We start from the raw sequence: 144179 nt of genomic DNA on the forward strand, positions 1-144179 counted from the left end.
AGGCTCTTCGCCTTGGGTCTTTATACGAGCTCTTTGGCTCTTAGGCGTTTACTGCTACTAAGATTTCCACTATGGAAATGTTTAGGGAGGTGACTTCTCTGTGCTGAGGGGGCCTAAGTCACTGATTGGCTTCTTGGTGACTGTTATACTTGTTTAAGGCTCCCAGTCCTTGGTCGGGTCTCCTGTCTACATGTTCTCTCTTTCAATCCTCAGGATGCCTCGAGTTGGATCTTTTTCTTGGGACTCCTTTGCGAATATGCTTGTAACAGCCCGGAAACCGAACTGCTACCGGCACTAGGATCCAGATCGACTTAAGTTCGCCGGGACCCGTAGTAAGCCTGCTATACTGTCTGTGTACCTGTGACATCCCATACATGATCATACATTTTCTGTAAAAATATAAAACTTGTCTTTACTCCAAGGCTTAACCTGTGCATGCACTATCTCATTTCTATTTTATCCCCACTCTAGGCGGATATAACTCACAATGTTAAGCCTGGTTTTCTCATATACAGAACAAGAAAAGAAAACATACATAAATTGATCATGTGAATACACAAAGGGATTACACCTCTTATAAGTCAAGCACAAATCTATACACTGTACACTATCTCTTTACATACATGTCCGCACTAGCTATTACAGTACTCTTCTTCTTCCATACCCTGCTGGACTTCCTCTGGACTCTGAACCTGCACAACTGGGGTTAGGGGAGAGGGATGAGCTATACAAGCCCAATGAGTAGAACTAGAAAATATGGTATGAAAACATGATCTCATGAAATGCATCACAGCGCAGACATTTCATCTCAAGGACAGACATGACCACCAAAATTCCCACTGGGAGGATGCCTGGCCTAGCCAGGTCTTACAACCTCAATTTGCCTGGCCCGGCCAGGTCTTACAAACTCTGCTCGCCTGGCCCGGCCAGGTCTTACGATAATTTGCTGCCTGGCCTAGCCAGGTCTTACCTACAGAAGGCTGCCTGGCCCGGCCAGGTCATACACAAAGCTAGGGCTATTGGGGTCGCCTTGGTCCATCCATCTCATCATATACATCGTATTATGCAATGCAATGCGCCATATTCGTGAAACTAGTGCAGTCAACCTACTAGAATCATCATGATGCATGAAGTATGCTACAAGCCTTGTAAAATGTAGAAGTTCCACTCACCTTTGGTAGACTCTGAACTAACTCTGCAGGTTACTGCTGACTTCCCTGATTCCTCTGGTCCGTACCTACACAGGTGGACTCAAATGAGGGACCAAACCTAGTCAAGAACATTCCTAAGCAACTCCCCAAAAGCCCTCTAAAAGATCCTAAAACAATCACAGAAAACATGCAAAAGAAGGCTGGACAGGACACTTTCGGCGGCAGGTTCGGCGGCCGAAACCCCTCTCCAGAGACGAAACTCATGCATGTTCGGCGGCACCTTCGGCGGCCGAAGGTCTCGTTCAGAGACGAAACTCACATACTTTCGACGGCCGAACTTCATCTTTCGGCGGCCGAACGTCCCTTTCTAAACCGAAAGCCTAGCTTTCGGGGGCAACCTTTGGCAGCCGAAACTGCCTCCACAAGGGGTTCAGCGGCCGAACCTTCCTTCGGCGGCCGAACCTGGTTTTGCCCGCTGGACAGAACCCTGCTCTGTTTCATGCAAACCTTTCCCCCCAACTTACCCAACATGCATATCAACTACTCCCAACTAGCACCTACCATAAAACATGCATAAAAGGGCTAAAACTCACTTCTAACCCCAAGAAACATATCAAACAACACTTAAACATGTTTAAACACAAAATCATGCAAAACCTCAACCAAAACCCTATTCATGCATACTATCCATACAACTCCCATAAAACCTTCAAAAATCAGTAAAAGAGGTTCTGGATCTGAACTTACCTCTTCCAAACACGAGATCAAGTGATCTTCACGTGGAGATATGGAGAAATCTCCTCACAACTCTCCAAACTTCAAAACGTGGTTCTTTTGCTCAAAACCTTCAAAAACACATGAAAACTCTTCAAAACCTTACAAGATTTGAGCAAGATCATGAAAGTCAACTAGGGAGGGTGTTGGACTCACCTCTGGCTGAAGATGGAAGCAAAATATCATCTTTCCACCGACTTGGCGCCCTTTTATAGGTGGCTGGCCAGACCACCTTCGGCGGCCAAACGTGAATCCGAAACCATGCAAGGTTCGGCGGCCGAAAGTCACCTTCGGCGGCCGAACTTGCCATTTTCTCCCTTGGCTCTTTTCTTTCAAAAACTCATTTTCCTTTATACGTAAAACCTTAAAACAAGGCAAAATACATAAGAAAACATATGTATTACCCTTCTCGCGGGTTCCGACACCCGAGATTCCACCGGTCTACAGGAATTCCGATGCCGGACTCAAGCCGGGTATTACAATGCTAGTTATCAAGACATCGTCCTGCCTGATGTACTTCTCAGCTTGCATAAGGTCTGCCAGCGTGGTTCGTGACTTTCTACTTAGAGACCTAAAAAATTTGATCGAGGTGGTTCCTTTCTGCATTGCCTCCACGGCTCTAGATTCATCGAGGTTTGGGATCTGAAGGGTTTCCATGTTAAAACAAGCCACATACTCTCACAGAGTCTCATCTCTCCTTTGCTTGACTGTCTCTAGGTAGTTGGTCTTTCGTTGAGTCGGAACACTAGCTATAAATCATCCTATAAATGAGTTGGCCAGATCATAAAAGTTTTTGATGCTTTCTGTTTTCAAATTGTTAAACCATGTCAAAGTTGCTCCGGTTAGGGTGGTTGAGAATACCTTGTAGAGTAAGGTATCAGAATGGGTCTGCAACTCTATAAAAGTCTTGTAGTTAATTATATGATCTCTGAAATTTCACGTGCCATTGTATGCTCCCATGGTCGGCATCAAAAATTTCTTGGGGATGGTTTCTTATTGGATACGAGTCATAGAAGGGGAAGACGCTCTCAAGCTCATATGCACTCTCACTTGGCTTTTCAGCTCAGCTAATAGCTCTTCTTTCAGCTTTTCTAGTCTCTTGTCTACTCCTTTGTCTCTTGTATCGAGCTTTTCAACGTTCACTAGGGATTTTGAGCTGATTCCTTCTCCTTCGCTCTTCATCTCATACCCTCCTAGTATTCTACTTCTACTCACGTCAACATCCTCTTCGATTAAGCTTCTAATTGCATGACTTCTAAATTTGGCTAGGGATTCCCTAATTAGTTCATCCTCCCTTCTTCTTCTAGTTACATGGTTGGTGATTGTTGGCTCATGGTTTTTTGCTTCTGGAATGAATGTGGGTGTGGGTAAGCTGGGAGTTACAGTAGGTATTGGGTTTGTGATCATTGGCTAGGTGAGGCCTCTTTGTTGCATGATATGGTTCATCCAAATCTTGGTTTATTGCGGTTGCAGCAACATGATTTGTAGGTCTTAGTTTGATAGAGGAGTTTGAGTGGAAGGTAGCAAGAATAAGGTCATTGGAAATCCCTGAGGGTTAGGAGTTTCTGGAATTTGGCTTTCATTTCTAATAGGCGTTGGTAAATTATTTTCTTGGTTGGCCATGTGGATCTTAGTGGATTTTATTTGAAAACTTCAGTGATATGATAATCTTCCTTCATTCCCACAGATGACGTCAATTGATGAACTGAGATCCGTTGGATTCACTAAGAGAGGACACTTGGATCAAGGTTCAATCTCACTAACAAATCAATGAGTCGAAATTGGTGATTAAAGAGTTAATAGAGTTGATTGTCCGTTCTAGTAGGTTAAGATTTTTTTAGAATAGTCTGAGCATGAGGTTCTCAGGGAGAGTTAAGTGATGTCAAATTATGGTTGGTTTAGGGGCATATATACCCTGATCACCCTGACATCCCTTGCATCGCGTTCTATCAGTTCTGATGAGAATATCTTTTGGCAGGTGTATCATGTAACTCATTAATGGTAGATAGTCGATTAATAAATATGAAGTCGATTAACCCATATCTTGTCCTTTCATCCGTGTCATATTCAGATTCACAGCATATGCATTTATGACCTTAGCGGTTTACCTTTATTCCCTGATCATATCAGGTTGTATTCGGCTTACTCGACTCTTGTTAAGATCAATTTTCTTCATTCGCTGAGACTCGGTCAAACCGTCGATATGTGTCCTGATCATAAAGAGTCTGATATCTTATAAGTTATCAGAATTCTATGAAAAAGTCAGTTAATTTCACGCTCTTAGCAAAGTGACTTCTAAAATCGTTAAATATCATTAGTAAATTAAAATTATTTAATGAAAACTATTTGTTTAATTCTTATATTTTTAAATTTAATTCATTAAATTTTATTTGATTAATAAAATAATTTTTGGTCTCCAAACATTGTAATTATTAAATTTTAATATCTTATATATAAAAAATAATAAAATAAAAATAAGATAAAAAAAATTTGATATCTCATTTTTGTCCTAATTAATAAAAAAAATTATTAAAAAAGGAAAAATTAGACGACAAAAAACTCTTTGTATTTAAATTTAAATGCATATTGTACTAATATCCTTGATTTAATTTTTATTTTATTAATTTATTTTAAAATATTAAATTTAATAAAAATATAAAATTAATTTAAAAAAAGAGATTTACAATTTAGTTCTTGAGTATTGCCATTATTAACAAGTCAGTCCCTATATTTTTAGAAATCTATTAAAATATCCTTATGTTTTCTTTCCGTTAGCGAAATAGTCATTCCGTCCTCTTTTCTGTTAAAATTAGATAAAGGAGGAGAGAGAAAATTTTTTAAAATCCAATTTTACCCTCAAATAAAATCCTTTATTTAGTCCTTGGATATTATTATTATTAACAAGTTAGTCCTTACATTTTCAAAAATCTATTAAAACGTTTTTATCTTTTTCCATATCTATTAAAACGTCCTTATCATTTCTTTTCGTCAATAAAATAGTCACTATTTTTTCTCATATCTATTAAAACGTCCTTATTGTTTTTTTAATCAACGAAATAGTCCTTCCTCATCATTTCTTTCCGTCAACAAAATCGTCCATCCCTATATTTTTAAAAATCTATTAAAACGCCCTTATTGTTTCTGTTTGTCAACAAAATAGTCCCTATATTTTCTTACGTCTATTAAAATGTCCTTATCGTTTCTTTTTGTCAACGAAATAGTCCCTATCTTTTCTTTTCTCCTCCTGCTCCTCCTCCTCCTCCGAAAAAAAAGAAAAAGAAGAAGAAGGAGAAGAAGAAGAAGGAGAAGAAGAAGAAGAGAAAGAAGAAAAAGAAGAAAAAGAAGAAGAAGAAGAAGAAGAAGAAGAAGAAGAAGAAGGAGAAGAAGGAGAAGAAGAAGAAGAGAAAGAAGAAAAAAAAGAAGAAAAAGAAGAAGAAGGAGAAGGAGAAGGAGAAGGAGAAGGAGAAGGAGAAGGAGGAGAAGGAGAAGAAGGAGAAGAGAAAGAAGAAAAAGAAGAAAAAGAAGCAAAAGAAGAAGAAGCAGAAGGAGGAGAAGAAGAAGAAGAAGAGAAGCAGAAGGAGAAGCAGAAGGAGAATGAGGAAGAATTGATGAAGAAGAAAAGGAGAAGGAGAAAGAATTAATGAAGAAGAAAATGAAGGAGGGAGAGGAGGAGGAGGAGCAAAATAATGGGGTAATTTAGTCTTTTACTATATTTTTAACGGTAAAAATAGAATGACTATTTTGTTGACGGAGAAAAAAGATAATGACGTTTTAATAGATTTCTAAAAATACAGGGACTGACTTGTTAATAATGGCAATACTCAGGGACTAAATTGTAAATCTCCCTTTAAAAAATATATAAATATTTATTTATAAATAATTATAATATTTAGAGATTAATTTATAAAACTTCTTATAGGAATGATCATCGTAAAGACAATTTTATTATAAAATAAAATTTTATAACTAAATTTATAAATTTTTAAATTAAATTATACATATTATAAAATTTTAAAAATTAAAATATAATAATTAAAAATTATTTTTAATTAATTTTTAAGTGTCATATTAATATTTATTTACATTATTAAATAGAAAAGTCTTATTTTACTAATAATAATTTTTTTCATAAATTAAATTATAAAATCATACTTAAAAAATTATAATTTTTTTTAATTACATCTGTATATAACCATGGTATTATTACCATGGATTACTATGAGTCTTATTTATATTCTAATATAACTAATGTCAATGAATTTTTCAACAAATTCCCACTAAGTAAGGTCCACATTTGTCATAAAATTTCATTTCATTGCTTTTATGAGAAGTACAAATAATGAAATAAGATTATAAAGAAAGACAAAATACAAGCAAAGAGTACACTTTCTGCGAGAGTCATAAATACACCATGTAGGCTATAATTAGCATACATAATAATAATAATAACAATAAGCATCGTCATCACAAATCAAACTCTCCCAATCATAAATAATTTTTAAAAAGATAATAAAAATTTCATATGTCCCTGTCCCTGCTGCACTCAGGCGGAAGCGTAGTGTATCGTGATCTATCACTGCAATAGTTATAAATTGTGAACCTCTGGCGAACCCACTTGAGCCTTCTGTATTGGAAGGCATCAAGATCCTGAAACTCCCTTTGATCCCACCATCTCTTTCCCTGAGTCGCACAGAACTTGGCTTCCACTGACGCCTCACAGCCGTCGATGTGGAAACCCTTGTAGGAGGCTATAAATGGAGCCTTGGACCAGTCTGTCTTCTCTAGTCCACCTCTTGTCGCCCAGTCGTCTGCGTTCCACAGGCTCGAGTATATTTTCATAGGCTGGTTGAATGGAAACTTTACTCCCAAGTCTTTGCAGTTTTTGAAAACTCTTATTGGCACGTCATCCACAAAGAACCTGAATAATTATTCATGATTGCTCAAAATGTAAATATTTTTCTCCGCAATTTATGGAAATCAAATGTAGTTGACAGCTCAAAAGTAGTGTCGGGATTAAAAAAAAACAGAGCATCCTCTGTGTCTTCGTAGTGTCAAGTGAGGAAGAAATCAAAGTAACCTGCTTTGGCCTAACTTCAACGCATAGTCCAATGTTGGTTGATTTATTTCAAGCTGGTTGGACCACTGGAGTCAGTGGGCCAAATCAAATTAAGCGTGTCACAGTTCACTCACATGGCTACGTCGTCATTAAGGCTCTCCTTAACGGCCGCATTAAATGGCGTCCAATATTAATTTTTGAAGTGAAAATTTTGACATTAAAAAAGAAAAATACAGGAAAATGGGTTACTTACACAATCTGATAGAGATTCCAGAGAACAGAGTAGGAGTGATATTCTTTGGTTGGATCAAACCAGAGATAAATCCGCTGTTCTCTGTCTCCTTTACCTCCGGTGAACACATTTGTTTGCAAAATATAAGGCTGCCCTGTCCTGTTCCCCAAGAACTCAAAGTCTATCTCATCATGCTCTGAGTTTTGAGACGATAGCTGCCCAAAAACACATGAATCAGTTGATGTTCAATCTCTAAATTACAGACCAGATGCCTACAAAATTTTCTTGCCCATTGTTGACAGTCGAGATCCAAACAAAGGGTTAGTCTCTATTTAGAGATAATGAGCAAAAGGTATGAAAAACACTCACATAGAAAGCAGTAACAGTTCCAGCAGAATCCCCAGGAACCAACTTTATTTGCATACTGAAGTGGCCAAACAAGTACGATCCTTTCGACTGGAAACCAGTGCCTTCCCAAAATCAAACCATTCAACTAATAAGCATTCACATTTAAAAAAAAAAAAAAAAACTTTTCTTCATACTAATGGAGAGTGGCCTGAGACAGTATATAGGATACCAGTGTATTTGTCCAAGTGAAGCTGAATCTCAGAGCCTCCATTAAAGTACTTAATATGGTCAAATGCCCATGTAGGCATATAGTTTCTGCCGAATGGCACAGCCACAGGCCGCCTTGGGGCAGCTCCCATAGTTGCAGAAACCATTAACAGCAAAGCCAGAGGCAGAGTCCACATGTGAGAAGCCATATTTCTGCAGATTTTGAAGGAAGATCAGCGTTGATAGACACATAACAAGCGAGAAACAGAGAAATCAAGCTGATTGAAGAGCATTACCTGAGAGGGAGAGAGAGAATGTGATGTCCAGGAGGATGAGGAAAATGGTGAAGACGGGTGGGGGTTTATGTAGGGGTGGATTTTAAACTTGAATTGAATTATTAAATGAAAGATAATAGAATAAAATATTGGTAGTGGTAATACAGCTATAAGCCAAGCGTGTTGCAGCTATTTACTAGTTTGGCACATTGGGGTTGAATAGAAAATTGGAAAATTGATCAACTCGGGTGAGGATTTTTTTAATGTCGTTGTTAGAAATTATTGATGCTCTGCCTGGGAGAAGTTCTGCCACTTTGTAGACCTGAATTAGGTCCTACGAAATAACAGTAGGCCAAAAGACATTAAGGCCTGCTATGCTTTAAAATGCTCTATTTTCAGATAAATTAATTTTTTAGAAAGTATACTCATAAAAAAAAATTATTTTTTAAAAAATATAATTTAACGTGTTGTTAAATTTTTAAAAATAAATAGAATGTGATTATAAATATTTTCTCTAAATATATGTATATATTTAAAATATAATATTTAATTTAATAGAAAAAATTATATATTAATTAAATATTTAAATTTTGAAAATAAAATACTCAGTTCACATAGTCTAAATTTTATATGACTCAGTTTGATTAAGAGAAATTATTGGATGATCATGCATATTATCTCATTGTATTAGATCTACAGCTAAGGTGATAAGACCTCTCGACATTATCAAAGCAAATATTTGGATTTTATATAAAAATTATTGATAAAAAAATATTATTTTAAATATATTAGTTAGGGAGTTAAAAATTAATTTATAATTAAATCTGATATTATTTTTAATAATACTTAAAAAAATATTTTTTTAAAAAATAAATATTTTTAGTGTGTTCTGATTGCACTTTTTAAACTAAACTCTACGATGGGCTATCACTCCAAATAGAAACGATGTTTCTAACCGAAGAAAACCAACAAGCGAGAGGAAAGAGGAATGAAGCAAATGTGAAATTATAAAAGGGGGAATGTACTGATCATTTTACCCACTTCCATTTTCCAAGTTCCAGCTCTCTTATCGCTTTGGCTTTTGGGACGTGGGACTGCCTCTGTTTATTTGGCTTTGGTCACTCATATTCTCTTTTCGAGGACTGTTCTTTCCACTTTTTGTCCTTTTGTATGTACACACCATTCCCCTTCCCACCTCTTGTCCCCACTTTATTTTCTCTTTTTATTTTATTTTATTTAAATTAATAATTCACATAGAAGATTTAATTGGTATTACATTTTATAAAATATTAATTACAACTGATTTTGTATAAAAATAAAATAATTAAATTTATTTATCTTTTAATCATGAATTTACCGTTTCGTATAAATGTTTGACGTGGAATCAAATGTATGGTATAATTTCCCCTCCCAACCTCTAGAGGACGGCTGACACGGCAAGCATCATGAAAAATTGAATACGAGGCAGAGAAGACCTCTCACTCTTCGCCACGTTGATTAGATATTCCTCAGTTTTTCACTGACATTACCATCATCACGACTAAGCCGTGCTTGCTTACTTCTTTGTACCATTCCAGAATTCAAATATTTTTCTTTGTTGTCTAAGATTTTGTAATTGATTGCAATTTGTTCTTTATCTGAAATCTTGAGTGTCGGCCAGCCACACCTCAGTCCTCTGATAATAGTTTTTTTTTTTAAGAGATATTTCATTACGGAAAGGTTTAGATGGCCTAAAGCCTATGTACAAGGAATAGACTTCTGGCCAGAGAAAAATATAAAATAAAAATTATGAAGTATAAATACAAGAAACTTTTAGAGATCCGACCCGCCCTTGACCTGAAGCGAGGACCCGATGGGTAAGAGCAGAAGCGCTATCCCTTCATTTGGATGCATAAGTTGTTGGCAGAGAATGGAAAATTTTCATCTTTTACTGTAGTCAAAAGCCATAAAACTCTCACTCAAGTGCAAGGAGACAAGAAAAAATCATTTTGACCGAAAATGATTTACAAAAGAAAAGAAATAAGTCAATCAAATAAAATGAACCACCAGAGCCATTAAAGAAAAAGTAAGATGCATCAGAAAAATAATGCTTAGATCAATAAAGCCTCACAAATCAAAAGTGTCGGCCAAGGCGGTCAGGCTGCACTCTTTGGTGTCCAAATGCTCGTATCGAGTCAAACTCTGCGAATCATCGCACTGCCGCCCTTTACCAATTTATCTCCACAGTTTTTGGTATGATATTTGCGAGACTTTCAATTTGCATGCAAGAAATTCACACACAAATTAAAAGAGAAAAAACTGAAAAGAATAAAAAATCAACACAAATTAAAGAAACTCTCTCTTAAAATCACATATTTACAATAAGAAATTTTAAATTAAAAAATTAAAAATCAAAAGCAAAAGAAAAAATTCATATGAAAGTGGAAAGGGAATCCACTTTCTGGGTAGCAAGGATGAAGATGTTTAGCGACGGATGATAGTAGAGAAGGAGATCGGCTTTCCTAGAGAGAAAACTCCTTGAGAAAACTTCAAAGGGAAACTGATCGGACGGTAATACAAAATTTTAAGTTAACTTTAAAAATTTAAAATTTAAAATTGATAATCATATTATTTTAATTAAAAATTAAGGATTGATTACTAATTATTAATCCTTAACTTCTTTTAATAAGGGTTTGAAAGCGTAGGAATTTAAAAATAAATTTATGTAGCGAGTGTTATGCCTTCAATACCGAAACGAGTTAGCACAGATTTATCCCATAATTAAGTTAACATAAAAAATAAATAAAAACAAAAGAGAGTAAAGTGGAGACGGAGGGGTCCACGTGACAAATGCACGTGGGATGGTCTCTCAATAGTCTCAAGTCTCAACCCAGGCACATGAATCGTTCTCATCTCCCCAGTTGAAGACCGAAAAGTACTAGTTCAGGCTTTGACAGCTGATTCTCTATTGGCCTAATAATTTTGAGTTTGCGTATATGAAAGCTGCATCATCCCTCGTAAAATTTTACTTCTAATTATATATAAAAAAAAAGAATATAACTGATTTTTCTTGGAGAGGTTAAAAAAAATATGCTCGTATAATTTAATTAAAATATTTTAATTTTAAGTATAATTTAATTTTTTTATATTATAAAAAATAATATATTCTTATTATTATTAATCAATTTAATTCAATTTTTTAATTTTTTTATTAAAATTAAATTAAAATTTTTAAAATTAAAAATGAGTTGAATTAAAATAATAAAACATTAAATTAAAATTTTAAATTAATTTGATTCAATTAATTTTTTTAATTTAAATTAAAATTTTAAAAGCATTTTATTTTTTTAATAAATTTATCTAATTACAAATCCGAATTAATTGAAAATCTGAATTTCAAATATTAAATAATTTATAAAAAATATTATTAAAAATAAACAAACGCATAATATATCCGGTTGTTAGCTTTGATTGGTTGTTGATGTAGCACATCAGAGACTACCATTTCCTTAAATGCATCTTAGCTGTACTCTTTTAATCATGCACATTCCATCCTCTCTGCATGCATTATGCATGTTCCATGACTCCTCAGCTTCAGGCCGCCCCCAACTGCAATTATCATATCATTACCAAACCTTTCATTTTCCTATTACTCCCTCCACCTCCATAAAAATAACCTCACTCTCTATTTCATTCCCGGAAAATGCTTCTTTTTATATTTTTTAATATTTAAAATATAATTCATATTTTTTATTAAAATAAAAATTAAATTATTTTTAAAAAATGACATTCTCTTTTTTAATAGAAATTTTATTTGTTTATATTTTAAACATATCATTAAGATTTTTACATATAAATTTTTATTTATTTTAATTTAATTCAATTTTAATAAAAAAAATAATAAAACCAATTCAAACCAATTAGTAATAATAGTATATTATTTTTAATAATATAAAAAAATTAGACTATAATTAAAATTGAAATATTTCAATTAAATTTTAAAATATTAAAAATAAAAATAAAAGTCTATTAAAAAGTTTAACCAATCAAATTAAACTGAATCAAATCAGTGTAAATCAAATTGATTTTTACTTAAAATCGATTCTATTCGATTTTTAAAAATATTAAAATTTCAATTTTTAATTTATTTAATTCCATTCAATTTTAAACTAAATCAATCAAATTATCATCTCAATTTTTAACTATAATAATTAAATTTTGCCTTAAATTATAAAGTGAAAAATCAGAGGAAACAAACAAACAAAAAGATATTAATATAGCAAAAATAATCTAATTAAAAAGGAGTCCTGATTTGATAATGATATATGGATCACATGTAGATATGTTTGTTTCATAAATCAAAGGCCGTTCCTATTACCTTTTCTATAACAAAAGATTTGGACTATATTCTCCTACCAAACCTTTGATACATCAATATCATAATCAGTCTCTTAATCTCAATTAATCATAAAACATATCGTAAAGGCACATATCTTCTCAAATTTTTAAAATATTTTATATTCAAAATTTAAATTTAATATATCTGATTAAGAGAAATGAATTCATGTCATCTCATCTCATTTCGTCTTTCGTCTTTTAAAAAATTAAGAGAAATGAATTCATGTCATCTCATTTCGTCTTTCGTCTTTTAAAAGTGATGCAGGATAAAAGAGTTTTAATCTTAATTAATTATAAAAACATGAGAGTGAGAATAAAGAATAATTTGCATGTTCCACTTCTTTTACTCTCCATCGTCGGAATCAAATCTTTAATGGATAGAGCCTCCAATATTACATATACTTCAAGATTTAGGTCGATTTTAAATTCAAAAGATAAAAATGTAACAACGACTAATGTTGAAATAGATTTTAAAATGACGGTGAATGCTGTGTGTAGTGAAAAGGACCTGTCTATGGTCCAATTAATGCAGCCTGCAAATCTTGAGAGTTTTAAAAACTGGTGGTAAAATCCAGAATTGTTAGTTTAATCTATAATCTAAAATCAAGCTTAATAGACTGAGCTAATGACATTGCAGCATTTTGAATAGATAAAATATCTTTTTTAGAAAAATTGCTGAGAATTTCTATGAAGGATTTTTTTATTTTTTTGGCTTACCTGTAAAAATATATTTCTAAAATTTCCACTTAACAAATCTTAGATGCTATAAAGGGGTGAAGCAAGGCAGAGCTTGCGTACAACACGCATTTATCATCTCAGTACATGCACTTTGCAACAAATACATTCATCTCCCTTGTATTTCCACACAATGATGGACCTAATGGGTAGGCAAGAGGCCGTCAACTTCCAAGAATTTTAAATTTTAAATGAGAATATATTAAATATCAATGTTATAAGTATAAAATATAAAATTATTTAAATTTTTTTTTTAAAGTAAAACTACTTATTATACTAATAAAATTACAACAAACAACGAGAGATATCATGCCAAACAGAGAGACGATTATACTTGATAAATTCTCTAGTTAAAGTATGAGCAGCTAGAGAGAGGGATATTATCTCAATCAGAAAGACGATTATGCATGATAGATTATCTAGTTAAAGTAATAGCAGTTAGAGAGAGAGAGGGATATCATTCAAAACAGATGATAGATTCTCTAGTTAAAGTATGAGCAGTTAGAGTAACATTACAACGAACACATCTAATAGAAATATCAGTTCTAAAGTTTAACAAAAATTTACAATTATTCAAAATCAAACCCCTGCATAAGATAATTTTGCAAAAATGCTCTTCAAGTCCATGTCTAAATCCCTGCATAAGATAATTTGACAAAGATACTCATCATTCTTTCTCATCTCTCGAGTATAAATCATTAAAGTCTCCCGAACAAAATTACAGAAGAGAGTTTATATGAGATAAAACTCGAATAAGATTTCAAGACTAACGTCGTTGTTGCGATTTCGAAAATCCATAATAACTAGTAAACTTTCATTAAACATTACATTTCGAAACAACCGAATCAATAAAATTTGAAGAAAAACTAATCACAGAAACAGATCCATAACTCTTTTACATTAACGAAAAGCTTCCTCCTAATCATTGTCTATTGACTGAGACGCAACCATCAAAATATAAAAAAACTACGAAAAAATTTCATATGAGAACTAAGAGCTTTTGTTATCATCAAAAATAAAATATCTGACTTGTAATTAGGAACCAAATCCTTCAATGCAATAACTGTCTGAGGATTGCCGCAAAAAATCTGTTAAAAAAATCTGCATATTCTGAAAATTGATTGAATTATATGTGAGAAACATTCCCACCATACAGAAATCATAAATGACGATCGGAATATCTTTTGAACTCTTAATAGGGACAACAACATCTTCTTTTTCATCGATAGTCAATTAATAAAGATAGTCTTCCATATGAAAGGGGAATGAAGAAATTAGGTTTAAGGAAGAGGAAAATGCAAGAGTATCGAGCCACAAAGGGATCAAAGAGAAACTTACGTCGAAAGTATAACTATTTAAATTTAAAAAAATTAAAATGTAATATTTTAATATTTTTATTATTAATATTAAATATTTAAAAATCCAATTATTTATTTCTTTTAAAAAAAATCAAAATAAAATATTTTTATTCATTAAATAGAACCCAACATGAAATGAAGGGCCTCATTGTTCCGTCGGTCTGGTAATGCAAATAATGGGCTTTCCAGTATCTGGGCTGACAAGGAGATCTTTAACCGTTTGTTTGGGAGAATGTTGTTGTTTGAAATCAAAAAATTTAGAAGAATTCAATTTAATTTATTTATTTTTATTAAATTTTTATTTAAAATAAAATAATTTAATTTTTTAAAATTTATTTAATACTATTTTTATAAAATAAATTATGTCAAATAAAGAATTAAATGACTTGAATTTATATTTAAGAGAGAGTAGGGTTTTTCAAAGTTTTTTTAAAGAATTTTAAAAATCTCTAATTTTAATCCGCTAATTTGGTGAATTAAAAATGTTTTATTTGAAAATTTTCAAAACTCTTTCTTTCTCTCAAACAATAAAAAATTAGTAAAATTAATAAATTATAAAAAATTTTATGTCGTAAAACTATATTTTGCATGTGTTAAATTTGGATTAGATCTAATTTATTCTTAAAATTAATTCAAGAAGAGAGAGTCTAAAACCTGTATAAAGAATATATTATTTTTATCTTAAATCTTATAAATTAATAAAAAAAGTGAATAATAATTTTAGAATAATTAAAAAAAATATAAAATTATAAAATAAAAGAAATAATATTTTTTTAATAATTTAATAAACATATTTATAAATAATTTTTTATTAATTACTTATCACTCGCTCATAAATGTTTTAACAATATATATAATTATTTAAAAATTTATATACTTGTAAATATAAATTAGCTTAGATTAGGTAAGGCAACTTCCCATTTTTAACTAAGGTGGAATGCGAAAAGATCAGTAAAAAGAAAAGGGCGGACTTACAAAGCTTAGTTAAGGCTTTCTTCAGTCATAAAAAAGTTTATTTTTTAAAAAAAATGGAGCGTGACCCAGCTTATTATTGGGCGGTCAATGCGACAATTATCTAAAGGCAAAACACGTGCGCTCTTTTCCCCTGGTCAAACTTTTTGATACGGTATGAATGATCTGCTCTTTCCTGCTCCATGTTTTCATTCCCATGGCAACCAATAGCGTACTTATAATTTTTTTTTTTAATTTCATAATAAATTACTCAAATTGCTACTTAAATAATATATAATCTCATTTAATTTTATATATTTCAATTAATAAGATATATCAAAATATTTTATTTATACTTTATATTTTAATTTTAATAATTAAATAAATTATAAATTATATTTATTTAAAATATATCAAAGCATAAAATTTTATTATACGAGTTAGTAGAATTTATTTAATAAAAATGAATGGAACCATCTTATCGTGATATCTAACTAATTTCAATTAGAAAATTGATAGAAAATTGATAGAAAATTGATAGAGGGCTCTCACCTAAGCTCAATTACTCTGCCAATTAGGGGTGAGCAGTATTCGGTTTAAATCGAAAAAATTGATCGAATCGAATTGATTTAAAATTTTAATTTGATTTTTTATACATTTCAATTCGGTTTGATTTTTAATTTCAGAAATTTTAATTATTTCGGTTCGGTTTGATTTTGATCAGAAAAAAATTGAAAAAACCGAACTGAACCGATTAGTGATAATAATATATTTTTTCAATTAGAAATTAAATCATATTAAAATTAAAATATTTTAATTAAATTTTAAAATATTAAAAATAAAGTGTAAAAAATAAAAAAAATTATTAAAAATCGAAACCGATCAAACCGAACCGAATCAGACCGGTTCGGTTCGATTCGATTTCTGACTCAAATCGATTCGGTTCGGTTTTCATAAACACTAAAATTTCGATTTTCGGTTTGGTTCGGTTTTGAACCGAACCGACCGAATGCTCACCCCTACAGTTCCAACCAATAAGAAAATCAAATTTCCAAATTTGGATGGTCAGGATGCATTGCAGCCAGCTACTGATTTGAAATCAGTTTTTTATATTATTAATAATTTTCAACAAACATATATATTGACGTCGAAGAGACGCCGCCGTTTTTGACACGATATGGAAATTGGGCCAACCACCACTCCATTCTAAATCTAAACAACTGATAATGAATCTTTTAATTAATGCACCTATTTTTCGTGTTAAACATGACTCGTATTTCATTTTATAATCTATATATTAAAAAAAATTATTATTTTATATAATTATTTATATTCATCATAGATTGATACAGATATAGACTTATACACCACCAATGAGTTTTGTTAAAATTATTATGATTTCAATTTGAATTTATTAATTATAATTCTGTTTTTTCTAACTTTGACAAAGAAAATAACATTTAGTTTGAATTTTTAAGAAATTGACAGGTTTACTCCAATCTCTTAGTATTTGTACGAATATCCGCTCCAGATTTATATTAAAAATAATTATAATTTATGTACTTTATCTTATAAATTTATGTAAAAAGATACACATGTTATAAAAATTTATTATATTAATTGAAAATAATGACATCTCATAGGAATATATAAAGTGACACTTTATAAAAAAAATTTATAAATAAATTTTAATATTTTTATAAATAAAATAAAAATAAATTATATGTTAATACTCGAAAATACAACCACCTATTAAAAATATCATAATATAATATTTGATTTTATAAAAAAAATATTAAAAAATAGCATGTCTCATTTCTCCGTTAAAAATTTACCCTCTCAACTGTAGAGATAGATTTTACTTGAAGTTATTGTTAGAAAATATAATCTAGTAAATTTCACTATATTTATAATCGCGGAATATCTTATTTACTAATCGATATTAGTTAAATTTTCAGAAAACTTGACAACCAACTCTATTTTTTATAATATAAAAACTAATGAACATAGATATATTTTTATATTATTATTATTAAATTTAAAACATTTGAAACATATTATATAATTTTATTTGGAACATATTATATAATAATATTATAATAAACACCTTTTATATAAAATCATATTGATAGATAGTAATATTTTAATATTTAAATTTTATTTATTTAAAAATAATATTTTTTCAATTTAATAAACTCATGAAAAGTTATGTAATATAAAATATTTTTTATAGTAAAAAGAAAATTAAATTGTTATTAAAAATCTTTTATTGTTTTCAAAAAGTACTTCATTTTCTAAATTTGCAAATTTTATGAACACTGCTAACTTTTTATATAACTTTATTAAAATTAAATACATATTTAAATACCTTAATTTTATTAAAATAATTTATTTTTTAATCATTTTAAAATTATTATTCATTTTTTATATTATAATAATATATAAATTAACTATTATAATTTTATTTCATTTTATTTATTTTTAAAAAATATTTTAATATTTAATAAAATTTAAAATTTTTAAAATAAATATAATTAAAAAATTAATAATTTTTTTATATATATAAATATAAAGTGGATAAAAATTATGAAAATTATTTTCCTAAAGTTTTTATGTTTCACAAATTATTATACATCAAACAGACGGCTTCCATTAATTTCCCTTATTTGTGAAGTTACTTATTAGAAAAAGAATAAGGGTTGGTCTACAGTAAAAATAAAAGTGTATATGGGAAAGAGGAAGAGTCAACATTTAGGAAAACGTAGTGAAATTACAAAAATCAAGATGGGATTTTGTTCAATGTTATGAGGGACACAAATCCTTGTCGTACGCAACCTTAATTCTTGATGAGTGGCCGATACGGAATGCCTCACAGTGTTGGTGAGAGTGAGGCTAATCCCATATCCTATTAAATCAATCTACGTTGCTTTCTCTGTCTTTTTTTTTTTTTTATAATTTTTTTTAAATAAGTGATATTTTATTAAATAAATTCTTTTATTTTAAATAAAAAATTATAAAAAACTAAATTAAATTAAATTTTTACAAAATTATGAAATGAGCAAAAGTGTTAGAATATTACTCTTTTTTATAAATATAGGTTTTTTAATTTGTTCTAAATTATTTATCAAATTTATTTTCAATTAATATATCTATATAATATAAATTGAAAAAGTAAAATCTGTAGATTTTAAAAATAATTTAATAATATAATTATTATATAAATATATATATGAAACATTAAAATAAAATTTAATTATATTAAATATATTTCCTAATAAAATAAATTAGATCTATATTTGTGAATACATGGAAATGATAGCATCTATAAGTCTTAATTAAATTATTTTAAATTGAAATTTAAAAAAATATGCACTCGCTTTCATATAATAAAAATTAAGATATTTACTATTTAAAAGTTAAATTAGTAAATAAAATAAAATAAAATTAGAAAATAAAATAAAATTATGAAAAAGTGAAAATAAATTAAATTATACATTTGGTCATTATTTTTTTTATTGTAGTAAAGTAATATAAAGCAAAATTTAAGTAGAGGATTGCATTTATATTTTAATTTAATTAAAAATATTATCCACTTCCGAATTAAAAATTCACAAAAAAAAATCTTAAATAATTGTTAATTAATTATTATTGGACACAGCAACCAATAGCACAAGGAAGCATAAGATGAAAAAGTTAAAATGGATGGAATTAGGCAACTAGCTAAAGAGATAATTACGCAGGGGTTTGCTGACCAATCAGCAGGCAAGGAGAGAATCTGCTTGTCAGATTATAACAACTTAGCAAGTGGCAAAGGCGGGATTTAATTCAAATAAATTATAATTTTTTTCTTTTTTATTCTTTCTTTTAGCCTCATTTGGCGTTCCATGAAAAATACCCAAAAGTTTCAGTCAAACTCGAGTGTCAAAGTTGGTAAAAAAAAAAAAAAAAAAAAAAAATTTATAGCTTTACCTGCCTCTCACGCCTCTCGCTAAAAACCAAGCTCTCATTTCTTCTTTAACCACTTCTTCTTCCATCTCCATTTCTGTATATAATTTCTCTCTTCTCATCCACAACCCGCACGCATCTCTCTTGTCTACTTGTTTTCTACTACTAAAACTCACCTAATCTCAGAATACCAGAAACCCAGAAACTGAGCTTTCCCTTCTTCTCATCATCATCATCCACTCATGACCTCAACTTAGCTTTCTTTGTTTTATCATGGGCATCAAATTTTTGAAACTGCATATGATCCCTTGGTGTTTTCATCTCATGGGCAACCACATCTCCTGCGTGCATATCCGCCCTGACCCACCGGTGGAGACTATTAAGCTCATCAAATCCGATGGGCTGGTGAAGATCTACGATCGACCCATACACGTATCAGAGCTGTTGGTGGAGTATCCGAAGCATCTGGTGTGCCGCTCGGATTCTTTCTATATAGGGCAAAAGATCCCGGCTTTGTCTGAAAACGACCAGCTTCAGCTTGGACACAAGTACTTTCTCCTCCCTAAACATTGTTTCCAGTCGGTTCTATCATTTGTTACCATCGCCTCCTTTGTCAACACTTCCTCCCAGCCCCCCTCGTCATCTTCCTCTAGCAGAGACTCAAGAAATGCGCTCCTAAAGAAGGCTGCCACTTGCCAACCCTTTGATATACAAAAATCTCCATCTGGGTGCCTGAGGATACGCGTGTCTGATGAGTTTATATCGCAACTGATGGAACAAGACAAAATCAAGGAGTCTGAGCAAGATGATAGCTCAAGTAAAAGCAGGAGCAGAATATGTACCACTCCTCAGTTACAGAAGGATTACAGGTTGCTAGTTGCGTCACGTCAATGGAAACCCAAGCTGGATACAATAAAGGAGAAGGAGAAGCGAAAGCTTTCTTCATTTGGAATGAAGAGAAGGAAGAAATCTCAATCTAAAGGAAACCAAAAGGGAACTCATAAAACATCAGAACTCCATCTTCACGCAGCATCAACAAAATCTTCTTCAAAAGCCAAGATTAAGATCAAATTAAGAAAATGATAATACCCAGAAGTAGTGGATTAGGGTTTTTATTTTAAACTACTATTGTTATCAAAGATTTTTGTCTCTTTTCAGTTTCTGGGGTTGCCATGTGACCCCTGATGTACTTTGTAAAACTGGTCAATAGTTCACTTTAGATAATACAAAAGAAAAGAAGAAAGGAAAGGAACAGTAGTCTCTTACAAATTCAGCATCTGTATCTCATGGTAATGGATGTACGTATAAATCAATATTATCATTTCTCACTTAAACATAAACAAATTTCTATGAAATGGAAAATAACAAGAAGGCAACGATTGTAGTAGCCACTGGATAGCTTATAAAAACCAATTTTTTTTATAACTTATCTCTCCAAACAGTTAAAATATTAAATAGAAGCAAAGATGGGTTACAGCGGAGCGAAGGATGGGAGAGGTGGGCAAAAGAAGAAAAGGGAAAGGAGGAAAGTGAATGGAAAGCGAAAGGTGAGGAAGCACATGATCAATTTTGGGGGCAACAGTGAGATTGCCAAATTGGAATAGAGTTGGCAGCGTTGGACTGATTGCAAATTTTCTACAATTTAAAGGATCACGACAACTTAACAGTCAAACAAAGTCATCTTTCACTTTCAATTACTACTATTGGATGAAATACAATTTGTCTTCTCTTTACATAATTTTAATCAATTTGCCTAACTTTTATATTTCACACGTGCTCTGCGTCCCATTCCAAAGCTCACTCACGCTTAAGCTTTCTTTTTTTTTTTTTTTTTTCATGAGCTTTTGAGTAATATATATTATATGCGTTAAAAATATAGGTCGCCGCCGCTGTAATTTTGCAGACATTTCTCTAGCAGCGCCGCGAGTTCTACTTTGACCGAGCCTGCCACTCCGCTGCCCAAAATGCTCTACTTGTTTGCTAACCCATAAGGACCACACTACCTTATATAGATACACTTTACATATAATTATTACTAATACTAGAAAAAATATATTTATTTATTTACCAATAATTGAAACAATTTATTTTAACACAAACTCAAGTAAACAAAATTCTAACCCAATCAAACAGTATGTAAAGCAACCCTGCTGCCTAGCTCAACCAGTGGCAGCGCCCCACTTAGCTCAGGCCTCGCCTACCTAATTCTCACGGGACCCGGCAACTGCTTGTAGCTCTTTCTGCGTCAGACGTAATTTCTAATACTTATTAGCTTGCTTCAGATTTCAGAATTAGCGGACGGTTGAAAATTGGCCACGTCAGATTGTAATGGATCAGGATTTGTTTTGCTCAGCCAGTGTCGTCTCAACCTGTATAACACATTCAGGAGAGTTGGCAAAAGGGACTGGCATCAATAATTATCTCTGTATCCGCTAGTCTATTTCGCACAGTATTTCAGTTCAAATAAAAAAATTAATTAAATTAAATTAATTTAAAATTTTAATTTAAAATTTTATTTATTTTAATTTTATTTATTTTTAATTTTAAAAATTTTAATTATTTTATTTCAGTTCGATTTTGATAATAAAAAAATAAAAAATAAATCTAAATAATAATATATTATTTTTAATAATATAAAAAATTAAATTATATTAAGATTAAAATATTTTAATTAAATTTTAAAATACTAAAGTTAAAGTAAAAAATAAAAATTTATTAAAAATTGAAATCGATCATATTGAACCAAATCAAACCGGATCAGACCGGTTTAATTTGATTCAATTTCTGATCAAAATCGATTATGTTTGATTTTCATAAATATTAAAATTTTAATTTTTGGTTTATTTAATTCGATTTGATTTTAAATCGAACTGGCCGAATACTCACCCCTAATTGAGTCTAATAATATTTTAGAACTATTTTATTTTTTTATATTTTTAATAAATATGTAATATTTTCATAATGTATTCTATTTTTAAAAACTCACAAACAAACAAAAAAATTCTAGGCGCATTAGACGTAACTAAATTGGTGAACTACATTAAACTGGTGTGTTGATTTTTTTCGTACTTATTTTTAAATTGTGTGATTGTTCAATTCTTAACAACTGATGTCAGAACTTTTGATTCGTATTACAACAATTTTAAAAGATGGTGAAAAGCGCGAAGGTTCAAATTAAGAAGATCGAAACCGATTTTGATTTCTGGAAGATGGATATTAAAGATTATCTGTATCAGAATAACCTCTATGAACCTCTGTCAAGGGAGAAGACATAAACTATGAAACAGGAGGTTTAGGATATGAAGGATTGGAAGGTACTAGGATTGATTCATTTGATGTTGGCAAGAAACGTTGCCTTCAATATCGTTAAGGAGACAATGACTACAGGATTGCTGGCGGCTGTGGCGAACATGTATGAGAAATCGTCGGCTATTAACAAAGTATATCTGATGTGTCGTTTGTTTAATTTGAACATGCTTAAAAGTGGATTTGTCACGGATCATATTAACGAATTTAATATGATCTTCAGTCAATTAAGCTCTGTCAAGATTAATTTTGATGATGAGATTAGAACCTTAATTTTATTGTCCTCCCTACCTGAGTTATGGGATACTATTGTTTCCCCAATTAGCAGTTCACGTGGGTCTGAGAAGTTAAAGTTTGATGAAGTCTGGGATGTTGTCATGAGCGAGAGCATTCGCAAAAGGAAAGGGGATGTGTGTATCCATACCTTAATTCTTAGTGTGGACAGTCCGATTGACTCATGAATACTTGATTCGGGTGCATCATTTCATTCTTCTCTGAACATATATTTATTCCATAATTTCAAGTTTGAAAATTATGGGAAGGTGTATCTTGCTGATAATAAAGCATTGGAGATTGCTAGAAAGGGGATGTGTGTATCCATACCTTAGGCGGGGGTAAGTGGAAGTTGCAGGATCTTAAATATATTCCTGACTTGAAGAAGAATCTGATCTTTATTGGCCAATTGGACAATACGGATTACAGAACAGTGTTCAAGGAGAGTTCCTGGAAAATTATAAAATGAGTTATGGTGTAACGACCCCAAAATGGACCGTCACCGGCGCTAGGATTCAGGTCGGCTTAAGGCCGCCAGAACCCGTAGCAAGCCTGCTATACTCTCTGTGTACCTGTAAATCTCATGCATGAGCAAACATAAGCTGTGAAAATAAAACTCTTTGCTCTGTACCAGGGCGTAACCTGTGCATGCACTAGCTCTGTACCCTGTACTCTGTACCCCTGACTAGAGCTTGCTCTAGATGGGTTGTCTCATACCTGTTAAGCCTGGTTTTTCACATACTCAGTAAAACACATATACATAGACAGATCATGTACACAATCAAAGATTTACAACACAAACCACTAAGTCAAGCACATCTCTAACTGAATATATAACAAGCACAGCTCTTTAATATTACATGTCCACTCTACGCTATTACAAGTCTCTTCTCTTTTTCTGACCTCTTCTGAATATCCCCTGTACACTGTACACTGAACCTGCAAGACTGGGGTTAAGGGAGTGGGATGAGCTCTATAGCCCAGTGAGTAGAAGACGAAAATATTTCAATAAGATATGATCTGATGGAATGCATCACAACACAGACAGTTCACAACAAAAGTAAACCTGTCACCACATAGTCCCAGTAAACCGTGCCAGGCCGTAGACTGGGGTCCTGGTCTTCCTGTACCATATATGTATATGTGTGTATAACACCTGAACTTACCATTTGCCAGAATAGACCATTTGTCTATCCCCGCCAGGCCGTAGAATGGGGTCCTGGACTTCCTATACCTGCCAGGCCGTAGAATGGGGTCCTGGACTTCCTGTCTGGAACTACTGGATCATTCAGCATTTACCCATACCACCAAGTAAGCTATGCAATGCAACATCTTTGTGAATTCTAATGCAATCAACCTATTGCATATATATATATGATGCATGACATATGCTAAAAGCAGTTAATGTCTGTATTAAAACAAGTAATCAGTTTAGTTCCACTCACCTCTGGCTCTGGACTGACTCTGCAGGTTCTGTACACTCTGGAGCAGTACTCACTGCTGCTCTCTCTGGTTCCTCTGGTCTGTATAAGCACATAAAGACTCAATATGAGGGACCAAACTATCATAAGCATAACTCTATACACTCCCCAAGAATCCCTTTACACTCACTCAACTATCCATGCAAAGCATGCAAAAGAAGGCTGGACAGAACACTTTCGGCGGCAGGTTCGGCGGCCGAATGTCTTCTCCAGAGACGAAACTCAAGCACCTTCGGCGGCACCTTCGGCGGCCGAAGTCTCCAAACAGAGCCGAACATGCAAAACTCGCGGGGGCAAGCTGTGGCAGCCTAAGCCACCATGCAAGAGGTTCGGCGGCCGAATGAACCTTCGGCTGCCGAACCTGAGTTCATCCAGAACTCAGCCCGACGGCAAACCAAGCTCCTCCTTCCCTTCAACATCTCCAAACATGCATACTTCAACTATTCCACACACATATACGCAAGTATATGTTCACAGGGGTCCAAAACTATCTAATAACCCCAAACAATAAATCAAACACAACACACATAACATGTATACATCCATAAATCATCAAAACCACCATTACTAACCTAAGCATGCATCTCTTTCCTTAATCCCCATAAAACCTTCAGAAAACATATAACAAGGTCCAGATCTTCCCTTACCTCGATAAACAGGAAGATGAACGTTCTGAATCCAAGGAAAACAGATCAACTCCTCGTCAACCTTACTAACTCTCAAAAGCTTAACTTTTGCTTCAACACTCTCACACTCTCTTGAACATGAGCAAACTCCTGCATGAGCTGCTCAAACTGAGCAAATAAAGCATGGGAGACGTGACCAACTTCTGGACATGATCTGGTGATCACACCTGTCCACATTGCTGACTAAGGGATACAAAACTACTGGCTCAGCACCTCAGCTTCGGCTGCCGAAGCGCATGCAAAACCATGCAACGTTCGGGGGCCGAATCTGAGCTTTGGAAGCCGAATATTGGGCACTTTCGGCGGCCGAACTTACCTTCGGCGGCCGAACTTGGCTCCTCTGCCTTGGGTCATTTTAGCTCAAACCTTAGGTAAAACAGTAAAACACATCATAACCCTTAATCAAACATAAAGCCTACCCTCCTCTAGAAGTCCGACACCCCGGAGTCCACCGGACGATAGGAATTCTGATGCCGACTTCTCGCCGGGTATTACATTCTCCCCCCCTTAAAAACATTCGTCCTCGAATGATTCGAAAACAAATAACACATAAACCGGAGGAAACTCACCTCAAAACAAATATGGATACTGCTGGAGCATAGACTCCCGCGTCTCCCAGGTGCACTCTTCTAGGTTATGGTGGTTCCATAGAACTTTCACCATCGGAATCTCTTTGTTCCTTAGCTGTCTGATCTGTGTGTCTAGAATCCGCACTGGCTGCTCTATATAGGTGAGATCTGTATGAATCTCCACCTCAGGCTCACTCAGAACCTGACTTGGATCTGACACAAATTGCCGTAGCATAGAAACATGAAATACCGGGTGAATTCTCGCCATAGAAGCAGGCAAATCTAGCTTATACGACACATTTCCGATCCTCTGCAAAATCTCAAAGGGTCCAATGTACCGTGGAGCTAACTTACCCTTCTTCCCAAAACGAACCACTCCTTTCATTGGAGACACTTTCAGCAATACCATACTACCCTCTAGGAATTCTAACTGTTTTCTGCGAACGTCTGCATAACTTTTCTGTCTACTCTGTGCTGTCCTGATTCTATCTCTGATCACTGGCACTATGCGACTAGTAATCTCTACTAACTCTGGCCCTGCAAGAGCCTTCTCTCCTATCTCTTCCCAACAAACAGGGGATCTGCACTTCCTCCCATACAAAGCTTCATAAGGAGCCATCCCAATGCTAGCATGATGGCTGTTATTGTAGGCAAACTCCACCAAAGGTAGATGCTGCCTCCAAGAACCGCCAAAGTCTAACACACACAGTCGAAGCATATCCTCTATGGTCTGGATGGTCCTCTCTGACTGTCCATCAGTCTGTGGGTGGAAAGCAGTGCTAAACTCTAATCTCGTGCCCATCGCACTCTGCAGACTTCGCCAAAATCTGGAAGTAAACTGAGGTCCTCTGTCTGAAACTATCGACACTGGAACACCATGTAATCTTACTATTTCATCCAGATAGACCTGTGCCAACTTATCCACAGAATAGGTACTTCGAACTGGAAGAAAATGAGCAGATTTCGTGAGTCTGTCCACAATCACCCATATCGAGTCTATCCTATTGGACGCTGCTGGTAAACCCACTACAAAATCCATGGCTATGTTCTCCCATTTCCACTCTGGAATCGGTAATGGGTTAAGCATTCCTGCTGGTTTCTGATGCTCTAGTTTCACCCTCTGGCAAACTTCACAAGCTGTCACAAACTGCGCCTCCTCTTTCTTCATGGCTGGCCACCAATAGACCCTTTTCAGATCCTGATACATCTTGGTGGTTCCTGGGTGAACACTATATCTTGCATTATGAGCTTCCCTCATAATGTCTTCCTTCACACTGCCCCTATCTGGTACACAAAGGCGACTCCCATAACGAAGGATCCCTTTGCTATCAAATCGGAACTCTGTACTATTGCCTGACTGAACAGTCCTGGCAATGTTCATCAACTCAGGGTCCTCATGCTGTCTCTGAGCGATCTGCTCCAGAAACACAGGTGTCACTCTCATCTGTGCTATCAACGCACCTGTACCAGACAACTCTAACTGTAACCCCTCTTCTAAGAGCTTGTATAGCTCCATCACAACTGGTCTCCGCTCTGCTGCTATATGGGATAAACTGCCTAGTGACTTCCGGCTTAGGGCGTCTGCCACAACATTCGCCTTACCCGGATGATACTGGATCTTACAATCATAATCACTGAGCAATTCTACCCATCTTCTCTGTCGCATATTCAGCTCTCTCTGACTCAAGATGTACTGTAAACTCTTGTGATCAGTGAAGATCTCACATTTCACCCCGTAGAGGTAATGTCGCCACATCTTAAGTGCAAAGATAACTGCTGCCATCTCTAGGTCATGGGTAGGGTAATTCAACTCGTGCTTCTTCAACTGTCTAGAAGCATAAGCTATCACCCTCTCGCTCTGCATCAATACACAACCCAATCCCATTCGAGATGCATCACAGAACACGGTGAAATCCTCATTACTGACTGGCAGAGCTAGCACTGGTGCTGTCGTTAATCTTCTTTTGAGCTCCTCAAAGCTCTCTTCACACTGGTCTGACCAGATAAACTTCTGGTTCTTCTGAGTCAGTTTGGTCATCGGAGCTGCTATCTTTGAGAAGTTCTGTACGAACCTCCTGTAGTAACCTGCCAGTCCCAAAAAGCTTTTAATCTCAGTCACTGTTGTGGGTCTGGGCCAGTTAGCTACAGCCTCTATCTTCTTGGGGTCTACCTCAATCCCATCTGCTGATACTACATGTCCCAAGAAGGAAATGCTCCTTAACCAAAACTCACACTTTGAGAACTTGGCATACAAACCATGCTCTCTCAGTGTCTGCAACACTATCCTCAGATGCTGGGCATGCTCCTCTGCATTTCTGGAATACACTAAGATGTCATCAATAAAGACAATCACAAAGTGATCCAGATACTCGCTGAAAACTCTGTTCATGAGATCCATGAATGCTGCAGGGGCGTTAGTCAACCCGAACGGCATCACTAAGAACTCATAATGCCCATATCTGGTCCTGAAAGCTGTTTTAGGCACATCTGCCTCTCTGACTCTCAACTGATGATATCCGGATCTCAGATCTATTTTAGAGAAACAACCTGCTCCAGCTAGCTGGTCAAATAGATCATCAATCCTAGGCAGAGGATATCTGTTCTTGATAGTGACCTTGTTCAACTGTCTGTAGTCGATACAAAGTCTAAGGGATCCATCCTTCTTTCTGACAAAAAGCACTGGAGCACCCCAAGGTGAGGTACTAGGGCGGATGAAACCCTTATCTACCAAGTCCTGCAACTGTTCTTTTAACTCTTTTAACTCTGCTGGTGCCATCCTGTAGGGAGGAATAGAGATAGGTCTGGTACCTGGCAGCAATTCAATTTCAAACCCTATCTCCCTATCAGGTGGGAGTCCTGGTAAATCATCTGGGAACACATCGAGAAACTCTCGGACAACTGGTACTGTGGCTGGTTCCCTCACCTGACTGTCTAGCTCTCTCACATGAGCTAGAAACCCCTGACAACCCCTCCTAAGCAAACGACGAGCCTGAAGGGCTGAAATCATACCTCTGGGTGTACCTCTCCTGTCTCCTCTGAAGACACATTCTGACCCATCCTGGTCTCTGAGACTCACTAGCTTTTCTCTACAGTCCAAAGTAGCACTATATGTAGATAACCAATCCATCCCTAGAATGACATCAAAATCCGTCAATTCTAGAACCACAAGGTCAGCTGGAAGGTATCTACCCTCTATGAACACTGGACTGAAACGACAGACTGACACTGCCACTGATGGGTCACATTTGGGTCCACTGACCCAGAGAGGATACTCTAACTCAGAACTGATCAAACCCAATCTCTCTATGGCTCTCGAAGCAATAAAGGAATGAGAAGCACCGGGGTCCATCAAAGCATACACATCAGAACACCCAATGATAAGATTACCTGACACCACTGTGTTCGATGTATTCGCCTCCTCCTGAGTCATAGTGAAAATCCGTGCTGGGGCTACAGGATTTCCACCTCGGGAACCTGCTGCTGAAGTAGAGGCTGCCCCTCTCCCTCTACCTCTGCCACTACTCTGAGGCATGGCTGGAGCCACTGGCTGCCCTACTGGCTGTGCTACACTGCCTGAACTCATCTGCTGGGAAGGTGCCACAAAAGTCACCTGAGGACACTCGCGAGCAAAATGCCCCACCTGTCCACATCTAAAATAGGCTGAAGATCCCAACTGACAAGCTCCTCTGTGTGGTCTTCCACATCTCCTACATGCTAAACTAGCTGTGCCAGAGCTTGAGCCACTACCCATTCCCAGACCAGACTTGACTTTACTCCAAAACTTACTTTTTGTTCCTTTTGCCTTCTCCCACCTTTTGCTCCCTGTAATGCCTGAACTGGGGGCCTTAGAACCCGAAGCCTGTGCCTGAGACTGTTTTTGAATATTGGCACTAGCTTCCATCTTTCTAGCTGCATCCACAATAGAGTGGAAACTCTCCTTTTCTGCTGGAAGGATCAAAGAAGAATACCTGGGATGAAGTCTCATGGTATATCTTCTCGCTTTCTTCTGATCAGTATCATAGGCCTGACCCACGTACTGAAGCAACTCTAGAAACTTATCCGTAAACTCATCAACCGTCATCTCATCTGTTTGTCTTAACTGCTCAAACTCTATTAGCTTCATCTCCCTAGAACTATCAGGAAAAGCCCATCCTGCAAACTCATTCGCAAACTCTCCCCACGACATACTGTTCATTCTAGGCTCGATATAGTGTCTGAACCATTCCCGAGCCTTCCTACATTTTAGTGTAAACCCCGCCATCTCAATGGCTCTACTACCATCCGCACCCAACTCATCAGTAATCATTTTCACACATCTCAGATACTCAAATGGATCATCTCCTGTGTGAAACTTAGGAGCATCCAATTTAAGGTACTCAGTCATCTGTACCTTACTCCCAGATGAACTAGGTGGAGGTATTTGTACAACAGGGACTACTGGTTCTGTTTGTGGTGGTGGAGGTACTGGTTCAGTTATTTCTGGGTGTGCTGCACTTGGATGGATAGGGGAGGGTGGATACATAGGATATGGTGGATATGATGGGTAATAGTAAGGATATGGCATATATGGCATAGATGTAGGATATGGGTCAAATCGAGAGTACTCCGACATACCTTCCATCGGATACTCTGGATCCTGGGAAACAGCTGGATAATCAAAACCTGAAACCTGAACACCGCCCAGAGATTCTCCCATACCTTCATCCATCGACGGATCAGTCTCCATGGCCTCCCTCTCTTCCTCTGATCTACCTCCTCTCACTATCCCTCTTCTGCTCTCGTCGACAGACCTTCTAGGGTCCATTGACATGCCTTCCCTGCTCGATCTCTGAGACCTTGCCCTCGGCAATGCAGGAGGACGAGCAGCTAATCCCTCACTATCTGATGGGACTCCAGTCAATCGAGCTGATCGACGAATTCCTCGCATCTTAACTCTGAAAATCAACACATACTATAGCGTATCAGCACATCAACATATATCTCAAGCATATTACACAGGCATATGCATTTCATAGCATCAAAAAGACAGGACTCCACATCCTATCCTAGTGGACATGATTCCCTATTGTGCTTGACCAACTGTATTTTCTATGAGCCCGACACTCTTTCTATAGGTCCGATCATATGAACCTAGGGCTCTGATACCAATCTGTAACGACCCCAAAATGGACCGTCACCGGCGCTAGGATTCAGGTCGGCTTAAGGCCGCCAGAACCCGTAGCAAGCCTGCTATACTCTCTGTGTACCTGTAAATCTCATGCATGAGCAAACATAAGCTGTGAAAATAAAACTCTTTGCTCTGTACCAGGGCGTAACCTGTGCATGCACTAGCTCTGTACCCTGTACTCTGTACCCCTGACTAGAGCTTGCTCTAGATGGGTTGTCTCATACCTGTTAAGCCTGGTTTTTCACATACTCAGTAAAACACATATACATAGACAGATCATGTACACAATCAAAGATTTACAACACAAACCACTAAGTCAAGCACATCTCTAACTGAATATATAACAAGCACAGCTCTTTAATATTACATGTCCACTCTACGCTATTACAAGTCTCTTCTCTTTTTCTGACCTCTTCTGAATATCCCCTGTACACTGTACACTGAACCTGCAAGACTGGGGTTAAGGGAGTGGGATGAGCTCTATAGCCCAGTGAGTAGAAGACGAAAACATTTCAATAAGATATGATCTGATGGAATGCATCACAACACAGACAGTTCACAACAAAAGTAAACCTGTCACCACATAGTCCCAGTAAACCGTGCCAGGCCGTAGACTGGGGTCCTGGTCTTCCTGTACCATATATGTATATGTGTGTATAACACCTGAACTTACCATTTGCCAGAATAGACCATTTGTCTATCCCCGCCAGGCCGTAGAATGGGGTCCTGGACTTCCTATACCTGCCAGGCCGTAGAATGGGGTCCTGGACTTCCTGTCTGGAACTACTGGATCATTCAGCATTTACCCATACCACCAAGTAAGCTATGCAATGCAACATCTTTGTGAATTCTAATGCAATCAACCTATTGCATATATATATATGATGCATGACATATGCTAAAAGCAGTTAATGTCTGTATTAAAACAAGTAATCAGTTTAGTTCCACTCACCTCTGGCTCTGGACTGACTCTGCAGGTTCTGTACACTCTGGAGCAGTACTCACTGCTGCTCTCTCTGGTTCCTCTGGTCTGTATAAGCACATAAAGACTCAATATGAGGGACCAAACTATCATAAGCATAACTCTATACACTCCCCAAGAATCCCTTTACACTCACTCAACTATCCATGCAAAGCATGCAAAAGAAGGCTGGACAGAACACTTTCGGCGGCAGGTTCGGCGGCCGAATGTCTTCTCCAGAGACGAAACTCAAGCACCTTCGGCGGCACCTTCGGCGGCCGAAGTCTCCAAACAGAGCCGAACATGCAAAACTCGCGGGGGCAAGCTGTGGCAGCCTAAGCCACCATGCAAGAGGTTCGGCGGCCGAATGAACCTTCGGCTGCCGAACCTGAGTTCATCCAGAACTCAGCCCGACGGCAAACCAAGCTTCTCCTTCCCTTCAACATCTCCAAACATGCATACTTCAACTATTCCACACACATATACGCAAGTATATGTTCACAGGGGTCCAAAACTATCTAATAACCCCAAACAATAAATCAAACACAACACACATAACATGTATACATCCATAAATCATCAAAACCACCATTACTAACCTAAGCATGCATCTCTTTCCTTAATCCCCATAAAACCTTCAGAAAACATATAACAAGGTCCAGATCTTCCCTTACCTCGATAAACAGGAAGATGAACGTTCTGAATCCAAGGAAAACAGATCAACTCCTCGTCAACCTTACTAACTCTCAAAAGCTTAACTTTTGCTTCAACACTCTCACACTCTCTTGAACATGAGCAAACTCCTGCATGAGCTGCTCAAACTGAGCAAATAAAGCATGGGAGACGTGACCAACTTCTGGACATGATCTGGTGATCACACCTGTCCACATTGCTGACTAAGGGATACAAAACTGCTGGCTCAGCACCTCAGCTTCGGCTGCCGAAGCGCATGCAAAACCATGCAACGTTCGGGGGCCGAATCTGAGCTTCGGAAGCCGAATATTGGGCACTTTCGGCGGCCGAACTTACCTTCGACGGCCGAACTTGGCTCCTCTGCCTTGGGTCATTTTAGCTCAAACCTTAGGTAAAACAGTAAAACACATCATAACCCTTAATCAAACATAAAGCCTACCCTCCTCTAGAAGTCCGACACCCCGGAGTCCACCGGACGACAGGAATTCTGATGCCGACTTCTCGCCGGGTATTACATATGGTGATAGCATGTGGCACAAAAATTAAAATTTTATACATTACTATAGGGTGTTCGGACATGGTTGTTGTGGTTGACAGTATATTGAGCTCAAGTTTATGGCACAGCAGGCTTAGACACATGAGTGAGAATGGGATGAAGATGTTAGCTTCGAGGGGGAAAGGGTTGGAATTTGTTGATATGAGTCTATGTGAGAGTTGTATTCTGAAAAAGCATAAACGAGTCAGTTTCACAAAGGCTACCAAAGAACTAAAGGTAGAACGATTAGAACTAGTACATACATATGTGTGGGGGTGATCCCCAATTTCCCCTTTAGTGTTTTGAGATACTATGTTTCCTTCATTGATGGCTTCAGTAGGAAGGTATGGATTTTCTTTCTGAAATACGAATCAGATGTGTTTGCCACTTTTAAGAGGTGAAAGGCTGAAGTTAAAAATCAGATTGGGTTGAAGATTAAATGCTTAACGTATGATAATGGAGGAGAGTATGATTCTACAAAATTCAAAAAGTTCTACGCTGATGAGGGAATCAGGTGCACCAGGATAGTTCCTGGCAAGGCAAGACAGAATGAGATTGCTTAAAGGATGAACAGAACTTTGAATGAGCGAGCAAGAAGCATGAGGCTATATGCTGGACTGCCAAAAATATTTTGGGCAGATGTAGTGAGCACAACAACATATTTGATAAACAGAGAACCTTCGATTTCTTTGGGTTTTAAGATTCTAGAAGAAGTTTGATTAGGTAAGGAGGTCAAGTTTACTTACCTGCAGACTTTTGGGTGTACTGCTTATGTTCACATTGATCCAAAGAAGAGAGACAAGCTTGATGCAAAGGCTTTGAAGTGCTACTTCATTGGGTATGGTTCAGATCAGTTTGGGTATAAATTTTAGGATGACAAGAATAGAAAGATCTTGAGACACTATGATGTGACATTTGATGAGAATTTCTTGTATAAGGACAAGTCTGGGGTGCAATGTGAAGATGTAGAAGTAATGGGAGCTGAGGTTGAGTTGTGAAAAATTTCACCTAATGATGTTGCAGTAAGACCACAGGAGAATCTAGAAAATACTATTGCAGAACCAGAACAATAGCCAATCACATCTGTACTAGTGTTGAGAAGATCTACTAAGGCTATTAAGTCACTAGAAAGGTATTCACCTTCCTTGTATTATTTGCGCTTGACTGATGGAGAGGAACTAGAATCCTTTGATGAGGCTTTGCAGGTAAAGGATTCAATCAAGTGGAAGCAAGCCATGGATGATGAGATATGATCACTTGAGAAGAATGACATTTAAAAATTAATTGAGTTGCCTGCAAGAAAGAAAGCTTTATTGAACAAGTGGGTTTAAAGGATCAGGAATGAAACTGATGGTAACATTAGGTTCAAGGCTCGATTGGTGGTTAAGGGGTACTCATAGAGAAAAGGTATCGATCACACTGAAATATTCACTCCTGCTGTGAAGCTAACCACAATAAAAATTTTGCTGAGTATTGTTGTAGCAGAGAACTTGCACCTTGAACAGATTGATGTAAAAATAACATTTTTACATGGGGATCTGGAGGAAGAGATCTACATGCAGCAACCACAGGGATATGAGGTTTCTGGTAAGGAACACATGATGTGCAAGCTCAAAAGGAGTTTGTATGGGTTAAAGTAGGCTCCAAAACAGTGGTATAAGAAGTTTGACTCTTTCATGTGTAGAAACGATTTTCACAGGAGTGAAAAGGACCAGCACTGTTATATAAAAAATTAATTGACTTCTTTGTTATTTTACTCTTACATGTAGATGATTTATTGATTGCAAGATCAAGTATGAAGGAAATCAATAATTTTAAGAAGAGATTGTCATTAGAGTTTGAGGTGAAAGATTTGGGTGCAGTAAAAAGGATTCTAGGAATGAGGATTTCCTGGGATAGATCTATTGGAATTCTAAATTTGTCCCAAGAGCAATACATTGAGAAGGTGTTGTTCAGGTTCAGAGTTGATGATGTTAAGCCTAGGAGCATGCTTTTGGCTAACCATCTCAAATTTTCAAAAGAGCAATCACCCAAGACAGCTATGGAGTGTGATCACATGGCAAAAGTACCTTATTATAATGACCCGAAAACCAGACTACTGCCGATGCTAGGGCTCAGATCGACTTAAGATCATAGAAGCCCATAGCAAGCTCACCATACATCCTGTTACACTTGATATAATCCTATATATAAACATAAAAGCATATAAAATATTTTCATTTCATTAACCAAAACTCGATATATGTATGCATCATAACTGAAAAATATAAAACCCATATTAGAGTCCTCATCAAATGCTCTAGTATGGTCAACATTATACGCCTCAAGCTTGGTTCAAACATAACTTATACTTTAAAAGTTTTACATAAAAGATCATAAACAAAGGATTATAAAAGGAAACTCAGGCAAAACATGATTCTAATCTATAAATTATTACATGTCCATAGCTATACTATTACATCATAACTATACCAAACAACTCTGTTAACCTTTCGAGCTAACTCTAGTCTTGCAAACTTAGGGTTAGGGGAAGGGGATAAGCTACAAAATCTAGTGAACATAAACATAAAAAAAGTAGTTTAATAAAACATATGATCATATGAATGCATAACAACACAAACAATTCACATCAAGATGGATTTGTTACCAAAAGACAGCCTTCACAGGCAGGTTTGACGGCCAAACTTGGGTTCTTCTGCAATGAAGAACCCGATTCTGCCTTAGCCCACAGCCACCAAAACACAATCAAACTTACATGCAATAACTCACAAACACTTCAAAACAACTTAGGAGCCTTTAAGCAACTAGAAGACTCCTAAAAAACAACATGCAAGCAATTATAGCACATTAGCATTTAAGATTCAAAACAAAAATAGGAAAAAGACATAAACTTTGCATGCAATCTCATTTCAGCAACTCAATCCACACACATAACTCACATTTGGCCCAAAAAAATCAAAGAGTTTTGAGAAAGATAACTTACCTCTTGAAAGACACACAACCATAGCAATAATGAAGAGATTTCGGAGAAGAAGGGATGAGATTCGAAGATCCCGAAAGCTAGAACTCGAAAATCAAAGCTCGATTCTTCAAAATAAAAGGTAAAATTCAAGACTTTATAAAGGATTTGAAGAAAACTCAAGCAAAAATCACCAAAGGGTCGTAGACTTACCTTTGCCCAGAAGAAGAGAAAAGAATCTCTCTCAAAATCGAGTTAAGGCCCTTTTATAGCTGGGTTTGGCAGCTTATATTTGGCGGTTGAAACTTGACGATTTGAAAAATCTTTTTCTCTTTTTCTTTTTCTCTCTTTTTTTTTTAACACATCTTGAAACGCTTCAAATTCATTTTATAAAAATTCATTTTTACCCTTTTAAAGATTCCGATAGAGATTCCGTTGAAAAGTGAAATTTTGACACCGGAGTTTAGCCAGGTATTACACTATGCTTCTGCAGTTGGGAGTTTGATGTGTGCTAGGGTCTGCTCTAGACCTAATATAGCACATGCAGTAGGAGTTGTGAGCAGATATATATCAAATCCAGTGAAAAAGCATTGGGAAGCTGTGAAGTGGCTTTTGAGATGCTTGAAAGGAATAACTAATACATCAATTTATTATGGGAATGGCACGGTAGTATTAGAGGGTTTTGTTGATGTTTATCTCAGTGGAGATGTGGATACAAGCAAAAGCACATCCGGGTATATCTACACTATAGATGAGATAGAAGTAAGCTGGATATCTGAACTTGAGAAATGTGTCTCTATATCTTCTACAGAGACTGAATATATTGCAGTTGCTGAAGCTGAAAATGAGATAATATGGTTGACTAATTACTTGGAAGAGTTGGACAAGAAGCAGCTTGATAATGTTCTTTTCACTAATAGTGAGAGTGCCATACAGTTAGTGAAGAATCCTGTGTATTACTTTAGAACAAAAAACATATGATGTAGGTACCATTTCACTCGCAGTTTGGTGGAAGAATGTGAGATGTGTTTGAAGAAAATTGAAAGTACTAAAAATCTAGCAGACATATTGTCAGGTATTGATGAAAAGTTGGGGCTGTGCAATGTCCCAATTGATTTTCTACAGTAGTATGGAATATGTTTGCGGCTAAGTGTTTTTTATTGTATACATTGGCATGGAGAATAAAAATAGTTGGATTGACCGGATTAATTTCCAAGTGAAAGAATTGTTAAGATATATAATCTACTAATATTTGAAAGCTATTTTATCTTTTTATATTTTTTTCTGAGTATATAAATATATAATATTTTTTTAATATATTTTATTTTTAAAAATTTATTCAAAAATTCTAAGCATTTTGAACGTTGCCAAATTTAGTAAACTATATTAAATTTGTGTATTAATTTTTTTCATATTTATTTTTAAATTATGTGATTATTTGATTTTTAACCGTAGTCCATTGGTGGAAGATATATATCTCAGTCATTCTCTTTTTCAATTTAGGCCCTTCGACAGAAAAAAAAAAAAAAAAAAAAAAAGGGGAAAAAATGTAGGGCACAGCTTGTGATTGTGGTCAACAAAGCCGGTTGCCAAATGCTAATAGCTTCAGTTACGGACCCATTCCAAAGTTTGCACCAGGTACAGAGTCCTTGGAGGGGGCCATCAGCAATCGGTGATCAGATCTCAGACTCTGTACAACTTCGAAGCCACAAACTCAAAGACGGTGGGGCGGAGCTAGTAATTAGGGGCTTGAAGGCCCGCCCCCATCCCCATGCACCCCACCCGCAACTACAAATTTTGACCCCTTTTTTTTTCAAAATTATTTTAACTCTTCAAGCATGAATGAGTATTCATATAAAATTTTAAATTTCTCTTCATTCTAAACAATTTGTTAAAGTTTTATCAAAGCTAATGCACACTAAAAATTAGTTTAAAGAATAAAATATTTAAGCTACATAATTTTTATATCAAATCAATGTATAATTCAACACACTTTGTATATTGAAAATTATATTAGAAGGAAAAGTATTCACGAAAAGATCAATAATAATTGAACACTTTAATATTATATTAAATTTAAATTAAGTCTAATTTAGACTAAAAATTTAAAGGAAAAAATATTAACACGGTCAAAATATTAAAATAAATAAAATATTTAAATTTTAAAATTATATTTTATAAATCATCAAAAGATATTTAAATTTAAAAATATATTAATTAAATAAAATTTTAAAATAAATCCTCACTTTTAATTCATATATTTTCTTTATATTTTATTTCATTTCTCAGCGGTTCTCCTTTGCTAGTATACGTTACTTATTCTATCACTCAATAAAATAATTAAAAAAAAACTTAAATTACTTCAAATGCAATATGATGTCTGAAATTCAGTAAAGGATTAGGTTCAGATATTTTATGTAAATTTAGTTTGTCTCTCCCCTGTTTTCTTTTATTTATTTTCTCTTTTATCATTTAGTGATTTATAATCGTCATCATGCATTCATACCCTTTTATTATAGTCACGCTAATTGTATATACAGATGTACTGCATTATTTTTTACCGTCAGACGATAATTTAATTCTATCCGACGCCACTTGAACACTATTTCAAGTATCACGGGGTTTGTTGTCCTAAGGGGCTAACAGAAATTCGAGGCTAGGTCCCCCATATGTAGGTTCGCGCCCAGCTCGGCTCATCGGAGCAAGTCCTGGGCCTGTACAAGGAGTAGGCCCACGCATTGGGTCTTAATAGAACTGAGGCCCAGTCTTTCTAGTACGGGCTTAGCCAAGACCTGGGCGCCCAGAGCCCGGCCGTCATCAAGTGCCCCTTTACTGCTCATTAATTATTCCATGATTTATGAAGGGGTAAACTTTGAGATCTTAATTATTGTCATGCAGCTCTAGGAGAGTTCTGTCAAAACGTCCCTTCTTTGCCTTTACCCTTTTCAAACTTATGCTTTTGCTTTTGCTTTCACTCATTGCTCTGCCTCTTGCGCTGCTTCTACTATTTTCCTCTTTCTCTTCTTTGTAATCCTTGATTTTTCAATTCGATGTACATCTTAATCCTCTCATGGCTTCTACTAGGATTCCTAATGTAGTGGGTCTAGTGTCCTCTACTACTCCTTCCTCCTTCTCCCACTATTTTTCTGCGGCTATTTTGACACCACCATTTTTAAAATTAGGACTCATTTTCCCAATGAACGAATTGTTCTCTCCTACCATCGCCGGCGGGCCTAATAGACGCCCAGTAGGGGCATAACTTGGTTTTTTTTCATCAAATAACACGACTTCAGGTTGACCTTCCCTTTTATCCTTTTTTTTATTGAGGTTTTTCGTCATTTTAGGGTGACTCCTCGAATGTTATCCGCTAACTCTATTATGTTCATGTGCTGTTTCAAGTTCGTCTGTCTGTATTGGGGTTTTGCCCCATTTATCGAGTTATTTTGTACTTTCTTCCACCTTGTTAGGTTTAACCATGGGTTTTATTACATCGGTCCCTGGGCTGGGTTGTCTATATTTGGGGGGTACAAGGACTCAATTAAAAGGTTGGGTAGAAAATTTTGTGGTTGTCGAGCTAAAGAAAAGCTCAGGGGTTAATAGGGATATCGACCTCTCCTAGGGAGAACTTCCTCAAGCCTGTAATGACTTTCCTAGATTAACCCTAGTAGACCAAATTTGCCTTCTCTGACTGACCTCTATAAAGAAGAAATATGATGTCGAGAAGTGCATACCTATGTCTAACTTGCAGGACTGTTGGGAAGCTGGTATTTTTCGATTTTCTTTCTTTTTATGTTCTTCTTTTATTGTTTCGAGCTCTGATTGGACTGGTATTTCCTTTTCAGCTTTCGCCGTGCCAATATGTTCCATCAAGCTTACTAAGAACTTCACTCTGTCGGGAGAGCATGGAGGAGAATCTGGTTGCTTTTAAGGCTAACAAGTCTGTAGCTAATGTGACCAGGGAGGTTTTTCAGGCTGCAAGTCCCACATCTTCAGCTGGTCGCTCTACTCCTACCCCCGCACCTTCTCTGGCTTTGGTGCCCGTGTCATGGGACTTTTTGTTGGAAAGAATCCTCCGCCATGATTGTAAATCAATCAGTGTTGGAAAGAATCCTCTGCCATGATTGTAAATCAATCAGTGATCTTCTGTCATGATTGTAAATCAATCAGTGATCAAATCTTACCATGTTTAGCATAGCACGATTCTAGGACATAATTGAGGGCACAATCAACGGTCTAATCGTTCATATTATGTACTATATAAACTCTGTAACTTACTACACAAGAGGTAAGAAAATAGAAGCAGTTTTCTTCCTATAATCTCAATATGGTATCAAAGCAGGTTCCGATCCTGGAATTATAGCCGTCCTGCAACCATCCGTTACCAGATATTTTTCCCGACCTTCTCTCACTAAACCAACCTACCAGATACCTTTCCCAACTTCTTTCTCTCACCGAAACAACAATGGCCGACCACCCCAGCCCGGCTGACCAATCCCAGGCAATAATTGATCCAATAGCAGACTTGTCACAAAAACTATTCCAGTTAATTCAGAATAGCCAAAATGGAAATCAGAAATCAGCAAACCAATTCAATCTTGATTCAGCACAGCCACCGTCCGACATAAAATTGAATGATTCCAATTATGTTGTCTGGGCAAAGATGATGGAGATGTTTATCACAGGGCGAGGGAAATCAAACCATTTGACTGGGACTCCCTCCCCTCCGACAGAAACAGACCCCGCAATTTACCTGTGGCAAACTAATGACAGCATTGTCCGAGGATGGTTAATCCAGACGGTAGAGTAGAAGCTCCGTCCAAATTTATTACAGCACAAGACAAGCAAAGGACTATGGGATGCCCTCAAGATCAGATTCAATACAGGTAGCAACAAACTTATCATTTACGAGTTACAGTCTAAAGCATACAAATTAACACAACAAGGAAGCAATCTGGAAGATTTATACAACGATCTTCAGGCCATCTGGGCCAAGATCGACGAAAGACAACCGACCAGAATTGAAGGAGACAACAATATCACTATCCGGAACCGGGAAATCCAGGAGGAACGTCTGTACCTATTTTTGGCCGGAGTACAATCGGACCTCGATCTAGTCTGTCGAGAAATTCTCAACGAGGAGCCATTGCCGACCTTGGACAACGCCTACTCTCGGCTCCGAGGTGAGAAGTTGCGCCGTGCCATCCACCTTCCTCTTCCATCACCAGCGACAGCAGGTTCCGACCTCGTGGGGGCCGGTCTATTGGCTAAAAACCGGTCAGACACAGACAAGTCATCACTCCGGGATGATAAATCAGGCTTAAAATGCACCCATTGCGGCGGATCTCGACATACCCGGGACGGATGCTTTAAGATCATAGGGTATCCGGAGTGGTGGGAGGAAAACAATATCCGTAAGAAGAAAGGAAAGGGACAAGGTGCAGGGAATATGGCCACGGTCACTACCAGCGGCACCCAAAAGGCTGCCTGCGATAATAACCTGATCGGACAAACGGAGGAAAACTCGGGCAACGGACAGGGCTCAAGGGTTGCAGCGGCACTACAAGGAGCCAAGAAAGGAGGAGGCACGGGTGTCCCTTATGATCGGGAAGGAGGTATTTTAGGGTTAGAAAGGAGGGACAATGACCTTTCTACCCCTGTCTCTTTAAATAAATCTAAATGTGCCCCTGCTTGTTTTAATTCTTGTAAAATTAAATCACTGGTCCCGGATGTTTTAGATAAGTCTGAATCGTTAGCCCTTAACTCTATCGGTCATACTCACAAGGTACAAAATGCTAGTGGGTGGGTATTTGATTCAGGAGCCACAGACACTATGACTAATGATTCTTCAGATTTTGTTGTGTCAGCCCCACCCTCAAAATCCAATATTCTAAACGCTACCGGTGGCTCCTTCCCGGTCATCGGTGGTGGTACCGTTTCTATAAACCCCACTTTAAATGTCTCCAATAGCCTTTATGTACCTTCCTTATCTTGCAAATTACTCTCTGTCAATCAGATCACCAAACAGTTAAATTGCAGAGTACTCATGTATCCTCATTTTTGTGTTTTGCAGGATATTCATACGGGCACGGTACTGGGCCGTGGTACTGAGAAAGATGGACTGTACTATGTGGAGGAGGTCTCAAGTACTGGGTCAGCTCATTTAGCTCAAGGGTCCTCAACCCGACAGTTATGGCTTTGGCACCGGCGCTACGGCCATCCCTCAAGTGATTATCTTCGTACTTTGTTTCCTGAGTTTAAATCCATTGACATTCCAGTTTGTACTTCATGCGTGCTTGCTAAGAGTCATAAGAGTACTTATCATATATCCACAAATAAATCTGATACTCCCTTCTCAATAATACACTCTGATGTATGGGGGCCTGCCCCGGAATCTGTCTCCCCTGATTATAGATACTTTGTGACTTTTATTGATGATTGCACTCGTGTTACTTGGGTTTACCTGTTAAAACAAAAAAGTGAAGTGGCTGAGAAATTCTGTGATTTTTTCCGCATGATTAAAACCCAATTTCACAGGACCATTCAAGTCCTCCGATCTGACAATGGGGGGGAATTTGTAAATAACCATCTCCAAACCTTTTTCCGGGATAATGGGATCCTTCACCAAACTACTTGTCCTTATACACCACAGCAAAATGGGGTTGCTGAAAGGAAAAATCGACATATCCTTGAGACTGCCTGAGCCTTATTGTATGAAGCCCAAGTTCCTCCTAAGTTTTGGTTTGAAGCAGTTGCCACATCCATTTACCTCATCAATCGACTTTCGTCTCGCGTCCTTAATTTCCAATCTCCCTTGCATACCTTGTCCTCTCATCACACCATCCCTTCCCATCTCAACCTTCCACCTAAGATCTTTGGCTGCACAGTTTATGTTCACATTCCTAAAACACACCGCACTAAACTTGATCCATGTGCTCTTAAGTGTGTTTTCTTTGGTTATGGTGTCCATAAAAAGGGCTATCGGTGTTTTGACCCAATCTCTAAACGGCTCTTCACTACCATGGACTGCACTTTTCTAGAAGAGGAATATTTTTTTCCTTCGCCAACTAGCAGTGAGGGGGAGACAACGGTACAATCACCACCACTGCCAAATTGGCTTAGTCAGGGGGGGCCAGAACTTGATCATTCTTCTCTTCCTGAGTCTACACCAGAACTGGGAGACACTGACCATCTAGTACAGTCCTCGGTCTCAACGTCACAACCAGAACCTGACACCGTAGAATATCCTGAGGAACACACAACTGAGGTATGTGAATATGAACTTTCCCCTAGTTCTAATAACCTTACCACTGAACCCATTTCCTTTGAGGTTCCTGAAACAGGCCAATATGTCCTACCCCCTCGAAATAATAGAGGAATTCCACCCAGGAGATATGATCCAGAATTCGAGGCAGCTAGGTCCAGATACCCTGTGGCAAACGTTACCAGAGGAGAAAGACTATCACCTCAGTTGGTCAACCTACAGAAAAACATTTGCTCAGAATGGATACAAAAGGATGCAGCTGAACTCCGTTGTGACAACAAGGCGGCAATAAGCATTTCTGAAAATCCAGTTCAACATGATCGAACAAAACATGTTGAAATAGACCAACATTTCATCAAAGAAAAGTTGGACAGTGGTCTGATATCTTTACCGTTTGTTCAATCAAAGGATCAATGGGCGGACATCCTAACCAAAGCAGTAGCTGGACGAATATTCCATGAGGTTTTGGGCAAGTTGGGTATGCTAGATCCACATGAACCAACTTGAGGGGGAGTGTTGGAAAGAATCCTCTGCCATGATTGTAAATCAATCAGTGTTGGAAAGAATCCTCTGCCATGATTGTAAATCAATCAGTGATCTTCTGTCATGATTGTAAATCAATCAGTGATCAAATCTTACCATGTTTAGCATAGCACGATTCTAGGACATAATTGAGGGCACAATCAAAGGTCTAATCGTATGTACTATATAAACTCTGTAACTTACTACACAAGAGGTAAGAAAATAGAAGCAGTTTTCTTCCTATAATCTCAATACTTTTGTTCAGCGGCTTCTAGGACGTCGGTCCCTCCTAAAGTGCTGGTTTCTTTTAAGGCTCCTCTCGCTCCAAAGGAAGTTCTTAAAGAGCCTATCGCAATTAGCGAGTCAGTTGAGAGCAGCTCAAAAGAGGGCACCAGGATTGCTCCCTTGGATGTCCTACCCATTCAAGCCGTGGGCATTACCACAATTGAAAGCAGGGCTGCTAAACATGCCTAGACTTCAGAACTCGCAGGGGTAGCCCATTTCCCTCTTGTTGATAAGGGGGAAAAGGTGGTAGAGCACTTGTTGTCTGCCCCGGATAATGAGTTACTAAACGCCGCCAAGGTGACTGTTGAGTCTACGCTAGTTTGTGTGGCCGAGATGCTGTGTGAGAGGATATTTGAGGGGGTCCCTGATGCTATTGACCCTTGCTTTCTAGTCCTTGTCAGTTATCTGGCCTGTGCTACCAAACAATAGGCGATCTTTTGCTCGCACTCCCTGGAGGATGTTGGGGACATTCTGAGGGAGATGTTCCTCATGGTAAGTTGTCTATTCTTCTTGAAAGTGTTTTTGATCTTCTATCTTTCTTAACTTTACTTTTTCTTTTCTATGGCAGTCCTTTATCGTGTTTATAGAGATCGATGCCCAGAATTGGTCTCTCTAGAGCTTGATGGACCAGCGAATTGCTGAGGCACGTCGAGACGAAAATCTTGTTGCCACTAGTGAGGCTCGTGGGCACATTATTGAGTTCCGGGGGTAAATTAAAGACCTCACCAAGCAATTGGGGGAGATGAAGGAGGAGGTCACCAGGTCTTGCCAACGGGCTTCTGCGGCAGAGTCTAAAAGAGATGAAGCCCTCGCGCAGCTATCTGCTTTGGAGAAGATCCGCCGTCACGCGCTGAGGCCTGGGCCCAGTGTGATGAGGCCTTGGCTCGTGCTACTATTCTACAGCAGGAGCTTAACAAGCACATCGAGTACCTGAAGGGCATAAGTTTGGCAGCAGAGGAGTCTCCACTTCAACAGCAGCAACTCTGCCAAGATGTTTCTACCCTGAAGGAGAGGTGTGCTTCCTTATTGAGGGATGCCCAGGCTGTAGAGGATGGAGTTCAGTAGGCCTGTGAAGCACGGCTGCAGGAGTACAAGGACTCTGAGAGTTAAAGGAGAAAATTCAATAGGCCTGTGAAGCACAATTGGAGGAGTATAAGGGCTCAACGGAGCTAAAGGAAAAAAATATATAAGGAGGCCTTTCGCATGTTCGCTTCAAGCTTCAACTAGGGCCTCAAAGCTGCTCGTGATGCCCCCTCCACTCCGTTGGCTGACTTACGAGCCCCCGAACTTGATTCCAATGGCGATGAGGTCTGCTATGGAGAGGACGATATTCCCCGGCCTAAGAACCCCCCTTCCTTACCCCCTAGATTGCAAGAGGGCAAACTTGTAAATTATTTAGTTGGCTCTGCTTCCCCTTCCCCTGCTGCTTCTGTAATCCATTCAAATAGTGTAAGGAAAGAGTAATTAAGTTAATATAGTTTTGAACCTTTCTATTATTTTCTAGTTGTTTGTTTTATTTTTCCTGTCTATTTGAATTTCATTTGTATTCCTATACTTAGATTATTTTTTGCGTATATTATTTGTGAGCAATGCCAAACTGGCTACTCATTTGATATTTTGCTCGTAAAAACGTTTAACTTATTGTGCTTTGAAATCTATTTGTTAAATCCCTTGGTTATTTTTGCCTTCTGCTCTTCTAGAGCCTTTAGATGATCGAGTTGTAAGCTCTTTTTTCTGGTTGATTTAGTGCTAGAGGCTAGTTTTTTGAGGTCGGCATTTCTTTTGATATTGATTCATATTGTACCAAAGTCTTATTCCTTATTTGTAATTTGATATTCATGGGATCAGAGTCCATTTCTGAAGCCAGCTCTTGGCCTTAACGTTATTTTGGTTTTGCCTTGGTGTCGAGGTCCATTTTTGAGGTCAGAACCCTGCTTTAGCTTTATTTTTAGTTAGGCCTTGGTGCTGAGGTCCTTTTGTTAGATCGGTGCCATGCCTTAGCTTTTCTTCTAGTAAGGCGTTAAAGGTGCCGAAATCCATTTTTTAAGGTCGGTACCATGCCTTTTGTTTTATTTCTTTTGGCTTATATTTTTGCTGGTAAAGGGCTTTAGCATGGCCTTCATCCCCTCAACTGATTTCGTGGTGCTGGCGGTTTGTTTCCGAGACCGGTCACCTGCCTCATTAAGGTCTCCATCTCCTCAATCAGTTTTGTGGTGTCGACGGTCTTATTTTCGAGATCAGTCACCTACCTCATTAAGGTCTTCATCTCCTCAACCAATTTTATGGTGTCGGCGGTCTTATTGTTGAGATCAGTCACCTACCTCATTGAGGTCTTCATCTCCTCAATCGATTTTGTGGTGCCGATGGTCTTATTTCTGAGATCGATCACCTATCTCATTGAGGTTTTCATCTCCTCAATCAGTTTTGTAGTGCCGAAAGTCTTATTTTCGAGACTGCTCACCTACCTCATTGAGGTCTTTTTTATTTGTCAAAAGTGTTTTGAGAGTAGAAAAGAGGATTTTTATTCATATTCTCACTATAACAGTTACATTATACATCTTATGGAAAATACCTCTTCAAAAACTGGATGTTCCAAGTGTGAGGTTTTGGATTCCCCTGCAAATCTTTGATTCTTTATACTCCTGGTCTGATGACTTTAGCGACTCTAAATGGTCCTTCCCAGGTAAATGCTAGCTTTCCCACAACAACTCTTTTTTCCTGTGGCTTCTAGTCTTCTCAATGCTAAGTCTCCAACTTTTAAGTTCCTCTCTTGAACTTTCTAGTTGTAGTATCGAGTTGCTTTCTACTGATAAGCGGTTGTTCACACTTGTGCTTCATCCCTGATTTCCTCTAGGGCATCCAAGTTGCTCCTTAATTTCTCATCAGTGGTGTTTTCATCATTGAATCGAACTCGGTGAGTGGGGATCTGCAGCTCTATGGAAACTACAACTTCTGTCCCAAATGCTAGTGCGAATGGAGTTTCCCTTATTGTTATTCGTGGTGTAGTCCGAAATGCCCACAAGATGCTATGCAGCTTGGCTACCCAATTCCTTTTAGCATCTTCTAACCATTTTTTAAGCCCATGGAGGATAGCTTAATTCGTCACCTTGGTTTGGCCATTCTTCTGCAGATGAGCTATTGAGGAAAACGTGTGCCATATACCTATGTTCGTTGTAAAATCCCAGAAAGAGTTGCAGTCGAATTGCTTTTCGTTATCTGCTATGAGTGTCATGGGTATCCCAAACTGGCAGAAGATGTTGCCTCATACAAAGTCTATCACTTTTCGAGCCGTAATGGAGGGCATGACCTCTGCCTCAGGCCACTTAGAGAAGTATTCTACAGCCACGATCACAAACCTCTTCTATCCTACAGTCTTAGAGAATGGTCCTAGAATGTTTATTCTCCACTACGAGAACGGCCACAGACTTGATATACTTGACTGTGATGTAGCTGGGCTGTTGATAGTGTTGGCGAACGTTTGACAGATATCACATTTGTTCACAAATTTTCCTGCTTCTTTCTTTGTTGTTGGCCAGTAATACCCTGCCAAAAAATCATGTTCACTAATGTGGCTGCTCCTTTATGAACTTCGCAAACCCCTTGGTTTATTTCTTGGATTATCCTGAATGCCTCTTTTGGCCTTATACACCTTAACCACGGGTTGAACTTTCCTCTCCTATATAGAGTCCCTCTTATTGCTTGGTAATTAGCGGCTTTTAGCCGCGATTTTCAGAGCTTCCATTTTGTCTTCTAGCAATTTTTTAGTCTCGAGGTACTCAAGGTATGGGGTCATCCAGCTTCGTTCTTTATCAACTTGCATAATGGAGGCTGGCTTTTCAAAAGTAGGGACATCGATTTGCTGCGCATACACTTTGTCCGGGAGTTGTTCTAGCTCTTCTACAGACAATTTGCTGAGCAAGTATGCTTTTTCATTTTCCTCTCGAGGCATTCTTCTGTATTCAACTATAGTTTCTTACTCACCGAGCTTGACTTCCAAGACTCTTACTTTAGCTAAGTACTTTTGCATAAGCGAGTCCTTTGCTTGGTATATCCTTGTTATTTGGTTCACTACCAGTTGTGAATCACTGATTATTCTGAGGTCAGTCGCCCCCACTTTCAAGGATGTTTTCATTCCATTCAGAAGAGCTTTATACTCGGCCATGTTATTAAATGTCGAGAACCCGAAGTGCTGGGCATAACATACTTTGAACTCATCAAGTTCTTTTAGAAGGATTCCTGCACCACTACCTGTGGAGCTCGATGCCCTATCTACAAATAGATTCCACACAGATTCATGTTGTTGTTGGTTCCCTACCCCTTCTTCCACTGAGCCCGGCAGCGCATCAATCTATTCTTTCTCAACCGTGCTGAAGGAGCATTCAGCTATGAAGTCGGCCAAGGCCTATGCCTTGATTGCTGTCCGAGGTTGGTAAATGAGACAATATAGGCTGATTTCTATTGACCATGCTAGCATCTGCCTTGAATTTTCAAGCCTGTGTAAGATCTTTTTCAAAGGCTGATCAGTCAGCACTACTCCTTGGTGGTCTTTCAGATATATCCTGAATTTCCTCATTGCCAATAACAAAGTGAATGCCAGCTTTTCTATATTCATATATTTGACCTCAGCATCCTTAAGTACCTTGCTGACCCAAAAGACAGATTTTTGGATCCTTGCCTCTTCCCTTACTAGCAAGGCACTCATTGCCTGTTCTAATGCAGCCAAGTAGATCAACAGCTTTTCCCCCCGCCAAGGGACTACTGAGTACATGTGGGGAGCTGAGATGCTCCTTAAGGCTTTTGAAGGCCTCTTGGCAATCATCTAACCATTCAAAATTCGGAACTTTCCTTAACTTCTTGAAAAAGGGTAGGCATCTCTCTGCAAACTTAGACATGAACCTGTTAAGTGCTACTACTCTTTCTGTGAGCCTCTGTACATCCCTTACATAGGTCGGCTCAAGCATGTTCAATATAGCTTCTACCTTTTCTGAGTTTGGTTCTATGCTCTTCCCACTGACAATGTAACTTAAAAATGTCTCTCCTCTGATGAAGAAAGCACACTTCGTAGGATTCAATCTCATCCTGTACCGCTGTAGTACCTGGAAGACTTCTAGGTTAGCCAAATGTTGTTGGAAAGTTCGCTTTTAACTACCATGTAATTGAAGTACACCTCTACATTTCTCCCTATTTGGTCTTTGAAGATTTTATTCATCAGATGCTGGTATGTAGCCCTAGCGTTTTTCAACCTGAAAAGCATAGCCTTGTAGCAATATGTTCCATCTTCAGTTATAAAGGAGGTCTTCTCTTCATCTGATTTGTCAATTGAGATTTGGTGATATCCCGACATAGCATCCAAAGATGATAAGTAGTCAAAACCGACCATAAAATCGACCATTTTATTAATATTAGAAGGGGATAACAATCTTTTTGGCAGGCCTGATTTAGGTCGGTGAAGTCTATACACATCCTATACTTCCCGTTGGCCTTTTTTATTAACACAGGATTAGCTAACCACTGTGGGTACATTACTTCCCTAATAAACCCGACCTCTTCTAATTTCTCCACCTCTTCCCTCGTGGCCTATTGCTTCTCTTTCCCAAAGACTCTTTTTCTGTTTCACTGACTTGGCATCAGGGAAGACGTTCAACGTATGAGTCATCACCTCAGGATCCATCCTCGGCATATCCTAGGGTTTCTAGGCAAAGCTCGAGGCATGCCTCCTAATCAAGGCTTTTGCAACTTCTTTCTAGCCTTATTCCAAGCTCGAGTTGATGCTGAAGACCTTGTCGCCTTCTTCTCTGAATAGTGAGAAGGTCTCTGGCTTGTCAACTGTTTCGGTCCTAGCCTCCTTTCTTTCGTCTCTAACTTCTATAACTTTAGGGTTTACCTCCTCTAGTTGGGTGCATTGCTTCTCTACCGTAGCCAGGTATACTACTCTAGCCTCCTCCTGCCTTTCCTGGACAACTCTAACTCCTGCCTCTGTTGGGAACTTCATGACCAGATACTAGATACTAATCACTGCTTCAAAATCATACAGCATTGATCTTCCTAGGATAGCATTGTAGCTTAGGGGTAACTTCACCACCAGGAATATGGCATAGTGAGTCCGTGACAGGGGAGGCTCCCCTAGAGTGAGGGCTACTTTTACTTTTCCTTCCATCACTACCGGGGTTCTCCCTATCTCTTTGACCGAGGCTGGTCCCTGATGAGCTGCTCCTCAGGTATTTTCATTTACTGGAAGACCCGGTAGGGTAATAGATTCACCTTGCTGCCATCGTCCACTAGCACCTTATGAACCCTAAAGTTATTGATGACTGTTTTGATGATCAAGGCATCATCGTGGGGCATCTGCACCCCCTATGCATCCTCTGGGAAAAGGAGATGGTTATTAGGGAGTGCTCAGTGACTTGCATCATCTCTATGCTGCTTTCATTTTCATTTCTACCTCTCTTCTTCCCCTTCCTACTCATATGGCCTTCAGTCCCTCCTACAATCATATTGATTGTTCCACTGGAGCAATCATTTACTGGTGCTCCGATCTGTCTCCTGGGCCTTTCTCCAGCCACACATTGTTGTTGCCTCTAGCCCTATGGCTTCTTCATAAAATTTTAAATATGGCCTCTCCTAATAAGCCTTTCTATCTCATTTATTTATGGATATCAATCATTTGTGTCATGGCCGTGTGTTTTGTGGTATTGGCAATATTTATCTGGATCCCTCTTACTTGCCTCTATTTTCATGGGCTTGGGCCATTGCACGAAATCTTTATCCTAGGATGCTATGAGCACTTCGGCATTGGACACATTTAGGTTAGTGACTTCAGCGGGGAGCCGGGGATGATAAGGTCTCTGTTCCTTTCTTTCCCATCAGTTTTTATTCAATGCAGTCCCTAGTTTTGTCTCCTCTCTGACTTGTCTTGTCTCTTATCCTACTTGTCTTGTCTCTTATCCTCCCCAACCTTGCCTCTTTCTCTATCATCCCTGACAAATCGACTAGTTGTCAAGGCATTATCTTGTATTATATATTCCTATGCCCTTTTCATTAGCTTTGACAGGGTAGTAGGGGGCTTTTTGTATAGTGACCCAAAGAACTCCGGGGAGGTTGTGCCCTTCTGCATGGCTTCTACTTCCTTTCCCTCATTCAGCTCAGGTATATGCAAAGCCTCAGAGTTGAATCTGGCCACATACTCTCTCAAAAATTCATTCTTCCTCTGCCTCAAAGTTTTTTAGTAGCTCATTTTTCTTTCCATAGGAACTCCGACAATGAATTTGCTAATGAATACACTGGCTAGGTCTATGAAGTTCTTGATGCTCCTCGACTGCAAGCTGTTAAACCATGCTCGGGCTAGTCCTGTTAAGGTGATTGGGAAGACCTTACACATCAGGGCGTCCAAATGAGTCAGCAACTCCATGAATGTCTTGTAGTTCAAGAGTTGCTCTCGAAGGTTTCCTGTCCCGTCATAGGCTACCATAGTTGGTTGAACTTCTTTGGTATGGTTTCTTGTTGAGCCTGTTTTATAAACGGCGATGAGGTTGGCAATAGGGGACTGTTGTTGTCTCATGCTCTTAACTCCGTCAATAGTTGCTTTTTCAACCTTTCTAACTTTTGGTCTATGTCTACGTCTTCCCTTCTAGACCTCTTCTCCAGGTGGTAGTTTCTTTCTAACTCTTTACTCTCCAACCTTTCTGCTAGTTCGGAAGAGTAGCTCTCAACCCCATCATTCTCAATAAACTCCCTCACTATCCTACCTCTAGCTCTGGCTGTCGACTCGTTTCCCTGACTGGCTTCTCCGTCTCCATCACCTGTCCTCCTACTGTTCTATTGGGGGATTTGACAGTTCAATATGGGTTGAGACTTATTGATATTGAGCCCCTTAGCTACAGTTGGCTTGCTCGACGGGGTATTAAGCCCTCTCTGCTCATCTGGCCTAGCTAGTGAGTAGTGTTCTGTAACTAGAGAGCCATGCTTTGCAGTTCTTGATCAGATAGGATAATTTGAGACATGGTCCTGCCTGAGCTTAGTGAAGGGTTAAATAACATGGGTGGCTGATTTATTAGGGTGGTTGGGCTAGAGAACGAGATCTGTGGACCTTCATGGGTTGAACTCAGGTCGTTTGGGGCGTTTTCAGTATGATTTTCACCGTGATTGGTCATGTGGATCTCAATGGGTGAAATGAGGATGAGAACTCCGGTGACGGTAAGATCTCTTTCATTCCCATAAATTGTGCCAATTGATTTCTGAGATCCAGTAAAGGGGTTAGGCTCAGGGTATTTTTTGTAAGCTTGGTTTGTTTCTCCTCCTTGTTTCTTTTTATTCCTTTTGTTTTTTGTCCTCTAGTGACATGTAACCACCATTTTGTTCTCGTACCCTCTTATCATAGTCACGCTGGCCGTATGTATAGTTGTACTGCATCCTTTTCTACCGTCAGATGACTATTTAATTTCATCCGATGCCACTTGAATATGATCCCAAGTATCACGGGGTTTGTTGTTCTATGGAGCTAACGGATATTCAAGGTCAAGTTCTTCACGTGCAAGTTCACATCCAGTCTAACTTGTCGGAGCAAGTCTTGAGTCTGTACAAAAAGTATTTCCATATATTAAATCCTAATAGAATTGAAATCCAATCTTTTTAGCGCAGGTTTTGCCAAACCTGAGTGTTCAGAGCTCAGCGGTCATCACAATAAATTCTCGGCATGACATTGTTAATTAGATGTACAAAATAATTTATGACAACCTAAACTTATTAATGACAATGGAGTGGTTTATAAAACATCTACTTTAATTCTTAAAGTAAAGATTAATAATTGTAAAAACTTTTTTTTAAATCTAAACAAGTACTTCAATTATTAAAATTGACCATATAAGACTTTTAAATTTTAAAAAGAAATTACATAAATTATTAAGAACTATGTAAGACTTTTAAGAATTAAATCCCTCTTTGTATTTGTGAATAAATAAGAAGAAAAATAGTAGTAGTAATAAAATTATGTAATAATGTTTAGCAGGTAAGAGAAATTCATGATAGTAAATTAATTTTATTATTTAATGAAGACTTTATTATATATTAATTACTTTCTTTTTAAATTTTTCTTAATAATTGTATGTGATTTATAGTCTTTTTAAAATTAATTTTATATCTTTTTTTAAAATAAATATTGAGAATTGGAGAGTAAAACTTAAAACCTCTCAAATTTACTCAGATATACTTACTATTAAACTAAACTTTTGAATTATAATCTTTAAAGGTAAATTAATTAATATTACACCGATGATACTCATATTTAAAAATATGCAAGGATAAGGTATCATCAGTGTCAATTAATTATGCTGATAGTAAAATATTATTTTATAATTAATTTTTCTTTTCATTTTTCATTCGGGAGCATTCGATCGATTTGATTACAAATCAAATCGAATAAATTAAAAATTAAATTTTAATATTTATAAAAATCATATCAAATCGATTCTAAATAGAAATTGATTGAATCAAACTGGTCTAATTCAGTTTGGTTCGATTTGATTGATTAGATTTTTAATTATTTTTTATTTTTTACATATTATTTTTAATAGTCTAAAATTTAAATGAAGTATTTTAATCTTAGATATGGTCTAATTTTTTTCTATATGATAAAAAATAATATACGATTATCATTAATTGGATCGATTTGGTTAATCAATTTTTTTTTATTAAAATCGAATTAAAAAAATAAAAAATTAAATTAAAATTTTAAATTAATTTAATTTAATCAATTTTTTTCGATTTGAATGAAATACTATTTACTCCTATTCCTCGCCTTATCTAGTCATGTCCTCTTTCAATCCATAAGCAAATCTCTAATTTCGGTACAATTCTTACTTAAATATTGTTTATTACGATTCAAAATATAAATGCGTGAGTCTCTGCATAAAAATTAAATGAGACCATATATTTATTTATATCTTAGATTCACAGCCTCATTAAACACCACCAAATATTTTTATTTAGTTCAAATGGCCTATTTTTCAAGAGGTGAAAGCTAATTTTCCTAATTCTGCAGTTAAATAAGAAAAATAATTAAGGTTTTGTTTAGTTGGATATAACTTAATTAAAAAATTTGAAATTTTTAAAAAAATTGAAATTTTATTTATTTGGTTGCCAATATTTTTATAACTAGGCAAATCAAATAATTTTCTATTGATATAAAGAAACTAAGTTTACTCTAATTTAATTAAGTTATTTTTAAAAAAATTTACTTTTCAGAAAGTATTTTTTAAAATAAATAATATTTAAGTAAATAAATAAAATTTTAATATTTTCTGAGATGTTGGAATTCATGAATCGAATTATTCAGACCAAAATGAGGAAAAAGAGAGCACGACAAAGTTGCCGACATTGCTAATATATACGACCAGCTAGAGAGTTGGTAGCAACTACGACGCCTGGTTGTTTCTTTATGCAACATGATAATGGTCTGGATCCTTTTTGGATTTGGACATCAACTACTGTCTTTGCTCCTCCTTTTTCATTATGGGTAATGATTATCTCTGATTTTTCAATTTCCATATCCTTGATTTGTTCTTTTAAATTAGGAGTTATTTAAGTGGATTTTGTTGTTGCTGAGAGTTAAAGAAATGTTTGGCTAATTATGGATCTCTAAGGCATGTTACGGTCTAGTTGGGGAAAAGGGTGGGTTCGAGGGAGCACGTTGGAGGCTGTTGGGTTTAAATTTGAAGTAATGAAAGAATTAATTAATAAATTTTTAAAATTTTTAAAATTTTTAAAATTATTTTAATATATAAAAATAAAATATTTACTGAGAAAAGTATTATTGAAGTAGAAAAATAATTTTATAAAATAATATATTTGATTATATTCTTAATTTTAATATATTTGAGGTCTATTTAATTTAACTATTAAATGTAACTAATAGTTATTATTAATAATTGATAACCGTTTGCTTTTGGACGATTATAATTTATATATTATAGACATTTGATAAATTGTGTAATTATTATTTTAATATAGGTATATATTAAGTTATTTTATAATTTAAATAGACACAAAATAAAGTTATTAATTTATTATATAATGATATAACTAGAAAATAGAGTTATCCTGTGATTTGTCCATTAAATAGAGCTGTATTGTGATTAGTTAATTCTGCAAGAAAGAGAGCATAAGATGGTTGGCATCTATGGTAGTCACTCCAACACTTAAATCAATAAGTTGAAGAGAAGGGCGAGAGAATTGTAATGTTTAGAACACAAGAGTAGCGGTGTAAGAGAATAGCATACATGTGTCTATGTGATCTTTAGTTTTTATACTATAAGAAGGTGGAGTTAATTATAATATTTTTTGAAAATTCGATAATTATGTGGCCGGCTTGTTGATAAAGGATCTCACCAATTAATTAGTTAAAGATCCCGTAATTACAGGTGTAAAGAAGATCTACATGATTGTAGCCGTTAACGGTAATTTCCTATGCAGTCTCGCGCTGTAGTTGAGAGAGCGAGTCCTGATGAACTGAACCGACCCGAGAACAACCTAAAGCGCCCAGGTCTTCTTTTTTCTCGGTGGGACCGAGCATCATCTGATCATACCCTTGTCACACATCCCTTTCTTCGAGTTCCAACACATGGCCTTCTTTGGGTGATTAATATATAATATAAGAAGTCTCCCGCTGATTTTCAATTATTTAGATTCAAAAATGATTATCGTCTTCAATATTTGGGGCACATGCCTCATTTAGATTGGCATTTTCGTATTCGCATCATTTTACCTACTCCTGCCCATAAATGATAATTGTCTTGTGGCTATGAATATTAAGCATAATAAACCGAACTTAATACCCAGTTATGATAATGACTTGAAAATTTTATTAATCAAGGCTGACCCATGGTCATTGGTCTGGTGGATACCCTCATGGTGACTTGGTTGCAAAATGCATCACGATCCTGGAGTGTAAATCACAATGATTGTCCCGAACGCAGTCTTTAGTTTAGTCCATCGAACTAAATTAACTTCTGAATGCACGCTATCCTTGCTTCCTTCTCACTCGCCCTTCCGACCAGCCTGGTCTAAGATCTTGTCCAGCATCTGGCCAAAATTGATCCGAGCGATATAGTTACGCCTTGGCGAGTTTTGGGCTTTTTCTTGTCCTAATGGCCTTGGTGATCTTCCGGGCACTTTCAAGCCTTGCTGAGCTTCCGGGCATTCTTTCAGGCATTCTCTAGCCCTAACTATCTTCCAAGCATTTTCTCACACTGTCAAGTTTCTGGGTATTCTCTAGCTCTAACTAGCTTTCGAGCATTTTCTCGCCCTGTTGAGCTTTTGGCCATTCTCTAGCCCTGACTAGCTTTCGAGCATTTTCTCGCCCCAACCAACCCTAACGAGCTTCCGGTCATTTTCTCGCCCCATCCAGCCTAATGAGCTTTCGGGCATTTTACAGTTCTATTGAGCTTTCGGGCATTCTGTAGCCCTAACTAACTTCCGAGTATTTTCCACCCCTGGCGGTCTTCCATGCATTTTCCAGCATTAGCGAGCTTCCAGGCATTCTCTAGCCCTTGCGAGCTTTACTTGCTCACTCAGCAGCCTATCATTCCTTCGTCAATCGCCAAAAAGACTTGCGCGCCTACAATGGGCCTTCCTCCCTTACAAAAAGTTTTGGATTTCTAGTAGTGATCATAGGAACAGTGACAATGCCTTAGGAACTTTTTACAAAATGAGATCTACACCCGTTCGTGTGGCCTGGCTCATGCCCGCCTAGTGGCCTGAGTATGAAATGCCTTAAAATCTTTTTGTGAATCAAAACTAATACTCGGTTTTGTGATTTGGTTAATACTCGCCTTATGGCCTGGGCATAATATGCCTTGGGAACTTTTTGTAAAACGAGACTAACACCCGGTCATGTGGCCTGATTAATACTCGCCTTATGGCATAGGCATACAATGTCTTGGGAACTTTTCTTTCAGCGGGACTAACGCCTAGATATATGCTTATGGACACCTGCCCTATGGCTTCAGCATGAAATACTTTGGAAAATTTTTATTTATTGCGGCTAACACCCGGTCTTGTGCTCGGCAGATATTCATCTTGTGGTTTTAAAACTTTTGTTATTGGGACTAACACCCGATCATGTGCCTGGTGGATACCCGCCTTGTGACATTGAAACTTTTATTTATCGGGACTAACACCCCATCTTCTGGCCTCGCGGATTCCCGCCCATGTGGCTTTGGCTTGAAATGCCTTAGAGAATTTTTATTTATCGGGACTAATACCCAGTTTTGTGCTTGGCGGGAACCCACCCAATGGCTTTGAAATTTTTATTTATCGGGACTAATACCTGGTCATGTGCCTGGCGGATACTTGCTTTGTGACTTTGAAACTTTTGTTTATCGGGACTAACACTCGGTCTTCTGGCTTGGCGGATTTTCACCTTGTGGTCTGATATAAATATCTTTAAAAACTTTTATATTGGACTAACACTCGGTTATGTGCCTGGAGGGTTTCCACCTCGTGGGGTTGAAACTTTTGTTTACCAGGATTAATACTCGGATGGTCTTATGGCCTTTTAGTGAGACTAATACCCGATCTTCTAGCCTGGCAGGATTCCCACCTTATGGCATTGGAACTTTTATTTAGTGGGACTAACACCTGAATGGCCTTGTGGTCTTTTATTTCCACGCTTTCATCCAACGTTCCTTATAAGAAAGGTTTGAAGAACACATCATAGTATTGTTTATAACATTTTTGTAAATGCTATACATTTTGTCAAGGATAATTAAAAAGCTTGGTTATCTAACTCAACCAATATCAAAACCTTGGAGTTTGACTCAGGGGTTGAATATCTTGTGATGTTCTGCTTTTATGGGCTTGTATTGCCACTTGGTCCTAACCGTATGAATGACCCTTTTCGGTTTCTTGTCAAGGGTAATTTCGTGAGTTGTTGTCTCGGGTTCAGATCTCCTCTCCTTTCCACTCTTTCTGGTGAACTTTCAAAGTGTACCGTCTCTTATTAGCCTCTCGATTTCATCTTTCAGTTGTCGGCATTCCTCCATTGTGTGTCTATAGTCTTCATGAAAATGGCAATGCTTAGTCTTATCTCGTCTTCCAGCTTTTTTAGGGTTGAGCTTAGGAGTCCATCTGACTTTCTTGTCATTTTTTCTGATCCACATTAAAATACGTGTCGATAAATTATTCAGTAGAGTATAATTCTTATACTTACCTCGGTCGTCCCTTCCTTGGGAGACTAGGTAACTTTTGTGATCTCCTTTATATCCTTACTTCTCTGCCTTTTTGTCTTACTTTTGGCTCATCTTTTTATCCTCTTCCTGTCCTTCCCAGTACCTTGGAGCAGCCCGTACTAGCTTCCAGCCGATATCTTTTGGAGCATCGTCTGATGACTCTTTTTTCTCAAACTTGTCATTCCCTTTGGACTGCATCTGAATTGCCCCGTTCGAGTCCTTGAGGTATCAACAGAGGCTTCCTCCCTTCCCTTGGAAGCCATGAGTGACGCCTCCTCTCGAGCTTTGTATTGCTTGAAAGTAACTTGCAACCTTTTGACGTACTGGAGTGTTTGTTTAATACTCAAATTGTTGGGATCTTCTTCATTGCCTATAGAGGGTGTGTTTTGCCCACTATTAAGGGTGGAAGAAATGATAGCACCCTCATTGATAGCAACTTTAGCAGCAGCTTGAGAATTTCCAACCATTTCGAAAGAGAAAAGAGATTTTTTTAAGAGAAAAGGGGATAAGAGATTGGTTTTAATCCAAATGAACAGAGGGAATTCAATGGATTTTTAGGCAAAAGAACCAAATGATATAACCGAAAAATAGAGGTGTGCTATGATTGGTCCACCAAATAGAGATATGTTGTGATTAATCAATCCTGCAAGAGAGAGAGTGAGGTGGTTGGCGCCTATAGTAGCCATTCTGACTCTCAAGTCAATAAGTTGAAGAGAAGGGTGAGAGAATTATAATGCTTACAACACAAAAATAGTTGTGTAAGAGAATAACATATCTTTATCTCTATGATCCTTCATTTTTATATTGTAAGGAGGTGGGGTTAATTATAGTATTTCTTGGAAATCCTGTAATAATATGGTCGGCTCGTTCATAAAGAATGTCGTAAGTTAATTGGTTAGGAATTTCGTGATTACAAGTATAAAAGAGATCTACTGGATTATAACCATTAACGGTAACTTTCTATAGAGTCTCGCTCTATAGTTAAAGAAGGCGAGTCCTGACAAACTGAATCGACCTGAGGCCGACCTGAAGTGCCCATATTTTCTTTTCTCTCCGTGAGACCGAACATCATTAGATCAGACGCTTACCACATAATCTTTTTTTCGTGTGTCAGCACATAATTTTCTTTAGGCGATTATTGTGTAATATCACATAGTATATATAATAATTAAAATAATTATTTTTTATTTTGAAAAAATAAATATTATAACTAATTTAATTATTATAATAATTTTATTTATTTATTATATTTGATAATTTTAAGTAATTTATTAATATAAAAATTTAATAAATTAAAAAATGAAATCAATTATGATGAGAAATCGGTCTTAAATTAGAGTCCAAGCCACTCCATTAGTTGGCTAACAGTTAGCAACTCTTTCAAAAGTTTAATAAACGCCATAATTTAATTTTTTAAATTAAATATATTGTAGATTGTTTACCGTGACAATTATCAATCGGATCACATTGATTTTTCAAATTGAATTATTTTGGTGGCCTTATTCATCCTTTGGTGAGCTGTGGTTATGTGAAGCGGCATTGTCTGATGTGAAACAGGTAAGAAACGAGAACCAGGTTATTTGTAGTTTTGAAAGCAATGGTTCAACTGGCTTGGCATTGGCCTGGTTAATTTGACCAAGGAAAATTTTTGTCTACATCAAGCTTACATGGACACGTAATTGAAATATATTAAATTTTATATATATTTATTATTATTTTATATTACGAGTGAATATAAATCCAATTTAAATAAAATTTTTCATTCAAACAAATCACTTATTTACAAATTTACCACTATATTTTATAAGACTGGACTATATTTATAGTATTATATTTTAAAGTTTAGACAATGATTTTTTTATAATAATTATAAAATTATTATTATAATATTATTAAAATAATTTACTGCTATTATTTTAAATTTATTTTTTAACAGGATTAGCAACACTATGCCCAGAAGATGGTCTTGCTTTTGTCGGTGCATGAATTTACCTTGTTCCAATAAAATCATTTCAGTAGTACACACTGCCAATGATGCTTAGATTCTTTTTGTTTTAATTAAACCTCAAAATCCTTCACATTCCTCAAAGAATTTCTCACCTAGAAAACTAAAAACTTTGCTAGAAAATCACAACTTTTCCCAGAAAATCACGCTTTTGAAACTCAACAGAAATAAAAAAAAGTCACCAGCAAGTCCAAAGGTGATGGCGAATGACAGTAAGATTAATAGCTAAGAAAGATCAATAGCGAGAGTGAGAGTGAGAAGCAGAGGAGGGAAGATTGAGAGCGACTAATTAAATGCTTATCTCTAAATAAATCAGACTTCCTAAACAACAATAACCTTCCACGCGGTTTTGGTAATATATGATAATCTGCTTTTCTTACCAACATCGTCGGCCATTCAATCGTATTCTAAGCCATGTTTTGCCACGTGCTTCATGGCCATGGAATAGAATTATGAAATAAAGTTTCTTTCTTAGTTTTATCAGAAACTGAAAAGAATAGAGAGCTGGGAAAATAGGGAGGAACGACGGAAAATGAATAGATTTGAGATTAGGGATGAGGAGAAACTTTTACTTTTATTAATGGGCATTTAAGTAATTTTTTTAAATATAAATTAAAATTTAAAAACTATTATTTTAACACTATAAATTTAGAAAATAATAATAATAAAATTAAAATAATTATTATTTTATTATTAAAAGATATTAATTAAGTAGAATAAATATATGTATTAGTAGGGAATACCAACGTGTCTTGATACTCTTATAATTTTCTTGAATTTAGTTGTTTTGCCCCAGACATGCAAATTACAATATTCTTGATTTCTGATGATATTCCTGAGGTGACTGTTCAACTTGGTTATGCACCATCAATCTACGTTTGAGAATGATGCGAATTTTAAAGGCTAAGGCCTTTGTTTATTACTTTTGTGGTACACTAGGAAAATTGTATAGTGGACCACGTGAGGATTTGCCCATCACTCTCCAATCTTTAACTTCTTAATAAGTTGTCTTCAAATGAGGATTTTTTTACCACAAAAAGAAGAATATGTCAATCACAGAACATATTCCAATTTTAATATCTACCCCACTTCAGTATTCTTTCACATCATCCACCTTCAACAAATTGATATTCAGCTACTCTCACAAACTTTATTAATTTGACGTTTCAGATGCTTTTATTATTATTAATTAATTCAAATCAATTCTTTTTTAATTATGAAGAAATCCAACTTTAAACTTTATAATGTGACGCAGTTGCCGTTTGCTATATCCTCAGAAACAGTACCATATACTACAAAATCTATCATAATCACTGTTTTCAAGCTAAACTAATAACAGCATCAGTTATTGTATTCCGAGAAAAAAAAAAAAAAAAAAAACAAAACCTGTGAAATATTATCTGATCAACTGAAGCTTCAGACACAAGCCACTTACACCAGAACCAAGTGGGCATGTGAAAGAAATATAAATGCAGAGCCAGAGTGAAGAGATGTAGGGACATGTTGATATTTTCATGCACTTGGCATTCTCATCATGTTTGGATGGCTGTCTGGGAGTTCAAAACCGTCAAATGCCATGTCTGTAAGTGCTCTCATGATATATATACACACATCCACCTGTAAAAAATAGATATGAAGATGTTTCTGTACAGGAATACTGATACAATACTTGTATTTACATTTAACTGGTAAGATTGTGGAGCTTTCGGTTCATATGGATTGCGAAGGATGCGAAAAGAGGATAAGAAGAGCAATCTCAAAAATACATGGCAAGAGTTTAATCAAATACACACCTTACTAAATCATGATAATTCTAAAACCTAAGCTTAGCTTAGCATCTTGCAGGTGTGGATAGCTTGGAGATAGACATGGATAAGCAAAGGGTGACAGTAACAGGATATGTGGACCAGAGAAAGGTCCTCAAGATTGTGAGGAGAACAGGAAGAAGGGCAGAGTTCTGGCCATTCCCCTACGACAGTGAATATTATCCTTACGCATCTCAGTACTTGGATGAAAGTACCTATACAACTTCCTATAACTACTACAGGCACGGTTTCAACGAAAGCGTGCATGGGTATTTTCCAGACCAAGCCTACTGTACTGTTGATGATAATGCAGTTCACCTTTTCAGCGAAGATAATGTTCATGCCTATTGCAGCATTATGTGATCTACAAGACCATATAAGGCTGCATGCCAAAGCTTCTAATTTGGTCATTTTAAAGCAATAGAATAATATAAAATATATGAAGGTGTACAATATGGTTGTCAACATGTCCAATGTGGATATTTCATCATAACAATAAAATACATACAATTACTGTTTGACCAGACCGTGATAGTTTATCACATACAAGATCCTATTGTCCAAATCTCTCTTTGAAACCCAGTAAACTGTACTCGACGATTTAGAGCTGCTCACCTTACACACCATTCCTAACTATTCCTTGATATACTAAAGCTAGGCCTATTTGATGTATAATTAATATCTTTAATGTCTAGGAAGCTTATGCTTGATAACCCGTCGATCATTGTCCAACTCAAAATTGGCTGCAGAGAAATCATTGCTGGAAAAGAAGGGGTTTAGATCGCTGATTCCTCGTTCTTCCGCCTGCACAAAGACATTAAGGTAAATGCCATGAGCTGATGAGCATTTCCTTGCCTAAGAAAACAATTGAACAAACTAACACATGCATTACCATGCTTTGCAAATCCTCAACTTTCACTTCAACGTGGGCAAGCCCTGAAATAGAGCCAGACATAATTTCTTCAAAGCGCAGTGCTCTGTTCACAAGTTCTTGCAAAAGATTGAGAAGCATTCTATTGTAATCCATCTTGTAAGTGATGTACTTTCTGAAACTCTGAAATAATGAATCAGATTGTAAATATCAAAATTTTCTCCAACATGTCATGGCATGCCTGAATTTGGAAAATACATGATAAAGCTGATTCGGAATCATGGTTAAATTAACCCTTGCTCATACAAGGAGGAACTCTTAGCCACCAAGTGTAAAGTCAATATACAACAGTTTTAAACCTGACAATACTTCAGTTATATATACTGGCCAGATGCAATAGGAAACAAAAGTTTAAAAACTGAGCCTGACACTCAAATTTAGAGTGAATAAAAAGACTTCTTACAATTCATATTCCATTTAACAATTCTTATTTATACTGCAATATGTGCATAGAAGACATTTGGAATGATAAAATCAAGCATTGTAATTTCAGTCTCTGATGTGGGTCCTTTTTAATTTCTGTCCCCCTTCTTTTATGGAAAACAAAGGCTTTTAATCATTGTAAGCAGGTAGAGGTATTAGTATAATGGAGGAACAGACAGCATTAGTATAATAGAGGAACAAACAGCATTAGCATAATGCAGAAACAAGCAGTATTAATATAATGGATTAACAGACAGCATTATAGAGATGGCTATATGTAAAGCAGCTAAATTTCTTAGTATACCTTTTGGAGAGCTCTCTGCACCCCATATTTTTGTGTTGAAATGAAGGAATTTAACAGAACACGAATTGCCATGTCAACATCTTCTTCTGTGACATGCTGTCTGAGGTGCATTCGAGCATGTGCTTCAGACATCCTTATCATTGACTCTATGTGCCTCACTGCAATAGGGACTCCTTGTCCATGCTGCAAAGGAACAATAAAACAGAGGCACATATGATTAGATCACCAATCTAAAGCATTACCTTCATGTCATTCAAAGAATGACAAACAATAGACCTCACCGAAGATTCTCTGCGTAGTTCTGCATAAACTTGAGTTAGTTTTTCCATATCGGAGTCATGCAACCTTGGGAATATATTCAACTTAGCATAAGTTATGTATTTCTTCAGCAAAACTTGAGGAAGAATCTGAAAAGAAGCAAAAAAGAACTCTTCACGATTAAACAGTTAAAGAAACAACATCAAACAACCTTAGCAGACACCAAGTAAAAGACATCTAGAGAATGGACCTCTGGATCAGTGGGCCTAGCAGAAGCTTGGATGTCATCCTGGGACTCATTCAAGGACCGATCATCTATATTAGTACCCTTTGGTTGTGACTTGAAATGACTATCAACTACAAACTTTGCAAGCATCTCATCTGCAACAGGATCGACCACATCCTGCAATTATTGTTCAGATTCCTTGCCTGTTAGTATCAACTTGTGGACATGTCAAAAAAGAATAAGAGAGTTGGCAAAAGAATCACCTTAACAACACAGAGGATGTCAAAACGAGAAATGATGGGATCAGTCAACTCAACATTTTGAGTAAATGTTTTCGAGGAATCATATCTGGGAGTGGGCACAAGTATTGTATTAAAATCACGAGTCTAACATTTTGATATGTTAGCATAAATATCAAAATTCAGAAGGTTCAATTAATAAGCAGCCTATTCTTCGAATAAACTCGTTCTATTAACTTGCATACCTTCCTCCAATAGGATTTGCAGCAGCAATGACAGAACAGCGAGCCTGGAGAGAGGTAACAATCCCTGCTTTTGATATGCTGATACTCTGCTGCTCCATTGCTTCATGGATACTCACTCTGTTCACAAGTATAAATTTCATTCCTCATACCAAGAAGAATAGAGATTACTTACCAACATATAAACAAACCTTTCCTCACCTGTCCTGATCATTCATCTTGTCAAACTCATCAATAAGACAGATACCCTTATCAGCTAAAACAAGGGCCCCTCCTTCAAGCGTCCACTCTCTTGTCACTGGGTCCTTGTGTACTGCTGCTGTTAGACCTACAGCTGAAGCTCCTTTACCAGTAGTATACACAGCCCTCTGCCCAGTCTTTTCAACATACCTTAAAAATAATTATCTTAAATTAAATGCTGCATCACCATAAGGATATCACAATCACTTTAGTTTAAAGTTCAGACTTGCTGAGGTGTAGCTCTTACTTCAGAAATTGAGATTTTGCTGTTCCTGGGTCACCTAGGAGAAGTACATTGATGTCCCCTCGGAGTCTGTGCTTTCCTTCAACATTTTTCTCTTGGCCTCCAAACATGGCAAGGGCTATTGCCGTTTTTATGTCTTCATGGCCATAGATTGATGGTGCAACTGACTTGATAATCTGAGAATTTAGGTGACAATAAATTTAGATATAGGCATTTTATGATGACATAATGGAAACATGATTGACCAAGGAATGTCAGAAGTAACAAACCATTTCTCCTATTCTTGGATCTTTAGCAAGCTTCTCAATTTCTTCTTTATCCTCCTGTGTAAGTTTGTAAGCAGAAAAGAGGTCCTGCTTCTTTGTCACATAATTTGCTTCAATGACAGTGGCAAAGACAGGAAATCCGTTCTTTGTGTTCAAAGATAAGTCAAAATTATTTGTATATATGCCAGTGACCTCCTGTAATACATCACCACAAAAAGAACATGGGACATTAGGAAGTAATTATCAAGAAAAAAAAACATCAAGCAAGTGTAAGAAAAGGATTCTACAATCTCTTCTCCAGGGCGAGCACAATCAATCAAATCATTCAACAGTATCACTTCTTTGTATCTTGGAAGCCGACCAGCAGGCACAATTCCTGGGCTTTCCTGGAGGGTAAGTTTCTGGTAATTTCTGTATATTGTCTGCAGCAAGGGATGGAAAGATATGCATATGAATTAGAAGCTTTTCTTATTATTTAACTTATTCAGCTGCATAAGGTTGTGTAGAAAAACAAGAGAAGTGGAATACAGGGAAAGATATGAGATACCTCACCTGCTCAATATTAACGGTGAATGGTCCTTTTGACTGGCATTCAGGGCAAGAACCAACCTTGACTTCTGAATAGGAATTCTGAAAGAATGGTCCTAAAATTGCTCCACACTTGTTGCAATCATATTTTACCTGCTGCAACTGTGGGAATACACCAGAACGTCTGGTCACAACTCCCCCAATTCGAATCATGGTGTTTAAATGGATCTGCCTGCAAATCACAATACCAGGAAAAAATTTTAAACCTTAGGGCGAAGAGAACTCCAGCACATCCCTAGATATGCCAACCAAACACAATCAACATTACCTAATGTTTCGGATCTGATCATAAACGGGTAAGTTGGTAACACGGACATAGATCTTTTGATGGATATTCTTATAGTTTGGATGTAAACTGAAAACAACATTTCTGGCAACTTCTTCCATAACTTCTAGGACAGATTGAGGTGCATCAGCGAGCCAGATGGCAATATTAGGGTGGACATAGATGAATTGCTTGTAATCAATCTCCAGGCTACATTTGTTAGCTGCAAAAGCAATGCTATATAAGTCCAGAAAATAATTCATGGCAAGGGCTTGTCCATGGAAGAGGAAAAGCTGAATATGACAGAAGATTCACCTGACACCATTTCATTTATCAGACGTACATATTCAAAATCCCCATGTCCGTTCTTTGGATTCACATACGTAAGCAGGAACTCCTTGAACTTCTTGGCAATAAATCGACGCACTTCATCTCTGGTAACCCACTCTCTAAGTGTTCCTTGGACCCGATACATCTCAAACTCGCCTTCATCACCATCTTCATCCTGCACACAGATGCCTTTTGGTAATGAAATTGATTTCTAAGCACTTGGCTTATCATTAATAAGCAGACAGTTTATTTAACCACAGAAGAGAGGGAGAGAGAGGACCAAATGTGATGAGAGTTTATCACCTCATAAGGATAATCATCAGTTTGATCAGTCATGGGGACATCCTCCCTAGAATGTCCCTGTTGTGATCTTCCAGGAGAGCTTTGCATACCATCAGTATCATCATAGCTTCTATGAGAAGCTGGAGGCCTGAAATCAGCTCTAGACCTTTTTGAAGGTCTATAGTTGTCGTCATCAGTATCTGCAATCAAAAATCCAAGGATCAAATGATACGAACTTCTGAATATAGTTTTTCAAACTAATTTACCAAACAATAATATGGACTTTGAGCTAACATTGCCAAAAATCTAATTGTCAACAGCTAAATTTGAATGCATCAACTGTAACACAATATAAGGTTGAAATCCACCCTGGCATACTCTTTCCTATACCCAAAAGGGGCAATTGTGGAATGTGCTGGTGCAAAGATGTGATAATCATATTCCTTCATTTGGGATAATTTTTTTTTGCAAGAAAAGAATTCAAATGAACTCTTGAAAAATCATAAATGACTTCACTTTCTTTGAAAAATGAAAATATTGCAAGTCAAAAAAAGAAAAGAATTTTTCCATTTCAAACAAGAAAATGATAGAAAAGAAAAGAAAAGAATTGAATTGAATCCTTATGAAATTTTAATAAGGGGATTATGAATTTAGGGTGGGCATAAAATCCAAAGAAAAAAAAAACAATACTCGACAATGGAAAGATAAAGAGACAACAACATTACTCAATATATACAATTAGAAAACGATGTACTAGTGTAAATGTCAGGACGCAAGGCATTAAAGGACAAACTGTATGAAATTAAACTAAGGAATTTGTGAAACAAAATCACTTCACATCCAGAAGCATAATGTGAGAGTATAATAATCGGGCATAACAATAAAGAAAACAATCTACTGCAGACTACAGAAAGAATAAGAAAGAAAATTGAGGAATTGCAGCAGAACTAGAAAATGGCAGGTGATAAATTAACAGCAGCAAGTTTGAATACAGAAAGTACCATGGTCGTGGAGGAGTCGAGGAAGCTTGCGGTCAGTGAGGCGGGCATCACGGGCATCGAGCTCCACATCAGCAGCTCTTCGATCCTGCATAATTTGATCCAAATCCCTCTCATCCTCAAGTGAATCATCCAACCCTACCGATTCGTACTGGTCGTGTTCATCCATCCTCCGATAGTCACTGCATTTCATTTTCTTATCATTTAATTTCAGTCACGAACATACAGATACACATCATATTTCGACCAAACTAACAAGCATTATTGGACTATACTCACTCCAGGAAATTATCGTTATACAGGTCTTCTCCTTCTTCCTCCTCTTCGGGTTCCTCGGGCTCATCTCGGATAATTTCGGGATCGACGGAAGCCTCGTCGTCGTCGGTTAAGTTCTCGGAGGTCCGGCTGGTGTTGGGAGGGAGCTGATCTGTGTTGAAGCCAGCAGAGGTTGGCGAATCAGGAGTAGAAGGCGGGTTTCCTGAATTAGCAGAAGCCATTTCGTCCGTTAGGTTTTGGCGCAGCTGTGTTATTTCTTTTGACTGGGATCTTCTTCAGGGCACAGCTACGCTCTAATAGTCTAATTTGCCTTTGCAGAGAGGTCCTTCAGTTTTGGCGGGATGTTTTGGCGCGAAATTGACGTGGAAGTGCCAACCATTCAGATTCTCACAACGTGGCTAAGTCCATCTTCTTTCCTAATCCTGCTTGACCTTGTTTCGGTCAGAGGGCCTGGGCCCAATGTCACTTCTTTGAACCCAAACCCGTTTGGACCGGGCAAGCGTCTACATCATTTGGTTCTTTTCCGAACAAATATTTATGAAAAATTATAATAAATTATATTATATTATATCCTGTAAATAAAAACTATGAGATATTGAAAGCTGTGTTATTTTTGTATTTTAAAATGCCTGTAATTTCTTGATTAAATTTTTTAAATTTGATCCTGTATTTATTGTTGCCTTTTTTAAAATTTTTTTATTAAATTAACTTTTTTTTTGAAAAATTTTATTAAATTAACTTAAAATTTTAAATTTAAGATTAATCTAACTCAAAACTTTTAATTTTTGAAATAAATCTTTGATTTAAGGCGAAAATAAAGAAATTTAACTTCTTGATTTTTTTAAAAAAAATCTTTGATTATTTTATATACTAAAAAGTTAAAAATAAACTTAATATAATATAGAGAGGTGAATCGAATATATCAATAGAGCTTGTTGAATTGTAAAAATAAAAAATAAAAAATAAAAAATTTAAATGATTTTTTATAAAATTATGAATGGTTTTAATTTTTTAAATTATATTTTTTTTATTTTAAAAAATGAATTAGTAAAAAAGAAATTAATATTAATATCCAATGATATTAAATCTTCTTTAAAGCTAAGTTCGAAATCTAATGTGCAAAAGAAATTAACATTACTGATTTCATACAGCGGTTAAGAGATGTAATATTATTCATCTTTTTCTCTATTCTTAAGTGGAATAGAACAAATCCAATTTCCAAACCTTCTATTATTATTGAATCGATAAATTTACACTGGTTTTGATTTTCACTTAATGTACATGCCATTGCCATATGAGATCTATCAAAATGCCAAGAATTATTCAAAAGGGCCATTATGCAAATGGGATCCTCCATTCAAAACTACTGGAGAAATCCAGCCTAATATTTAAATATCATTTCTGCAAGAGCAGAAATAAGTAGCTGATACTGATAGGTAGTACATCAAAAGAACAAAACAAATAGAGAAAAAAATAAAAATCACAGTAATCAAACGCTTCTTGCAAGCATCTCTTGAAACCTCTTGAAAGATTCCAACTTCTGCAAACGGATCTGCTTATGAAATCTCATAATGAACAAGTCAGCTACATGATCAATCTCATCTTCCAACTTGAAATCTTCTCCTTTCTCTTTAGAATTCTTCACCAAATCGATTATGGAACCTCCTGGATCATTGAAATCTTCTTCATCATCAAACAGCGAATGAGTGAGATCAGGGTACTTATCATCATCACCATCATCGATCTCGTCAGCCAAGTGGGCGAAACTCGACTGCGAGTCTTCGGGCAAGCCATTGTTATAGAGAACAATAGCTTTGCTTTCGTCTTCATCCCTGTCGCAGTGGCCAAGAATGTCATGAATTTTGTTAGAGATAGAACCCAACAAAACCTTCTTACTCTTCACCAAAGAGAACATGATCAAACGAGCTTTAACTTCGCTGGTTTTGCTCTTAATAGCCATGGCCCTTGCCTTTGCAATGCAGCTCAGCAATGACACTATCTTTTTCAAGACAACAGAAGCTTTGTTCTTCATGTTTGAAATATGAAAGATAGAAGACCACAACAAACAGACTTTAGATTCAACAGCTGAAAATATGTAAAGGCAATAATGCTTAGCATGAGGGTAAGCAGAAGCCATTGAAGCTGTTTATATAGAAAAGAGAAAGCTTTACTTTTTGTTGCTTTTTATTGTGTACTTTTGGGAGTGGGATCAAGGTGGGTGGTTAAAGAGCATCAATGAAAGCTTCACAGGGTGGTAATCTATTCTTACCCAGCAATGGGTTGGCTGGGAAGCAACATAAGTTTATTTATCTTTTCTTTAACAGAGGATTAATAATGGAGAATGATGTGTTAGTTGCAGTAACAGGCTTGCTTTTTAACCAATAAACTATTATGAAAAACAATGTTAAATGTTAGGTTAAAAAGCAACGTGAACGGCTCTAATCAATACCAAAAAGCGAGAGGTTGATCAGTAAAGCCAGCATTGCTTTTGCCCATATAAGATCTGTGAATATTTTTGTTTTGCAGAGAGAAAACAGAATATTCTAGGGTTATAGTAGTCGATATTGCACATGCACAGTGGCAGTTGTAATATAAGCAACTCTTCAAAGAAGCTTCTTAAAAGCCAAAAGATGAAAGAATCATCGAACTTGCTGCTGATCTTCATACCCTAATTGGAAGAAAGAACACTGTATCTGAAACCTTAACACGAAATAAACCTCAATTAGTGTAAAACAGTGAGATTTATGTTTATACAAATGTAGCTATTGAAGAAAAGGGAGATAAAGCAGGAATCTTTCCCCTCTCAAAAGAACATGCAAGATCTTTTTGGTTGTCACTCACGTATAAAGCAGCATGGCTATGTTAGTCTGATAAGGAAAAGTTGATGTCTACTTAATTATTTCTTTGTTTATTATTCTTTCTTAGTGATTGTGATATCTTGTCTTATTGAAATTTCTATATTGCCATTGAAATCTTGTGAGAAATATTGGTATTATTAGTCCTTTAGAAGGTAATTGTAACATTAACATCTAGGGTGAGTATTTAGTGTTTGATTCAGATTAAAATTGAATCAAATAAATTGAAATTTAAAATTTAAATATTTGTAAAATCACATCGAATTAAATTATAGAGAAATTAATATGAATCGAATTAATTTAATTTAATTCAATTCAATTCGATTCTGTCAGTTGAATTGTTTAATAAATTTTTTATTTTTAACATATTTTTTTAGAGTTTTAAAGTTTAATTGAAATATTTTATTTTTAATTAGTGTGTGAGTCATGTATATTATAAAACAGTATTACTAATTATTCGGTTCAATTTGATTTTATCAAATTTTTTTTTATCAAAATCAAAATGAATTAAAATAATTAAATTTTTTAAAAATTAAAATCAAACTAAAAAATATTATCCAAATCAAATTTCTAAATTAATTGATTGATTATTTCGATTGAACCAAATATTAAGCAACTCGATTAATATAATTTAAAATGAAAATTTTAATTGAATTTTAATACTTTTTAAAGTTAATTGATCATTATTCTCAAACTATCCTTTACAAGAAAGGAAGAAAGAAAGAAACTTACCTCTTAAACATATAGTGATAAAAATTATTATTATTATATAATTTAAAATTAAATTATTTTTCAAATAATCTTAGTATAATAAATTCTTACATGAAATAATTTTATTTTTTTATAAATTATTCAATATTTAAAATTTATTAGTTCAATTAATTGGATTCGCGTTGAACAAACCTATTAAAAAGATAAAGCGATCTCTCTAAATCTTTTAAAAGTATTTTATACCCGTATTCGAATTTAAAATTTCTAATTGAGAGAAAAGAGATTCGCGTGATTCTATTTTACCGTTGGATAGGAATAATTTTATTTTAAAATGAATTATTTTTACGATTTAATTTAAAATATTTATTATAATTGTGCATGTAAGGGAAAGCTAAAAGAAAAACCGAGGGTAATGAAGGATAGTGGGAAAGGAAGAGAAGAGGTAGATATAAGCCAATGTATGATGAACACATAAGCACTTTAATTAATTCAAGAATATTTTCATCCAATTCACTTGAAATTTCACCCCTCTGGATGGAATTTGATTTTAGTTATAATAAACTATAAAACTAAAACTTTTAGATTTTCTTTCTTTAAAAAAATCAGTTTTTTTTAGTCAAATTCAACATATAAATATATATATATATAAATTACTAACGAAATTCATGTGTCATCAATATTTTCCGTTGCTATTTTTAGTGATAAAATTCAATTACCTTGTGTAATTATAAATTATAAATTATATTCAATTAATTAAAATAGCATCTTAATTGGGTGTAGATTTAAAATTATTAACATTCAATAAAAAAATTCTTAATAAATAGAATAATATATTTAAAATTTATAATTAAATAACAATTCAAATATGATTAGTCAAACATAATATTAAATTTAAATTAAATATAGCCTTAACAAACGTGTCATTTTTCCAAGATTCCAATTAGAAATTGTCAAACAAGCCAAGTTACCGTCTCAATCAGGAGTTCATTCAAGTGATTCCAATTTGAAATTGTCAAAACCTACAGAAAGAAGAAGGATTGGCAACCAATCAATGTAAAATTAAAAATAAACCTAACTGCTACATGATATAATGAATTGATTATTGGTATTTCTAAATATTTAAATCGAAATATATCAATAAAAATAAATAAATGGGTTGATGGTTATTTTTTAACTAACCTCATTTTTTTTAAAAGATATTATTTCATTGCTGAAAAATAGTTATAAGATCTAAGTTATTTATGGTTTCTAAATAGAAAACGTCTTGATACAGCATATAAAAGAGGCCTAACCTCAGACAAAAGAAAGAAAATAGCATACAGACAAGGTCTATTAACCCAATTAATCCAAACTTTTTGGTCAACTCACATGTATATTCTCAATTTTTAATTTTAAATAATTAAATTAAATTAAATTTTTAAGATTTATTACGATTATATTCATGATCCTAAATCAATTTTGACCAAAATTTAAAAATCTCACATGTTATCTCACATGACCTTTTTATTATTTTTTAATTAATTATATTTTTTTTATCTTTTAAATAAAATAATTTAAATTTTTTTTGTAACTTCACATTTATATTCCAATCTTTTTATTTATTGGACAAAATAAGCCAAACATTTTCACAAATTTACATTTATATACTAATATTCAAATCTTAAAGAGTAATAATATAATTATCAAAATACACAAAAGATCAATAACTGCATTCTTGATGAAAGCATCCATATAGAGAAAAAAAACTCAAATTAATATTTTTTTCAACTATAATTATAAGAAAAATGATAAAATCTAAATAAATAAAGTGGCAATAAAGAAAAAAATAGGTAAGAGAGATTAGTTTGAAAAGAAATAACTATTTATCTCTTCATAATCATTTTTTTCTCTAAATTAATCTCCCTTATCCATTATTTTTACTTTTATTATTTTCGTTACCGTTAGTGATTAATTTAGTTTTTTTTTTCTCCACATGTGTTTTAGTTAAAGATGTTCCTACTAATTTTTTGAGTGTCTTGATAATTATTTTTATAATTATTTAATATTAAAATATTAACATATAAATATAATTTTTTTAAAAAATTTAGATTATTTTATCCGACAAACTAAAAAAAATTAAATTTATAAAAATAATTGAATTATTAGCTATTTTTAGCTAATAAGTAAAAAATATCAATTAAAAATAATAAAAATATTAAATTAGAATGGTAGAGTGTAAATTTTAAATTTTAGTTAAAATTAATTTATGTTTATGGATAAAATTATAATAAATATTAAAAATTTGATTTAACTATTTAAAATTAAAAATTAAAAATATAAATATAATTTAATTAAGACGTTTGAATTATCAGCGTATTGAAAACTATTTGCAGGGAAAACTAAAGAGGTTAGCCCCTCTGGTCATTTCATCCATATCCTTTTTTTTTAAAAAAAATAAAAAGATGGAGTCCTTATTTTATTAATTTAGGCCATAAAAGGTTCAACCTATCAACATTCAGTAAAAATTTAATAGTAACAGAAGGTTATTGATAAATTTTTAAATTAAAATCATCATCAATGGTTAAATTAGTCAAACATCCGCTACCGCATTTGCATCCTTTTAAATTTTTATCATCTTGAATAAAAATCTAAATATATATTGAATCCAAGTCCGCAGGGGAAACACTTATTTCAGGTTGACTTGTATCCTTAATGCCTGTTCCTGGTCGTCGTTGAAAGCTAAACTTCCTTCTGGATACACCGTACGGTACAGGTGACTATTGACCCAGCATTTGGACTTTTGATGCTTTCGTGTTCAAATGCAAATACAATTTTACTGGGCTTGGAATGGGCTTGTCGGTAGATTTCTCAGACCTCCATCTTCTATTTTCGATGCTCTTCCATTCTCGTTGGAAACAAAATGTGGAATTTGATACAGTAACAGAGCATCAATTCAATAGTAACCCATTTTTAGAAGAATCCTTTTTTCATTTCATCACAACTTTAAGCTGATTATTATTACTAAAAATCTGATATTACACGCATAGTAATGCCATTAACGTTGACTAAAACAAGGCATGAAGCTGCAATTCAGCCACCCACTATCAGTATATCTGATTTACCTCCAACTACCAGGATACCCATGCAGCCCGTAACCGTAATGGGCCGTCTCTGTTGCGTACCAGTGTGACCCTGGAATCTGCACCAATGGCGATGGACAGGGACCATGACCCACAGCAAAAGCTGGCTGTTGCAGTAGATATGGCGGTGGAGGCATAGGCGAGCTAATTCTCGGAAGAGGAGAGAGGATATCATCCAGCGAAGGGTATAAGCACTTGTTCGGCGGCCGAACTTGAACTTGCAAAGGTGTGCAATGGAGTTTCTCGGTAGAAGTTCTAGATGGCATATTTATTTTCGGCGCCGGAGAATCATCTGGTTTCTTCTCAGCCTTCCCTCTGAGCTTATAAGAAAAATTCAAGACTCCATTAGGCTTGCCATCACTAGTTTGAACCTGATAACTGAGGAACCTGACAGGGCCATTGAACTCATCAATCAAGTCCTTTAACGGAACACGAACTTCCCCAATCGATCTGTCGCCGGAGATTACACCTGCACACCGTAAATTGAATATGAGAAATAGATGATCGTCCTGATCAGGAAGGGAGATGGATTTAAGATCAAATTTTATCATGTGATTCCACTCGGGGTTTCTGCCTCCTTCTCCGTCGACTGGGGTCTTCTGACGCTGCAGACATTGTGGCCGCTCGTTCTTCTTCTTCTTCTTCGAGTCATCATTAGAAATGGATAAAATGGATACCACTGCATAGACAGACAGCTTCTGGAAGAAATTGAAGGCTTTCAGATCTCTGCAAGAAATTAGTTTGAGTTCTAAAGAGATCGAATCCATGATATTAAATAAATAATATCACAGCTGCTCTCTCTTTAATTCACTCAAATATAATTAGACACAAAGCACAGATGAGATAAATCAAGTCCATGGACTTAAAACCAAGTCTCCACAGTAGAAGACACGTCATTGACTGAGACCATGGACCCACGAAGGAAGGTTTTTAATCAGAATTTTTTATTTTTAAAACTGATTTCATCAGATTATCTAGAAAATATGGTCCCCATACTAATGTTAATTACCCTAACACAAAATTACTTGCCTAATTTCCTGCCTAAAAATTTTCATATTTAAAAATTTCCAACCCATTACTCATAAAAATAATGTTTTTAATTTATTTTTCCTAATTTGAATAATCTAATATATTAAACATAAAAACAACACATTCATATTTCAAATTTTTTAAATTTAAATTCTATTCCTTATAACCTATTAAACTTATATTTTTTAGATTTAAATTTTATTTTTGTAATTTTAGATAGTTTATGTCATTAAATTATCTAATATTATCCATAAAACACTTTTATTTTTAAAAATTTTAAATTTATTTCTCTAAATTTAAACGGTTTAAATATAATTTCAATCATATAAATAAATTAGCAATCAAATAAAATAAAAAGATATAAGTAAAAATCATCATTTTTAATAATAAAAATAATATTTAAATTAAATAATATGTAAATAATTTTTTAAAAAAATTTACGATTTGGAGTTGAAATATTAAAGATAATAAAAAATTTTTTATTGAAAAAGATTGGAGAATAAAAAATTAAATAAATATAATATGTATAATTAAAATTACATAAATTAAATATAATATGTATAATTAAAATTAGATATTTAATTTTCGATACGGTTTCAATTTAGATATCCAATTTTTATTTGTGTTTATTTTTCACTAACTATTTTCAATTTGCGAGTTTAACTTATTTCAGTTTGTACGAATTTTAATGTTATAATAGTTAATATTTTCAAAATTTATTATAAAAAAAATTTATGAGCGATAAAAGCACTAATTTTCTAAGAGTATTAAATTTTTGTGTTGAAAATTTTTCATTCAAATTTCTAATTTTCATTGAAAAATCTTCCCTTTCTCATTTTAATAGTATTCTATTGTAATTGTTGAGAGTTGTTGAGAGTATTTCTTTCTGAATAAAAAACTATATAAAATTGATAGTGTGTGTATTCATTTGATAGAGGTTTTAAGTAGTTATTGAAACTTAAATAGAAGTTTGAAAGGTGTATCAAACTACTTGTTGCATGTAAAGCCATTCTCTTACCTTATAAAATAAATTTAGTGGAGTAAAGACTCAGGAAAGTACTTAGAGGCCATGTCCGCTGAACTACTATAATCTTTGTTTTTTATTTTCTTATCTTTAATCTCTTGATTTTTAGTTTTATTATTTATTTGAAATATATGTTTACAAGTTAAATAAGAATAATATAAAATTAGTAAGAGTATAAACGAACTAAACTAGTCGTGAGTTATTTGAGACTCGACTCGATAAAAACTTGATCGGATTCGGTTCGAATTCACTTTTTAAGCTCGTTTAATAAATCAGTCGATCTTGAGCTTAGTAGTATTCAGTATTCAGCTCGTTTAGACTCGCGAACTCAACTCATTTTTAAGTTTATGAACAAGCTCGTGGGTTGACACGTGAAGTAAACAGACCCGTGAGGAGGATCGCGAATAAGCTCGTAAACATGCTCATTCACCAACACTAATCCCACATCGAAAGTTGAAGAGATATGGAAGATTGTGACTTCTCTATAAAACAATCATTCTATATTCTTTTTCATTAGTTTTGAATTTGAGAGATTTCAATTAAATAAAAAAAATTTTTAATTTAAAAATCTTTTAATTACCTTATAATTTAAATTTTATTTTTAATTTAAATTTATTTATAATTTAAATGAATTTGAATTATATTGAGCTTGTTTATCATATAATCGAGCTCAAAGTCGAGTCTAAATAAGATCAAATTCGAAATTTTTGAATAGAGTTTGAGTTGACTCGTTAATATGATAAATGAGTTTATTATAAATCGAATTCAAACTGAATTTGAGTTTAATATTTATTTTATAAATCGAATTCGAGTTTATAGATGATGCTTGAGTTGAGCTTATAAATGAAATTCGAGTTGAACTCGAACTTTTAAATTTATTTTCTAATTGAATTTAAACTTATTAAAATTCGGTTCGATTCGATTACGGTTCTAAAAATTAGCTTACTAAATTAATTTTTATTTTGCATTGCCTTCATCTGTTCAATACATGTTTGTATGATCAATTAATTTCTTAATATTTTAAGAAAACTTTTGAAATATTCATTTTAAATTATCACTTTTTCACACTCAATACCAAAAATTTGATAAAGTGATCCATTCACCGGGATCACTTATCTTAAAACAACATTTATTATGAATTATATATATAAATTTATTAATAAATTTTATTTTTAAATTAAAATTAAATAATAAAAAATCAGATATATCATTAAAAAATATTTTTCATAGAAAATATTTTTATATAAATTATTTTTCGCAAGCAAACCAAAATTTAATTCGTTAAATTTATATCCGTTGCTAAAATTATTAATGATATATTGTTTTATCTAAACATTTTAGTGACAAACTAGTATTTTCAGTAACAATATTTTTTACGTTGAATTTTATTTTTAGTGATAAATCAAAATATGATATTTTTTTTTTTATTTTTTGAATATGAATTTTTAATTTCAGAGAGTTATTCTTTTATAAAATTTTGTTTTAGATTATAATAAAAGTTAATTAACATTACTTTAAATATTAAAATAATTCTTTAACTGATTTGAGTTTAAATAAAAAAAAATAATATAATTAACTAATTAAATTGAAGAATTTTAATTAAAAATAAAATAAAATTGTAATTATCAGTACAATGTAAAGAGATTTTTGGCTATAGTAATGTTTTTCTTTTTATATATATTATAGATAATTATAAATATTATTTAATTATCAAAATTTTATTAATAAAAAAGGTGAATATCACTAGAAGAGTAAATAAACTAGAGGTCAATAATTAAGAAGCTTATCTATTTCTGCTTCCTAGAGTTTGGGTTACTGGCATTGCCATTGGCAAGAGTTGAGACACGCTTCGAAGCTTTATCAAGCAAGTCAGAGATCCACTGAGCACCATTTGCAACGAAGTCTTTGCTCTTGATTGCCGTGCCTATACGTTCCATTCTCTGCCCAGCATAATTGACTGCTGATCTTGTTCTGTCCATCACCATTTTTCCTTTTCCTGAAAGCTTGTAATTCTCTACCCCATCTTCTGTCTTCTTCATCATTCCAACTTCACCTTTTGAAGCCACCCTTTCCGTTGCGGCTTCAGCCTTGGTTGCCGGAATAAATGTGCTCTCCTCATGCTTCTGGAAATCATAGATCATCTTTATTAATATTAGACATTTTTATCTGTCATTTAAAGTTTTATCCAAGTAACGCCTACATCTTTGAAGTTGCTAATTAGTCCAGCTTGCAAGCATACCTCAGTTTCATTTATCAAATCTGGAACTGTTATGTGAATTTGGTGACCCGCAAAGCTTGCTTCCTGCAAAAGTTTAACTTTGAGCCTGCCTGTTATGAGAACTGCGGGCAAGTTTAACGAACACTTACATTAAGGAGAAGGGCAGTCTGATATGCATATGGCTGCCTGAAAGTCACTAAAGCCCACTGCAATTGGTCTTTGTTTCTGGCAATTTAACAACCCACAAGACATCAAGCCATTGTAAGAATTAGAATTAAATAAAAAGATTAAGAAATGAAAACAGATTATATAAACGAAGAAGTTTATTTATCTACTTGTGAAGCTGGATCTTCTCAACAGTTCCACAGTAAGAGAAGAATGTATTTAACTCGGCGACTGTCACCTTGGGAGGAACGTTGAGAACTTTAACAGTAAAATCTAACCGACCCATTATGCCTATGACAGTATCCTTCCATTAGAGTCTATCTTCTTTTATGCACACACAAATGTGGTTTGACCATTTGAATTCGTTCGATTAAAATCGAATAAAATAAAATTTAAAATTTTGATATTTATAAAAATTAAATTGATTTTGATTAAAACTCAAATCGAATTGAATCAATCTGATTCAGTTCGGTTCGGTTCAATTTAAACTTTTAATAATTTTTTTAATTTTTACACTTTATTTTTAATATTTTAAAATTTAATTAGAATATTTTAATCTTAATATGATCTAATCTCTCTATATTATTGAAAATAATATATTATTATTACTAATCAGTTCGATTTGATTTTTTCAATTTTTTTTTAATCAAAATCGAACCGAACCGAAATAACCGAAATTTTTGAAATTAAAAATTAAACCCAACCAAAATACATAAAAAAGCGAATCGAATTTTCAAATTAATTCGATTTGATCGATTTTTTCGATCTAAACTGAATATTTCGATTTTTTCGATTTAAACCAAATACTACTAAATTAATTAATATTTAAAATTTAATAATTCGATTAAATTATATAATATTCAAATTTATTTTCAGCTCTATTAGGTATTTTTTCAAAATTTTAAAATATTTTTTATATTTATATTCTAATTCGAAAATACTGGTTAAAGAAAATATTCATTACTATTTCATTTTATGTGGAGAAAGTAAAGAATTTTTTTTTTTAATAATTATATAGTTGAAGAATAAAGTTGCCATTCACATAAGAATTGATTCTTCTTTTGAAAGTGGAAAACTTATCTAGAATTTATGCCTCAACAGAACATCCAGCGTGGATCACTACCTAGAAACAATTTTCCAGAACTAAAATATAATAAAATTAATGGCTAATATAATCTCACACAAAGATGAAATTACAAGTGAATTTGATGTTGAACAACTGAAAGGTTCTCCAAATTGTGATGTCTGGATTGGGGATTTTAAAATTTTAATTAGAAAATGAGAAAAATATATATATTTATATAAAAAAATAAACCAAAATTCTAACTCAGATATTTAATTTAACTTATGAAAAATTAGTTTTACTTAGCGTTTATAAACTATTGAAACTTCTAAATTTTTAAAATTTTAATTATTTATATTTATATATTTATTTAAAATGTTTATAAGGTGTTAGATATATTTGATAATAAATATTTTATAACTATATTTATTATTAAAATTATTAAAAAATAAAGGTGAATGGTGAAGATGGAGCAACTTAAAGGGGAATGACGAAAGATGAATAAATATATATTCTTAAAAGACTATTCTGAGATTGACAGTGAAATGAGTTTTTATCTTTATTGACGTTACATAAGACTCGCTCAAAATAGACATGAATTGTTACCACAAAACAGAGTCGTGGGGTAAAAATTTAATATATTTATACGCGGTTTCATCCATAGGAAAAAAAAATCTTCGAGCTTCAGATTGGTTTGAGGACAGGTCGGTCTCAGGTCAGATAGTCTCAACTTCAGGGTGAGTCTATTTAAGGAAGTTACCATTAAACAGTTATAATCCAACAGATCCCCTTTATGCCTGCGATCACGGGATTCCCGACTAATTAGCTGGTGGGAAGACGCTCAAGGGAGAAAAGCTTAAAAAAAGAATAAGGGTTAAGAGTCCGGAAAACACTAAAGAGAAAAAGTGCTAAAAAAAAAGAATTAGGACTAAGAGTTCAAAAGACACTTAAGGGAAAAAGAGCTTAGAAAAAGAATCAGGGCTAAGAGTCTGAAAGATGCTCAAGGACAAAAAGTTAGGGAAAAAAATCAAGACTAAAAGTCTGGAAAACGCTAAAGGGCAAAAGTGCTCAGAAAATGAATCAGGACTAAGAGTCTGAAAGACGCTCAAAGGCGAAAAACTCGGAAAAAGAATCAGGGCTAAGAGTCTGGAAAACACTAAAGAGCAAAAGTGCTCAAAAAAAATTAGGGCTAAGAGTCTGAAAGACACTTAAGGACAAAGAGCTCGGGAAAAAGAATTAGGGTTAAGAGCTTAGAAGACTATAAGGAGCCCGGAAGACCACAAGCAAAAAGTACTCGAAAAAGATGCGTGTTACAAGAAATTAAAAATTTTCTACAATAAAAGCAAGGTGAAAACAAGCCTACCACATATTTATAAATAAATTACTCTTGAACTTCCTCAGATGAAGTATGTATTTACCGAACAATCAAGGTCTGATCTTCTTTGAAACCACTAAGGTCAGGCCAAACATACAAGGCTGAAAGAACAAGACCCAGAAGGGCAAGCCATTAAGGTCAAGGCGCAAGGGCAAGCCATTAAGGTTAAACCTTCCAAAAGAAAACCTACTAATATTAGATATTCCATAAAAGACCATCAAAGATCAGATCTCCCAAAGGAAAGATTATCAACGTAAAACCTCTAATAAAAAGACCTTCTAAAGAAAGGATGAAATTCATTCCCTTAGTTTGATCTATGATAAGTCGATCAATTCAACTGATTGCATCTCCCTTCGAAGTCCATAAGTGTCTACCAAATGAACAAATGACGTCAAATCAGCAGATCAGATTGCCTTCTCCAAATCTTCATAAATAACCGTCGGAAAAGCGAAGGGCATATGATAATATGTTAAGTATAAGGCCCCCTATGATCAGGATAAGTGTCCACGGTCTGACCAGCTCTAAAGAACCGAAGAGAACCAACCTTAGTAAAGGCTGAGCAGGCCGAGCATAATCTGATACGGTCTGGAGATTAATACAAACCTCAACTAGCCTCTTCAAAGCTCAAAGCAGACAGACAGATCTCCTTAAAGATCACACTGCAATGAGGCATCAAATACAGACACAACCGACCTCAGTGACCAAAAGGAACCCACCTCAACACAAGTTGGATAAGCTGCACACGGCCTAATGAGACCAAGATAAGGTGCCAACCCTCGATACAATGGTCGACCCCTCTAGGCCCTCCAAAGTATTAAATGTGCATACTGAAAGATTAATTAATGTGACGTACATGATAGATAGAGTATGGGCTAAAACTGCTCCCATTTATGAGCCGCCTGACACTTCTGCCAAAGGTTGTCCATGTCTGATCTAATAGGACTTAATGTTGGACGCAATCAGAATGACCCTTCATTATATATATCAATATTTTAGCCCCAAATGGCAGGCTCCTCTCTCTAGCTCTCTCATGGGCAATGACTCTCGGGTTAATCTACCTCTGGAATCTCTCTCTCTCAAACACATTCATAAAAGAACTCTCAGAATCCATGCCTTCTGCAGCTTCTTTTTGAATGCTCTATTATTATTTACTTTCTTTTTATATTAATGAATCTCAGATAATTCTTGATTTAACTTGAGCATTGGAGGGTATCCACCTAGGGCACCCCTAATGAATCTCTGACTGTCCTCTTCTTTTTCGCAGGTTCCCTTCCTCAAGATTGAGTATGGGGGGACCTATATGGAACTAATCACGGATCAATAATTAATCCATCGAATCGAATCTCTGTACTAGTATCCACATTTGATAACCCCGTTGGATCTCAGTTCATCAGGCGGATATACGCCAGGTCGACTGATCGAATATTAGTCCTGCTTCACAAAGAAGCTTCTAAGGCATTTGATGCCCAAGCCATAAGGCGGGTATGAGTCATGCCATGCGACTGAGAGCATTGGTCCCATCTCACCCAGAGGATCACAGGCATATGTCATTGCTCTTACAATTACTCCCAAAAATTTAAAACTTGTTGCAATGAGGTAAATGACCAAAAGCTCATCAGAGCTGGTCAAGACAAGACAATGCTAAAAAGTCCGTTAAGGCTGTAAAAAGCCAATGAGCATATCAAGGTTGAGAAAATGCTTGAAAACTCGTTAAGGGTGGAAAAATGCACGTAAGCCTGTCAGAGCTGTAAAAGGCAAGGAAGCTTGTCAAGGCTGGAAAGATGCTCGGAAGCTTAGCAAGGCTAAAAAAATGAAAGAAGCCTATCAGGGCTGTATAAGCCAAGGAGCACGTCAGGGCTGAGAAAATGCTTGGAAGCTCATCAAGACTGTAAAACTACACATAAGCCCATCAGGGCTGTAGAAGGCTGCGAAGCCCATTAGGGCTGCAAAAAGCCATGGAGCTCGCAAAGGCTAGAGAATTCTTGGAAGCTCGTTAGGGCTGGTCGGGGAAATAAAATGCTCGAAAGTACACCAAGGTTGAAAAATGTCTAGAAGCTCAATAAGGCTGGAAAAGGCCAAGGGGCTCATAAGGGCTATAAGATGCCCAGATGATCCCCAGGACTAGAGAAAACCTAGAAACTTGTCAAGGTATTACTATATCACTCATATCAATTTTTTCCAGACAAGATCTTGGACCTGACTTGTAACGACCCGAAAATCGGACCGCTACCGGCGCTAGGATCCAGGTCGGCTTAAGGCCGCCGGGACCCGTAGCAAGCCTGACATGCAACCTGTAAACCTGTTTAATCCCATACATGATCAACAACATACATAAAAATTAAAACTTTTCTTTCATACATTCTATCATACACCAAAATCAACCTGTGCATGCACTGAACATAGTCATAATCATAAACTTGACCCCTCTGTGGGGTCTCATCGATGCCCCCAATGGGTGGCATAACATGTGTTGAGTTGGTTAAACATAATCATCAATAAACATCTAAGATCATGTATTAAAAGGGATAACAACATCTATAGGGTCAAGCACAACTTCTAATCCTCAATATCATTATACATAACATGACTATTCAACTTTACATCATCTTACAATTTATCATGTCCACTTTCTAACTATTACAATTACAAGACTTTACTCTTCTTGACTTCTCTGTCTAGCCCGTTCCTGCAATCCTGGGGGATTAGGGAAAAGGGGTGAGCTACTAGAGCCTAGTGAGCAGAATAATAGAAAACAACATTTGAAATCTCATGCCATCATGTAATGCAACACATCACAACAAATCACATCTCGAATGGTATTGTCACCAATAGTCCTCTACATTCCAAAGTGCCGGGACGTAGAATGGGTACAACCGGTCTTTCTCTTAACATAACATATCATAACATTCCAATGTGCTAGGGACGTAGAATGGGTACAACCTGGACTTCCATACCATATCATGCCGTAACATCATCATACTATATGAGGACTAAAGGATTATCCAATGACCAATCCACATCAACATCATAAATGCAATGCAACATATTCGTGAATTCTAATGCAAACAACCTAATTCATCACATGACATTCATGATGCATGAACATGCTAAAAACTTTATAATTTATTTGCTTTAAATCGTAAAGGTTTATTCTACTCACCTCTGGCTGAAGCTCTACTGACTCAGAAGCAGCTGAACTCACTGCTGGGGTCCTCGGTTCCTCGGGTCCGAACCTACACAGGTGGACTCAAATGAGGGACCAAACAACTAGAACATAACTCTAAAAACATCCCCCAAAAACCTCCTAAAACACCTCAAAACAATCATGCAAAAACATGCAAAGGAAGGCTGAACAGGGCAGGTTCGGCGGCACCTTCGGCGGCCGAAAGTCCCTCCAGAGCCGAAACCCAGGCAGGTTCGACGGCACCTTCGGCGGCCGAAAGTCCCAGACAGAGACGAAAGTCTCTTTTCGGGGGCAACTTCGGCAGCCGAAAGGCTTGCCTCCCCAGCCATGTTCGGCGGCCGAAAGTCCTTCGGCTGCCGAACCTGGTTTCTGTCAAAGGGCAGAAACTTGGCTCCTCTTGCCTCCAAAGCCTCCCAAACCTTCTAAACATGCATAATCCTATTCTACAACACACATACTCAAGCATACAAGCTCCTAGGGGCTTCAAACTATCTTAAACCCCATCTACAACACATCAAGCAACACAATCCAACATACATTGTCCATAAACCAACATAAACCCATAAACTCATAAAACCCTACACATGCATTCTTCCCCATAGATCTTACATAAAACTTACTTAAAACATGTAATGAGCTTAAGATCGGCTCTTACCTCTTGAATATCGAGAGAGAGACGACCTAAACTCGGAGATGGGAGAGATTTGAGTTCTTGAACCTCAAACCTCCAAAACTCGCTCAAAACTTGAAAATCTTCAAAACAAGATGAAAACTTGTGAAAATCGTGAAAGATTTGAAGGAAAGAACTCAAAGTTGGTGAGGAACGGCGGAAGGGCTCACCTTGGTCGAAAATGGGGAGAAAGCTCGCCCATTTCGGCTAAGGGGCTCTTTTATAGTGGCTGGCCAGGCCACATTCGGGAGCCGAACGTGCCTCCGCATGCATGCCATGTTCGGCGGCCGAACTTGAGGTTCAGCGGCCAAACCTGGGCTTCCCTCACTTATGCCTTCGGGGGCCTAAGGCTCACCCGAAATGCATGCATGTTCGGCGGCCGAACTTTGAGTTTCGGCGGCCGAACCTGAGTTTCCTCCAAGGGTGTTTTTATTCAAAAACTCATTTCCTCTTTACTTAATATCATCAAAACATTAAAACATTTCATGAAAACATGGTTTTACCCTTCTAGAGGTCTCCGACATCCGAGATTCCACCGGACGGTAGGAATTCCGATATCGGAGTCTAGCCGGGTATTACATGACTAGTCAATAGGACAAGTAAAAAGTAAGGACCTCATACGCTCAACATCAAACAAACAAGCCACATAACCCAGATTATGAAGACAACTCACCTTCGAATATAAAGATTTGAAGACCAGTAAGGGGACCTCTGATGCTATATGAGACTTGCCTAAAGTAGGTTGTGAGTTGTCATTATAAGAAAGGGTTACATGGCAAGGATCTCATAAACTTATACGTACACTGTAATACCCGGCTAGACTCCGGTATCGGAATTCCTACCGTCCGGTGGAATCTCGGATGCCGGAGACCTCTAGAAGGGTAGAATCATGTTTTATAAAAATGTTTTAATGTGTTTTATGATTTTAAGTATGAAATTAAATGAGTTTTTGCATGAAAATTCCTTGGAGGAAAACCCAGGTTCGGCCGCCGAACATGCATGCGTTTTGGAGGCACGTTAGGCCCCCGAAAGCATGAGTTAGGGAAGTCCAGTTTCGGCCGCCGAAAGTCAAGTTCGGCCGCCGAACATTGCATTGATGCGGAAGCGCATTCGGCCCCCGAACGTGGCCTGGCCAGCCACCTATAAAAGGGGCACTTAGCCGAAATGGGCGAGTTTTCTCCCATTTTCGGCCACAGCAAGCTTCCGACCTTCCCTTTGGAACTCTTGTGTTCTTCCTCCAAATCTCTTCCATTTTTCTTGAGTTTTAAACTCACATTGCACGTTTTGAGCATTTAAACCAAGTTTTGGAGCTTTGGGAACTCAGGAGCTCATTTTCGTGGATCTCCAAGTTTAGGTCGTCTCCCTCTCGATCTTCAAGAGGTAAGAGCCGATCTTAAGCTCCTTATGTGTTTTAAACAAGTTTTATGCAAGATCTATGGGTAGAAATGCATGTTAGGTTATATGTTGAGTTATGGGTTAATATTGATGTTTTGAACAATGTGTGTTGATTGTGTGTGTTTGAAGTGTTGTAGTTGGGGTATATGACTGTTTGAGACCCCTAGGAACTTGTATGCATGTTTTAGAACTAGTTTATGCATGATTTGAGGTTTTGGGAGGCAAGGGGTTCATGTGAACCAAGTTTCTGCCCTTCTGGCAAAAACCAGGTTCGGCCGCCGAAGGGAGTTTCGGCCGCCGAACCCCCTTGTGGAGGCAGCATTCGGCTGCCGAAGCTTGCCCCCGAAAGAAGACTTTCGGATCTGTCTGGGAGGTTCGGCCGCCGAAGGTGTCGCCGAACCTGCCTGACTTTCGGCTCTGGAGGGACTTTCGGCCGCCGAACCTGCCGCCGAAAGTGCCCTGTTCAGCCATTTCTTGCATGTTTTTATGTGATATTTTCATGATGTTTTAGGGGGTTTTTGGGGAGTATTTTAGAGTTATGTTCAAGTATGTTTGGTCCCTCATTTGAGTCCACCTGTGTAGGTTCGGACCCGAGGAACCGAGGACCCCAGCAGTGAGGTCAGCTGCTTCGGTGTTGTCAGAGTCAGCCAGAGGTGAGTGGAACTAAACTTAATCTTTTAAATTAAATGTTTTATCATGTTTCATGCATCATGATCATGCAATAGGGTGATTGCATTAGTTTCACGAATATGCCGCATTGCATCATGTGTTGTTGATGTGGGTGAATGTTGGATGACCCAATTAGTCCATGACAGGAAGACCAGGACCCCATTCTACGGCCTGGCACGGAAATGAAAGACCAGGACCCCATTCTACGGCCTGGCACGATTGTGGACTCGAAGACCAGGAGCCCAGAGGAGGCCCTGGAATAATGGTAAGTAATGTATGTATGACAAGAAGACCAGGACCCCATGCTACGGCCTGGCACTATGTTAGCTTGGACTAATTGGTGACAAGTTCACCCAACCCTTATGTGAATTGTTTGTGTTATGATGCATTTCATTAAAGCATAGTGTTAAATGTTTTATAGTTCAGCTCACTGGGCTTTTAGCTCACCCCTCTCCCTTTACCCCCAGGCTTGCAGGTACAGTATAGTGCGGGAGTCCGGATAGAGTAAAGAAGTCATGCTTATGTAATAGCTAGCAATGGACATGATCAAATTGTAATGTAAAAGTACAGTATAGTTATGTAATGAGGTTTATGGATGTTAGTGTGTGCTTGACCATAGATTGTGCTATCCCTTTAACACATGATCTTAGAGATTTTTGATGTTTATGTAAACCAACTCAACGTATGTTATGTCACCCCTTGGGGGCACTGATGAGATCCCACAGAGGGATCAATGTTATGTTAATGTTTATGCACAGGTTGAGTTTGGTTGATGTTCATGTAAAGAAAAGTTTTAATTTTTATGTATGTTGTGGATCATGTATGGGATTATACAGGTTTACAGGTTATATGTCAGGCTTGCTACGGGTCCCGGCGGCCTTAAGCCGATCTGGATCCTAGTGCCGGTAGCGGTCCGATTTTCGGGTCGTTACAGAATGGTATCAGAGCCCTAGGTTCATATGGTCGGACCTAGAGTGTCGGGCTCATAGGTGTTATAGAAGGTCAAGCACAATAGGAAAGATCATGTCCACTAGGATAGGATGTGGAGTCCTGTCTTGCATGATGAAGTGAAATGCCATGATTTTATGCATGTGCATTAATGATATGCTATGATATGTGATGTATGTGATGCGGGTTCATGTGTGCCCACATGAACCATATGATGCTAATGTTTGTGCTATGTGTACTGTTTTTCAGAAAACAGGATGAGGGGAACTCGTCGATCAGCGAGATTGACTGGAGTGCCACCTGAGGATGAGGGCATGAGCGCCCGTCCTCCTACATTGCCTAGGGTAATGTCAAGCAGGTCCAACCGGGACAGAGCAGTAAGAGACCCTAGAAGGTCTTTGGATCTGGGTAGAAGTAGATCAGTCAGAGGAACAGTTCAGGGAGGAGCGTCAGAGGATATGGGGGATGATATGGATGTAGAGCAGAGAAGGGATGGCAGTCTGGGAGTTGGCATGTCAGAAGAGGGAATGGGAGAGTCCCAAGGAGGCACTCAGGCCTCGGGATTTGTACAGCCACCTCACTACCCACACTTCTCACAACACCCCGGGTATTCGATGGGAGGTACATCGGATTACCCTAGCTTTACCCCTTATCCCACACAGATGCCGTACCCACCTTACTACCCACCATACTCTCAGTACCCAATGTATCCACCTCCGCCCTACTATCCAAATCCAGCAAACCCTACCTCAGAAAATGTTGCACCATCTCCACCACCAGCAGAACCAGCAGCCCCAGTTACTCAACCTTATAGACCTAGCTCAGCCAGTGGGAGCAAGGTCAAGATGACTGACTACATGAAATTGGGTGCTCCTCAGTATGAAAAAGGGGATGACCCATTTGTGTATCTTGAAAGGGTTAAAGTAATCACAGATGAGATTGGGGCTGATGATAGTAGAGCCATTCAGATGACTGGGTTCACGCTTAAGTGCAAAAAGGCACGAGAGTGGTTCAAGAATTATGTGAACCCGAGAGTGGACAGCATGACTTGGGAAGAGTTTGCAAACGAGTTTGCAGGATGGGCTTTTCCCGATAGTTCAAGGGAGCTGAAGATGATAGAGTTCGAACAGTTGAGGCAGACGGAGGAAATGAGTGTAGAGGAGTACACCGACAGATTTATGGAGCTGTTGCCTTTTTCTGGACAGAGTCTGGACACAGATTCAAAGAGGTCAAGGAGGTATGTCATGAAACTCCATTCCAGGTATTCCTCCTTGATTCAGTCAGTGGACAGGGAGAGCTTCCATGCCATAGTAGATATGGCCAGGAAAATGGAGGCCAGTGCCATTGTTCAGGGGACAGTTAAGCAGTCAGTGGCACAGTCTTCCGGTTCTAAAACTCCGGGTGGAGGAAGATTAGATCCCTCTACCCTGAGTGCAGCAGCTTCAGGCAGTAAGAGATGGAGTAAGCCCAAGGGTAAGAAGAACAAGTTCTGGAATAAAGTCAAGTCCAGTCTGGGATTTGGGAGTGGCTCAAGCTCTGGTGCGGATAATGCAGTTTGTGCGAGGTGTGGTAAGCCACACAGGGGAGTATGTCGGTTTGGGAAACACATGTTTCAGATGTGGTCAAGAGGGGCATATGGCTCGAGATTGTCCAAGAGCAGTCCCGATGGCTCAGTCCCAGCAGACAGCTTCAGGCAGTGTGGCGCAGCCAGCAGCTCCAGCCATGACTCAGGCCAGTGGCAGAGGCAGAGGGAGAGGGGCAGCCTCTTCCTCAGCGGGTTTCAGGGGTGAAGGTCCATCAGCTCCGGCACGGATCTTCACAATGACACAGCAGGAGGCAGATGCATCTAACACCGTGGTGGCAGGTAACTTAATCATTGGTTGTTCAGATGTGTATGCCTTGATGGACCCTGGTGCATCTCATTCTTTTATTGCTCCGAGAGCCGTGGGGAGGTTAGGTCTGATGACTTCTGGGTTAGAGTGTCCTCTCTGGGTCAGTGGACCCAAGTGTGATCCATCAGTGGCAGAGTCAGTCTGCCAGTGTAGTCCTGTGTTTGTTGAGGGAAGATGCTTGTCCGCCGACCTAGTGGTTCTAGATTTGACAGATTTTGACGTCATTCTAGGGATGGACTGGTTATCTACCCATGGTGCTACCTTGGACTGCAGGGACAAGGTAGTCAGGTTCAGAGGTCAGGATGGGTCTGAGGTTGTCTTCAGAAGAGACAGGAGGGGTACAACTAGAGGTCTGATATCAGCTCTTCAGGCTCGTAGGTTGCTTAGGAAGGGATGTCAGGGGTATTTGGCTCATGTGAGAGAGCTTAGCAGTAAGGTTAGAGAGCCCGCCTCGGTGCCAGTGGTGAGAGAATTCTTAGATGTGTTCCCAGACGAACTGCCAAGTTTACCACCTGCTAGGGAGATAGAGTTCGAGATAGAACTGATGCCTGGAACCCGACCGATCTCTATCCCTCCCTACAGGATGGCGCCAGCAGAATTGAAAGAGTTGAAGGAGCAGTTGCAGGAGCTGGTAGACAAGGGCTTCATCCGACCGAGTACCTCACCCTGGGGTGCTCCCGTTTTGTTTGTGAGAAAGAAGGATGGATCCCTTAGACTTTGTATCGACTACAGACAGTTGAACAAAGTCACTACCAAGAACAAGTACCCATTGCCAAGGATCGACGATCTGTTCGACCAGCTAGCAGGAGCGGGTTGTTTCTCCAAAATAGATCTGAGATCTGGGTACCATCAGCTGAGGATCAGAGAAGAAGATGTGCCAAAGACAGCTTTCAGGACCAGATATGGGCATTTTGAGTTCCTTGTGATGCCGTTCGGGTTAACCAACGCCCCTGCAGCATTCATGGATCTCATGAACAGAGTGTTTAGCCAGTACCTGGATCACTTCGTTATTGTCTTCATAGATGATATCTTAGTGTATTCCAAGAATGCAGAGGAGCATGCCCATCATCTGAGGTTGGTTCTACAGACCTTGAGGGAACATGGCTTGTATGCCAAGTTCTCAAAGTGTGAGTTCTGGCTGAGGAGCATTTCGTTCTTGGGGCATGTAGTGTCAGAGAATGGGATAGAGGTGGACCCCAAGAAGACAGAAACTGTGGCTAACTGGCCTAGACCCACTTCAGTGACGGAGATCAGGAGTTTCTTGGGTTTGGCAGGTTACTACAGGAGGTTCGTTCAGGACTTCTCAAAAATTGCAGCTCCTCTGACCAGACTGACCAAGAAGAATCAGAAGTTTGTGTGGACCGACCAGTGCGAAGAGAGTTTCGAAGAGCTTAAGAAGAGGTTGACTTCAGCACCAGTTTTAGCTCTGCCATCTAGTGATGAGGACTTTACCGTCTTTTGTGACGCGTCCCGAGTGGGACTGGGTTGTGTACTGATGCAGAATGAGAGGGTGATTGCTTATGCTTCTAGACAGCTAAAGAAGCATGAGTTGAATTACCCCACACATGACCTAGAGATGGCAGCAGTGATTTTTGCACTCAAGATGTGGAGGCACTACCTCTATGGGGTAAAATGTGAGATCTTCACAGATCATAAAAGCTTGCAGTACATCTTGAGTCAGAGGGATTTGAACTTGAGGCAGAGGAGATGGGTGGAGCTGCTGAGTGACTATGATTGTAAGATTCAGTATCATCCGGGTAAGGCGAATGTCGTGGCAGACGCTCTAAGCTGGAAGTCACTAGGCAGTCTATCCCACATCACGGCAGAGAGGAGACCAGTGGTGAAGGAGTTTTACAAGCTCATTGAGGAAGGTCTACAGTTGGAGTTGTCTGGTACAGGTGCCTTGGTCGCTCAGATGAAAGTGACACCCGTGTTTCTGGAGCAGGTGGCTCAGAAACAGCATGAGGACCCAGAGTTAGTGAAGATTGCCAGGACTGTTCAGTCAGGCAAGGACAGTGAGTTCAGATTTGACAATCGGGGGATCCTCCGCTATGGGAGTCGATTGTGTGTACCAAATGACATTGGGCTAAAAGGAGACATTATGAGAGAGGCTCATAATGCAAGATACAGCATTCACCCCGGAGCCACCAAGATGTATCAAGATATGAAGAAAGTTTACTGGTGGCCAGCTATGAAGAAAGAAGTGGCACAATTTGTGTTAGCCTGCGAAGTATGTCAGAGGGTGAAGCTGGAACATCAGAAGCCGGCTGGAATGCTTAACCCGCTACCTATTCCAGAGTGGAAATGGGAGAATATAGCTATGGACTTCGTAGTGGGGTTACCGGCAGCGTCCAACAGATTGGACTCCATATGGGTGATTGTGGACAGACTCACCAAATCTGCTCATTTCATCCCTGTCAGGAGTGGCTACTCTGTGGACAAGTTGGCGCAGGTGTATGTAGATGAGATAGTCAGACTGCATGGGGTTCCTGTTTCTATAGTGTCAGATAGAGGGCCCCAGTTCACCTCCAGGTTTTGGCGGAGTCTGCAGAATGCCATGGGTACTAGGTTGGATTTCAGCACTGCCTTCCACCCCCAGACGGACGGACAGTCGGAGAGGACCATCCAGACTATCGAGGATATGCTTAGAATGTGTGTGCTGGACTTTGGCGGTTCTTGGAGGCAGCATCTACCTTTGGTGGAGTTTGCCTACAATAACAGCCATTATGCTAGCATCGGGATGGCTCCATATGAAGCTTTGTACGGGAGGAAGTGCAGGTCACCTGTTTGCTGGGAGGAAGTTGGAGAAAGGGCCTTGGCAGGGCCTGAGCTAGTAGAGATCACCAGCAGGGTGGTACCCATAATCAGAGAGAGAATTAAGACGGCTGCAAGCAGACAGAAGAGTTATGCAGACATCCGCAGAAGACTAGTAGAGTTTCAGGAGGGGGATCTGGTATTGCTCAAGGTGTCTCCAATGAAAGGAGTGGTTCGGTTCGGGAGGAAGGGTAAGCTGGCTCCACGGTACATCGGACCCTTTGAAGTCTTGCAAAGGATTGGGAATGTATCGTACAAGTTGGATTTACCTGCTTCAATGGAGAGAATCCATCCGGTTTTCCATGTTTCTATGTTGAGAAAGTTCGTGTCGGATCCGGGCAAGGTTCTTAGTGAGCCTGATGTGGAGATCCAAGAGGATCTCACCTATGTTGAGCAGCCAGTACGGATCATAGACACCCAGATCAGAAAGCTAAGGAACAAGGAAATCCCGATGGTGAAAGTCCTTTGGAACCACCACAATTTGGAAGAATGTACTTGGGAGACACGGGAGTCTATGCTCCGGCAATATGCTCATCTCTTTTAAGGTTAGATCTCTATGTGTTTATGTGCTATGTATGTATGTATGTTATGTTGTATGCCTTGTATGTACTAGTTGAGGAACATTCGGGGACGAATGTTCTTAAGGGGGGGAGAATGTAATACCCGGCTAGACTCCGGTATCGGAATTCCTACCGTCCGTTGGAATCTCGAATGCCGGAGACCTCTAGAAGGGTAGAATCATGTTTTATAAAAATGTTTTAATGTGTTTTATGATTTTAAGTATGAAATTAAATGAGTTTTTGCATGAAAAGTCCTTGGAGGAAAACCCAGGTTCGGCCGCCGAACATGCATGCGTTTTGGAGGCACGTTAGGCCCCCGAAAGCATGAGTTAGGGAAGTCCAGTTTCGGCCGCCGAAAGTCAAGTTCGGCCGCCGAACATTGCATGGATGCGGAAGCGCATTCGGCCCCCGAACGTGGCCTGGCTAGCCACCTATAAAAGGGGCACTTAGCCGAAATGGGCGAGTTTTCTCCCATTTTCGGCCACAGCAAGCTTCCGACCTTCCCTTTGGAACTCTTGTGTTCTTCCTCCAAATCTCTTCCATTTTTCTTGAGTTTTAAACTCACATTGCACGTTTTGAGCATTTAAACCAAGTTTTGGAGCTTTGGGAACTCAGGAGCTCATTTTCGTGGATCTCCAAGTTTAGGTCGTCTCCCTCTCGATCTTCAAGAGGTAAGAGCCGATCTTAAGCTCCTTATGTGTTTTAAACAAGTTTTATGCAAGATCTATGGGTAGAAATGCATGTTAGGTTATATGTTGAGTTATGAGTTAATATTGATGTTTTGAACAATGTGTGTTGATTGTGTGTGTTTGAAGTGTTGTAGTTGGGGTATATGACTGTTTGAGACCCCTAGGAACTTGTATGCATGTTTTAGAACTAGTTTATGCATGATTTGAGGTTTTGGGAGGCAAGGGGTTCATGTGAACCAAGTTTCTGCCCTTCTGGCAGAAACCAGGTTCGGCCGCCGAAGGGAGTTTCGGCCGCCGAACCCCCTTGTGGAGGCAGCATTCGGCTGCTGAAGCTTGCCCCCGAAAGAAGACTTTCGGATCTGTCTGGGAGGTTCGGCCGCCGAAGGTGCCGCCGAACCTGCCTGACTTTCGGCTCTGGAGGGACTTTCGGCCGCCGAACCTGCCGCCGAAAGTGCCCTGTTCAGCCATTTCTTGCATGTTTTTATGTGATGTTTTCATGATGTTTTAGGGGGTTTTTGGGGAGTATTTTAGAGTTATGTTCAAGTATGTTTGGTCCCTCATTTGAGTCCACCTGTGTAGGTTCAGACCCGAGGAACCGAGGACCCCAGCAGTGAGGTCAGCTGCTTCGGTGTTGTCAGAGTCAGCCAGAGGTGAGTGGAACTAAACTTAATCTTTTAAATTAAATGTTTTATCATGTTTCATGCATCATGATCATGCAATAGGGTGATTGCATTAGTTTCACGAATATGCCGCATTGCATCATGTGTTGTTGATGTGGGTGAATGTTGGATGACCCAATTAGTCCATGACAGGAAGACCAGGACCCCATTCTACGGCCTGGCACGGAAATGAAAGACCAGGACCCCATTCTACGGCCTGGCACGATTGTGGACTCGAAGACCAGGAGCCCAGAGGAGGCCCTGGAATAATGGTAAGTAATGTATGTATGACAAGAAGACCAGGACCCCATGCTACGGCCTGGCACTATGTTAGCTTGGACTAATTGGTGACAAGTTCACCCAACCCTTATGTGAATTGTTTGTGTTATGATGCATTTCATTAAAGCATAGTGTTAAATGTTTTATAGTTCAGCTCACTGGGCTTTTAGCTCACCCCTCTCCCTTTACCCCCAGGCTTGCAGGTACAGTATAGTGCGGGAGTCCGGATAGAGTAAAGAAGTCATGCTTATGTAATAGCTAGCAATGGACATGATCAAATTGTAATGTAAAAGTACAGTATAGTTATGTAATGAGGTTTATGGATGTTAGTGTGTGCTTGACCATAGATTGTGCTATCCCTTTAACACATGATCTTAGAGATTTTTGATGTTTATGTAAACCAACTCAACGTATGTTATGTCACCCCTTGGGGGCACTGATGAGATCCCACAGAGGGATCAATGTTATGTTAATGTTTATGCACAGGTTGAGTTTGGTTGATGTTCATGTAAAGAAAAGTTTTAATTTTTATGTATGTTGTGGATCATGTATGGGATTATACAGGTTTACAGGTTATATGTCAGGCTTGCTACGGGTCCCGGCAGCCTTAAGCCGATCTGGATCCTAGCGCCGGTAGCGGTCCGATTTTCGGGTCGTTACATACACGGTCCCCCCCATAGAAAAGAAGACCCTGGAGCTTCAGGTCGGCTTCAGGTTAGGTCGGCCTCAGGTTGGATAGACTCGCCCTCTCAACTTCAGGGCGAGTCTCCCTAAGAAAGTTACCATTAAATAACTGCAATCCAGCAGATCCCATTAACGCTTGCAATCACGGAATTCCCGACCAATTACCCGATGAAGATCCCTTACCAATGAGCCGGCCACATCATCACTGGATTATCAGGAAATATTATATTTATCTCCATCTTCTTAAAGTATAAAAGGAAAATAATTACAGAGATAAAGGTATGCTATTCTCTAACACAAATACTCTCATGTTCTATATTCACCTCCTTCTCTAAATTATTGACTTGAGCGCAGCACAGCTCCATTTAGGCCACCTTTTCATTTTAGTTTCTGCAACATCATTTATTATTTTTTTTATAAAGAAATATAGCTAGATTACTAATACTTTATTGCCAAAATTAGCAATTTCAATTTTTTGTTGTTTTACCATGCAAAGTAGAATTGCATTTTCAAGGCTCAAATCGGCTTAGATATAAAGAGGACTGCAGAGACCACCAAAATTTAGTCCATTCAAGAAAGACAAAACAAAAGACTAAATTAAAGAAAACACAGAAACAAACGGAATAGACCACAAAACAAATCAAACCGAACACAACCAGGAAGAAACACGTAAACAAAGTACCGCCACACATCCATACACCACTACTTTGCCACACCGTCGCAAAATGTTGAAACACCAGCTATGATCGCAGGTGTAGCAGGAATCAAAATAAAACCAAAGCGAAGACAACTCAATACATCACCAATCAATACAGAGGTAAAAGGAAAGAGAAATGCATACATGCAACACAAAACCCATAAAATTAGAGATGCAATCTAGGAAGAAAATGCCACGGCGAGACTTAAGTATTGATAGAAGCAAACAAGGAAAGAGATGTCATAGATCCTAGCCATAAAAGGTCAATGAGCGCGATGACCACCAGACGTATCGATACGGTTCTGTAATACTGATGTCAAGCATCAAATAATTTCTCTACCGGATTAAAGCGAAACCCCCTAAAAGTAGATTTCTCTAACGATGCCCCTCGCTAAATCCTATCTTAGAAATGTATAAAAATAAAATAATAAAAAAAAAGTCGGTCATCATCCGATTATGGCGAGAGGAAAACCACAACGGACAGAAGCTCTAAAAAAAAAATTCAAAAGAACAAAAGAAAGTACTAAAACACCAGTAGAAGAAGACAAGATGATAAGAAAATCAGAAAAAGAAAATCCCATGATGATTCTTCTTCCCTTTTTCTTCTTTTCTCTCCTTTTCCCACCTTTCTTCTTCTTTCTTTGTATAAGCTCATCATGTGTTTGGTTAATGCAAGCTCCATTCCCGACCACAATAATGAATCTAATCAGGAATTTCACTTGAAGCCTTCTTTTGTGGAAAATTTATATATTTATAAAAAGAATTTAAAAGAATTTTATATAATTTTTTAAAATAAATTTTTTAATTAAAAAATTAAAATTTCTTATTATACATATAAAATTGACAAAAAATAATCTAAATTGCATTTGTATAAAATTTATAATTTTAAATAAGATTTACCTAATTTCAAATAGAAATCTATTTAAAATATTTTTTTACTTTTTTCATATATATTTTTAGTTAATCCTTTCTCTCTTCTTACTTTCCATTTTTAGCCATATTTAATAATGGTAAACACTCTGATTAATTTAGTTTAAAACTGAATCAAATCAATAAAATTGAAATAATTTGACTATTTGAAAATATAAAGTAACCAAATCAAACTTAATTCATGGATCAATTCAGTTTACTCTTATTTGGATAAACAAAAATCTTAAAATCCAAAACATTCAAGAATGAAAATAATATAAAGGAGAAAGAAGATACATTTAAAGCCAACCTAGATCGCACTTTGATATCCGATATAGAGTAGAATTAGTACTGATAATCTGAGATCCAGAGAATAGGGTTTACAAGGGTTGAGTAAGTTCTGAGATCCATAGAATAGGGTTTACAAGGGTTGAGTAAGCTCTGGTGAGGGGAATGAGTCCTCTCTCCTTTATTCCTTTCCTTTTGTCTGTGAGTGATGCCTAACGGCCTCTCCGCTACAGTATCACTTGTCTCCGTCATACAGGTCCGTATGTACGAAACCGTTAGATACCCTCTCCATGCCAGACGACTATTTAATTTCTTCCGGCGCGCGTGTAGACAGGGCTGCGAGGTGACTGGGCCTGCTGTTCTTTCTCCTGTCACGTCCCGGGCTGGGCTTGGTGTGAAAGGACGGGGTCCGCAGGAGGCCCGGCCTCAAGGCTGGGTGATTCAGGCCGGCTCGTTGAAGAGGTTCCAGAATCTTTGGATCAGGGTCACTATCATGAGTTAGGCCTTATATTGAGGTGATGAGGTGATGAGGTTCAGCGGTCATAAGTACAATATTTAAATAAATTGCATGCACATAGTAATTATAGGAATAAGTTAAATTAAGTGTCAATAGTTTTATTAAAAGTCAAATTTTAGGTAGATAGAGATTGATGATATGATGCAGAGAAAATAGGGTTTACAATAGTTGAGTAAGCTTAGTGAGAGAGGAATATCCCCTCTCCTTTTATTCTTTTTTTTTTGTCGGTTAATGACATTTCAACTATTGTAAACCCTATTTTTTGAAAATTTTAGATCATTAGAGATGTTAAGGGAGGAGTGTGCCTAGGTTTGGGATAAGCTGAGCTCTGAGCTCATTTCTTAGGTTAAAAAAAAAAAGTTAAATTAGTCTACACATAATATAATATTATTTTTTAATAATAAAATAATATTTTTAATAATAAAGTATTATTTTTTAAAATTTGTTTTTGTGATTTAAAAATTATTTACTATTTATGTGTATTTTTTAATTATTATATTAATTAAAATACTAAATTTTTTATATTTTAAATTATAAAAAATAATATTTTATTGTTAAAAAATTATATTAAATGATAATTTATTTAGTTTTTAGTAAAAATATAAAAATTTAATAAAAAAAAAATTTTTAAATAAAAATAGCTAAAAAAATTAAATTAAATTTATTCAACCTTAAAAAAAAATTGAAGAATTAGAGACTTTTTAGTTTATCAGTTGAATACGATTGACAACGGTTACTCATAACTGATAGCGGATAGTGGATAACTAATTATAACTGTTAGCTAATAATTAATTATAGTTAATATATTTTAATTGATTGATGAATTATATATAATTGTTACAGTAAAAAACTAAAAATATATTTATTAATTTATTATATTAATAAAATAAATGTATAATATATAACATACATAATAATTAAAAAGTAAAATGACAAAATATATTTATTAATTTATTATATTAATAAAATAAATATATAATATATGACATATATAATAATTAAAAATAAAATTATTTTTTATGTATATACATAATTATTATAATATAATAATACATATTATAAGTTTCAAAAAATTAAACAATTTATTATATTTTAAAATGATTTATTATGTCATGTAAGTTTAGATAATTTATTAATGTAAAAAATTAATTTAAAAAATTATAATTAATAAATTTTAAAAAATAATATAATTTAAATAAAAAATAAAATTAACATAAGCTGATGATCGCTAAATTCTACCATTCCGTTACGAGGCCGGGTTCATAATAGCAGTCCCCATTTTAAGGCCTCTAAGTTTTCTTAATTGGCCGGCTCAATCCGTTCGGCCCTAAAATCAGATTTCCCCTGAGCCCTAGTCCTAATCTCACCTCCAGCCCAGCCCGGAGGAGAAAGGTCGGCCCATTCGCCTAGTGGGTCCATCCGCATGCGTATCAGAGTAGATGGCCGTTACGCATGGGGTAGATATCTGATATTCTCGTACGTCCGTATCTATGTAGCAGAGACATGAAAAGAATAAAATGAGAGGGGCATTCTCCTCTCGGACTAAGTTTTGAGAACTTTTGTAAAATCTTATTTTCTGGATATCAAATTATCATAAACTATTAATTATTTTAAAATATTAAAAAATACTTAATTTAGCCGGTTGGATATTAAAAAATTTTCGACCGATAAATCAAACACTCTAAATTAAACTTATTTTCAAATAATTATGAGGCACAAATTAATTGCCAACCAAGAAGGGACGAATCTTGTTCCAAACAATTCATCATTCAAGTTAAAGTCAATAATTTCAAGACTTGAAATTTGAAAACAAAATAAATATTTTAATAAACTGCTAAACCCATAATAAAAATAGTAAATTGATTAATATCCGCTTACATAGATCTACTCTTAAGGGAGGATTAACAAGGATTAATTTAATAGATAAAATAAGGCATCATCCATATTAGATTAACTTTAATGTAAATTACTATATAATTCGATTTGGATTTTTAAAAAATTATACATTTAATATTAAATTAAATGGAATAATTTAATTTAATATTAAATTAAATGGTATAATTTAATTTAATATATTAAAATTAAATCAAATTAATTACTAAATAAATTGAATTAAAATTAAATGGTATAATTTAATTTAATATATTACACTTAAATCAAATTGAATATTAAATAAAATTGAATTAAAATTATATTTCCATTTGGGTTTTTTACCAAATTTCATAGTGTTTAATATTCATATTACATTAATATGATAAATGTGAGTGATATTTGATTTAAATAAAAATTGATTGAATTGAATTAATTTAAAATTTTAATTTTATTTTTTATTTATTTCAATTCGATTCGATTTTTAATTTTAAAAATTTTAATTATTTCAGTTTGGTTCGATTTTAATCAGAAAAAAATTAAAAAAATTGAATCAAACCGATTAGTGATAATAATATATTATTTTAATAATATAAATAGATTAAATGTTAAAATATTTTAATTAAATTTTAAAATATTAAAAATAAAATGTTAAAAATAAAAAATATTAAAAATTCAAATCGATTAAATTGAATCAAATCGAATAAGATTGGTTTGATTTGATTTCTTATAAAATTAATTTGATTCTATTTTTTTAAATATTAAAATTTAAAATTTTAATTTATTCAAAAATCCAACGACTGAATATTCACTCGTATGAATTGGATCTCATATTAAAAAAAAAGTTTTTTAAAAAAATTAAAATTAAATTTGCTTAAGTTATAACATCTATGCCCTTTAAAACTTGACGCCAAACAAACGTTTCAACCTTTCTTTTAAGCCAATTGCTTCGTCAGCTCAGTCATGAGGAGTGGTGACGGAATGACAGAAACTAAAGAGAGAGAAGGAGAAACATAACTTTTGCTTTTTATTCAGAATATAATGAGTTTTACAAGAGAAGAGATATCTGAAATCTGTCTTAGAGGAGCTTATATATCCCTCACGTGGAATATAACATGTGCTCAGACTCATAAAAGGACAGTTATACCCATGAGACAACAAGGACAATTATACCCATGAGACAGCAGAGGATATAACAAACCAATACAGCAATAAAATAATATGATTTCTATGATTATCTTGCATTCTCTACACGCCCCCTGCAAGTTGGAACTGGGATGGAGACCAGGGGGCAACTTGGAACAAAGGCGGTGATGCTGATCAAAATATAAGGGCTTGGTGAGCAGGTCTGCAAGTTGAGCAGTGGTGGAAACATGCGAAGGGTGGATGAAGCCCCGCTGAAGCTGCTCACGGACAATATGGCAATCAATCGAAATGTGTTTTGTACGTTCGTGAAAAACCGGGTTAGCGGCGATGTGCAAGGCAGCCTTGTTGTCGCAGTGGAGAGGGATTGGCAGCTGAGTAGGTACCTGCAAGTCTTGAAGAATATAAGAAATCCACAATAATTCACAAACAATACTGGCCATGGCACGATATTCCGCCTCAGCGGATGATTTTGAGACAGTGGGCTGTTTCTTGGTTTTCCAGGAAACCAATGAGGAACTAAAAAAGATGCATAATCTAGTGAGAGATTTGCGCGAAAAGGGGCAGGAGGCCCAATCAGAGTCACAGTAAGCTGTGAGAGGCATGGTGGCAGTAACAGGGAAGCATAACCCTTGATGTATAGTGCCTTTCAAGTAGCGAAGGACATGCATGGCAGCCTCCCAATGAGGCTTGCGGGGTTGATGCATGAACTGGCTCAGATGCTGGACAGCATAACTGAGGTCAGGCCATGTAAGATTAACATATAGTAACCTCCCAATTAGGCGTCTGTAAAGATGTGGGTCAGGGAGAATATCTCCTATATCCAGAGAGAGATGCAAGCCTTCAGGTAAGGGAAAGGAGGCTGGTTTGCATGAGTGCATACCAGCATCCCTCAAAATATCAGAAATATACTTGGTCTGGCTTAAAAGAGTAGCAGTAGAGGATCTGGCCACTTCTAGGCCAAGAAAATATTTTAGAAACCCCAAGTCTTTAATGGTGAACTTGGAATGCAAGGCACTTTTAACCTCAGTCATAACAACAGTAGAGGTACCAGTAAGAAGAATGTCATCCACATATATTAACAAGGCCAAAAAATAGTCAGTAGTGCATAGACAGTAGTCATGGGCAGATTGGGTGAAACCTAGTGTTTGCAAAAAGCTTGTAAACTCAAGATTCCATTACTGAGAGGCCTGTTTAAGCCCATACAAAAACTTCTTGAGTAGGCAGACTTGTCCGGGCAGGGCCTTATCATATCCCTGTGGTGGAAGCATATAGACTTCCTCATCTAAGGTGCCATGCAAGAAGGCATTGTTTATGTCAAGTTGAAAGACAGGCCATTGTTTATGAGTAGCAAGGGCTATGAGAATACGAACTGTAGCCAATTTGGCAACAGGGGAAAAGCGGTCTTTATAGTCGAGACCTTCAATTTGATTGTAACCCTTGGCTACCAACCGGGCTTTGAACCTATCAATGTCACCATTTGGTTTACATTTGACCTTATAGACCCATTTACAACCTATAGCTTTCTTGCCTTTAGGAAGGGTTGTAAGGGTCCAGGTGTTATTCTGTTCGAGGGCATGCAATTCATGTTGCATTGCATTAACCCAATCTGTATTTTGGGATGCCTGAATGTAGGTGGTAGGTTCTGAAATGTGAGAAATGTTCAGGATATATGTTTGATAGGAAGGTGAAAGATGAATGGTTGAAATGGGAGGATGGACAGTGGTGATTGCCGAGGCAACGAAGTCATCTAGCCAAGAAGGTGGTTTAATGACTCTGGAAGACCTTCTAAGGCCAGAGAGATAAGGAGAAGGCTGAGAAGGTGATGATATAGATGGGGCAGGCTCAAGGTCAGGTACGGGAATAGGTAGCATCACAGGGGGTTGCGGATATTGTGTGCTAAAAGGAAAAATGTGTTCATAGAACACAACATCACGGCTAACAAAGATAGTACTAGTAGCTAGATCATAGAGTTTGTAAGCTTTGTGATTACTGGCATAACCAATGAAGGCTGCCTTAATGGACTTGCTACCAAATTTGTCTTTGTGAGTGTTTATTTTGGTAGCAAAACAAAGATATCCAAATTTTTTCAGATGGAAGTAATCAGGGGCTTTCCCATAGAGACGCTCATAAGGGCTCTGCCACCCAAATTGGGCCATAGGAAGTCTGTTTATTAGATAGGTGGCAGTAAGGACACATTCAGACCAAAAGGTGTGTGGGACATGAGAGTGTATTTTGATAGCTCTAGCCATGTCTAAAAGATGCCTGTGCTTTCTCTCAACAACTCCATTTTGTTGAGGAGTGTGAGGGCAAGATCTTTGATAGATTATGCCTTTTTGATTTAACAGTCTAGAGCATTCATTACTAAGAAATTCACATCCGTTATCTGTTCTTATTGTCTTGACAGAGGTATTGAAGTGAGTTTGCACCATATTCAGAAATGTAGATAAGATATGGACAATTTGACTTTTAAAGTGCATTAAGAAGGTCCAAGTGGCCCTGGTATTGTCATCAACTAAAGTGAGAAAGTATTTTACTCCTGTGATACTTTCTATATTATAAGGGCCCCAAATATCTATGTGGAGGAGATCAAAGGGCTCCTTAGCAATAGTTAGGGGTGAGCATTCGGTCGGTTCGGTTCAAAACCGAACCGAACCGAATAAACCGAAAATCGAAATTTGAGTGTCTATGAAAACCGAACCGAATCGATTTTGGTTAGAAACCGAATCGAACTGAACCGGTCTGATTCGGTTCGGTTCGGTTCGATTTGATCGGTTTCGATTTTTAATAATTTTTTTATTTTTTACACTTTATTTTTAATATTTTAAAATTTAATTAAAATATTTTAATTTTAATATGATTTAATTTCTATATATTATTGAAAAAACATATTATTATTACTAATCGGTTTGGTTCGATTTTTTCGGTTTTTTTCTGATCAAAACCGAACCGAACCGAAATAACTGAAATTTTTGAAATTAAAAACCGAACCGAACCGAAATATATAAAAAACCGAACCAAATTTTCAAATCGGTTCGGTTCGGTCGGTTTTTTCGGTTTAAACCGAATAGTGCTCACCCCTAGCAATAGTGGTACTAGGGGAAAAGGGTAACCTGACCTGCTTGGCTTGGGGACAGGTTTGGCACTGTAAAGGAGTATCCTTAGTATGTTTAACCACAGCAATATGTTTTAGTTTCCCAAGGGATGCATGCCCTAGTCTATCATGCCAATCAACAATATTAGTAGCAAACATACAAGATTCAGTTCTAAAAGTATGGCTTTCTTTATTTATTGAATGTGTAGAAAGCATGATATTTACAAAGGAATGTAATCTAGGCATAGTATTCAGAATAGCAACTAATTGTTTATCAATTTCAATGGGCATAAAACTCATCTGATTCAATCTGTATAAGCCTGCTTCTTCTTTGCCCACAATAACCACTTTCTTAGTCAGTAGGTCCTGAATAATACAACAAGTAGGAAGAAAAAAACAGCTTAGCTTACAATCTTTGATTAATTTGCTAATAGAAAGGAGATTGTAATTGAATTTTGGAACAAATAAGACATGTTTCAGGTGCATACAATCTGAAAGTGTGATAGAACCAGTGTAGCAGACTTTCATAGTATTGCCATCAGGTAAGTAGACTAAAACTTGCTTATTTAATAGCTCTAAATCATTAAAGAATGATTGATTGGAAGACATGTGGTTAGTGGCACCAGTGTCAAGAATCCAATTATAATGCTTATGAATAGATGCACGAGACATAGACTTAGAGTTAGAGGTACCTGCAAAGATAACTGGATCTGAGTCTGAATGATATTCATTACTGTAGTCAAATTGATGAGTATTTGCTATGAGCACAACCTTTTCTTTCATCAATTTGCTTACCTCCTGTTGTAAGGAGTTCATCATGATATTGAGGTCATTTATCTGAGTAGATGTGTTAGGCTGTCCATTATTCTTAATTTTCATTTTAAACCACTCAGGGTATCCTATCAACTTGAAACAACCCTCTCTGACATGTCCATCCATGTCACAGTAGGAGCAATGCCTCCTTTTTTGGTCAGGTCTTTTTTGTCTCCCTTGATATTGTTTATGTGTCCTATTCATCAAGATTAGAGGTTCAGTGTTCCCATTAATGCTTCCTAGAGTATCCTTCTGAGACTCAAATTTCAGTACCATAGAATAGGCTTTATTTACAGAGGGCAGAGGGTCCATCCCCAGGATCTGATCTCTTACTGTTCCGTAGGCATCACTCAAGCCCATAAGAAATTGCATTAACCTATTTCTATTGTTAATTTCATCAATTGCCTTTGATGCTCCACAGGTGCAAGGAGGAAGGGTCTCCATTGATCCCAATTCATCCCAAAACCCTTTCAATTTAGTAAAATAGACAGATGCAGAGGCATTGTCTTGAGATATCAAGGATATTTTCCTCTGCAACTCATAGATCATGGTTCCATTACACTCACTGAATCTTTCGGTAATTTCAAGCCAGAGATCCCTAGCTGAGGCTGTGTAAATGAAGCCATCGACTAACTCTTTGGATATAAGTTTAAAATCCAGGATGTGACCATGAAGTCACATCGCTTCCATTGTTCATAGAAATTTGATCCTTTATCAGGTATTGCAACGGTGCCTTCTATAAATTCGAGTTTCTGTTTGGCTCTTAAGGCTATCCTAATGGCTCTACACCAAGATTTAAAATTTGTCCCTATCAGAGGAGCAGATACTAAAACCATACCTGGATGGTCTAAAGACTGGAGAGTCAAAGGATCTCCAAGATTCTGAGTTCCGATCTGGATTTTGTCCTTCGCCTCCATGATTTTGCCTTCTTTACTGGTATTCCCTCGCTCTGCCATAATCGACAAGATCTGTCCGTTTTAGGCACAGATCGTAGTGTAAGCTTTTAGTCTTTTAGATCTGACTGAGTTGAGGCTGTCTTAAATGGAAAAGGGAATGATTAACGAGATATGCTTGTCATGCAAGCCAAATTCGGTGTAGGATCGGTGATGGCGTTCACCTGGCGTGTAAGCCGGCTCTTTTCTGTAAAGGTTGTTTTGAAGGAGAAATGGCCGAGGATGAACGGAGGAGATAGGGAAAAGTACAAACCCTAACCCGCTCTGATACCATGAAGAGAGAGAAGGAGAAACATGTATTTTGCTTTTTATTCAGAATGTAATGAGTTTTACAAGAGAAAAGAGACATCTGAAATCTGTATTAGAGGAGCTTATGTACCCCTCACGTGGAGTATGACATGTGCTAAGACTCATAAAAGGACGGTTATACCCATGAGACAGCAAGGACAATTATACCCAGACAGCAGAGGATATAACAAACCAATACAGCAGAGGATATAACAAACCAATACAGCAATAAAATAATATGATTTCTATGATTATCTTGCATTCTCTACAAACATGTACACAATTATCATGCCCGCCGCCGCCGCCGCCTGCTGGTTATATTTCCACTTCCGTCCGACGAATTATTGATAGCAATGGCTCTGACCTTCGAGTTTACAAAGCTTGGAGAGCAGCAATTTATGTTCTGCCCTTCCTCTGATTTTAGCTTCTTCATCTCCCATTTCCATGCATGTTTGTGCCAATTCTGTTCATATTCATGCATTCTTACAGTGGATTTCTTATATAAAAGAGAATGCTTTTTCCCATTGTTGTAAATCTTCTCTATCTTATTACTGAGATTCCCCGATAAGTTTGAGCATGGATTCGCTGACCGTATATCTTACGCTCGATGGTTTTCACTTCAAAATTTACCCAGTAAGAATTGATTGCTATCTGATGAAAACTGCATTAGTTGGTGCTGATCTAATACAATGATTGATTTTTCGTATGCTTCAAGGAACCAATGAAACTAATTTGTGTCTACAGCGCTATTTCATGCATTACTCTTCTGTTTCTTTCGATTGTGGAGTAGTCAATGTGATCACAGTTGCAAACCAAGCAGCTGACACTCGATTATCTCACTATCTACACTGGGGTAGACTTATATTTGGTCCAGACGAGGTCAGTATTCCTTACGGTGTTCCTGATTGTGAATCCAGTAATCTTGTATTGTGCTTTTGTTTCGCATGGTAATTTCAGCCCAAATTGGCAATCTACTTCTTGTTGCATGTGCCATCTTCCCAGCATATGTAAGTTCTTCCTCCTTACTGACCGATAGCTCACTGCATTTCATCTGTATTTGATTTCTTTACCCTTATGCTCTCTGTTGTTCAAGATGTTGTACCCCATCATTATTGTGCCCCAAATCAAAGAACAGTTTCAGGAAAAAGATAAAGGGGAACTCATATTATGCCACTTAAATGTCACTGGAAACCGGACATTCCTTGTGCCGAACGATCCCCAAAACTAGCTTTCATGTAGAAGTGGAAAACAGCAAGATTCTTCTGATGCAGATGTTGAAAGAATATAAGGTAATGTTAACAGTGTTGGAGGATTGGAGAGGTGTGGTTGAGGCCCAACCAACACATAACAATTGGATCATGAAGCCAATGGAGAGAGATAACACCTGATAGACGTATATTTGCTGCTGAGATTGAAATTGAATTGGAGCATAGTTTATGAGATGGACAGAAAAATTTCTCAAGATCATAAAGTTGTTTGTACTGTGTAATTTGTCTGGAGGTAAGGATTTACATCTCAAAGTCCAAAGCCTATGACATTCTCTAAGTAGGCTAGTTGGAGCTGACCATTGACATGCCATTCAACTGGAAGGAAGAAATGCTGCTATATGCTTCACATTTCTTAAGAGGAAAAGAAAAGGCTCATGCTTGATTAGGTATGAAGGGTTACTTAAATCCAACCATCTTTACTGTTACTTAAGGAATGTTGTGCTACTGTGTTCAATATTCTGGAAATTTAGTTTGTTGTTAATATCTGTCAGTCTATTTAATAATGTTAGCAATGTGATGATAATACCATTAACCTCTTAATTAACTTTTAACTAATTCCTTGCTGGTAGAAGAGATACTGAACGAATGGAGATTTCGATGGGTGGGAAGTCAAGCTTTGTTATATGTATATACATTGTTGCAGTTTTTTTGGTGTTCATTCCTTTAGTTTCCTAATTCTGTGACTCATAATAAAAAAATTTGTTCTTCCTTCCTTGATGGTTGAGATGGGAAGATTTAAACTTGATAATGTGCCTTTTCAGATATGTCAATGATAATTAGATAGTATGAAATTTCTGATAGAGTGAAGAAGGGAGCAATTGATATGATAATCTTTCTGAAACTAGTCAAATTTGAGAAATTTAATTGTGCTTATCCCCACTAGTCCAGCGACATAGAGGTTAGAGAAATAAAGGTGAGTGCAGGATGATGCAAGGACACCAGAAATCATGTCTCTCAAAATCATAACTCATTGAATTCTAACTAAGAAAAGCAAAAACTTCAAAAGAAGTAGATGGTATGGAAGTTCCCTAGAGAGGTAGTTAGATGTTGTCTGTAAACAAGCGATCGCGTACTGAAAATTTTTTGGCTGCTGCATATTTTATTGGCTTGTGTTTATTATGAAAGACTGAAAAACAGAAACTTCAAAATTCTAAAATGAGTAGCGACTGTGAGAGCCCTGAGTGTGTGTGTGTGCTAATGCTATGCTTGTTTACCAATCTGAATGCAAATTGTTCAAGTTTTGATTCCCATGTGAGTATCCTAACCCCATCATGTTGCCTTCATAGTTTTGTTTCCTCCCAATCGTCGTATGCCCAGTTGGTTCCACCCCTAGGAAATCAAGAGTCATTTTTTCGCCTCTTCCCATGTATACTTCTCCTCCGAGACTGTTAGAAGCATTTCCATTTTCAGAGTGCATATTGAGAGTAGAATCAAATAATCCAGTTTGAGAAATGGTGGTATAACCATTCCTTGAATATCCTGGATCAAAGTTGTTATCCAACGTTTCTGTGTCTCCCACACAGAAGCTGTTCATGTTTGCTGCAGTTGGTTCCATATTGCTACCAACTAGCGATGAACCTTCTGGGGCTGACCCAGATGAATTCATGTTGCTTGGAGGATATCCAGCAAATCCTCTGAGGAGAATTGGAGCAATTGAATTATCACTGATCTTAGCACCCATTTCTGCAGCTTTCTGTAACAGAGCTGTTGCAGAGGTAAAAGCAGAGCCCATTGCCATAGGAGAAATATTTGATCCATCTGCAGAGCTAAAACATGCCAGTGAAGTTCTTGGATTTAGTATTGGGTTTAAATTACTTGACATCGTTATCCCAGTGGAGTTCAAGGATAATGGCCTCCGTGAATTGTCAATGTTCTCATCAGACATTGTCAGATTCATCATTGAGCTTTTCTTTGAGCAGGAGTCAGAGCTGGGCATTGTTGAAGTGAACAGTTCTTGTACTTGACTCTGCAATATTCCTCCAGGGGCAGCAAGAGTTTGATTTGCTTTATAATTTTCCTCTGCCAATGCATCACAGAAGGCTCTATGCGTGACAAAGCTATCCTTCCTGTGCAAAAATTTTTCGAAAAATTGTGTCAGCAGAAGTTTTACAGCATTAGTTGCATCTCGCATATCACAAGCTAATATAACGGCACGAGATGCACGATAACAGAAAATTTAGGGAAAGTATACTTCACCTTGAGAAAATGGTACCACAATCACAGCGATACTCTCTGGTGCCGCAGATCTTTGTGTGAGCTTTCCAGTCTGATTGAACAGCATAACGCTTTGAGCATTTGTCACACTTCCATTTCTTTTCTCCATGTTTCCTGCAGAAGTGCTTCTTTATGCCTGTTAAGTCTCCAAGAGCTCGGCTTGGGTCATGATGCACACAAGTTGGCTCAGGGCAGACATACACTCTCTTCTTAACCTGTGTTGTTGGCCTTTGCTTGAGTTTCCAGGGCAAGTTGTGTCCTCTCCTGTGGAGCTGAAGATTCTGATCTCTCTGGAATCCTTTATGACAAACCTCACAAATATACCTATTTGTAGCCATTAAAGTCCTTGGAGATAGAGCTACAACCTCAGCATCTGGGTCTGTTATGCATTAAAAGAAGCAGAGGATGTTAATTTGGAATTTGATAATTACTAGGTTTACAGACAGCCATTTGATAGAGTTATGTTTATGCCTTGGTTCAAGTTCATATGGTACCAATTTCCTAAAAAGCTGCTAAAATTGTTATGCAACTGTGTCTCAAATGAATTGCTGCTATGTATGTAGACAACAAAATGAAGCATGTTTGCTTGCCTGGATTCCCTGGAAGATTTCTTCTCTTTTTCGTGCTAGCAGAGCTGGTTGGAACTGAGCCATCAAGAACATTTTCAGTAGGATTAGGACTACCATAAGAAGACTGGGAGACAATGGTGGACTGGAACTGTTCATCATCTTCAAATTCCTGCGAAAAGTTTGACATTTTTCTGAAACACACTGATACTCAACCATGCAGGGAAGGAAAGGAACTAATAATATAAGCTGAGGGGAAGGTGATGTTTGGATAGCAGACAAAAAGAAGAAGAAATTCCAAATAGGTCTCAATCAAAGACTATGGTCCATCTATAAATATTAAAAGTTGAATTGGAATTCTTTGACAGCAACTTCATTGTATCATAATATTAAAGTTAAAATCAAATGACAATTAAATTAAGACATTACAGGTTCTGTCTGTTTGTCCTGTTTGCTAAAGCAGAATTCATCAGCTTGCCCTGGAGGCCCTTAAACTTACAGTTATCGCTTCTGAAAGACAACCAAGTTGAAAATTTGGATATGTTAAGATACAAACCAGGTCAAACCTGAGGGATTAGCAGTTAAGATGTGGAGAATTAGTTGAGATTGGAAACTAATATGACCAAACGAGAGAGAGACAAACTAGAAACGACAGGGGAGAGGATACCAAAGAAGAGACAAACTTCAGCCTTCTGTACAAATTCTATCAGATGTTTGTGTCTACCTGCCACTAATCCGCCCGGACACCCATCATCAATTTGGCCTATATGTGCTCGTCATTTCTAAGTGTCTTCTAGTTCATGCCTTTGAATGAGTTTGCCTTCATATTGTGGAGAAAGTCACAGGCTTGCAGAAGATCATGGCATGGAATTACTGGGAAGCTCTCTTGCTGAAATTTTTTTCCATGTCTGGGAAGAGGAGACAGCTTCAGATTGAAAATGTCAGCATGCAAATGTACAAACACAATAGTCAGTCAGTCACCTTCCCCTCTTTTTCTCCGAAAAAACTTTAGAAAAGTTCAACTAGATAAATAATTAGCAGGGTCCCATTTCTCATAAGCATCCAATATATAGAGGTGGTATGAATAATTTGCAGGAGTTTAAATACAAAAAAATTTCAATTTTATTACAAGGGGTGTATTGTTTTCAATTTCTTTTTTTCATTGGCTTCAGGACATAGGCAGCATTATCCACATATACTTATTGCTGGTGTACTGAGAAGCAGAAGTACAATATACAAGTACAAAATGGCAATTCAACTCTTGTTTTTTCTTTCCTCAAAATATTATTTATGAATTTCTTAAGCAAGGATGACTTCGATCTGCCACTGCTATTGCATTAGAAGAATTTGTGGAGTTATTTGGCTGGATGGAACCTGATGAACTCCTGGATAGATTAGGCTGCTGCAGTGACGACTCTACGTATACCGCTGATTCTGTTGATTTTGCTTGCTTCACTAGTAGAGAGTGTAAATTTGGGGTGGCTCGGCAATCGTTGCATTGTCTCCTACTTCGCAAATTTAGTGTTAATGGCAAATGAATTATTGAGGGTAAGTAAACTAAGAAGTAGTAATTTTCAAGAAACGTAAGAAATTCTCTTTTATTTAGTTTGTACTGTCAAGTTGACTTTTTTGGAAGCAGAATGCTCTACTTCCTCATGCAAGAGAAGTGGTTTATCTATGTAGGCTATAAAATTTTTTTACTTCTTCGTACGGGTCCATGTGTGATTTAAAAAGTAAATCCATAAAATAAAGAAAAAAAATGGTAGGTGTTGATAACATATAAATAATAAAGTTTGTTAAAATCACTGTACATAAATTTAGAAGGGATTCGTAAATTTAGCTGACTGGGTAGCAAAAAGCCCGACTTATGACATATAAAGATCAAAGCAACACCCTGATCTAACTAAAGTTTGAAATAGATGGGGAGACCCCTTCAAGACCCGATATTGGATATAAGTTCGATCAATTATAAGTAATTAGAGGAACCCACTTCAATAGAGATCGAGCATAGCACAATTTGATAAAATCAAAATAGGAAGCCGACCTCCTATGCATTGACCATCTCCCTAATGCACTGCCAAAGTCATAAATAAGCGTGCGGTAAAATAGACTGACGTGACGAGCACAATAGACAGAGTATGGACTAGCCGGCTTTGCATTTATTAGTCAACCGTCTATTATTAATAAGCCGCCACTACAAAAATTTATCGGATTAGTAACAAAAATTTCCGTTACTAATTATTAAAAATTCGTTACTAAAACTATTTTGTAACGGATTAGTAACGAAAAATTTCCGTTACAGAGAATCTCGTTGCTAATGTATTAGTAACGAATTTATAAATTCGATACTAATTTAGTAACGGATTTGCAACGAAAAATTCGTTACTAAATTTGGTTTCCTTTTAGTTGGTTTTAGTAACGGATTTTTCTGTTACTAATCCATTACTATTTTTAACGGATCAGTAACAACTTAATCCGTTACTATTTATAAAATTATAATAAAATATAGAAAATTATATATTCTAACTAGACAATTTAATCTGTAAATATATTCAACTATTACAACTCATCTCAATAACAAATGTAAAAACCAAATATCATACATATCATGAATAAGCTCAAATCCAAAATCATATATTATGTTAATCAAATCAAACATATATCTAAAAATCAAATTGTGCAATTTTAAACTAAAAAAATTAACAAATTATTTATTCTCCTAGTACATATAAGTAATGAAAAAAAACTATAAATGTGTAGTGTTCTCGTCCTCGTCCTCGTCCTCGTCCTCGTCATTAGCTTCATCTGGTTGATTAGGAGGCTGTGCAGAAGTTCCCTCACCAAGAGCTGATGGCTGGCTGCTTTGCCTTTGACTCACGAACTGCATAAGTAAATCCTTCACCTGTGAGAGCTCAGAGAAAATCCGCACGTTTTGCTCACGCAGTACTTGTTCATTATCCTCACGCTCCTGTAGCTTGTGTTTGAGATCAGCCATTTCATCTTGAAGATCCTGATTTTGCTGAGCTGATGTGAAGGATGTACTAGCAGAAGACTTGTTTGGGAAGAAAACTGAAGCCTGTGATCCAAGATCGTACACCTTTCTTTTTTTCTCTCCACCTACTGCCTCAAAGTATAACTGAGCCTCATCAATGCGAGATGCCTCAGTACTATCATTATCTGTCTGTGATGCTTGCTCTTTCAAAGTAAAAAAGCGGTACTTAAAAAAAAATACCATGAGGTAGAGGATCTCTGCCTAGCCTTTCACGCTGCAAGTTAAACATAAATAGTAATAACATGCTTGAATATAAATTCACAACAAATTGGATAAAATTTAAAGCATTTGAAAAAATTTAAGTAAAAATTGAATACTATATACCATCTGTTGTTGATGCCCATACTGAGATATGGATCCTCCACAATGTCTTGATGGGCCAGCGCCTTGCCCACCTGTTTCACTCTTTCTGTTATTTGAGAATTTTTTGCATTTGTTTTGATACTCAGTTGCTCTCCAGGCGGATTGCCATGCATCAATTACTCCTTCTGTCAGTGATAGTCTCTTCTCCTTCCCATTCCTTATACTACACATAAGACTACGATAGCGCTCAGCAGCTTTCTTTTTCCAAGCTATCTTCATAAGCTGTTCTATTGCCTCCTCCCACAAGAAGTATTTCTATAATTACTCACATTTAGTGACAAATAATGCACAGTAAAAATAAACAATGTATTGTCAAATTTGTATTACCTTAAATTCTTGCCAATAGAATTCTTTAACCTCTTCTGGTACATTTTTCCAACAAAAGTCATCTACTACTAACTTTTTCTTGAAGATCAAGGTAATCCGCCTAGTAATCGGATCAGAAGGCTGCATGCTGTAAAAGAATAATTGACAAAATAATTATTTTGAAATAAGCACAAAAATTAAATGCATAGTTAAAAATACTTATAAATTTTACTCACATTGAGTTTACTAAGGAAATATGTGGTCTGTGCCCTGTAGGTCCAAAACTACCAGAAGCAGATGCTGATGCAGATGCAGATGTAGCCGTAGATGCAATAGGTGGCAAACCTATGGGAGCTGAGGCAGTAGCAGATGTGTGCACTGAAGCAGGAGTAGATGATGCAACACCCTGTGTGGATCTCTCACTTTGGTCTAGTCTAGGAATCAAAGTAGCGTGTTGTACCAAATCTTGATTGATATTTTCTTATTCACTTGTGTGGACACTACCCTGCCATAGTCTCCTCGACCCCGTGATGAAGATCCACGTCCTCGTCCTCTCATCCTATAAAGTAATTGTAATACCCGGCTAGACTCCGGTATCGGGATTCCTACCGTCCGGAGGAATCTCGGATGTCGGAAACCTCTAGAAGGGGTAAAACCATGTTTTCATAAAATGTTTTAAAGTGTTTTATGGTTTTTAAGAGAAATAAATCCAAGTTTTTGAGTGTAGAGGGCTTTAGAGACTTTGCCAGGTTCGGCCGCCGAAAGTCATGTTCGGCCGCCGAACATGGGAAAGTTTTGGGAGCGCTTTTGGCCTCCGAAAGCCTTGTTTGAATAAGCCAAGGTTCGGCCGCCGAACCTCATGTTCGGCCGCCGAACTTGCATGCGTTGTGGAGGCACGTTAGGCCGCCGAAAGGTGGTAAGGACAACCCTATAAAAGGACCCCATGGCCGAAACAGACAAGCTTTTCTTCCCGTTTTCGGCCAAGGTGAGTTCTCCACCGCCCCTCCTCTGTTTTGAGCTTCTCCCTTCGAGTTTTCATGTTTTTCTTATGGGTTTTCACCTTGTTTTGAAGATTTTCGAGTTTAAAGCAAGTTTTGGAGCTTTGAGGTTCAAGAACTCAAATCTCTCCCATCTCCGAGCTAGGGTCGTTTTCCTCTCGATCTACAAGAGGTAAGGGCCGATCTTGAGCTCACTACATGTTTTTAACAAGTTTTAAGTTGATTCTTGAAGTAGAAATGCATGTGTAGGGTTTTATGAGTTTTTGGGTTGATGTTGGTTTATGGGCAATGTATGTTGGATTTGTGTTGTTTGATGTGTTGTAGATGGGGTTTAAGATAGTTTGAAGCCCCTAGGAGCTTGTATGCTTGAGTATGTGTGTTGTAGAATAGGATTATGCATGTTTAGAAGGTTTGGGAGGCTTTGGAGGCAAGAGGAGCCAAGTTTCTGCCCTTTGGCAGAAACCAAGTTCGGCAGCCGAAGGACTTTCGACCGCCGAACATGGCTGGGGAGGCAAGCCTTTCGGCTGCCGAAGCCTGCCCCCGAAAGGAGACTTTCGTCTCTGTCTGAGAGTTTCGGCCGCCGAACATGCATGAGTTTCGCCTCTGTCTGGGAGTTTCGGCCGCCGAAGGTGCCGCCGAAAGTGCCCTGTTCAGCCTTCCTTTGCATGTTTTTGCATGATTGTTTTGAGGTATTTTAGGGGGTTTTTGGGGGATGTTTTTAGAAGTATGTTCTAGTTGTTTGGTCCCTCATTTGAGTCCACCTGTGTAGGTTCGGACCTGAGGAACCGAGGACCCCAGCAGTGAGTCAGCTGCTTCAGTCATTGTCAGAGCTAGCCAAGAGGTGAGTAGAATAAACCTTTACGATTGAAAACAAATAAATTATAAAGTTTTGAGCATGTTCATGCATCATGAATGCCATGTGATGAATCATGAATGCCATGTGATGAATTAGGTTGTTTGCATTAGAATTCACGAATATGTTGCATTGCATTTATGATGTTGATGTGGATTGGTTATTGGATGATCCTTTAGTCCTCATATGATATGATGATGTTACGGCATGATACGGTATGGAAGTCCAGGTTGTACCCATTCTACGTCCCTGGCACGATGTAAGAGAAAGTCCAGGTTGTACCCATTCTACGTCCCTGGCACATTGGAATGCTATGTTATGTTATGATAAGAGAAAGACCGGTTGACCCATTCTACGTCCCGGCACTTTGGAATGTAGAGGACTATTGGGGACAATACCATCCGAGATGTGATTTGTTGTGATGTGTTGCATTATATGATGGCATGGGATTTTTAAATGTTGTTTTTCATTATTCTGCTCACTGGGCTCTTGTAGCTCACCCCTCTCCCTTAACCCCCAGGCTTGTAGGTACGGGCTAGACAGAGAAGTCAAGGAGAGTAAAGTCATGTATTTGTAATAGATAGGAAGTGGACATGATAAATTGTAAGATGATGTAAAGTTGAATAGTCATGTTATGTATAATGATATTGAGGATTAGAAGTTGTGCTTGACTCTATGGGTATTGTTATCCCCTTTTATTACATGATCTCAGATGTTTTATGATGTATATGTGAACCAACTCAACGCATGTTATGTCGCCCATTGGGGCTTTGATGAGATCCCACTGAGGGGTCAATGTTATGGTTATGTTTATGTTTAGTGTATGCACAGGTTGAGATTGGTACATGAGAAAATGAATGAAAGAAAAGTTTTAATTTTTATGTATATTGTCGATCATGTATGGGATTAAACAGATTAACAGGATGCATGTTAGGCTCGCTACGGGTCCCGGCGGCCTTAAGTCGACCTGGATCCTAGCGCCGGTAGCGGTCCGATTTTCGGGTCGTTACAGAATGGTATCAGAGCCCTAGGTTCATATGGTCGGACCTAGAGTGTCGGGCTCATAGATGTTATAGAAGGTCAAGCACAATAGGAAGATCATGTCCACTAGGATAGGATGTAGAGTCCTGTCTTGATTGATGATGTGAAATGCCATGATTATATGCATGTGCATTAATGATATGTGATGTATATGATGAGGGTTCATGTGTGCCCACATGAACCATATGATGCTAATGTTTGCTTGTTATGTGCTGCCTTTCAGAAAACAGGATGAGGGGAACTCGTCGATCTGCACGATTGACTGGAGTGCCACCTGAGGATGAGGGCACGAGCGCCCGTCCTCCTGCATTGCCTAGGGCAATGTCATGTAGATCAAGCAGAGAAAGAGTGTCAAGGGACCCTAGAAGGTCTTTTGATGCTAGCAGAAGGGGGACAGATAGAGGAGGAAGTTCTTCAGATGTGAGGGAGGTTATGGAAGAGGATCAGAGGAGGGATGGGAATCTGGATGTCAGCATGACGGAAGAGGGGACAGGGGAGTCACAAGGAGGCGTTCAGGCCTCGGGGTATGGTTTTCCACCCCATTATCCACCCTTTCCACAGGGTTCAGGGTATTCGATGGGAGGCACATCGGATTACTCCAGCTTTAGCCCCTACCCTACCTACATGCCTTATCCACCTTTCTATCCACCTCACCCCCAGTACCCAGCTTATCCACCCTCACCCTTTTATCCTCACCCGGCAAACCCCACCTCGGGGAATGTTGCACCCCCACCTCCACCACCTACAGAACCAGCAGCCCCAGTTACTCAACCTTCTAGACCTAGCTCAGCCAGTAGGAGCAAGGTCAAGATGACCGACTACATGAAACTGGGTGCTCCTCAGTATGAAAAAGGGGATGACCCATTTGTGTATCTTGAAAGGGTTAAGGTGATCACAGATGAGATTGGGGCTAATGACAGTAGAGCCATTCAGATGGCTGGGTTCACGCTTAAGTGCAAGAAGGCACGAGAGTGGTTCAAAAATTATGTGAACCCGAAAGTGGACAGCATGTCTTGGGAAGAGTTTGAAAACGAGTTTGTAGGATGGGCTTTCCCCGATAGCTCAAGGGAGCTGAAGATGATCGAGTTTGAGCAGTTGAGGCAGACCGATGAGATGAGTGTAGAGAAATTCATAGACAGATTCTTGGAGCTGTTGCCATTTGCAGGGCAAAACCTTGACACATACCAGAAGAAGTCAAGGAGGTATATCATGAAACTCCACTCTAGATATTCCTCCTTGATCCAGTCAGCAGATAGGGAGAGCTTTCATGCCATAGTGGATATGGCCCAGAAAATGGAGGCCAGTGCCATCGTTCAGGGAACAGTCAGACAGCCAGTGGCACAGTCTTCTGGTTCCAAGACCCCAGGCTCTTCTTCTCTGAGTGTAGCAGCTTCAGGTAGCAAAAAGTGGAGTAATACCACTAGGAAGCCCAAGAAGAACAAGTTTTGGAACAAGGTCAAGCTCGAGCTCTGGTGCGGATAATGCAGTTTGTGAAAAGTGTAGTAGGCCACACAGGGGAGTTTGCCGGGCTGGGACAACAGCCTGCTTCAGATGCGGGCAAGAGGGACACATGGCTCGGGAGTGTCCTAGGGCAGCTTTTGGAGCACAGTCTCAGCAGACGGCTTCTGGCAGTGTGGCTCAACCAGCAGCTCCAGCCATGACTCAGGCCAGTGGCAGAGGCAGAGGAAGAGGGGCAGCCTCTTCGTCAGCGGGTTTCAGAGGTGAAGGTCCATAAGCTCCAGCCCGGATCTTCACCATGACTCAGTAGGAGGCAAATGCATCTAACACCGTGGTGGCAGGTAATTTAGTCATTGGTTGTTCAGATGTGTATGCCTTGATGGACCCTGGTGCATCTCATTCTTTTATTGCTCCGAGAGCCGTCGAGAGGTTGGGTCTGATGATCTCTGGGTTAGAGTGTCCTCTCTGGGTCAGTGGACCCAAGTGTGATCCATCAGTGGCAGAGTCAGTCTGCCAGTGCAGTCCAGTCTTTGTTGAGAGAAGATGCCTTTCCGCCGACCTTGTGGTTCTAGACTTGACAGATTTTGACGTTATTCTAGGGATGGACTGGTTATCTACCCATGGTGCTACCTTGGACTGCAGGGACAAGGTAGTCAGGTTCAGAGATCAGGATGGGTCAGAGGTTGTCTTCAGGGGAGACAGGAGGGGTACACCTAGAGGTCTGATATCAGCTCTTCAGGCTCGTAGGTTGCTTAGGAAGGGATGTCAGGGGTATTTGGCTCATGTGAGAGAGCTCAGCAGTCAGGTTAGAGAGCCCGCCTCGGTGCCAGTGGTTAGAGAGTTCCTAGACGTCTTCCCAGACGAGCTGCCAGGTTTACCACCTGCTAGGGAGATAGAGTTCGAGATAGAACTGATGCCTGGAACCCGACCGATCTCTATCCCTCCCTACAGGATGGCTCCAGCTGAATTGAAAGAATTGAAGGAACAGTTGCAAGAGCTGGTAGAAAAGGGCTTCATCCGACCGAGCACCTCACCTTGGGGTGCACCAGTCTTGTTTGTCAGAAAGAAGGATGGATCCCTTAGACTTTGTATCGACTACAGGCAGTTGAACAAAGTCACTACCAAGAATAAATACCCATTGCCAAGGATCGACGATCTATTCGACCAGCTAGCAGGAGCGGGTTGTTTCTCCAAAATAGATTTGAGATCTGGGTATCATCAGCTGAGGATCAGAGAAGAAGATGTGCCAAAGACAGCTTTCAGGACCAGATATGGGCATGTAATACCCTGCTAGACTCCAGTATCGGAATTCCTACTGTCCGGTGGAATCTCGGATGTCGGAAGCCTCTAGTAGGGTAGAAACATGTTTTCATAAAATGTTTTAAGGTATTTCATGGTTTTAAGTATGAAAATTTAATGAGTTTTTGCATGAAAAGTCTTTGGAGGAAAACCCAGGTTCGGCCGTCGAAAGTCAAGTTCGGCCGCCGAACATGCATGCATTTTGGAGGCACGTTAGGCCCCCGAAAGCATGAGTGAGGGAAGTCCAGGTTCGGCCGCCGAAAGTCAAGTTCGGCCGCCGAACATGGCATGCATGCGGAAGCACTTTCGGCCCCCGAACGTGGCCTGGCCAGCCACTATAAAAGGGTCACTTAGCCGAAATGGGCGAGCTTTCTCCCATTTTCGGCCATAGCTAGCTTCCGACCTCCCTCTCCCCAGATCTTGTGTTCTTTCTTCAAATCTCCTCCATTTTTCTTGTGTTTTCACCTCTCATTGCAAGTTTTGAGCATTTAAAACAAGTTTTGAAGCTTTGGGAACTCAGGAGCTCATTTGCTTGGATCTCCGAGTTAGGTCGTCTCTCTCTCGATCTTCAAGAGGTAAGAGCCGATCTTAAGCTCATTATATGTTTTAAGTAAGTTTTATGCAAGATCTATGGGGTAGAGATGCATGTGTAGGTTTTTAGTGAGTTATGGATGATTTTTGAGTTTATGCAAATGTGACTTGCAAATGCTTGTGTATGTGTGTTGTAGTTGGGGTTTAAGGTAGTTTGAGACCCCTAGGAGCTTGTATGCATGTTTTGGTTGAGTTATATGCATGTTGGAAGAGTTAGGAGGCAAATGTGCATAAAGGAGCCAAGTTTCTGCCCTTTGGCAGAAACCAGGTTCGGCAGCCGAAGGCACTTTCGGCCGCCGAACATGGCTGGGGAGGCAGGCCTTTCGGCTGTCGAAGTTGCCCCCGAAAAGAGACTTTCGTCTCTGTCTGGGACTTTCGGCCGCCGAAGGTGCCGCCGAACATGCATGAGTTTCGCCTCTGTCTGGGAGTTTCGGCCGCCGAAGGTGCCGCCGAACCTGCCTGACTTTCGGCTCTGGAGGGACTTTCGGCCGCCGAAGGTGCCACCGAAAGTGCCCTGTCCAGCCATTTCTTGCATGTTTTTATGTAGTTGTTTTATGATGTTTTAGGGGGTTTTTGGGGAGTATATTAGAGTTATGTTTATGTATGTTTGGTCCCTCATTGGAGTCCACCTGTGTAGGTTCGGACCCGAGGAACCAAGGACCCCAGCAGTGAGCCAGCTGCTACAGAGTTTATCAGAGCTAGCCAGAGGTGAGTGGAATAAACCTTAAGTTTTAAAATAAATGAAATATGAATTTTGAGCATGATCCATGCATCATGAATGCCATGTGATATATTAGGTTGTTTGCATTAGTATTCACGAATATGTTGCATTGCATTTATAATGTTGATGTGGATTGGTTATTGGATGATCCTTTAGTCCTCATATGGCATGATGATGTTATGGCATGATATGGTATGGAAGTCCAGGTTGTACCCATTCTACGTCCCTGGCACGATGTAAGAGAAAGTCCAGGTTGTACCCATTCTACGTCCCTGGCACATTGGTATGTTATGATATGTTGTGATAAGGGAAAGACCGGTTGTACCCATTCTACGTCCCGGCACAGTTGGACTATGTAGAGGACTATTGATGACAATACCATCCGAGATGTGATTAGTTGTGATGTGTTGCATTACATAATGGCATGAAATTTTAATGTATGATTTCACTATTCTTCTCACCCCTCTCCCCTAACCCCAGATGTGCAGGTACAGGGTAGACCAGGAGGTTAGCCAGAGTTTTGAAGTATGTTTATGTAATAGTTAGATGGTGGACATGACAGTTGTATTAATGTAATGTAAGAGATTACAATATGTTATGTAATGAGGTATATTGAGGTTATAGATGTGCTTGACCCTATGAGTATTGTAATCCCTTGTTGATGCATGATCTTAGATATTTGATGATACAGATGTTAGCCAACTCAATGCATGTATATCGCCCATTGGGGCATTGATGAGATCCCACAGAGGGGTCAAGTGTATGATTATGTTTTTAGTGCATGCACAGGTTGAGTTTGGTGTATGAGAAACGAATGAAAGAAAAGTTTAAATTTTTATGCATGTTGTTGATCATGTATGGGATTATACAGGTTTACAGGTTATATGTCAGGCTTGCTACGAGTCCCGGCGGCCTTAAGCCGATCTGGATCCTAGCGCCGGTAGCGGTCCGATTTTCGGGTCATTACAGAATGGTATCAGAGCCCTAGGTTCATATGGTCGGACCTAGAGTGTCGGGCTCATAGATGTTATAGAAGGTTAAGCACAATAGGAAGGTCATGTCCACTAGGATAGGATGTGGAGTCCTGTCTTGCATGATGATGTGAAATGCCATGACTTTGTGCATGTGCATTAATGATATGCTATGCTATGTGATGTATGTGATGAGGGTTCATGTGTGCCCACATGAACCACATGATGCTAATGTTTGTATGATGTGTACTGTCTTTCAGAAAATAGGATGAGAGGAACTCGTCGATCTGCACGATTGACTGGAGTGCCACCTGAGGATGAGGGCACGAGCGCCCGTCCTCCCACATTGCCTAGGGCAATGTCTTGTAGAGCCAACAAAGAAAGAGTGTCAAGGGACCCTAGAAGGTCTTTTGATGCTAGCAGAAGGGGGACTGATAGAGGAGGAAGTTCTTCAGATGTGAGGGAGGTTATGGAAGAGGATCAGAGGAGGGATGGGAACCTGGATGTGAGCATGGAGGAAGAAGGGACAGGGGAGTCTCAGGGAGGCGTTCAGGCCTCGGGGTATGGTTTTCCACCCCATTATCCACCCTTCCCACAGAGTTCAGGGTATCCGATGGGAGGTACATCGGATTACTCCAGCTTTAACCCCTACCCTACCTACATGCCTTATCCACCTTTCTATCCACCTTACACACAGTACCCAGCTTATCCACCCTCACCCTTCTATCCAAACCCGGCAAACCCCACCTCGGGGAATGCTGCACCTCCACCTCCACCACCTACAGAACCAGCAGCCCCAGTTACTCAACCTCCTAGACCTAGCTCAGCTGATGGGAGCAAGGTAAAGATGACAGATTACCTCAAGCTAGATGCTCCCAAATACAAGTCAGGGGATGACCCCTTTGAGTATCTGAGAGTGGTGAAGACAATAACTGATGAGCTAGGGGCAAGTGACAGCAGGGCCATTCAGATGGCAGGGTTCACTTTAAAGTGCAAGAAGGCACGGGAATAGTTCAAGTGTTATGTGGACCCGAGACTAGACGGTATGACATGGGAAGAATTTGCGAATGAGTTCGCTGGATGGGCTTTTCCAGACAGTTCTAGAGAACTGAAGATGATTGAGTTTGAGCAACTAAGGCAGTCATAGCACATGGGTGTAGAGGAGTTCACGGATAAATTCTTGGAGCTATTGCCTTTTTCAGGGCAAGCTCTAGATACAGATACGAAGAAAGCCAAGAGGTATGTTATGAAGCTGCATTCCAGGTACTCCTCGTTGATTCAGTCAGCTGAGAGAGAAAGTTTCCACACTGTGGTGGATATGGCTCGAAGAATGGAAGCAAGTGCTATAGTTGAGGGGTCAGTGAAGCAGTCAGTGACCCAGTCTTCAGGGGTTAAGACCCCAGGCAGAGGAGGACCAGGGTTCTCTTCTCAGAGCTCAGGTAAGAAGAGGTGGGATAACACCACCAGGAAGCCGAAGAAGAATAAGTTTTGGAACAAGTTGAAATCCGGTCTGGGATTTGGCGGTGGCTCGAGCTCAGGCTCAGATGGTACAGAATGCCAGAGATGTGGAAGACCGCACAGGGGAGTGTGTCGAGCTGGGACTAATACATGTTTCAGATGTGGACAAGAGGGACACATAGCTCGGGAGTGTCCTAGAACGCCTTTTATGGGCCAGCCCCAGCAGACAGCTTCTGGTAGTGTGGCACAGCCAGCAGTTCCAGCCACAACTCAGGGCAGTGGCAGAGGTAGAGGGAGAGGGGCAGCCTCTTCTTCTGGTTCCCGAGGTGAAGGTCCATCAGCTCCAGCCAGGATCTTCACCATGACTCAGCAGGAGGCTAACACATCCAACACCGTGGTGTCAGGTAATCTCGTCATTGGGTGTTCTGATGTGTATGCATTAATGGACCCGGGTGCATCTCATTCATTTATTGCTCTGAGAGCCGTTGAGAGGTTGGGTCTGATAGTCTCTGGGTCAGAGTGTCCCCTATGGGTCAGTGGACCTAAGTGTGACCCGTCAGTGGCAGTGTCAGTCTGCCAGTACAGTCCAGTTTTTGTTGAGGGAAGATGCCTCTCCGCCGACCTTGTGGTTCTAGAGTTGACAGACTTTGACGTCATTCTAGGGATGGATTGGCTATCTACCCATGGTGCTACCTTGGACTGCAGGGACAAGGTAGTCAGGTTCAGAGATCAGAACGGGTCAGAGGTCGTCTTCAGAGGAGACAAGAGGGGCACGCCTAGAGGTCTGATATCAGCTCTTCAGGCTCGTAGGTTGCTTAGGAAGGGATGTCAGGGGTACTTAGCTCATGTGAGAGAGCTAGACAGTCAGGTCAGGGAGCCGGCCTCGGTGCCAGTTGTCAGAGAGTTTTAGGATGTTTTTCCAGATGAGCTTCCAGGTTTACCACCTGTTAGGGAAATAGAGTTCGAGATAGAGTTGGTGCCTGGAACTAGACCGATCTCTATCCCTCCCTACAGGATGGCTCCAACCGAGTTGAAAGAATTGAAGGAACAGTTGCAAGAGCTGGTAGAAAAGGGCTTCATCCGACCGAGCACCTCACCTTGGGGTGCACCAGTCTTGTTTGTCAGAAAGAAGGATGGATCCCTTAGGCTTTGTATCGACTACAGACAGTTGAACAAAGTCACTACCAAGAATAAGTACCCGTTGCCTAGGATCGACGATCTATTTGACCAGCTAGCCGGAGCAGGTTGTTTCTCCAAAATAGATCTGAGGTCTGGGTACTATCAGCTAAGGATAAGGGATGAGGACGTGCCGAAGACAGCCTTCAGGACCAGATATGGGCATTTTGAGTTCCTTGTAATGCCGTTCAGGTTAACCAATGCCCCTGCAGCATTCATGGACCTCATGAACAGAGTATTTAGCCAATACCTGGATCACTTCGTTATTGTCTTCATAGATGATATCTTAGTGTATTCCAAGAATGCAGAGGAGCATGCCCATCATCTGAGGTTGGTTCTGCAGACTTTGAGGGAACATGGCTTGTATGCCAAGTTCTCTAAATGTGAGTTCTGGCTGAGGAGCATTTCGTTCTTGGGGCATGTAGTGTCAGAGAATGGTATTGAGGTGGACCCCAAGAAGACAGAAACTGTGGCTAACTGGCCTAGACCCACTTCAGTGACGGAGATCAGGAGTTTCTTGGGTTTGGCAGGTTACTACAGGAGGTTCGTTCAGGACTTCTCGAAAATAGCAGCTCCTCTGACCAGACTAACTAGGAAGAATCAGAAGTTTCTGTGGACCGACCAGTGCGAAGAGAGTTTTGAAGAGCTTAAGAAGAGGTTGACTTCAGCACCAGTTTTAGCTCTACCATCTAGTGATGAGGACTTTACAGTCTTTTGTGATGCGTCCCGTGTGGGACTGGGTTGTGTACTGATGCAGAATGAGAGGGTGATTGCTTATGATTCGAGGCAGCTGAAGAAGCATGAGTTGAATTACCCCACACATGACCTGGAGATGGCAGCAGTAATCTTTGCACTCAAGATGTGGAGGCACTACCTCTATGGGGTAAAATGTGAGATCTTTACAGATCATAAAAGCCTGCAGTACATCCTGAGTCAAAGAGATTTGAATTTGAGATAGAGGAGATGGGTGGAGCTGCTGAGTGACTACGATTGCAAGATTCAGTATCATCCGGGTAAGGCGAATGTCGTGGCAGACGCCCTAAGCCGGAAGTCACTAGGCAGTTTATCCCATATATCGGCAGAGAGGAGGCCAGTGGTGAAAGAGTTTTACAAGCTCATTGAGGAAGGTCTACAGATGGAGTTGTCTGGTACAGGTGCCTTGGTGGCCCAGATGAGAGTGGCACCCGTGTTTCTGGAGCAGGTGGCTCAGAAACAACATGAGGACCCGGAATTAGTAAAGATTGCCAGGACTGTTCAGTCAGGCAATGGTAGTGAGTTCAGATTCGACAGCAAGGGGATCCTCCGCTATGGGAGCAGACTATGTGTACCAGATGACATAGGGCTAAAAGGAGACATTATGAGAGAGGCTCATAATGCAAGATACAGCGTTCACCCCAGAGCCACCAAGATGTATCAAGATCTAAAGAAGGTTTATTGGTGGCCAGCTATGAAGAAAGAAGTGGCACAGTTCGTGTCAGCCTACGAAGTGTGTCAGAGGGTGAAGCTGGAACATCAAAAGCCGGCTGGAATGCTTAACCCGCTACCTATTCCAGAATGAAAATGGGAAAACATAGCTATGGACTTCGTAGTGGGGTTACCGGCGGCGTCCAACAGAGTGGACTCCATATGGGTGATCGTGGACAGACTCACCAAATCTGCTCACTTCATTCCTGTCAGGAGTGGCTACTCTGTAGACAAGTTGGCGCAGGTATATGTGGATGAGATCGTCAGGCTGCATGGGGTTCCTGTTTTGATAGTGTCAGATAGAGGGCCCCAGTTCACCTCCAGGTTTTGGCGGAGTCTGCAGCATGCCATGGGTACTAGGTTGGATTTCAGCACTGCCTTCCACCCCCAGACTGACGGACAGTCAGAAAGGACCATCCAGACTATCGAGGATATGCTTAGAATGTGTGTGCTGGACTTTGGCGGTTCTTGGAGGCAGCATCTACCTTTGGTGGAGTTTGCCTACAATAACAGCCATCATGCTAGCATCGGGATGGCTCCATATGAAGTTTTGTACGGAAGGAAGTGCAGATCACCTGTTTGCTGGGAGGAAGTTGGAGAAAAGGCCTTAGCAGGGCCTGATCTAGTAGAGATCACTAGCCGGGTGGTACCCATAATCAGAGAGAGAATCAAGACTGCTGCCAGCAGACAGAAGAGCTATGCAGACGTCCGCAGGAGACAGTTAGAGTTTCAGGAGGGGGATCTGGTATTGCTCAAGGTGTCTCCAATGAAGGGAGTGGTTCGCTTCGGGAAGAAAGGTAAACTAGCCCCACGATACATCAGACCCTTTGAAATCTTGCAAAAGATTGGGAATGTGTCGTACAAGCTGGATTTACCTGCTTCAATGGAAAGAATCCATCCGGTTGTCCATGTTTCAATGTTGAGGAAGTTTGTGTCAGATCCGAGCAAGGTTCTTAGTGAGCCTGATGTGGAGGTCCAAGAGGATCTCACTTATGTTGAACAGCCAATACGGATCCTAGACACCCAGATCAGAAAGTTAAGAAACAAGGAAATCCCGATGGTGAAAGTCCTGTGGAACAACCACAACTTGGAAGAATGCACTTGGGAGACACGGGAGTCTATGCTCCAGCAGTACCCTCATCTCTTTTAAGGTTGGATCTCTTTGTGTTTATGTGCTATGTATGTATGTTATGTCTTATGCCATGCTATGTGTGCTAGTTGAGGTACATTCGGGGACGAATGTTCTTAAGGGGGGGAGAATGTAATACCCGGCTAGACTCCGGTATCGAAATTCCTACCGTCCGGTGGAATCTCGGATGTCGGAAGCCTCTAGTAGGGTAGAAACATGTTTTCATAAAATGTTTTAAGGTATTTCATGGTTTTAAGTATGAAAATTTAATGAGTTTTTGCATGAAAAGTCTTTGGAGGAAAACCCAGGTTCGGCCGCCGAAAGTCAAGTTCGGCCGCCGAACATGCATGCGTTTTGGAGGCACGTTAGGCCCCCGAAAGCATGAGTGAGGGAAGTCCAGGTTCGGCCGCCGAAAGTCAAGTTCGGCCGCCGAATATGGCATGCATGCGGAAGCACTTTCGGCCCCCGAACGTGGCCTGGCCAGCCACTATAAAAGGGTCACTTAGCCGAAATGGGCGAGCTTTCTCCCATTTTCGGCCATACCTAGCTTCCGACCTCCCTCTCCCCAGATCTTGTGTTCTTTCTTCAAATCTCCTCCATTTTTCTTGAGTTTTCACCTCTCATTGCAAGTTTTGAGCATTTAAAACAAGTTTTGGAGCTTTGGGAACTCAGGAGCTCATTTGCTTGGATCTCCGAGTTAGGTCGTCTCTCTCTCGATCTTCAAGAGGTAAGAGCCGATCTTAAGCTCATTATATGTTTTAAGTAAGTTTTATGCAAGATCTATGGGGTAGAGATGCATGTGTAGGTTTTTAGTGAGTTATGGATGATTTTTGAGTTTATGCAAATGTGGCTTGCAAATGCTTGTGTATGTGTGTTGTAGTTGGGGTTTAAGGTAGTTTGAGACCCCTAGGAGCTTGTATGCATGTTTTGGTTGAGTTATATGCATGTTGGAAGAGTTAGGAGGCAAATGTGCATAAAGGAGCCAAGTTTCTGCCCTTTGGCAGAAACCAGGTTCGGCAGCCGAAGGCACTTTCGGCCGCCGAACATGGCTGGGGAGGCAGGCCTTTCGGCTGCCGAAGTTGCCCCCGAAAAGAGACTTTCGTCTCTGTCTGGGACTTTCGGCCGCCGAAGGTGCCGCCGAACATGCATGAGTTTCGCCTCTGTCTGGGAGTTTCGGCCGCCGAAGGTGCCGTCGAACCTGCCTGACTTTCGGCTCTGGAGGGACTTTCGGCCGCCGAAGGTGCCGCCGAAAGTGCCCTGTCCAGCCATTTCTTGCATGTTTTTATGTAGTTGTTTTATGATGTTTTAGGGGGTTTTTGGGGAGTATATTAGAGTTATGTTTATGTATGTTTGGTCCCTCATTGGAGTCCACCTGTGTAGGTTCGGACCCGAGGAACCGAGGACCCCAGCAGTGAGCCAGCTGCTACAGAGTTTATCAGAGCTAGCTAGAGGTGAGTGGAATAAACCTTAAGTTTTAAAATAAATGAAATATGAATTTTGAGCATGATCCATGCATCATGAATGCCATGTGATATATTAGGTTGTTTGCATTAGTATTCACGAATATGTTGCATTGCATTTATAATGTTGATGTGGATTGGTTATTGGATGATCCTTTAGTCCTCATATGGCATGATGATGTTATGGCATGATATGGTATGGAAGTCCAGGTTGTACCCATTCTACGTCCCTGGCACGATGTAGGAGAAAGTCCAGGTTGTACCCATTCTACGTCCCTGGCACATTGGTATGTTATGATATGTTATGATAAGGGAAAGACCGGTTGTACCCATTCTACGTGCCGGCACAGTTGGACTATGTAGAGGACTATTGGTGACAATATCATCCGAGATGTGATTAGTTGTGATGTGTTGCATTACATAATGGCATGAAATTTTAATGTATGATTTCACTATTCTGCTCACTGGGCTTTGTAGCTCACCCCTCTCCCCTAACCCAAGATGTGCAGGTACAGGGTAGACCAGGAGGTTAGCCAGAGTTTTGAAGTATGTTTATGTAATAGTTAGATGGTGGACATGACAGTTGTATTAATGTAATGTAAGAGATTACAGTATGTTATGTAATGAGGTATATTGAGGTTATAGATGTGCTTGACCCTATGAGTATTGTAATCCCTTGTTGATGCATGATCTTAGATATTTGATGATACAGATGTTAGCCAACTCAATGCATGTATATCGCCCATTGGGGCATTGATGAGATCCCACAGAGGGGTCAAGTGTATGATTATGTTTTTAGTGCATGCACAGGTTGAGTTTGGTGTATGAGAAATGAATGAAAGAAAATTTTAAATTTTTATGCATGTTGTTGATCATGTATGGGATTATACAGGTTTACAGGTTATATGTCAGGCTTGCTACGGGTCCCGGCGGCCTTAAGCCGATCTGGATCCTAGCGCCGGTAGCGGTCCGATTTTCAGGTCGTTACAGTCGAGAGGTTGGGTCTGATGATCTCTGGGTTAGAGTGTCCTCTCTGGGTCAGTGGACCCAAGTGTGATCCATCAGTGGCAGAGTCAGTCTGCCAGTGCAGTCCAATCTTTGTTGAGGGAAGATGCCTTTCCGCCGACCTTGTGGTTCTAGACTTGACAGATTTTGACGTTATTCTAGGTATGGACTGGTTATCTACCCATGGTGCTACCTTGGACTGCAGGGACAAGGTAGTCAGGTTCAGAGATCAGGATGGGTCAGAGGTTGTCTTCAGGGGAGACAGGAGGGGTACACCTAGAGGTCTGATATCAGCTCTTCAGGCTCGTAGGTTGCTTAGGAAGGGATGTCAGGGGTATTTGGCTCATGTGAGAGAGCTCAGCAGTCAGGTTAGAGAGCCCGCCTCGGTGCCAGTGGTTAGAGAGTTCCTAGACGTCTTCCCAGACGAGCTGCCAGGTTTACCACCTGCTAGGGAGATAGAGTTCGAGATAGAACTGATGCCTGGAACCCGACCGATCTCTATCCCTCCCTACAGGATGGCTCCAGCTGAATTGAAAGAATTGAAGGAACAGTTGCAAGAGCTGGTAGAAAAGGGCTTCATCCGACCGAGCACCTCACCTTGGGGTGCACCAGTCTTGTTTGTCAGAAAGAAGGATGGATCCCTTAGACTTTGTATCGACTACAGGCAGTTGAACAAAGTCACTACCAAGAATAAATACCCATTGCCAAGGATCGACGATCTATTCGACCAGCTAGCAGGAGCGGGTTGTTTCTCCAAAATAGATCTGAGATCTGGGTATCATCAGCTGAGGATCAGAGAAGAAGATGTGCCAAAGACAGCTTTCAGGACCAGATATGGGCATTTTGAGTTCCTTGTAGTGCCGTTCGGATTAACCAACGCCCCTGCAGCATTCATGGATCTCATGAACAGAGTGTTTAGCCAATACCTGGATCACTTTGTTATTGTCTTCATAGATGATATCTTAGTGTATTCCAGGAATGCAGAGGAGCATGCCCATCATCTGAGGTTGGTTCTGCAGACCTTGAGGGAACATGGCTTGTATGCCAAGTTCTCCAAGTGCGAGTTCTGGCTGAGGAGCATTTCATTCTTGGGGCATGTGGTGTCAGAAAATGGGATAGAGGTGGACCCCAAGAAGGTAGAAGCTGTGGCTAACTGGCCTAGACCCACTTCAGTGACAGAAATCAGGAGTTTCTTGGGTTTGGCAGGTTACTACAGGAGGTTCGTTCAGGACTTATCAAAGATTGCAGCTCCTCTGACCAGGTTAACCAGGAAGAATCAAAAGTTTCTGTGGACCGACCAGTGCGAAGAGAGTTTTGAAGAGCTTAAGAAGAGGTTGACTTCAGCACCAGTTTTAGCTCTACCATCTAGTGATGAGGACTTTACAGTCTTTTGTGATGCGTCCCGTGTGGGACTGGGTTGTGTACTGATGCAGAATGAGAGGGTGATTGCTTATGATTCGAGGCAGCTGAAGAAGCATGAGTTGAATTACCCCACACATGACCTGGAGATGGCAGCAGTAATCTTTGCACTCAAGATGTGGAGGCACTACCTCTATGGGGTAAAATGTGAGATCTTTACAGATCATAAAGCCTGCAGTACATCCTGAGTCAAAGAGATTTGAATTTGAGATAGAGGAGATGGGTGGAGCTGCTGAGTGACTACGATTGCAAGATTCAGTATCATCCGGGTAAGGCGAATGTCGTGGCAGACGCCCTAAGCCGGAAGTCACTAGGCAGTTTATCCCATATATCGGCAGAGAGGAGGCCAGTGGTGAAGGAGTTTTACAAGCTCATTGAGGAAGGTCTACAGATGGAGTTGTCTGGTACAGGTGCCTTGGTGGCCCAGATGAGAGTGGCACCCGTGTTTCTGGAGCAGGTGGCTCAGAAACAACATGAGGACCCGGAATTAGTAAAGATTGCCAGGACTGTTCAGTCAGGCAATGGTAGTGAGTTCAGATTCGACAGCAAGGGGATCCTCCGCTATGGGAGCAGACTATGTGTACCAGATGACATAGGGCTAAAAGGAGACATTATGAGAGAGGCTCATAATGCAAGATACAGCGTTCACCCCAGAGCCACCAAGATGTATCAAGATCTAAAGAAGGTTTATTGGTGGCCAGCTATGAAGAAAGAAGTGGCACAGTTCGTGTCAGCCTACGAAGTGTGTCAGAGGGTGAAGCTGGAACATCAAAAGCCGGCTGGAATGCTTAACCCGCTACCTATTCCAGAATGAAAATGGGAAAACATAGCTATGGACTTCGTAGTGGGGTTACCGGCGGCGTCCAACAGAGTGGACTCCATATGGGTGATCGTGGACAGACTCACCAAATCTGCTCACTTCATTCCTGTCAGGAGTGGCTACTCTGTAGACAAGTTGGCGCAGGTATATGTGGATGAGATCGTCAGGCTGCATGGGGTTCCTGTTTTGATAGTGTCAGATAGAGGGCCCCAGTTCACCTCCAGGTTTTGGCGGAGTCTGCAGCATGCCATGGGTACTAGGTTGGATTTCAGCACTGCCTTCCACCCCCAGACTGACGGACAGTCAGAAAGGACCATCCAGACTATCGAGGATATGCTTAGAATGTGTGTGCTGGACTTTGGCGGTTCTTGGAGGCAGCATCTACCTTTGGTGGAGTTTGCCTACAATAACAGCCATCATGCTAGCATCGGGATGGCTCCATATGAAGTTTTGTACGGAAGGAAGTGCAGATCACCTGTTTGCTGGGAGGAAGTTGGAGAAAAGGCCTTAGCAGGGCCTGATCTAGTAGAGATCACTAGCCGGGTGGTACCCATAATCAGAGAGAGAATCAAGACTGCTGCCAGCAGACAGAAGAGCTATGCAGACGTCCGCAGGAGACAGTTAGAGTTTCAGGAGGGGGATCTGGTATTGCTCAAGGTGTCTCCAATGAAGGGAGTGGTTCGCTTCGGGAAGAAAGGTAAACTAGCCCCACGATACATCAGACCCTTTGAAATCTTGCAAAAGATTGGGAATGTGTCGTACAAGCTGGATTTACCTGCTTCAATGGAAAGAATCCATCCGGTTGTCCATGTTTCAATGTTGAGGAAGTTTGTGTCAGATCCGAGCAAGGTTCTTAGTGAGCCTGATGTGGAGGTCCAAGAGGATCTCACTTATGTTGAACAGCCAATACGGATCCTAGACACCCAGATCAGAAAGTTAAGAAACAAGGAAATCCCGATGGTGAAAGTCCTGTGGAACAACCACAACTTGGAAGAATGCACTTGGGAGACACGGGAGTCTATGCTCCAGCAGTACCCTCATCTCTTTTAAGGTTGGATCTCTTTGTGTTTATGTGCTATGTATGTATGTTATGTCTTATGCCATGCTATGTGTGCTAGTTGAGGTACATTCGGGGACGAATGTTCTTAAGGGGGGGAGAATGTAATACCCGGCTAGACTCCGGTATCGAAATTCCTACCGTCCGGTGGAATCTCGGATGTCGGAAGCCTCTAGTAGGGTAGAAACATGTTTTCATAAAATGTTTTAAGGTATTTCATGGTTTTAAGTATGAAAATTTAATGAGTTTTTGCATGAAAAGTCTTTGGAGGAAAACCCAGGTTCGGCCGCCGAAAGTCAAGTTCGGCCGCCGAACATGCATGCGTTTTGGAGGCACGTTAGGCCCCCGAAAGCATGAGTGAGGGAAGTCCAGGTTCGGCCGCCGAAAGTCAAGTTCGGCCGCCGAATATGGCATGCATGCGGAAGCACTTTCGGCCCCCGAACGTGGCCTGGCCAGCCACTATAAAAGGGTCACTTAGCCGAAATGGGCGAGCTTTCTCCCATTTTCGGCCATACCTAGCTTCCGACCTCCCTCTCCCCAGATCTTGTGTTCTTTCTTCAAATCTCCTCCATTTTTCTTGAGTTTTCACCTCTCATTGCAAGTTTTGAGCATTTAAAACAAGTTTTGGAGCTTTGGGAACTCAGGAGCTCATTTGCTTGGATCTCCGAGTTAGGTCGTCTCTCTCTCGATCTTCAAGAGGTAAGAGCCGATCTTAAGCTCATTATATGTTTTAAGTAAGTTTTATGCAAGATCTATGGGGTAGAGATGCATGTGTAGGTTTTTAGTGAGTTATGGATGATTTTTGAGTTTATGCAAATGTGGCTTGCAAATGCTTGTGTATGTGTGTTGTAGTTGGGGTTTAAGGTAGTTTGAGACCCCTAGGAGCTTGTATGCATGTTTTGGTTGAGTTATATGCATGTTGGAAGAGTTAGGAGGCAAATGTGCATAAAGGAGCCAAGTTTCTGCCCTTTGGCAGAAACCAGGTTCGGCAGCCGAAGGCACTTTCGGCCGCCGAACATGGCTGGGGAGGCAGGCCTTTCGGCTGCCGAAGTTGCCCCCGAAAAGAGACTTTCGTCTCTGTCTGGGACTTTCGGCCGCCGAAGGTGCCGCCGAACATGCATGAGTTTCGCCTCTGTCTGGGAGTTTCGGCCGCCGAAGGTGCCGTCGAACCTGCCTGACTTTCGGCTCTGGAGGGACTTTCGGCCGCCGAAGGTGCCGCCGAAAGTGCCCTGTCCAGCCATTTCTTGCATGTTTTTATGTAGTTGTTTTATGATGTTTTAGGGGGTTTTTGGGGAGTATATTAGAGTTATGTTTATGTATGTTTGGTCCCTCATTGGAGTCCACCTGTGTAGGTTCGGACCCGAGGAACCGAGGACCCCAGCAGTGAGCCAGCTGCTACAGAGTTTATCAGAGCTAGCTAGAGGTGAGTGGAATAAACCTTAAGTTTTAAAATAAATGAAATATGAATTTTGAGCATGATCCATGCATCATGAATGCCATGTGATATATTAGGTTGTTTGCATTAGTATTCACGAATATGTTGCATTGCATTTATAATGTTGATGTGGATTGGTTATTGGATGATCCTTTAGTCCTCATATGGCATGATGATGTTATGGCATGATATGGTATGGAAGTCCAGGTTGTACCCATTCTACGTCCCTGGCACGATGTAGGAGAAAGTCCAGGTTGTACCCATTCTACGTCCCTGGCACATTGGTATGTTATGATATGTTATGATAAGGGAAAGACCGGTTGTACCCATTCTACGTGCCGGCACAGTTGGACTATGTAGAGGACTATTGGTGACAATATCATCCGAGATGTGATTAGTTGTGATGTGTTGCATTACATAATGGCATGAAATTTTAATGTATGATTTCACTATTCTGCTCACTGGGCTTTGTAGCTCACCCCTCTCCCCTAACCCAAGATGTGCAGGTACAGGGTAGACCAGGAGGTTAGCCAGAGTTTTGAAGTATGTTTATGTAATAGTTAGATGGTGGACATGACAGTTGTATTAATGTAATGTAAGAGATTACAGTATGTTATGTAATGAGGTATATTGAGGTTATAGATGTGCTTGACCCTATGAGTATTGTAATCCCTTGTTGATGCATGATCTTAGATATTTGATGATACAGATGTTAGCCAACTCAATGCATGTATATCGCCCATTGGGGCATTGATGAGATCCCACAGAGGGGTCAAGTGTATGATTATGTTTTTAGTGCATGCACAGGTTGAGTTTGGTGTATGAGAAATGAATGAAAGAAAATTTTAAATTTTTATGCATGTTGTTGATCATGTATGGGATTATACAGGTTTACAGGTTATATGTCAGGCTTGCTACGGGTCCCGGCGGCCTTAAGCCGATCTGGATCCTAGCGCCGGTAGCGGTCCGATTTTCAGGTCGTTACAGTCGAGAGGTTGGGTCTGATGATCTCTGGGTTAGAGTGTCCTCTCTGGGTCAGTGGACCCAAGTGTGATCCATCAGTGGCAGAGTCAGTCTGCCAGTGCAGTCCAATCTTTGTTGAGGGAAGATGCCTTTCCGCCGACCTTGTGGTTCTAGACTTGACAGATTTTGACGTTATTCTAGGTATGGACTGGTTATCTACCCATGGTGCTACCTTGGACTGCAGGGACAAGGTAGTCAGGTTCAGAGATCAGGATGGGTCAGAGGTTGTCTTCAGGGGAGACAGGAGGGGTACACCTAGAGGTCTGATATCAGCTCTTCAGGCTCGTAGGTTGCTTAGGAAGGGATGTCAGGGGTATTTGGCTCATGTGAGAGAGCTCAGCAGTCAGGTTAGAGAGCCCGCCTCGGTGCCAGTGGTTAGAGAGTTCCTAGACGTCTTCCCAGACGAGCTGCCAGGTTTACCACCTGCTAGGGAGATAGAGTTCGAGATAGAACTGATGCCTGGAACCCGACCGATCTCTATCCCTCCCTACAGGATGGCTCCAGCTGAATTGAAAGAATTGAAGGAACAGTTGCAAGAGCTGGTAGAAAAGGGCTTCATCCGACCGAGCACCTCACCTTGGGGTGCACCAGTCTTGTTTGTCAGAAAGAAGGATGGATCCCTTAGACTTTGTATCGACTACAGGCAGTTGAACAAAGTCACTACCAAGAATAAATACCCATTGCCAAGGATCGACGATCTATTCGACCAGCTAGCAGGAGCGGGTTGTTTCTCCAAAATAGATCTGAGATCTGGGTATCATCAGCTGAGGATCAGAGAAGAAGATGTGCCAAAGACAGCTTTCAGGACCAGATATGGGCATTTTGAGTTCCTTGTAGTGCCGTTCGGATTAACCAACGCCCCTGCAGCATTCATGGATCTCATGAACAGAGTGTTTAGCCAATACCTGGATCACTTTGTTATTGTCTTCATAGATGATATCTTAGTGTATTCCAGGAATGCAGAGGAGCATGCCCATCATCTGAGGTTGGTTCTGCAGACCTTGAGGGAACATGGCTTGTATGCCAAGTTCTCCAAGTGCGAGTTCTGGCTGAGGAGCATTTCATTCTTGGGGCATGTGGTGTCAGAAAATGGGATAGAGGTGGACCCCAAGAAGGTAGAAGCTGTGGCTAACTGGCCTAGACCCACTTCAGTGACAGAAATCAGGAGTTTCTTGGGTTTGGCAGGTTACTACAGGAGGTTCGTTCAGGACTTATCAAAGATTGCAGCTCCTCTGACCAGGTTAACCAGGAAGAATCAAAAGTTTGTGTGGACCGACCAGTGCGAAGAGAGTTTTGAAGAGCTTAAGAAGAGGTTGACTGCAGCACCAGTGTTAGCTCTGCCATCTAGTGATGAGGATTTTACAGTCTTTTGTGATGTGTCCCGTGTGGGACTGGGTTGTGTACTAATGCAGAATGAGAGGGTGATTGCTTATGCTTCTAGACAGCTGAAGAAGCACGAGTTAAATTACCCCACGCATGACCTAGAGATGGCAGCAGTAATCTTTGCACTCAAGATGTGGAGACACTACCTCTATAGGGTAAAATGTGAGATCTTTAAAGATCATAAGAGCCTGCAGTACATCCTGAGTCAAAGAGATTTGAACTTGAGACAAAGACGGTGGGTAGAGCTGCTGAGTGACTATGATTGCAAGATTCAGTATCATCCGGGTAAGGCGAATGTCGTGGCAGACGCCCTAAGCCGGAAGTCACTAGGCAGTCTATCCCACATTTCGGCAGAGAGGAGACCAGTGGTGAAGGAGTTTTACAAGCTCATTGATGAAGGTCTACAGTTGGAGTTGTCTGGTACAGGTGCTTTAGTGGCCCAGATGAGAGTGACACCTGTGTTTCTGGAGCAAGTGGCTCAGAAACAGCATGAGGACCCAGAGTTAGTGAAGATTGCCAGGACTGTTCAGTCAGGCAAGGACAGTGAGTTCAGATTTGACAGTAAGGGGATCCTCCGCTATGGGAGCAGACTTTGTGTACCAGATGACATAGGGCTAAAAGGAGACATTATGAGGGAGGCTCATAATGCAAGATACAGCGTTCACCCCGGAGCCACCAAGATGTATCAAGATCTGAAGAAAGTCTATTGGTGGCCAGCGATGAAGAAAGAAGTGGCACAGTTTGTGTCAGCCTGCAAAGTGTGTCAGAGGGTGAAGCTGGAACATCAGAAGCCGGCTGGAATGCTTAACCCGCTACCTATTCCAGAGTGGAAATGGGAGAATATAGCTATGGACTTCGTAGTGGGGTTACCGGCGACGTCCAACAGATTGGACTCCATATGGGTGATTGTGGACAGACTCACCAAATCTGCTCACTTCATCCCTGTCAGGAGTGGCTATTCTGTGGACAAGTTGGCGCAGGTGTATGTAGATGAGATCGTCAGGCTGCATGGGGTTCCTATTTCAATAGTGTCTGATAGAGGGCCCCAGTTCACCTCCAAGTTTTGGCGGAGTCTGCAGAATGCCATGGGTACTAGGTTGGATTTCAGTACTGCCTTCCACCCCCAGACTGACGGACAATCAGAAAGGACCATCCAGACTATCGAGGATATGCTTAGAATGTGTGTGCTAGATTTTGGCGGTTCTTGGAGGCAGCATCTACCTTTGGTGGAGTTTTCCTACAATAACAGCCATCATGCTAGCATCGGGATGGCTCCATATGAAGCTTTATACGGAAGGAAGTGCAGGTCACCTGTTTGCTGGGAGGAAGTTGGAGAGAAGGCCTTGGTAGGGCCTGAGCTAGTAGAGATTACCAGCAGGGTGGTACCCATAATCAGAGAAAGGATCAAAACTGCTGCAAGCAGACAGAAGAGTTATGCAGACATCCGCAGACGGCAAGTAGAGTTTCAGGAGGGGGATCTGGTATTGCTCAAGGTGTCTCCAATGAAAGGAGTGGTTCGCTTTGGGAAGAAAGGTAAACTAGCCCCACGATACATCGGACCCTTTGAAATCTTGCAAAAGGTTGGGAATGTGTCGTACAAGCTGGATTTACCTGCTTCAATGGAAAGAATCCATCCGGTTTTCCATGTTTCAATGTTGAGGAAGTTTGTGTCAAATCCGGGCAAGGTTCTTAGTGAACCTGATGTGGAGGTCCAAGAGGATCTCACCTATGTTGAACAGCCAGTACGGATCATAGACACCCAGATCAGAAAGCTAAGGAACAAGGAAATCCCGATGGTGAAAGTCCTGTGGAACCACCACAATATGGAAGAATGCACTTGGGAGACACGGGAGTCCATGCTCCAGCAATACCTTTATCTTTTCTGAGGTTTGTTCCTTGTGAGTTTTATGTGCTTTGTATGTATGATATGTGTATGCCATGCTATGTGCTAGTTGAGGAACATTCGGGGATGAATGTTCTTAAGGGGGGGAGAATGTAATACCCGGCTAGACTCCGGTATCGGGATTCCTACCGTCCGGAGAAATCTCGGATGTCGGAAACCTCTAGAAGGGGTAAAACCATATTTTCATAAAATGTTTTAAAGTGTTTTATGGTTTTTAAGAGAAATAAATCCAAGTTTTTGAGTGTAGAGGGCTTTAGAGACTTTGCCAGGTTCGGCCGCCGAACATGGGGAAGTTTTGGGAGCGCTTTTGGCCTCCGAAAGCCTTGTTTGAATAAGCCAAGGTTCGGCCGCCGAACCTCATGTTCGGCCGCCGAACTTGCATGCGTTGTGGGGGCACGTTAGGCCGCCGAAAGGTGGTAAGGACAGCCCTATAAAAGGACCCCATGGCCAAAACGGACAAGCTTTTCTTCCCGTTTTTGGCCAAGGTGAGTTCTCCACCGCCCCTCCTCTGTTTTGAGCTTCTCCCTTCGAGTTTTCATGTTTTTCTTATGGGTTTTCACCTTGTTTTGAAGATTTTCGAGTTTAAAGCAAGTTTTGGAGCTTTGAGGTTCAAGAACTCAAATCTCTCCCATCTCCGAGCTAGGGTCGTTTTCCTCTCGATCTACAAGAGGTAAGGGCCGATCTTGAGCTCACTACATGTTTTTAACAAGTTTGAAGTTGATTCTTGAAGTAGAAATGCATGTGTAGGGTTTTATGAGTTTTTGGGTTGATGTTGGTTTATGGGCAATGTATGTTGGATTTGTGTTGTTTGATGTGTTGTAGATGGGGTTTAAGATAGTTTGAAGCCCCTAGGAGCTTGTATGCTTGAGTATGTGTGTTGTAGAATAGGATTATGCATGTTTAGAAGGTTTGGGAGGCTTTGGAGGCAAGAGGAGCCAAGTTTCTGCCCTTTGGCAGAAACCAGGTTCTGCAGCCGAAGGACTTTCGGCCGCCGAACATGGCTGGGGAGGCAAGCCTTTCGGCTGCCGAAGCCTGCCCCCGAAAGGAGACTTTCGTCTCTGTCTGGGAGTTTTGGCCGCGCGAACATGCATGAGTTTCGCCTCTGTCTGGGAGTTTCGGCCGCCGAAGGTGCCGCCGAACCTGCCGCCGAAAGTGCCCTGTTCAGCCTTCCTTTGCATGTTTTTGCATGATTGTTTTGAGGTATTTTAGGGGGGTTTTTGGGGGATGTTTTTAGAAGTATGTTCTAGTTGTTTCGTCCCTCATTTGAGTCCACCTGTGTAGGTTCAGACCTGAGGAACCGAGGACCCCAGCAGTGAGTCAGCTGCTTCAGTCATTGTCAGAGCTAGCCAAGAGGTGAGTAGAATAAACCTTTACGATTGAAAGCAAATAAATTATAAAGTTTTGAGCATGTTCATGCATCATGAATGCCATGTGATGAATTAGGTTGTTTGCATTAGAATTCACGAATATGTTGCATTGCATTTATGATGTTGATGTGGATTGGTTATTGGATGATCCTTTAGTCCTCATATGATATGATGATGTTACGGCATGATACGGTATGGAAGTCCAGGTTGTACCCATTCTACGTCCCTGGCACGATGTAAGAAAAAGTCCAGGTTGTACCCATTCTACGTCCCTGGCATATTGGAATGCTATGTTATGTTATGATAAGAGAAAGACCGGTTGACCCATTCTACGTCCCAGCACTTTGGAATGTAGAGGACTATTGGGGACAATACCATCCGATATGTGATTTGTTGTGATGTGTTGCATTACATGATGGCATGGGATTTTTAAATGTTGTTTTTCATTATTCTGCTCACTGGGCTCTTGTAGCTCACCCCTCTCCCTTAACCCCCAGGCTTGTAGGCACGGACTAGACAGAGAAGTCAAGGAGAGTAAAGTCATGTATTTGTAATAGATAGGAAGTGGACATGATAAATTGTAAGATGATGTAAAGTTGAATAGTCATGTTATGTATAATGATATTGAGGATTAGAAGTTGTGCTTGACTCTATGGGTATTGTTATCCCCTTTTATTACATGATCTCAGATGTTTTATGATGTATATGTGAACCAACTCAACGCATGTTATGTCGCCCATTGGGGCTTTGATGAGATCCCACTGAGGGGTCAATGTTATGGTTATGTTTATGTTTAGTGTATGCACAGGTTGAGATTGGTACATGAGAAAATGAATGAAAGAAAAGTTTTAATTTTTATGTATATTGTCGATCATGTATGGGATTAAACAGATTAACAGGATGCATGTTAGGCTCGCTACGGGTCCCGGCGGCCTTAAGTCGACCTGGATTCTAGCGGTAACAGTGCCGGACCCAGAGGAAGGCCGGGCTGTTACGACCCGGAAATCCGACCCGTTACCCTAGCGCTGGTAGCGGTCCGATTTTCGGGTCGTTACAATAATAAATTGAATGATCCATCTAGGGATGTTATTGAAATTGAATGATCCAAAAATATCACCCAATAATATGAACTTCTGAATAGAAAACCTGCATTCTTGCAGAACAACAGCACAGAGACTTCATTAAGAAATTCATATCAATGGAAATTCTTTAAAAAAATTATAGTCCATAGCATCCAAGGAAAGGCATGATACATGCATAGGTACTTGACAAAATTCATATCAAAAGAAATTAAGAAGTGCGTCCCCGGAACTCCGGCTTCAAAGGGTCCGGGGAGGTTCATCTACTGTAGTGGTTTCACTCAAAGAAATTGAAGCCTGCAAACAGAGTATGAGCAACCTCAACCACTATCCACATCCCCTTTCATTTCTTTACTAATTCCTTCTTATAACTTGGAAAACAAAACCAATCAATGTGATATATAAGGAATCAACAACAACAATCAATCAACAGCAAATTAGAACTATGTTGAAATTCTCTGAAATGAAGTAAAAGAAGTTAAAAATAAAAAAAGAAGAAGAAGAAGAAGAAATAAGCAAACCACCAGAATCAATACAAAACAACGAGGTCAATGCATCTTCCTGACAGCCATATCAGGCAAATCTTCAAACACATCAACAACAACATACCTATAATACATCAATTAAGCTTAACCCACAAAAATAGTTTATCATCAAACAAAAAAATTTTCAACAAGATTCTCTTTATTATTATTATTATAATATTATAATATTTTCCAAGATATATCTTCAGACTTCAGGCATATGGGGATGCATCTAAAGCAACTCCGACACACCCAACCGATAAATCCAGAAAAGAACAAAACATAACAAATCATAGGGGAACAGATAACAAATCCAGAATAGAACATATAGTCATAAATCCATAAAAGAACAAAACATAACAAATCGTAAGGGAATCAATCCAGAATAACAAATCCAAAACACGAGCAGATCTTTTTTTTTTGGAAAATCCAAAACACAAGCAGAATAACAAATCCAAAATAACAAAAGTAAATCTTAAAGAATGAAATAGAGTACCTGGAGAATGGAAAATGCAGATCTTGAAGAAAAGAATTCAATAATAAACGAGCAGTAGCTGCGATGTACCGATGGGAGGGGAGGGGACGACAATAGTGCCTTCGGGAGGGAAGCTGGGATGTACCGACGATGATGGAGGGAAGCTGGGATGTACCGACAACGATGATAAATTTGGGCGATGTACCGACGATGACAAATTTGAGCAACGATGTCAATGGGTCCAAGAGGGAAGCTGGGATCGATGGGAGAGAATTAGGGATTTTGTTAAGGAAAGCTCAGAAATGTGAATTATGAGAAGGGAGAAAGAGGGAAATCCTCAAATTAATAATTTTACTTTAGTAACAGATTTAATCCGTTACTAACTGATAAGTTAGCAACGGATATTACAATCCGTTACTAAAATACATAAACAAATTGCATTTCAGTAACCGATTTGGATATCCGTAACTATACAATGAAAATCAAAACCATTTAGTAACGGATTAGTATCCGTTATAAAAATTAGTAACGAATTAGTAACGGATTTGGTAATCCGTTACTAATTTGTTTCCTACACTAATATCCGTTACTAATCCGTTATTGTTTAGAAACCGATATTATCCGTTACTAATTTCAATTACTGATCCGCTTTTATCTTGTAGTGCGCCTAACATACTGACAAAAATACATTTCAATCCGGTTCGATGGAATATACATTTCAATCCGGTTTGATGGAATATAAAACAAGGGGTGTCAGAACGATCAGGAATATATATACCACTGATCCAACTCAAAAAGAGGGGATGATTACACACTCAAACGTACTCTGGAACACATCCTTTCTCTTTTCTCTCTCCAAAGCTTTCCCTTTCTTTTTTTTTTCTTCCATTACTTCCTCTGCATCTCATACCATAAAAGTTTTACTTGAATTCACATATCTTACTTAAATGTCGGAGGATCTCCATCGAGTATTCTTGGTAGACCCTTAACCATTTTCCTATATTTTGCAAGTCCATTTTTTAAGATCGAATATGGAGGGACTCATATGAAATCTCAAAATTATTCACTCCTCATTAAACCGATCACGACTCATTGATCTGTCATCGAATTAAATCATAGCCTAGGCGTCTGTATCTGGTTACCTCGAGGGTCTCAGCCCATCAAGAGTCTACTAGAAATTGTCTTTTTACAACTTAGAAATAATATTTTATAACTTATATTATGTGCATATTGTCTTTTTACAATTTAGAAATAATCTTACAATTTAGAAATAATCTTACTTCCTACGAAATTGATTTATATACTAGAAATTGTCTTTTTACAACTTAGAAATAATATTTTATAACTTATATTTTTTATTACAAGTTATTTTCCAGTAATAAAACGAAATCTAACACATTTATATCATACTTCTCAGCATATAAACTCTTTACAAATATATTTCCTTAGAAATATATTTTCCATGAAATTGAGTATT

General features: G+C 38.6%; 9 protein-coding genes and 1 long non-coding RNA gene across 12 annotated transcripts; 3 read left to right on the forward strand and 7 right to left on the reverse strand.

Annotated features, from left to right (window-relative positions):
• Nucleotides 1-6218: 6218 nt before the first annotated feature.
• Nucleotides 6219-8225, reverse strand: LOC110620112 (probable xyloglucan endotransglucosylase/hydrolase protein B). Its single transcript, XM_021763696.2, has 5 exons — nucleotides 8065-8225; nucleotides 7791-7981; nucleotides 7583-7683; nucleotides 7235-7428; nucleotides 6219-6843 (listed from the first exon to the last, which is right to left on the reverse strand). Exons 2-5 carry the CDS (start codon nucleotides 7975-7977, stop codon nucleotides 6444-6446), a joined length of 882 nt encoding a protein of 293 aa, XP_021619388.1. The 5' UTR covers nucleotides 7978-7981; nucleotides 8065-8225; the 3' UTR covers nucleotides 6219-6443.
• An 11508-nt stretch (nucleotides 8226-19733) lies between these two features.
• Nucleotides 19734-20492, forward strand: LOC110621542. Its single transcript, XM_021765816.1, has one exon. The coding sequence runs from the start codon at nucleotides 19734-19736 to the stop codon at nucleotides 20490-20492; it is 759 nt and encodes a 252-aa protein (XP_021621508.1).
• Nucleotides 20493-48509: 28017 nt separating this feature from the next.
• LOC110621543 lies at nucleotides 48510-49499 on the reverse strand. Its single transcript, XM_021765817.1, has 2 exons — nucleotides 49257-49499; nucleotides 48510-48926 (listed from the first exon to the last, which is right to left on the reverse strand). The coding sequence occupies exons 1-2, from the start codon at nucleotides 49497-49499 to the stop codon at nucleotides 48510-48512; spliced, it is 660 nt and encodes a 219-aa protein (XP_021621509.1).
• Nucleotides 49500-61704: 12205 nt separating this feature from the next.
• LOC110620144 (heavy metal-associated isoprenylated plant protein 45) lies at nucleotides 61705-62575 on the forward strand. Of its 3 annotated transcripts, none has more exons than XM_021763746.2 (3): nucleotides 61705-61916; nucleotides 62028-62103; nucleotides 62180-62575. In XM_021763746.2, the coding sequence occupies exons 1-3, from the start codon at nucleotides 61869-61871 to the stop codon at nucleotides 62500-62502; spliced, it is 447 nt and encodes a 148-aa protein (XP_021619438.1). In that variant the 5' UTR covers nucleotides 61705-61868; the 3' UTR covers nucleotides 62503-62575. The 3 variants fall into 3 exon arrangements, with proteins under 3 accessions (XP_021619438.1, XP_021619439.2, XP_043815292.1); XM_043959357.1 differs by having other exon boundaries at nucleotides 61846-61912; XM_021763747.2 differs by lacking the exon at nucleotides 62028-62103 and having other exon boundaries at nucleotides 61843-61916.
• LOC110620143 (DNA replication licensing factor MCM2) lies at nucleotides 62550-68536 on the reverse strand. The gene is made up of 17 exons (XM_021763745.2): nucleotides 68255-68536; nucleotides 67979-68157; nucleotides 66999-67177; nucleotides 66681-66870; nucleotides 66369-66588; nucleotides 66065-66272; nucleotides 65800-65934; nucleotides 65516-65707; nucleotides 65250-65422; nucleotides 64964-65152; nucleotides 64766-64882; nucleotides 64545-64629; nucleotides 64306-64458; nucleotides 64079-64204; nucleotides 63798-63980; nucleotides 63032-63193; nucleotides 62550-62943 (listed from the first exon to the last, which is right to left on the reverse strand). The coding sequence occupies exons 1-17, from the start codon at nucleotides 68470-68472 to the stop codon at nucleotides 62824-62826; spliced, it is 2829 nt and encodes a 942-aa protein (XP_021619437.1). The 5' UTR covers nucleotides 68473-68536; the 3' UTR covers nucleotides 62550-62823.
• A 1025-nt stretch (nucleotides 68537-69561) lies between these two features.
• LOC110621738 lies at nucleotides 69562-70403 on the reverse strand. Its single transcript, XM_021766023.2, has one exon. The coding sequence runs from the start codon at nucleotides 70386-70388 to the stop codon at nucleotides 69741-69743; it is 648 nt and encodes a 215-aa protein (XP_021621715.2). The 5' UTR covers nucleotides 70389-70403; the 3' UTR covers nucleotides 69562-69740.
• Nucleotides 70404-74786: 4383 nt separating this feature from the next.
• On the reverse strand, nucleotides 74787-76081 carry LOC110620584 (protein SRC2 homolog). Its single transcript, XM_021764381.2, has one exon. It carries the CDS (start codon nucleotides 75701-75703, stop codon nucleotides 74915-74917), a length of 789 nt encoding a protein of 262 aa, XP_021620073.1. The 5' UTR covers nucleotides 75704-76081; the 3' UTR covers nucleotides 74787-74914.
• A 2609-nt stretch (nucleotides 76082-78690) lies between these two features.
• On the reverse strand, nucleotides 78691-79693 carry LOC110621355 (protein vip1). The gene is made up of 4 exons (XM_021765615.2): nucleotides 79543-79693; nucleotides 79357-79432; nucleotides 79229-79291; nucleotides 78691-79112 (listed from the first exon to the last, which is right to left on the reverse strand). The coding sequence occupies exons 1-4, from the start codon at nucleotides 79656-79658 to the stop codon at nucleotides 78777-78779; spliced, it is 591 nt and encodes a 196-aa protein (XP_021621307.1). The 5' UTR covers nucleotides 79659-79693; the 3' UTR covers nucleotides 78691-78776.
• A 21967-nt stretch (nucleotides 79694-101660) lies between these two features.
• On the reverse strand, nucleotides 101661-102710 carry LOC110621544 (uncharacterized mitochondrial protein AtMg00810-like). The gene has a single exon (XM_021765818.1). The coding sequence runs from the start codon at nucleotides 102708-102710 to the stop codon at nucleotides 101661-101663; it is 1050 nt and encodes a 349-aa protein (XP_021621510.1).
• Nucleotides 102711-107003: 4293 nt separating this feature from the next.
• LOC110620402 lies at nucleotides 107004-111307 on the forward strand. Its single transcript, XR_002488807.2, has 2 exons — nucleotides 107004-107457; nucleotides 107569-111307. It is a non-coding gene; the product is annotated as an uncharacterized LOC110620402 (long non-coding RNA).
• The last annotated feature ends 32872 nt before the right edge of the window (nucleotides 111308-144179 follow it).

Source organism: Manihot esculenta, chromosome 8 (genome assembly GCF_001659605.2).
Source record: "Manihot esculenta cultivar AM560-2 chromosome 8, M.esculenta_v8, whole genome shotgun sequence".
Classification (NCBI taxonomy): domain Eukaryota; kingdom Viridiplantae; phylum Streptophyta; class Magnoliopsida; order Malpighiales; family Euphorbiaceae; genus Manihot; species Manihot esculenta.

What these genes read in the sequence shown, in the direction of transcription:
- LOC110621542 (XM_021765816.1), top strand. Translation starts at nt 19,734, where the DNA reads ATGGGCAACCACATCTCCTGCGTGCATATCCGCCCTGACCCACCGGTG.
- LOC110621355 (XM_021765615.2), bottom strand. Translation starts at nt 79,658, where the DNA reads ATGGGTCGGTTAGATTTTACTGTTAAAGTTCTCAACGTTCCTCCCAAG. An exon ending in AGACTGCCCTTCTCCTTAAT is followed by an intron (nt 79,292 to 79,356) that starts GTAAGTGTTCGT and finishes AAACTTTTGCAG; the next exon opens with GAAGCAAGCTTTGCGGGTCA. An exon ending in ATTTGATAAATGAAACTGAG is followed by an intron (nt 79,113 to 79,228) that starts GTATGCTTGCAA and finishes TATGATTTCCAG; the next exon opens with AAGCATGAGGAGAGCACATT.
- LOC110621543 (XM_021765817.1), bottom strand. Translation starts at nt 49,499, where the DNA reads ATGGTCGATTTTATGGTCGGTTTTGACTACTTATCATCTTTGGATGCT. An exon ending in AGGTGTACTTCAATTACATG is followed by an intron (nt 48,927 to 49,256) that starts GTAGTTAAAAGC and finishes TTGAATGGTTAG; the next exon opens with ATGATTGCCAAGAGGCCTTC.
- LOC110621544 (XM_021765818.1), bottom strand. Translation starts at nt 102,710, where the DNA reads ATGACTGAGGTTAAAAGTGCCTTGCATTCCAAGTTCACCATTAAAGAC.
- LOC110620584 (XM_021764381.2), bottom strand. Translation starts at nt 75,703, where the DNA reads ATGGATTCGATCTCTTTAGAACTCAAACTAATTTCTTGCAGAGATCTG.
- LOC110620144 (XM_021763746.2), top strand. Translation starts at nt 61,869, where the DNA reads ATGTTTGGATGGCTGTCTGGGAGTTCAAAACCGTCAAATGCCATGTCT. An exon ending in AACCGTCAAATGCCATGTCT is followed by an intron (nt 61,917 to 62,027) that starts GTAAGTGCTCTC and finishes TTAACTGGTAAG; the next exon opens with ATTGTGGAGCTTTCGGTTCA. An exon ending in AGCAATCTCAAAAATACATG is followed by an intron (nt 62,104 to 62,179) that starts GCAAGAGTTTAA and finishes AGCATCTTGCAG; the next exon opens with GTGTGGATAGCTTGGAGATA.
- LOC110620143 (XM_021763745.2), bottom strand. Translation starts at nt 68,472, where the DNA reads ATGGCTTCTGCTAATTCAGGAAACCCGCCTTCTACTCCTGATTCGCCA. An exon ending in CTGATGATTATCCTTATGAG is followed by an intron (nt 66,871 to 66,998) that starts GTGATAAACTCT and finishes ATCTGTGTGCAG; the next exon opens with GATGAAGATGGTGATGAAGG. An exon ending in CTAGGCCCACTGATCCAGAG is followed by an intron (nt 64,205 to 64,305) that starts GTCCATTCTCTA and finishes GCTTCTTTTCAG; the next exon opens with ATTCTTCCTCAAGTTTTGCT.
- LOC110621738 (XM_021766023.2), bottom strand. Translation starts at nt 70,388, where the DNA reads ATGGCTTCTGCTTACCCTCATGCTAAGCATTATTGCCTTTACATATTT.
- LOC110620112 (XM_021763696.2), bottom strand. Translation starts at nt 7,977, where the DNA reads ATGGCTTCTCACATGTGGACTCTGCCTCTGGCTTTGCTGTTAATGGTT. An exon ending in TCACTTGGACAAATACACTG is followed by an intron (nt 7,684 to 7,790) that starts GTATCCTATATA and finishes GATTTTGGGAAG; the next exon opens with GCACTGGTTTCCAGTCGAAA. An exon ending in TGGAATCTCTATCAGATTGT is followed by an intron (nt 6,844 to 7,234) that starts GTAAGTAACCCA and finishes ATAATTATTCAG; the next exon opens with GTTCTTTGTGGATGACGTGC.